Below are 144,179 nucleotides of genomic sequence, written 5' to 3'. Positions count from 1 at the left end.
AGTTTGTCTCAGGGCTCAGGATTCTGAGTGCCTTTGGGGCTCAAACAAAAACTTCAGTGCTTTTCAGAGTTGGATGTATCCTAATTACTAATGCTACACAACAGAAATTAGAAAACTGAGAAAACCAGATCTAAAGCATAATTTATAAGAGCATCAACATTTCATATTTTAAATATGCAATTTGATCTACAAACAAAGTATAAACCAAAAGTATCTTCAAATAAAACCCTAAACAGTACCTGTAAAATCCTAATCTGTGTTAGCGCTGTTAATGATCTACTAGACTGGAGATATATATATATATATATATATGTGTGTATATATATATATATATATATATATATACACACACACACATATATACACACATATATATACACACATATATATAATTAATAACTTATGAGGTTATAAAGTCAGTTGATATAATTTTCTTCTTAATCTGTGTAATTTAGGTAAGCTACAATGTTTAACAAGCTAATGTTCTAAAGATTTAGTTGTAAAACTAGCATTATAGGAAAATCTCCTAGAAGTTACATTACTGACCACTGTGAGAATGTCAACTGGAAATTGCCTTTATTTTGTATTCACTTGTTAATTTTAAATTTTATATTTAGTCAGTTTTTTAAGAGATGAAAAGTTGCTCTCAATATCTCAAAAAATTAAATGGAGAATAAACATAATTACCTTTCTTAAAAGTACTTTATATGGTTTCCAACATAACATCTAAAACTCTATAAACTTTATATAGTCAAAATTATAGCTTAATGCTAGGTTTACTAAACCAAAGATTGGAGGACTTTTCTCATGCTCCTCAACCTCACAAAATGAAAATATTGCATTTTTATGTACTGCCAAATTTACTCACAGGTTTATTGGGAATGACATTTTTATATAAAATCAAACAAACATAGGAAACAATGGGCTTTGTGATAAATTTCTGGGGAGCTTTAAGAGAGGAAAGGCTAAGATGGGAAATTTCTTGCTCCTTTATTTGAGTGCACTACCAAAGGTAGTACAAGACCAAGACAGTCCTCTTAGTGCACTACCAAAGATAAGGTACTATTGGATGCCTTATGTATCTATGTATTTTCTCTGTACACATCACAACTTATGTTCATGGAAAGAAAAAGCATAAAATTTTACAGATGTCAGTATTAGCCAATGTATTTTCAATTTTACGGTTTATATTGCAGCATCAAAAACTTGGGGTCAAGCTTTAATAAAGGAGATATTTAGACTCTAATTCATAAGAAAATATTTTAGTTTTAGAAGGTCAAGTTAATCACACCAATTTCTAAAGTTCAATGAGCTAAGATGGCCTAATGAACATGCACCTATATTTAATAGGAATAAAATATAACTTTTTCATTAGTTTTTGATTTGTAGAAAATGCCAGATTCTAAAAATTCTGATAAAAGGGGTCATTTCTAACTTGCTATGTATGATGGGTAATTTGATAAGATTGATAAAAATTTAAAATATAGATATTATTTGATTTGTGTAACAGATACAGAGAAAATTTTATTAAAAAGTGTATGTTTAGATTAGTTTGAAAAAATGCAAGCTGATAGGTGAGTTCTACATTACTAACTTGGCTCTAACTGGCTATGCAATCTCTACTTTTATTTTTTCACAGAATATATTTAAAATATACTTTGCAATAATAAGGGGTTTTAAATTCAACTTGTTTTATCTCCTACATTTTTGGTATTTCAGTACTTTCATCAAAACTTTGAGAAGTAGCTCAAAGTTTTTCTTGAATTCTTGTTTTCTTTGGCATTTTGTAGACAGAAAAATGCTTTTTAAGCACTATTATTTCCTTGAAAGTTTCCTCTGCTTTGGGTCAGAAATAATGTATCTATGCATTTTCTTTGTACATATAACAACTTCTTACAAATTCTAGTAACTATAAGATAGTTTTTTGTTATCTGCAAAGACAGAGAAAAAACAATGATACAAAACATTTTTTGGAACATATTTCCTGAGCAAAAATTTATCTTCCTAATTATGTTTACTTAAGCAAATGTTCAATTTTGTTTGCATTCCTTGAGAATGCATTTGTTCAAAGATAAAAATAACCCAGATGTATTTCTCAATATTAGGTATAAGCTAATCTAAGATCTTAAAATGTCCTTGGATAATTTATAAAATTAATAACTCAAATACATATAAATAAGAATTACCAGTATATTATAGTGATATAAAGCACACTCCTATTACATTTTTCTTATTCTTATAATGACAAGCTTTTGGTATTTCATTGTTATTGAGATCAAATTTAGAATACAATTTGTTCTACATATAAGAGAAAAAGAAATAGAAAATAAGAGCTAAACAATGTAAACTTTCAGAAATAAAGAAGGGGACAATTCCAAACTTGTTTCCTGAAGTTGAAGTTATCCTGATACCAAAAGCATACTTTTAGTTCAAAAAGTTATTACCATTCTACTCTCTGCTTCTGTAAGTTTGAATATTTTGGATACCCACCATAAGTGGAATGAGATAGTAATTATCCTCCTATTTTATTCTTTATCTATTCATTCACCAGAGAACTGTTAGCTTGTTTGCACATTTTGGCTATTATCAATAATGCTGCAATGAACTTGGGAGTGGAATTATTTCTCTTTTTTTGTTTTCCTCCAGAGACTGGGTTAATTTTCTCAAGATTGGATTAGGACACCTAGGAGTGAATTCCTTCCTATGAGATTTTGATAGAAGATCCACCTGGCCCCGCCCTATTCTCTTGCTTCCTCTCTTACTAAGTAATGTCTCTTGATGCCTCTTCCTCTCTTCCTCTCTCCCTTTCCCTTTCCCTTTCCCTCTCACACCCACTCCTCCCATGTGCCATCTGGCATGTTGTGATATAGCCAGATGGCAATGTCATACTGTTTGGTTGTCCCAGCTACCAGAATCATGAGCCAGACAAACCTCTTTTCTTTACATGTTACCCAGTGTCAGGCATTTTGTTACAACAACATAAAACAAGGACAGCATAGGAAAAGAACTTGACAAAATTCAACATCCATTCCTGATTAAAAATTGTCCTCAAACTAGGAAAAAAGTTAACTTCCTCAAAATGATATACAACATCCATGACATTGAAGTACTTTATTATATGTGGATTTAAATACTACATTTTAATATAAGAAAAGGATGTCAGCCTTAATTAAGTCCATTCATCATTAATATTATATGATTATTTATGGCATACATATTCTTATGGAGGCCCAAATCCTGGTTATCCTCAGGAAAAATTTTGATTCAATTGTATGCATTCTAAATATTGGATTTTATTTATTCAATAAACTAGAATATTTATTGTCACATGATTTTCCCTTTTTATAATTTTTTCTGGTGATTTCCAAACAACAGATCCCCTTGCACATTTATAACTGTGTTTAAATGCAAATATATGAACTGATCCAGCATCTTCAGAAGTGAGCCTCAAGCTGCTAATTTTTGTTATAAATTTTCAATACTGTACAGTCATCCTTTAATTGGTACCTTGTTTAATCACATTACCATATTTGACTTCCCCAAATTTAATCTTCTTTGGATATGTAAACAGACTTTACTATAAAATGGGCCACTTCATTATTATGTCAGTACAAACTATCCATTTGTTCAACCAACACTTACTGGGCAATTTTATAATTTCAGTAATAGGCTAGATCCCAGAATACAACAGCAAACAAGAAAGTAATTTCACACTAAAAACAGAAAGTGAGGTGTACTTAGTTAGAAACAAAAAAAAATTTACAGTCCCAATAATAGGATTACATTATTCCAGAAAACTCCCAACTGCTTCTGTCAGATAGGGCTAAACCTTGTTACTACATAGGAAAGGAAGACTATACCATGCCAGGTAGAAATTTGTTTAACTTTCAGGGTAACAATGTTTAGATATTAAATCTATATGTCTTTCAAAAAATATTTAGTCCACAGATATTTATTTTGGAGTCTGATTTTATTAAAGTTCTTCAGTAAGAAGCTGATGAACTTATCTAATTAGATTCATTAAAATGTTAATTAGTAGGGCACAATGTTTTATGTTATCATACATAATATGTATTTTAAAATGCTGCTACATGATGTTCTTTGTTTCAATTAGTTTTATTCTAGCTTGAGCACAAAGTAGCAAACCATGATTTGATGTTTTACTACTTAGAGAATTTTTTAATATCATTTTATATCATCATGCTGTTACCCTAACATACTTTAACCTTCTGCTTTAGTTATTTTAATGAAAAATTTAATGAGCTTCTCCTTTGGTATAAAGTTAGTTTAATAAAACTAAAAATGCATTAAAATATTTACATTTTAGAATGATGATTGATGAATCACTATGATTTTTATCACCATAAGGTAAAATGTAGATTTTAAAATATTACTAATTTAACTAAATTGTGTGCTCTCTTTGGCAGCGAATATACTAAATTCCAATCTATTCTATGTGAAATTATCTAAATGGATTGTATATATCAGTTTTGAGAAATAAAAAACACAGTGAACCAAATATGTACATGTAGTTCAACAGGCTATGGTGTTTCCCATCATTTTTTCAGCTTATAAAGGCAAGGGTTACTTTGCTGAGAAAGTTATACCTCCTGGTTGGTTACAAGGTTGAGAATGGTAGGTGGCCACCATTTGGATGACAGTGAATGGTATATTTATGTATCGTGTACATTGCATGGTAAAATATAATTGCCTTTCCAGTTTTTCCTCATCCTCTTCCCAGGCTTGAGTCTAGAGTCTAGCAGCTTGTTCTATATTGTTGAGATTTTGTAATGTATAAAGGATGTAACAAATGCTAACAACCAAAATAGACTTACTCATATTAGGTATACAGTTATTACCTTATACAAAATTCACTTCTGGATCAACAAGCACAATGACAAGGCCTCTTCACATCTTCTAGGTCTACAGAAAACATCTTAATAGCCTCACGTCTGCAAGATCATGATGAGTTCATTTGTCTGTCTGGGATCATGAGAAAATTACCACTGGCCAAGGTACATCCATCAGCTCACCACCATTTTCCTTTCTCCTACACAAGCGTGTATAGAGGAACTTTACAACCTAGCCATCACTATTGGATTCTCCAACCTCTCAGCCAACAAAACACCACCCTCAAGAGATAATAAGCTTAGTCTGAAGTGAGAACAGTCTCCACCCACCAATAGACCAAAATAGCTTTTTTTCTTCTTTATGTCTTTTTTTCTTACTCACAGCCTAACATAGCAATTCAAGGAGCAGAACAATTTCTATTCATATATAACACACGATATTTTAGTTTTAGACCTGGGAGGTAAAATTCAGATGCCTGGTAAGAAAATTGATTTTTTCCCCTCTATTTAAGCATTGTCATACATGCTCAAATAATAATTTTTAAAAACATATGAAGTTTTAATTGTGCTACATCAATTGACAATGGTCTTTAAATTCATTTTTATTCTTATTTTATTCTTAGTTTTATTTTAAATAAAGGTTCAGAATAAAAATTCCTACTATCTTAGCGTCTTTTTCTTACCTTGAAAAATAATTACGCTATTTTCAAGGTACAATAAATATTGGAATGCATGGCTAAATTAAAACAGGATATAAATAGCTATGTAATTAGTTTTCTTTCAAGGAATAAATGTGTTCCCTGGAGTCCAAGAGCAGATTCCAAAATTGTGAGAACACATGGTGTTATAGAAATCTAAAGACGTCTAAAATTTTCACTAACAATGACAAAATACGGGAACAAATAATACTTCCCTAATTTAAAAAAGACAAGTTGTATTTTAATATCATATATAATATAACAAAAATGAAAGTGAAATGCCTTCACATTTTACCAACTATAAATTGAGTCCTTCTTTCGTTACCTTGAAATTCCATTCGTAAGGCAGGACTTCTCACACCGGGCATCAATCCTCAAATTGATCGGGCTGCTTCTGGGAGGGGAATATTGGAAATTGGAGCAGAGATTTGTACTCTGGTCGAGGAAAATTATCAAACGGAAACTGAGTTCGAGTATTTGGGGAAAATTGGACCTTGAGAAATTCAAAATTCAGGAGAGAAAGTCAAAACAGAAAGACACCTCTGGGGACAATCACAGAAGTAAGAGTAACAGGACCACTAAGGTAATTGCCAAATGAACACTCAGAAACATGGATTTAGCGGGAGAGAAGCCTATGTACCAGGCGGCTGCGGTGCTCAGAGGTAGAAAGTGGTTGAGAAAGTGCGGGGACAGAAAAAAGGTGGAGTCACCCTATAATTACACTCAGAATAAATCCGTCAGAGAGGACGTGGAAGTAAGTCTTCAGCGAGAGCCCTTCGATACCTGGGGCCTTACTCAGGTCAGGACTAACTGTGGACAGGAGGAGGAGAGAATAGTCTACAGGTGGATTCAGCTGCAAATTGGAGAAAGCAATAAAGCTGCAAACCAGGCACGGGCTTTTAAAACTACACAGGGGAGTTCGGTTTGGTTGCTCTCCCAGCAGCTGCTAGTAGTTCTCACGATTTAGCTTGCATCAAAATCACCAAGGGGGCTTGTGAAACCACAGACAGCAGGGCGCCAACTGTGCACTTTGCAATTCTGTAAGTACAGAAGTCTGAGTTGAGGCTGGTGGGCATCAGGCGTTCACGGCACTGTGGACTCCGTTGCCAGAACTTGAGCGAGACCTTTGCCTCTGTTCAGCAGAGGGCAGTTACTGGTCAGGGAGAGAGAGGGAGGCTGCTCATCTGAGAATGGCCTCTGGGTGACTTAGAGACTAAGACTAGCTACACACCAAGCCATCTCTCAGTGCTTCTCACAAACATCTCCAAGTGACACCATGTATTTATGAACTTTGAAAGGTTAAAAATTAGAAACATGCAAGCTAGTGGCATTCATTTACCCTCGGGCTGTACATGATTCTGGTTCTTCCATATTGTCTTTGCTTGGTTAGAATTTTGGTTAGATCAGATGGATTCAGATGATTATTTGACAAGGTTGATACATTCAACCCAGACACTGACTTTCTTGCTTGATATTTAAAAGCTATGACATGAGGAACACCATCTTTCTGCACAAGACAAGCCATTCCTTGATGTTCTTATACGTTAGAACATTCAATTTTCAGTAATAAAAAGAAACAGCATGCATAAAATATTTGCTTCGATGTCCTGCATTGTTGTATTATCATATAGTTGTGTAGATTAAAATAAATGAAAAATGGAAACAAAGTCTTTTTTTTTTTTTTCAAAGTCTTTTTAAATAGGGAGGGGTGGAGGGGGTTGAAGGGAGGGCAGGAGAATGGGGAAAAAATAAGAACCAAGATGGATTACATAAAGGTGCAAATTTCCAATAGTGAATGTCATTATATTGTATACCTAAAATGTACCAATAAAATTTTTTAAAAAAGGACTCAAAATTCAAGAAACGCTACAAATTGAGAAACAATTTATGTTAAAAGGCTGCCCTCTTGTGACCATGTGTTGTATGTTTCACTGGTAAAAAACACCTATACCCTCTAAAATCCAATTCATAATACAATAAAAAATAAAATTTATAACAACTTTAATATTGTTTTGAATTTAAAAATACCTTCCTTATATGTCACCTCTGGACAATAAAAAGTACATGTAGTTGTTTTCGGGATAGATTAAAATGTTTTAATCCATCTCATTATTTGATTATTATAATGGATATATTTCTGAACACATACAACTCACTTCTCTGCTTTAAAAAATTTAAATTAGCTGCAAATGTTTGTGAAACATTTCATAAAATTAGTCACATAAATTATTATCCATATTACTGTAACAACAAATATCATCTCCCGGTTTAAAGTATCAGTTCATCAGCAAACATCTCCAGTGGAATGGGAAATAGTATATACCCCTGTGGGTCTAATGCAGACATAAATTATGTAAACAAACAATTAAAAAGCAAAATTTCAAATGTATAATTTCAAATGTATAATTATGTTGTATTTGGAAGCATGGAAGAGAAAGTTTTTAGCTTTGCTTTGGACAAGGAGTAGAAAGATAATATTGGAGCCACTAGTACAAGTTAAAATGAGATCCACAAGGTTTTGTTATTTGTTAAGTACTTCTTAGATGCTGTGGATATATCAATGCAAATACTTAGTTCCATTCTTTAAAGAACTACAGGTAAAGCAAAAACTATAACTAGATTTTTCCTTCTTTCATATCTCTCAAAACTCTTTTTATATTTTTATTGATATTCCATACTACAGATACAGTATATACAATGATTGTGTGATCTTAACTTTTAAAATTTTCCCAATATTTTCCCGTCTGTTTTTCCAGTTACAGAAGCTGGGCTCATTAATTTCAAGAATCCAAAGGGAGAGTTTGATGAAAAAATATAGTAACCTGCAATTGTTCTGGCTTTGTTTTCTAAAATCTTAAGTCTTTGGGGGAATTAGAAGGATTGTGGAACAGATCGAAACGATAAAACTATATAAATGCAAAGGGAGAAAAGTTTTTCCCAGACTAGAAAAAAAAAATCCATCCCCTTCACTCCTACATTCCTTTCCCATGGTTAAGAGAAAATGGAAAGACCACTTGGTGAGCAACAAACCTAGGCACAGTTTCCTAGAAATATGCCGAAAGGAATGAAGATCCCAAAAAAAGTAGCTAGAAGGGTGTGTATAGGCAAAAGGAGCTATGGGTAGTCTCATGAGAAGACTTTTGCATTCCAAATACAGGAAAAAAAATCAGTGAGCTGACAGTTATTTACTTGCAGAAATGGACAAAGGTGAGGCTGGGAGTAGCGTGTGCGGATAAGTGGTCATGTGCCAAATACCATACCCTCCATTCACTCTTCATGCTCTGGCTCTGTTTAACAGGCTGATCTGCCAAGAGATGAATCCTTAGTGGGGTAATCACCTTTTTCCAAGAACATCCTATGTCCAAGGAGTGGTCAGTATGGAGATATAATGACTTGACCTCCTTGCTCCAGTATGAAAGAGTTTTATGGGCAACACAACCCCCACAGGGTGAGCTGAGGTTGTTCTTGTTGACTGACTGCAGTCAACTCCTCGCTCTGCTCAATCCTATGCTCTTCACTCCTATGAATATGTTGGAAATATTCCACTAAGCTTCCTTAAGTCTCCACCTAAGAGTGTGATTCTGGGACACCTGAGGAATGAAATTCCTAGAACTATAGCACAGGAGGGAGCATCTAAAAGCACTCTGAGACTACTAACTCTCTCCTAGCAGCACAGGTGGATGGTGACTTAAAATAAAAATTAAATGGATTTCAAAGGCATGAAGAAAATTGACATTGGATATTTATCTGATTTTATGAATTGAGTGATGGATATGCTTCCTAAGAACAGTCTTGCAGTACGTATTTGCACTCTGTACACTACATACTCTTGAATTGAAGCCAGTGTGGTTTAAAACAAAGTAATGAATCTAAGGGGAAAGTTGTGTACATAGGTAGACTTATGAGGAGATTTAGAAAATAATAATGGACTGGCTGGACTGAGAGGAAAGAAAACAGAGTGATCAGAATATTAGTGAATAGTGAAATTATGAATATATATGTATTTAGTCTAATATATGTCTAATATATAATATATGTATATTTAAAGATAACATACGATTATCATGTGGATGACATACAGCCACTCATTTTTCTTATATTTCCCCTCACTAAAATTGAGCCCACTTATAAGATTTTAATTAATTTTTTCCTTCAATGAAGCAGGATGAGAGAGTTTCACCATGTTTTGAAGAAGAGGTTGAAAGAAATTCTGCCACATCTATAAAGTACATAAACTTTTGTTTGGCTTTTCTGGGCTTTTGGAGTAAAATTTCATTGCAGTATTATGGCGCAGCCTTTTTGCAGGCACCTTTCTGAAACAGCATCCTCAGTCCCCTGATTCAGTGGACAGGTTCTCAGAAGTGCTACAGAAACCAGTGTCCTGAGGGAGGATACATTTCGTTCTGTAGCTTAGTCTGTGAGATGTAATTTCAGTGACAAAATACTGACCCGAACATAGGCACAGCATGTTTCATATATAGATTTATTCATCACATTATATTGCTAAACACATAGCTTGTGGGTTATTTATTCTACAGTTATAAATAGATACTTTCCATCTGGTCAAACCTAAAGTGGATAGAGTACTTATAATCTTGATGAAATATTTTAAAACAGCCCCATTCCCCAGGAATTTGGCTCTTTGGGGTCAGATGCAAAGACAACCATGGACTATGTGGTAGCATTAAAATGATGTTCTGTGTTGGGTGTAATGTTAAGTGTTCCTGATACAAGAGCAGTTGGTACATGCAGGACTTCCACAGATTCCTCTGGCTGATTTCAGCTATCTGGTGTTGTGGCAGTAGCAGTCATTAAGGAAAAGTAATTCTATTTATCCCACATAGATTTCAAAATTTATCATTTAAATTAATGTGTTCAATTCTCATTCATAATCACTACTGTTTAAACTAGTACTAAATTAATTTTTTTCTTTTTTTGGTACCAGGGATCGAAGTTGGGTCCTTGTGCTTGTGCAGCAAGCGGTGAAACCACTGAGCTAAATCCTCGGCCTACTAAATTAATTTTTATTCAGCACATCCTTTTAGATCTCAAATTTTGAGTTATTCTTAATACTGTTTCAGAATATAATAGCATATTAAAACATATTATATGGGAAAATATTTTTAAAGAAACAAGGTTTTATAGAAAGACAATTATTGGGTCATTTGAGATTCTCCATATTTTGTAAACATTGACACTGGCCTTGTTTTGAATATTTGTTTTCAAGAATACTTGCATAGGAAAAAGCTTTAGAATTAAAAAAAATTATAGTTGTTCCCTCTGGTGCAAAGGAGAGTCATGTTGACTCTCCAATGCAACATACATGGTTTCTTCCTCTGGAGAAAAGTTCAGCCAGCAGAACTGCCGTAAGGAAAGAGTTGGGTTCCCTAAGCTCTGAGTTGTTCTGACGTTATGCATCATGCTGATGCCACATGGCCGGTCCTCTTTATGTTACCCTATGAGAGTTGGAACTGCAGAGTTGGACATGCTGGCTATGCAACTGCTATGAATAATAGAGTTCCTTTTAATCTGAGCCAAAATCTCATCTGCCAACATCTACGCACTGTGGCAGATGAACTTGCTATCTTGTAAGGAAAATAAAGACTCAGACCCTCCACAGTTATCAACAAGTATGATCCAGAGATTTCAGTGTACATTTTCATATATAGACACATGTTTGGAATGAATCAGTGAAGTGCGAGAAAAATTTAAGAGAAATGTTGATAGTGATAGGACTTCATGATTTTTGAAGTTTACTTTTGTTTATTTTCCATTTGATACAATTGTTAGGCTTCATACCCCCCAAAATCAATATTAAATAAAAATAATAGCTAACGAAATCTATACCTTATTTCCAACATAAATTATATACTTTACCAACATAGTTTTATTATTGTCTAATCATATAGGGAATTTGTTACTTTCTGTACATTCTTTTATGTTCTATCATAGTACTCAGTTGTGTTTGTTATGAGGGTAGCTCTTTGTGTTGTGTATTGTAAATAGTAGTGCTGTCATCTGAAAACAATTTGAAGAAAGAGGACATGATGTTAGCATTGCTTTTGAATGATAGTTGTGTATATATAATATATTGTTAAAATATGATATTCAAGTATATTAAATAATATATAAGCATATATGCATATATATATATATATAGGCAAGTTATCCTACCCCAAGTTACTGGTACACAATACTCAAAAACCACAATTTAAAAGAGGAGAGGTTTATCATGGTTTCAGGGGATTTAGTCCATGGTGAGTTGGTTCCAAGGAAGAAACATCATGGCAGAAATATGTGATACAGCAAAGGTCTTTAATCTATGGTGGCTGCTAAGTGGAGCAGGGGAATGGTGTCAAAGAGGAAGCAGTAAGACACTGAACCTAGATCCTAAGGCATGCCTTTGTGACCCACTCAAACATACAGAGAAGTGTGTTCCACCAATCCCCTAGGTAGATCCCAAAGCCAATCAAGTTGACACTCCACCTTAGCCGTCACATCTTCTCTTCATATTTTTTGTTTAGCACAAAATTTCCAAGATAAAAATAACTACAGTAATAACAGGGTTCCTTGCCTTGACTCTGATTTCCATAGCAATAACATGATTACTTTACTGTTAAGTAAGATAGAAACTATTGGTTTAAAGTATATATTTCACTATCTTAAAAATATTTTTAAATATCTAGTTTGATGAATTTTTACCTTGTACTTCCATATATATATATATATTTACTAAAATGAATACCACCTCCCCAGAATCATTGTTCATACAAAATCTGTGAATGTGATCTTATTTGGAAATAGTTTTTGTATATGGAATTTGTTCAGATGGGGTCATATACAATAGTGTGGCCCCTAAATCCAAGACTGGATCTGGAGAAGTGCATGTGTAGAGTTAGAGAGAAACAGAGAAAATACCATCTGATATCAGAATCATAGATTGAGGGATGAGGCATATATAAGCCAAGGAACACCACAGATTGATGGTTACCACCAGAAGCTGGCTGAGTGCCATGAAATAGTCTTTCCTTCCAATCCTCTGGAAGGCACCAACTCTTACAGTGCCTGATTTGGGATGTCCAATCTCCACAACTGTGAGAAAATAAATTTTCTTTGCTTTAAGTCACCAAGTTTATGGTACTTTGTTATAGCAGCCCTAGTATACTAATACAGGTTTCATCCAATACATTTTGAGACATAATGAAATATCATATCAGTTATATAATATTCTTATTTTCATTATTTTCAACAGTATACACCATTTTTCAATGACCTCTTTGACTCTGAATTATTTGGTGGAATATTTTTAAATTTCTAAGAGCTAGAAATTCCAAAATAAAAATTATGCTATTAATTTTTAGTTTATGATACTGTAGCTTAAAAATGCATTGTAGATATTTTGACTTCAGAATATATTTTAAGATTATCTCTATAACTTAATAATTGGCAATTGACCAAGAGGCTAAATATATAGTTATGTAAAACTTTCTAGATAGAAGAAAGTATTTATTATTTACTTTAAGTACCAAATATATATGTGTGTGTATATTTGTGTTCATTACATCATTCAAAGTCTTTATATATATATTGGGGCTCTTTTCTCTGAAAAGGGGTATGCTGTCTGCCTCTGTAAGTTATGTGCCTTTCATTTATCTGTTACAAATAATTGTTTTACATTTCAGTGTTTTACAATTGGATGATATCTAAGCATTGATTCTTCATTGTTAAAAGATAAATGTACCCCATTCATATTTCTTTCCACAACACTTTTATTATTAGTTATTAATATTTTTAACTTTCTTGTATTTCTACATCTTGTAACAGTTTTCCTGGCTTTGTGTTTTACTTAATGGACTATGTTTGTCACAAAAGAATGAATTAACACCTTATATTTTGCTTTGATTTTCCTGCATTTTCTGCTGAGAATTATCAGCAGGTAGCTGGTGTTTTGTGCTCCTTTGGGTCATCATAATTTTGAGTCAAGTCTGAAAGACAAAATTTGCTTCCTTGTGAACGACTTGCCTTGCAGAAGACTTACTTCTTTGCGGAATTGTATGAAAGCAGAAATGAGAAGAGAGATAGGAGAAAAAGAGGAAATCAGACAAAGACAGAGGTCATTAAATCAACAAAAGAAGAATTTGATATCCTGCAAGCACCAAATACGAAGTGAGCTCTGTAGAACATACAAAGAGAGAAAAATAAAACCTTCAAATTAGTAAATTTGTGGAGCATCTAGTGAAGCAATCAGGTCTCTTTTATTCATGCTTTTAATATTTAAGAAAATAATTTGGGGTTGAATTTTCTAAATTTCACGATTTTCCTCTGGGTCTTATGAGTAAGTTAATATTCTATGATTTTCCTTCCTTATTTTTCAGTTGTTAACTTTCTTGCTTGATACCATTTGCACTTAAAAACCAATTTTTAATTAATTTCTATTTACATGTACTCAATCCATTGTTATTAATATTCCCTGGTAACACTTTTATTTTTTACTCAGTAATTTCTACCTTTTGAAATTCTTTGATTCCTATCTTAGATGCTGAGATTGCCTTCCTATTATATCTCACATAAAGAAATTGGGTAGATATTTCATTCCTATGTAACAATCTTTGCATCTGCTTTCCTCCTTCAACTTGCTGTGTTCCTAATTCTCTATGGACTTGATATAAAGTAAAGAATTTGCAGGCTACAATTGTTTTTGGTCCTTATAAAGTTTTTTGTTTATTTTCTTTACACTTAATATTCAAACTTTAGCAAAGATAGATCTAATAGTCCCAGTTTAATTAATTTCACCAAGATACTTAAAGTTTCCGCTGCATGTTTCAATATTTTATTATATTTTACATTTATTGCTTCTACTCTATGTTCTAGACTATCTGTAGAAATATAAATTTTCTTTAAACTAGACCTCATCTTTGTCATTCTTATTTATAATAAATGTCATAACATTGCATTATGTAATATTTTCCTATCTGCTTCAGAAACACTTCTCAAAAACTATAACCCCTCATTCATGATCCATTTATACTAATTATTGCTCCTAATTTATGTTGATGTATAATTTCCTTAATATATTTCCTTAATTCTCCATATACTTTAGGATCTTAGCCAGTTTCTATTTTTCTATTTTTCCACCTTTCTTTACCTTCAATGTGTTATTTTTGAGAATTGACTGCAGATGTTTCCTCAAATATCGCTGGCTTCTCATAATAATATAATTTATATAAAATATTCAAATCTACTTTTCTCAGATAACCTTTACTCCCTGTAACTATATCTTAATACGGATTTGCCCTTTTTTCTTTCAGTACAACTGCACAGACATACAAATTTGTTTGCATTTTCACAACTCCAATATAGTTGTCAACTACCAGTGAAGTGGTTTCTTTTGGTTGGTTTTAGGATTCAACTTTATTCCTGTAATATCAAATTGTAAGGGACATAGCCAAGTGCCCATTGTCTCCCAGATACTTTGCACTTTTTAATGTAGATATGAAGAATTAAAGAAGATTCTGATTATATAAATTTACTCTTTTTATTCTACATCTGATATCTCCTAAGATACATTTTGCATCTCGATCAGATACTAATTAGTCATCTCAAATCTCAAGTTTGAAGTTGAATTAATAATTCCTGCTGCCACCATCTTCTATCAGAACATTCCTATTTCTCACTTTGCTTGGTATCATTTTATATATATATATATATATATATATATATACATATACATATACATTGCAATTTACAATTTGGTTTAGAGCAAAACATTAGAAAACTTCCTAACTAACCTCTTTCTCACATCTTCTATATTTAATAAATTGGCATTGTTGTGGTTTTACCTGAAAATACCTCAATCTAACACTACTTCCACTAACATTACTACAGCTCAATCCAGCATGAGTATCGTCATGTTAGTGCTTTACCTGCTTTCAACTTTACCTGGCTCTTTGAATCATGTAACACACATTGCTACTCTCATACTTTACTCACATCAATGACATTACATTATGCTTAGAACAAAATCCAAACTATTAACATGATCAAGATATTGAAAGTCTGGCTCTTGTCAATGTTGCCAACCTTGATTATTAAAACTGTCTCTGGATTGCTAAGCTTTCAGCTCTATGGACTGGTTCCTTCCTCCCACACACTTTCTTACCTCAGGTTCCTACACTTGCTGTACCCTTTCCTTGAAATGCTATCTCCTTGTTCATAGGTGGCCAACCTGGGTCACAATGACTAAGGAGGAATTTTCTTAAGCTGCATATGAAATATAGAGCAAAGTTAGCGTATGTAAATTATAAGTCCTTTTTTTAAATATTTTAACTTGTTCAATTGTTTTATGAGATAACACAAGCCCAATTTTAATAATTAAGTAAAGGAACTTATGTGTCTGCCAGTAACAATAACTGCCTGTCTTCACATGCACACAAAGGTGTAGATGAAGTACTAGTATAAGTAATCATTGTGTCTCAGTAATCACTGTGTTTTACTTGACAAGCCATAGCAGCACATGTGACATCTTATACACCTGGTGCTGAATTTAGCACTACACTCTAGCCTCCCCTACTCAGCTTGCCATTGCTGCCTGCTCAGCACTGTGCAATCGAGTCCTGAAAAATCAGTAAAAATCACATCGCAATGTCAAACATTTATAAGTGTATGGAGCTGCATGACCAGCCATCCAAGACAACGTATAGCCCATGGCCCCCCCATAGGACACACCTGCCCTCATGTTACCTGCTCACAGAGGGTTTCCTTGACCATCTTAACCAACTCAGTCCCTCAAATATCCATATTTCTACTCACCACTATATTTAATCACTGCCCTATCAATGTCTGAAATTATATTTCTATTAATTTTCTTATTCTCTGCTTTATGCACTAAAAACTAAGCTCAAAACTTTCAAGAATATTATGTCTTCTTTATATCTACAACATCAACAAAATCAGAAATATTATAAATATTCAGTGCATACTTGATGAATGAGTGAAGAACGCTTACTTAGCCATGCCTCTCTTATACACTGTGTGCCACTGCTTTCTAGAAACATCAGTTTTTCTTGCCACATCCATACTCAATTTCATATTTCAGACTGTATATTACTTAACTTTTGCTGCATAATCATCTTAAGTGCCTTGAAATGACAATCACTTTACATATTGCTCATAATTTTGTGGGTCAATTGTGTGGTTTTTTAGGCCTGAGTTTATGCTGCCACTGTCTGTCTCCAGGCAGTCTGTGCAAGGGCAGGGTTGCCTGAGGTATCTTAGTTCTCTTCCACTTTGTGTGTCATGCAGCCAGCAGCCTGACTTGGGCTTTTTAAATGATGTATCTGGATCCAAGACATCAAGTGCTTTTCAGGTCTATGTTATATTACATTTCCTCTTGCCCTGGTGGCCAAAGTTTGACACTTGTACAAGCTCAGAGTCAGTTTGAATGAGCTACTTATAAGAATGGTTACAGAGTTTTGACTAAACTGGAGCTCATGACTGAAACAATCCACCCAAAGAAGCAAGTTCTTATAACATCCTTACATTTGTTACTAAGGTGTAATTTTTCTGGGTTTAAAGGAGTCTGATTATTACTTTATACTAAAAATGTCTATATTCAAATTCATAAATATCAATTATTTTTTGGTGAAGGTTGTTGGAAAATAAGGTTGAAATGAAATAGTGCTTGTACTCATTAATTCATTATTTTGTGAAATTGTATCTTTGGTAGTATAGTTTCTTGGGAGTTGGGTGCATTGTTCTGAGTCACATGGTTCTGAAAATACATTGCTTTGATCATTGCAATATAACATATTATTAATAAATTCTAATATTCTCTCCTCCTTGTCCCTCGCTCTTCCTCTCCTCACTTAAAAAATACTCTGCTGCTCACCCTACCGAGGTCCTGAGTGGCACGGAACATGCCTAATCAGCCCACTGCAGACAGGCAGGTCTGTGCACGCCCTACTGAGGTCCCCAGTCATGCGGAAGACACCGAATAACCCTGCTACAGGCAGGCAGCCACCTGGTTCCACACTACAAAGACACAGAAGACACCAGACCACCAGACCAAGGTACTGAGTCCTGCTGCTCCCGGCCCAGAGGTAGGGGCTTCTGAGCCATGGTCCCACTGCTCCTGGCCCAGAGGAAGGGGCTTCCTGGTCACCATTCCTCCTGCTGCTCCCAGCCCAGAGGAAAGGGCTTTTGGGCCACCTTCTGTCCCGCTGCTCCTGGCCCAGAGGAAGGGGCTTCCAGGCCACCAACCCTCCCACCACTCCCAGCCCAGAGGTAGGGGCTTCTGAGCCACCATCCCACTGCTCCTGGTCCAGAAGAAGGGGCTTCCTGGCCATCATCCCGCCCACTGCTCCCAGCCCACAGGAAAGGGCTTTTGGGTCACCATCCCTACTGCTGCTCCCGGCCCCTGTCCCACTTCTCCCAGCTCAGACGAGGTAATCTGTGCAGGCACTAACAGCCCCCCACCCCAGTAGAAATGAGAAAACACATAAATAAGTCTCAAAAACAGACTTCCAGATCACCTACAGCAACCCCAAAGGGAAATGAGATGGAACACTCTGATACTCAACCACCTGGACACACTGAACTGGCAACAAAAGGGGATCTGGAAAAAATGAAATCAGAAATAATTTCTCAGATAACAGGAGAAATTGTGCCCTTAGTGCAAGACATGATTAATAAATCTAGAGAGGAGCTCAGAAACATGATGGAATCCCAACATAAGAAACAAATGGAATCCATACAACACATGCAAATAGATTTCCAGGACATGAAAAACTCCATTGAAAGTCTACACAGCAGAATGAGCCAATGTGAGGACAGAATTTCAGGTATAGAAGATAAGATTGCAATTAGTGACCAGGAAAAGAAAAATTGCTTCAAAATTATAAGGGAACACGAGAAATCAAACCAGCAGATGCTAGATGATGCAAAGAAGAATAACATAAGACTGACTGGAGTCAATGAAGAAACAGGAGAGAGTGGAGATGACATAAAAAATCTCTTCACAGAAATAATGGCAGAAAACTTCCCAAGCAGGGGAAAAGAGCTTGACATACAGATAAGTGAGGCATATAGGACTCCAAATAGCCTTGACAAAAAAAAAATCTACACATAGGCATATAATTGTTAAGATTCCAGAAACCTAACAGAAGAGCAAAATCCTACAAGCAGTTAGAGAAAAGAAACAAATCACATACAAAGGAAAGCCCATCAGAATCACAGCAGACTTCTCAATGCAAGCCCTCAAGGCAAGAAGAGCTTGGAGTGACGTATTCCAAGGCCTAACAGAAAACAGCTTCCAACCCAGATTGATGTACCCTGCAAAACTATCTTTCAAAATTGATGGAGAAATAAAATACTTTCATGACAAAGAGCACCTTAGGAACTTCATGAATACCAAACCAGCACTCCAAAAAATTTTAGACAATATCCTAGGAAAAGACAACAAGGATCACAACCCCAGGAAGCCCAGCAGAATGAATCCATCAGGCATGACAAGAAATTAAACACAAAGGGGGAGAATCCAACAAACAGAAAAAGTCATAACAACGATAAGTCAATATGTACCATTTATAACCATCAATATTAATGGTCTCAATTCACCAATCAAAAGAAACAGACTGGCAGAATGGGTCAAGAAGCACAATCCAACAATATGCTGAATACAAGAAACACACTTCATTCAAAAGGAAACTCATAGACTGAAAGTTAAAGGGTGAAAAGCAATACTCCATGTGACGGGAACCCGAAAAAAAGCAGGAGTAACTATCCTCTTTGCAGATCAAGTAAATTTCAAATCAACACTGATTAAGAGAGACAAAGAAGGACACTACATCCTTGTAAAGGGAAGAATCCAACAGGAAGAGATGACAATCATAAATATCTATGCACCAAACACTAGTGCACTCAACTATATAAAACAAATACTAACAGACATGAAAAGTCATATATGCACTAATACAATTGTAGTGGGGGACCTCAACACCCCACTGTCACAAATAGCTAGAACAACTAGACTAAAAATGAGTAATGAAATACTAGAACTCAATCGAACTCTTGAACAAATGAGCTTAACAGATGTTTACAGAGTCTTCCACCCCACAAAACCAGAATACACATTCTTCTCAGCTGCACATGGGTCATTCTCCAAAATAGACCACATACTCACACATAGAACATGTTTAAGTAAGTGCAAAGGAATTGAAGTTATCCCCTGTATATTATCAGACCATAGTGAGATGAAATTGGAGATTCATAGCAAAAGAAACTCAAAAAATTTCATAAACATGTGGAAATTGAACAACACACTTTTGAATAACCAATGGGTCACAGAGGAAATTAAAGAAGAAATCAGACAGTTCCTTCAATTAAATGACAATGACAATACAACATATTGGAATCTATGCGACACAATGAAAGCAGTCTTACGAGGGAAGTTCATAACAGTGAATATGCATATTAGGAAAACAGAATGAGCCCACTTAAACAACCTGATGGTGCACCTCAAGCTTCTAGCAAAAGAAGAGCAGGACAACCCCAGAGCTCATACAAGGGAGGAAATTGTAAAGATCAGAGCAGAAATCAATGCAATGGAGACTAAGAGAATGATACAAAAAATCAATGAAGTCAAAAGTTGGTTCTTCGAAAGAATCAACAAAATTGACAAACCTTTAGCCAACCTTGTCAGAAAAAGGAAAGAAAAGGCCCAAATCCATGCAATTAGGAATGAAAAGGTTGAAATTACAACAGGCCCAGCAGAAATCCAGAGGACCATCAATACCTACTTCCAGAACCTATACAACAATAAGATGGACAACACAGAAGAAATGGACAGATTCCTAGATACATATGAATATCAAAGTTGAATGAAGAAGACCTAAAAATTCTGAACAACCCAATATCAACCAATGAAATTGCAAATGTAATTAAAAACTTATCAACTAAGAAAAGCCGGGGCCCTGATGGCTTCACTGCTGAATTTTACAAGACATTTAGAGAGCAACTGCTGCCACTACTGTTGAAACTCTTCAATGAATTTGAAAGGGAAGCAATACTCCCAAATTCATTCCTGGAAGCAAGCATCACCTTGATCCCCAAAGCAGAGAAAGAACCAACCAAAAAGGAGAATGATAGGCCAATTTCACTAATGAACATAGATGCACAAATCCTTAATAAGATAATGGCAAACAGAATGCAGAAGATCATCAAGAAGATCATACACCCTGATCAAGTGGGAGTCATCCCAGGGATACAGGGATGGTTCCATATACGCAAATCAATCAATGTAATACACTACATCAATAGAGCCAAGGGCAAAAACTATATGATTATCTCCATAGATGCAGAAAAAGCATTTGACAACATCCAACATGCGTTTATGATAAAAACCCTACAAAAAATTGGAATAGATGGTCTCTACCTCAAACTGATAGAAGCCATCTATGAAAAACCAACAGCCAATATCATACTAAATGGTCAAAAACTGAAATCCTTCATTCTAAAATCAGGAACAAGACAAAGATATCCACTATCACCACTCTTGTTCAATATAGTTCTGGAAACATTAGCCACGGCAATTAGACAAGAGAAAGAAATAAAAGTAATAAAGATAGGTAAAGAAGAAGCCAAATTGTCAGTATTTGCAGATGACATGATACTCTATATAGAAGACCCCAAGAACTCCACCAAAAGTCTTCTAGACTTAATAACCAAATTCAGTTAAGTAGCTGGTTACAAGGTCAACACACAAAAATCAATAGCTTTCCTCTACATGAATGACAGACTCACTGAGAGAGAAACAGGGCAAATAATTCCTTTCACAATAGCATCCAAAAAACTGAAATATCTAAGAATCATCCTAAAGAAAGAAATCAAAGACCTCTTCTCTGAAAACTATGGCACTCTGAAAAGAGAGATTGGAGATGATATCAGAAAATGGACAGACATCTCCTGCTCCTGGATAGGAAGGATTAATATAGTGAAAATGTGAAAATGGCCATACTTCTAAAACTGCTATATAGATTTAATGCAATTCCAATTGAAATCCCAGCAGCATACTTCATAGACCTTGAGAAAACAATCCAAAAATTCATTTGGAACAAGAAGAGACCCAGAATAGCAAAAGCAATTCTAGGTAACAGAGACATGGCAGGGGGTATCACAATCCCCACCCTGCAACTATACTACAAAGCTACTGTGATAAAAACAGCATGGTGCTGGCAGAGAAACAGACCTGAGGACTAGTGGAGCAGATTAGAAGATGCACAAACAACTCGAGACACACTCAGCCATCTCATCTTCAACTAAGGAGCCAAACACCCTCACTGGAGGAAAGATAGCCTCTTTAATAACTGATGCTGGAAAAATTGGGTATCACCTTGCCAAAGATTAAAACTAGACCTAGATCTCTCACCATGCACTAAACTAAAATTGAAATGGATTAAAGATCTAAATATTAAAACAGAAACTCTGAACCAGTTGGAACAGAGGTTAGATAGAAATCTTGAAGACACTGGTGTAGAAAAAGATTTTATAAACAAAATCTTAGTTGCCAGTGAATTGGCACAATCAACAAGTGGGATCTCTTCTTATTAAAAGGCTTCTGCACAGCAAGAGAAACCACCAGCAGTGTGAAGAGACAACCCACAATGTGGGAAAAAATCTTCACCTGCTCTTCCTCAGACAAAGGTCTACTATCTAGAATCTATAAAGAACTTAAAAAGATCAGACCTCCCAAATTTAAAGACCCAATCCAACAATGGGCATCTGAAATGAACAGACTTTTCTCAGACAAAGAAGTAGAAATAGCAAATAAATACTTGAAAAAATGTTCAACATCACTGGTCATTTGAGAGATGCAAATAAAAACAATGCTGAGATTCCACTTCACTCCAGAAAAAATGGCTGCTATCATGAAATCAACCAATTATAAATTCTGGTGGGGCTGTGGGGAAAGAGGAACACTGCTCTACTGCTGGTGGGAGTATAGACTGGTGCCAGAACTGTGGAAATCAGTATGGAGATAACTCAAAGAACTAGGACTGGAAGTCCCATTTGACCCCACTATTCCACTGCTGGGGATCTTCCCCAAAGAATTAAAACAATCATACCACAGTGATATATGTGCACCCATGTTCATAGCAGCACAGTTTGTGACAGCTAAAACTTGGAAACAGCCCAAATGCCCATCAACTGGAGACTGGATAAAGAAAATGTGGGTTTTTTTATAAAATGGAGTACTACTCAGCCATAAAAAATGAGAAATTAGAGACATTTATAGATAAGTGGATGCACATTGAGGTGATACTCTTAAGTGAAATAAGTAGGACACACACGTATAAATACTGAATAGTTTCTCTGGTGTGAGCAACTGAAAGTGTAAATAAGGACTAAATGTATAATAGGTAATGTGAACTAGGAAGAAAAGGGGCAAAGGGGAAGGAAGTGGGAGGGCTAGGGGAAAGGATAGAAGGGAATGGGATTAATGTGAGAAAATGGAAAAATAGGAACAAAATCTTTGTAAATAGGGAGGAATGGAGGGGTTGAAGGGAGGGCTGGGCAAGGGTGAAAAATAAGAACCAAGAGAGATTATGTAAAGTTGCAAATTTCCAATGATGAATGTCATTATATTGTATACCTAAAATGTACCAATGATTAGAATGAATAATTGTTAACGTAACATAGGAAGAAAAGGTGCAAAGGGGTAGGGATAGTGGGAGGGGCAGGGGAAAGGAAAGAAGGGAAAGGAAAAATGCTGAGAAATGGAAAAAATGGAAATAAAGTCTTTGTAAATAGGGAAGGGTGGAAGGGGTGAAGGGAGGGCTAGGAATGGGGAAATAATAAGAACCAACATGCATTATGTAAAGGTATAATTCCCAATGAGAAATGTAATTGTGTTGTACACCTACAATGCACCAATAAAAGAATTTAATAAAAAAAACTACTCTGCCAAGACTAAGCCCACTTTCCGGTCTTTATTCTTCATTCTCCTTTACTTATTAACTAATTAATTTTTTCAGTTCTAGGGCAAACATTTTACATCTATGTCCCTAGTTCTCATTCTTCATTCACTTTGAAAAATCTCATTTTAAAACCTGCCTCTCCCTTCTTTCTTTTCCCCTACCTCTGCCCCCACTTACCCTGATCCTTCCCCTTTGGACATTTTCTTCCTATTTCACATTATCTATTATGCATTTTGATCCTCATTTACACTTCCAGTTTCTCACACCAGAGAAACTATTCAGTATTTACACAGGAAAAAATATGAGAAAAGGAGAAAAATGGGGGGAAAAAAGTCTTTGTAAATATGGAGGGATGGAGGGGTTAAAGGGAGAGCAGGAGAATTGGGCGGGGGGAGAACCAAGATATATCATGTAAAGGTACAAATTTCCAATGATGAATGTCATCATATTGTATACCTAAAATGTACCACTAAACTCAATGAAAAAAAATGTCTCCATAGACATTTCTCTTACAAAGTCTTAAAGAGCAACACAATACTATCAAGTATTGTGAAGTAAAAATTCTTCTGAAACTAGAAGAGGTCCAGCTTACAAAGTTCTAGTGATTTCAGAATCTATGCCTACTGTATGAAGACTATGTTTGCTTATCTTCAGATGGTCTCTTTTCCTAAACGTGTATTAAAGAAAAACCTGAAAATTATCATTTCCCTATATGTTTAATTGTTAATAAATGCTTTAGTGCTTTACCTATGTATGGAGAAGAACATTCAACACTACATAAAGTTCATTAAATGCTACTTCTGTCTTGACTATAATCACTGAATACTGAGATCTGGTTTTACTACATTTGGAGATAAGAGTTTATCTGTTGTACTCTAGTGCTCTCTAATCTCCAACCAGACCACATGTAACATTTTGTTCTTCTAAATATCCTGAACCATTTGTTCTCCCTTCTGTTTCCAACCAAATTAAAAACAAAATAAAACTTACTGCTTTATTTATTTACTTTTGCATTTGTCATTGAACAAATATTTATGAAGCCTCTGAAATAAGCCAGGGATTCATCAAATTCAAAAGATCACATTCTAGTGATGAACACAGATAGGTAAGTGGAGATTCATAATATCCGTGCTGCAATAGACATTTCTGGTAAACAGAGAAGGAGCCAAAGGCTAAGGAAGAAATGTGCTTGAAACAGACTACAAATCAACAATAGAAAAGGCCAAAGAATGGCCCAACTGGGAAGAACAGTATGAGGAAAAATCTGAGCTAAGTACTGGAAGATGTTGAAGACATGGAATGGTATTCAATTCAGTCCTAGTGAATCTGGATGAATGAATGGTTGTTTTGAATCTGCAAATAATGTGTGAAATATTGTGTTCCATTTAAAGCACTTAAATCATGACTGGTGGTTTACATGCAAATACATTATTCCACATCCCTGTGAAATAAAATTCTGCCTTAAGCCAAGAGCCAAGCATACCAGAAACTTAAACCATTATATAGAAATCCACATTCAATTCATCAACACCATCTGCATGACCAGCTGTTCACCCTCCAGATTTTCTTTTTTTCAAATACCACATGTTCTTAGGAGAAAATGATGAATGAAAATGTTACCAGTGCTTTGAAGGCCTAAACTTCCATAACTCCAAAACCATCCCTTTTAATACTCTCCAACAATGTTCTTTATGCAGTCTGGAGAAGCAAGTTGAATTTGTCTTGGGGCAAGACTCAGGTGTTTTGTAATTTTTAGCAGTGTCTTCATTCTAAGAATCTAAAAGTACAGGGCAGAGAATAGCATATGTGTGTGTGTGTGTGCGTGTGTGCGCGCGTGCACACGTGTTTGTGTGTGTGTGTGAATGTGCCAAGATGGACATATTTAGCAGATTCTGTGTCACTTGGCAGACATTCACCATTCACCAGCCACATCACTCTTTCTCAGAGGCAGCTCCACCCTATCATCCCATGTTTCTTTTGCAGAGGATTTAACTTGCTGTTCATCCATTCATTGATTTAGTCATTCAAAAATCTTCATAATGCCCCGTATTTACACAGTAGAAAAAAAATACAACTTATTCCCAATATTGACAATTTTCCAGAGAATTTTTTTTGTCTTTTCTTGTTCTCACTGTCACTAAGGATGATAAAAATATATAACTTGTAGGGAATTTTAAGGATACATGAAACACTCTAAGTAATGGATTTAAACCATAGATTGACAAATAAGTGTGCCACAAAAGCTCAGGAGTTAAAAGCTTAGTTCCCAGTTGTTGCCACTACTGAGAGATGGTGGAAAATTCAGGAGGTAGAGCCAGTGAAAGGAAGTTGCATCACTGGGCAAGTTCCCCTAAGGAGAATATTGGGATCTCAGCTACTTCTCCCTCAGCATCTCAGCTGCCCTGAGATAAATAGACCTCCTCCACCATGTATGTCTGTCCTGAGGTTCTGCCTAGCCACAGCCCCAAAAGCAAGAAGGACAATTTGCCACTGCCCAGAGCATCTGAAACTTTGAGGCACAGTACATTTTTCCTCCTTTTAAGTTGGTTTTCTTAGGTGTTTTGTCACAGGAATGGAAAACTGACTAACAGCAAGTATTCATCATGTATTTGTTATCATTTTAATAATGTGACAAAACAGGATATTGCATAAACCATGACTATTATTACCTGCCACCATGTTATGGATATTATTAATTATCAGTACATTCACATAATTGTGCCTTGTCTTTTTTGGCAACACACACTATGACATAATTTTCCAGTACATTAGAATGGAATCACAGCCCTCTAAATAATGCTACTTGTGATTTTTTGAGATGTTGTCTTTTTCAATAATACCTAAAAGTCATTTGACCTTTGATTGTGTCCACTCAACATTTCAGTTGACATTGTGGGAAACAAGGAATATGTTATTTCATTGGTGATTGGGGAAGAATTTTATGCTAGATTCTGTGACTTACATAAGCAAACATCCTAAAGGATAAAAAGTTTAGCTGTGCGTAGTGGCACACACCAAGGATCTCAGCACTCTTGGAGGCTGAGGCAGAAGGATCACAATTTTGAGGCCAGGATGAACAACAAGGCTACTTTATGGAGGGGGGGGGAGGGAGAGGGAGGAAGAAAAAGAGGGAGGATGAAAAAGACAGAAGGATGAAATTAGTCACTTAGTTCTGTTGCATCTTCAGGTCATTCTCATGTAAAATATTTTGTACATTATGGCCACTTGTTCTATTTGTTGTCCCAAATATTTGCTATGAAATATATGTCCTTCATTTAAAAAGTGCATTTTCCTCTCCTATTTTTGATCTATGTTTTCTACAAATTTGGAAAAATATGATTCAAAATATTTGTTGTGGTGATATACTTGACGATGACAGTAGTTTATTGACCTCCTTACTGTGAAAGTAAATTCAGAGGCTTCCTATGCATATAAAACTTTACCTTTAAAAAATGGGAAAAGGAAGCTCAGTGGCACTGCACCTGCCTCACGAGTGCAAGGTCCTGAGTTCAATTTTTAGTAATAGAAAAAAAAGGAAAAGGAAATACAGGAGTCTCAAGAAGATACAGAAATATGAAATCCAATAAACATTTTTAAAATTTGCATTGTTGAGTTATTCTTGGAAATCTGTATCATCTGTAGCAAAGAAGGATCATTATGAGAGTAAAGGGTCCCAATATACTATAAGACAAAAGTTGACTACTGTCATTTAGTTCCCTAGAGAGCCTAAGCAATCAGGAATACTAAATAATATTTATTTTTCTAGTAAGCAATCACCTATGCATTTTATTTTATTTTAAATTTCATTAATGTCAAGTGGAAATGCAGTAGTTTTTAGGAACATCTGGCAAATGAGGGGGTATATGAAAAATAAATTACAAAAGTTTGCATGTTTGTTCAAGAATGTGAGGAGCTTGTGGGGAGGTGGTTAAATGGCAGAGAGGACACAAAAGTTTCTGTGAAATATAGCCAGAGGCCTGTGGATACAGTGCTGCAGCAAAAACTGAGGGAGCCATTTCTTGAAGGACTTCCAAGGTGAAAAGTACAGTCTTTGTGTTTCTATCACATCTCTAATTCCTCAAAAGCCTTCATATATCAATGTTTTCAACTGGGAATCAATAATGGCCCCGATTCACATGCTGGTTGATTATTCACCAAAGGGCATCATGATGAGGCTGAAGGGTCAGAGCAGGTGTGAGGGGCTCTGCTGGGTCCCCCTCACAGTTCACACGTTGAAAACCTAGGCTGTACTTCCTCAAAGTGTGACTGTATTTAGAAATAAGGCCTTTGAAGAGACAATTAAGTTAAAGTGAGACTGTTAGTGTTGGCCCTAATCCAAGGTAACTAGTGACCTTACAATAAGTAGAAATTTAGATGCACAAGTCACCAGGAACATACATGGAAAGAAGAAAGACCACATGAAAACACAGCAAGATGGCAGCCATCTCCAAACCATGCAGGGAGGCCTCATAAGAAACCAAACCTACAACCCGCTTGATCTCAGAGATGGGCTTCCAAAACTTTGATGAAATTTCTGTACCTAAACCATTCACAATGGTATTTTGTTATGACAGTCCTAGCAAACTAATATAAGGGAGCACAGCAGTTTGCAAAGTGCTTCAGAAACAAACTTTGGGGGCACTGAGATATGAGTAAGAAAGAGTTCTGGCCTAAGAATTCCTGAACTGAGCAGGCAAGTTGGAGAAGGCCAATGTTATTTTGATTAATATTTAAAATTTTATGATTAGTAAATATAGTCACTAATGCAACCAACACACTTTCAACTTTGAAGGAACCCATAAACTAGCAATTAACAACAGGGACCCCAACTTCTTAGATGCAAATTCAGGGTGTGTGTATGATGCCTCTAAATAAGTTAAAATCTCTATGCTTCAGTTTCTTCATCTGTAGAGATAGCACAACTAACTTCATAGGTTTTGGTAGGATTAAATGTATTAGTTCCAAGAACAAAGTAAACTAGATGGTATTATTTTATCATCATCATCATCACCATCATCATCATCATCAACAGATACTACTCAAAGTACTTTACTGAGTCAATCTTCATAACAATTTTTTAGGAGACCAAGACATGGTGAGATAAATTAACTTAAGATCACATTATTAGTAAGTAATGGATTGAGGATATAACCTTAGGCATTACGAGCCTAAGTTATTTATTATGCTCCATTGAAACAAAGCCTTTATTAGAAAGCATTATCAAAAATACTAAGTATTTATATTTACAAGGTTCACATTAATCCAAATGATTTCTCCAGATGACAAACTTAAAATCTAAAAATAAATGTTCATACCTTTTACTACTGCAATTGGAGATAAATTGATATTGATTAAACAGTATAGTGAAGCACTAAGCTCCCCTATTTTTCCTTTAACTATATCTTGCAAGTGGGAAGGGAACCAATAGATGGGGAGAGAGGGAAGGAAGAGAGGGAAAGGGGAGGAAAGAAGAATTAAGATGCCTTATTACATGTACCAACACTCATGAGGGATATAATCATGATATACTGCAAAAGTGTACTAATAAAAATTATAAAAACTGAAAAAGATAAAAAGTATTTTAATATATTCATATAATATTCATATATTAATATATTGAATATATATTCATATATTAATATATTAAAATAATTGAGGTGAATAGTCAGTGATAAATATTTTAGGACACATGTAAGATAACAGAAATAAGCAGCTTTTACAATATAATCAGAACATAACCTGACCAGATGGCATCCATTGATAATCTCAGCACTCAGATGCTGAGGCATGACAATCACAAGTTTGAGTCTCACTGGGGCAATTTAGCTACTTAGTGGAATCCTATCTCAAAATAAAAGATAAAAAGAAGGCTGGGGTTGTAGCTTAGTGTGAAAGTCCAGAGTTCAATCCCCAATACTGAAAAAAAGAAATAAACATATTCTGAATGTTTTATATATGCATTTTTAATTTTCTATATTTTTAATTGAAGAAATAAAATACGTTTGAATCTCAGATTGAACGATACATTCCAAGAGATTGATTAAATCATTCTTATTTACAAATTTGTTGATTCAGAAACAATTTTATATTTTTTAGAAGTAATTTAAGTATTCTTCTTTGTACATGCGACAGGTTTCAGAAACAATTCCTCTGATTCTTTAAGTACAAAATTATAGCTGCAAACTGGTGGTCTGTGAAAAAGCAGCAAAATAAAAGTTAGTAAGAGAGTAAACTTTGTTTGTTTTGCATATAAGTTTTAAAATGTTCTGGGTCTGTAACTAGCTAGTTCTCCAAATGCAGGCAGCTGGAACAAACCTTGGGATCTATACTACTCCATCTCATTTAATTGTATAAGGATGAAGTAGACATAATGCTTAGGAGAAAATAAAATGCTCCATTTCAATGTGTGTCATTGCTGATTCACAAAAAGACATACATTGCATGGGAAGTATAATTCAATACTGAAATCTGAATTCAACTTTTAAGGGCCAGGGGATGCCTTGCAACATGACCAGCTCCAGGGAAGAGTGAGTGAAGTGTATAGGCAAATTTTAACCAGATGTTTTGTAAATCTTTTTGTATCCTATTACAGTGGAAATAGTAACAGCAAAAGTATTTTATACCTTGAAGAGTTTATATATATATATATAAAATATTTAAAGACAGATAAAAAATCAAGATACTGTGATGAATTAAGCATCTTATCCAGATAATGACTTGTCTGATAATTTTGAAGAACTGTCAAAAACAGAAATCAACTAAAATAAGAAAATACTGATAAAATCTCAGGAAGGGGGTAAAATAAAACATGCCAGAAATAAATGGCAATTTCCAGGACTCCAATAGTGAGTCAAGAAAAAGGAGCCAGGTCCCATTTAATTCTCCTGCACTGCTCCACCTGGGGAGATCCTTGACTTCTGGTCTCCTTCTAGCTTGCTCAAAACTTCCTTGAATACATTTTTTAAACACTTAAGAGAATATTTAATTGTAGTCACATTAGTTGTTAAATACAACTTCTCAAAGTAATAAAAATAATAAAATATAGAATTACATTCATATTTATGAAAGTTGACTTAGGATACCACAATATTTTCCACTGGAGTTAATAAAAATAGTTTGAAATTTTCATTTTAATAATATAATGATAGAAATAAAACAATATTTCAAATATAATATTTCTGGATGTTGGCAAAAGTAAGTTAACAGAGAACAGAATCTGTACATCTGTTTTTAGAATTACTGCATATAATTGAAGGATCATACATCTTTTCCATTATTAAGAAATAAGTGAATGAATGATTTATCTATTTGCACAAATAAACATCTACACACTTATGCAAATTCTTCCCCTCTTCTGCAACATTTCTTATCACTGAATGTACTTTTAAGGCCCTGAATTTTCCAGATGCACCTCATTTTAAATTTTTCATAGTAGGATAAGTATGTCATTAGATATAAGTAAATAAATTATCCCAGCCATATTGTATTTATCATGTTTACATTTATTTATAATGTAAAATCCTACCTAGAATATTAAAGCAAATATGTTTTTGTTTCTTTTCTACAATATAATGGAACTTAATTTTATTGGCACTGGTGTATATCACTAATATAGTGAATATATAATTTATTGAATATTTTACATTTCATAAACCCTCCAAAACACTGTAAATCAGTTTAACAAAGTTCATAATGCCTGCTAAAGTTAAATTTCACCAAAATAGAGCACAGAGGAGGTGAGCTGCTCCCAGCACACAAGAGGAGGCCTCCGGGCCACCTTACCACCCCCACCAGCACACAGGAGGTGAGCCACGTGGGCACCAGCAGCACCAACCCCCCACCCCAATGAAATGAGAAGTCATGTAAACAAGTTTCAAAACCAGACTTCCAAATCACCTAAAACAGCCCCAAAGGGAAACGAGAAGGAACACTGTGGTACTCAACAACTTGGACTCCCTGAACTGGCAACAAAAGAGGATCTGGAAAAAATGAAATCAGAAATAATTTCTCAGATAACAGCAAAGATTGTGTCCATAATGCAAGACATGATTAATAAATCTAGAGAGGCACAGATAAAAAACTAGAGGACCTGAGGAACATGATGGAATCCCAACTTAGGAAGCAAATGGAATCCATAAAACAAATACAGATTTCCAGATTAAAAACTCCATTGAAAGTCTAGGCAGCAGAATGAACCAATGGGAGGACAGAATTTCAGATATAGAAGATAAGATTATAATTAGTGACCAGAAAAGAAATCTTTCTTTAAAATACTAAGGGACTATGAGAAATAAATCCAGCAGCTGCTAGTTGATGCAAAGAAGAATAACATAAGACTGATTGGAGTCAATGAAGAAACAGGAGAAAGTGCAGATGACATAAAAAAACCATTTCACAGAAGTGATGGCAGAAAACTTCCCAAGCAGGGGAAAAGAAGTTGACATACAGATAAGTGAGGCATATAGGATTCCAAGTAGCCGTGATCAAAAAAAATCTACATGTAGGCATATAATAGTTAAGATTCCAGAAACCCAACAGAAGAAAAAATTCTACAAGCAATTAGAGAAAAGAAACAAATCATATACAAAGGAAAGCCCATCAGAATCACAGCAGACTTCTCAATGGAAACCCTCAAGGCACCTTGGAGTGATACAGTTCAAGCCCTAAAAGAAAACAGCCTCCAACCCAAACTGATGTATCCTGCAAAACTATCTTTCAAAATTGATGGAGAAATAAGATACTTTCATGACAAAGAGCACTTTAGGAACTTCATGAATACCAAACCAGCAGTCTAAAAATTTTAGACAATATCTTAGGAAAAGACAACAAGGATCACAACCCCAGGAACCCCAGCAGAATGAATCCATTGGGTGTGACAAGAAATTAAACACAAAGGGGGAGAATCCAACAAACATAAAATTCATGACGATGATAAGAAGATATGTATGAGTTATAACCATCAATGTTAATGGTCTCAATTCACCAATCAAAAGAAATAGACTGGCAGAACAGGTCAAGAAGCAAGAGCCAACAATATGCTGCATACAAGAAACACATTTAAAAGAAACTCATAGTCGGAAAGTTAAAGGGTGAAAAACAATACTCCATATGACAGGAACCTGAAAAAAAAAAAAAGCAACAGTAGCTATCCTCTTTGCAGATAAAGTGGATTTCAAATGAAAATCTGAAACACTCTGGTCCCAAGAATTTCAGATAAGGGATAGTCAACCTGTATGTACAAATCTGTTGTGAACATGTGTTTTCATTCCTCTCAAGTGAAAACTTAAGAACAGGTCTGTTGGTTCTTAACAGTAATATAAGAAATTTCTATATTGTTTTCCAAAATGTTTTTATCATTTTACATTCACATTAGCAGTATTAGAAAGTTCTAATTGGTTCACACCTAAGCTGACATTTGTTCTTTTAAAACTTTTAACTTCATCTCCCTAATGAGTGTATAATTCAGTCTTGTTATTGTATTGATCAGTGTTTTTCTGATTCTAGTGTTGCACACCTTTCCTTGTGCTGTACTGGCTATTTGTCAACTTCTTGTGTCTACTTCTTAATTGGGTTGTCTATTAATGAGCTGCAAGAGTTCCTTATATATTCTGCTCATAGGTTATATGCATTATAAATATGGTCTGTTTAAGAACTACTTTTCATTTTCTTAATGATGTCATTGAAAGTTCTAAATTTTGATGGAATCCCATTTATCATTTTTTTTCTTTTATACATCATGTTTTTTATATCCTTGGGAATTCTTGCCTACCCTAAATTCATAAACATTTTTCTTATAATTTCTTCTTAAAGTTTTATAGTTTTAGTCTTTAATAGTTAGGTTCATAGATACTTTCAAGTTATTTTTATGTATGGAAATAAAGGGTTGAGGTTAATTTTTTATATACGGATACCAGGTGTTCTAGTGAAATTTGCTGAAAACACTATCTTTTCCTTTGCTCTTGAATTGAATTTATGTTCTATAAAATGTTAATGTTAAATAATCTTTCAAGACTCAGTGGATCATATATGTGTGGTTCTATTTCTAGATTCTCTGTTTTATTCCATGATCTATATGTCCTTCCTTACACCAATACTGCCTTGATTACTGTAGCTTTAGAGGAAGTCTTAAAATTAGGTACTAAATGTCTTCCCACATTGTTTTATTTTCCTTTTTACTTTTCTAGCTCCTTTGTACTGCTACACAACATTTAAATTTCAATATCCAATACAAGTATACATAGACCTGAATTTTTATATATACTTTGTGTTTTCTAATCCTGCTAAATTCAAATACAAGTTCTAGGGGCTCCTAGAGATTTCTTAGTATTTTCTCTGCAGGTGATCATTTCATCTACATATAAAGATTTTACTTCTACCTTGGCAATCCTATCCTAATTGTGTCATTTGATTGCCAGACTATTTTGGTTTGGGCCTATGTTTCAATGTTTAACGGACAGATGAAGAGTAGGCATATCTGCCCTTGTTCCCCACTTTAGGGAGAAAGCATTGTATCTTCTCCATTCATATAAGGCACTTTTGATGGAAATATGGAGCACACGTCTTTGATCTGTTGAGAAGGTTCTGTTCTACTTCTAGTCTCCTGATAGCTTTTACTATGAAGAGCTGTAGAATTTAGTCCAATACTTTTTCTCCAACTACTGTCATTTAATTTTATCATCACTTTAATTTTGACATGTTAATTCTATGTAATCTATAATTTCTTCTCCCCAGACAATTGAAAAACTTTATAAATCAGAAGAAAATGTTTGATGCATTTTGATCTACCATGAGAACACTATATTTGCTTTTTTAATCTCAAAAAGCACACTGAATATTACATTTCTAAGGTTTTGTTTATCATATTCATAGAAATGAACATATAAATTATAAACTTTAATGAAAATAATGTAAGAAATCCAGTGAATTCCCTAAATTTTAAATGCAATCTAATTATTAATTTTAATTCACATATCACATTAAATTGTAAGAATTATATGTGCTTCCTTATTTCAAAAATCTAAGACCTTTTCCCAAAATATTACCACATCTAACATTCCTTTTGAAAGTTACTCAGAATAAAATTCTAGGCAATAATAGAGACAAAAATAGAAACTGTTCCTGGGTCACATAGAAAAATCAATTATTCATAGGTCACTAGGTAAAGTGCAGAGAAGAGTCTTACCTAAGTGTTGAGAGTAATTGAAATTATACTGAGCATTGCTCCACACCTGTCTACTACATTTTGAAAGCATGACCTGAAAAACGACCATAAGTAACTTAACAACATGTTTAAAACAAACTTGGAAAATATTATAATACAAAATACATAAATCACACATTATGATAAAATCCACAATGTCTGCCAGGGATTGTAGGTCAGTGATAGAGCGCTATCCTAGCATGTGGAAATATGTGGGTTCAATCCCCAGCACTGAAAAAAAAAAATTATGAGAATCAGCACACAAATACATTAAAATAGTAAGTAAACCTGTATTTCATATGTTGAGGAAGTTAAGCAGAGGCGTTAGCACTACAGAGAATCCAAATCAAACTTCCAGAAATGTAGACAACAATGTTTGATAGAAAAATACACTCTATGGGATTAATAGCAGATTAGAATTTGCAGAAGAAAAGATTAGTGAACTTTAATGTACAATAACAGAAACTATCCAAAATGAAAAAAAAGGAGTTAAAGTTTAACAGTGTATCAGTGAACTGTAGGACAACTTTAAGTGGCCTAATAAAGTAGAATTCACAGTCCCCATATAAGAAGTGACACAAGATAAAGAAATTCAGGACATACTTGGTAATGAAATTAAATTTTTAAAAAACTATTAATCTATAGGCCCAAGGTATCATAAATACACAAAGTCCATTCAGCAAATCTGTTTTATGTGAAAATATATGACAGTATGTTTTATTATCAGTACTTGAAAATGTTGCTGTATTGCCTTCATCATAAATCAATTGTAATGAGAATATGGGAAATCTGAAGAAAATAAAAAGACATATCATAATCAAATGGCACTAAATAAGGATACACAGAAATATTTTTCAGGATGAAGGCAATATGAAGACTTTTTCAGACACTCAATAGTTTGAAACATGATTAGTATATCTACAATAAAACAAAAGATGTTAAAGGGGCCACTTCAACTGAGAAGGTAAATTATACTAGCTATGGCAACCTTACACCATTTTTCCTAATTAGTTGTATTTCTTTGATATAATGACTGTTTAAACAAAAAGAACAGAATGTGCTATGGAGTTTTAGCATATGTACTAGGAAAATATTTGTAATAACAAAACCTAGGTTGGGAGAATGGAAGTATATTACTGTATGGTTGGCATGTTACATGTGAATTGATAAAACTCACTTGAAGGCAGACTGTGATAAATAAAATATTACAACATAAAAACCCAAAGAAATCAAAGATAAACATACATAGCTTAAAAACTTACAAAAGAGGTAAAGTGGAATCATAAAAATATTCAATGTATCTAAACAGAAGCAGATGATGAGGAAAAATGGAAGAACAGAAAACAAAATGGCAAGATAATAGAATTAAACTCAGCTATATCAGTAAGCATATTAAATTAAATATGTAACTATCCTCAATTAAAGGGCTGAAAACATCATTATTTTTCATTTGAAAATAGAAATGAAAAATAATGAGATGTCTCTGCGTACCTACTAGAAAAACTAAACTGAGAACAAGGCAGGCAAGAAAACTCCAACAAGGACCTCAATCGAATGAAGGAAGCAAAAAACCTCTACATTGAGAACTACAGCACTCTGAAAAAAGAGATCTAAGAGGATATACGAAAATGGAAAGATATCTCGTTCCTGGTTAGGAAGAACCAATATAGTGAAAATGGCCATACTTCCAAAACTGCTATACCGATTCAATGCAATCCTGATTGAAATCCCAAGAGCATATTTCACAGAACTAGAGAAAACAATCCAAAAGTTCGTCTGGAACCAGAAGAGGCCTAGAATAGCAAAAGCCATTCTAGGCAAGAGAGTCATGGCAGGGGGTATCACAATTCCCAACTTGAAACTGTACTACAAAGCTACTGTGATAAAAACAGCATGGTATTGGCAAAGAAACAGACCTGAGGATCAGTGGAATAGATTAAAAGATGAAGAAACAACTCCAGACATACTCAACTACTTCATCTTTGACATAGGAGCCAATCATCCTCACTGAAGGAAAGATAGCCTCTTTAATAAATGGTGTTGGAAAAACTGGATTTCAACTTGTCAAAGATTAAAGCTAGACCCCTATCTTCACCATCCACTAAATGAAAATCGAAGTAGATTAAAGCTCTAAATATTAAAACAGAAACACTACACTTGCTGGAAGACAAGGTAAGTAGAACTCTCAAAGACATTGGCATAGGGAAAGACTTTTTTAACAAGTCCTCAGTAGCATGGGAACTAGCACAAAGAATCAACAACTGGAATCTCATCTTATTAAAAAGCTTCTGTACTGAAAGACAAACCATCAAAAGAGCTAAGAGACAACCTACAATGTGAGAAAACATTTTTACCAGCTGTTCCTCAGACAAAGATCTACTATCTAGAATATATAAAGAACTAAAAAAAAATCTGACCCCCCAAATATAAAGACCCAATTCAAAAATGGACATCTGAAATGAACAGACATTTCTCAAAGAAGTAAAAGCAGCAAATAAACATATGAAAAAGTGTTCCATATCACTGGTCATTCGACAGATGCAGATGAACAAGGTGAGATTCCACCTCACCCCAGAAAGAATGGCTGCTATCATGAAATCAACCAATAATAAATGCTGGTGGGGTTGTGGGGGAGAAAGGAACCCTTCTTCATTGTTGGTAGGAGTGCAGACTGGTGCAACCACTGTGGAAATCAATATGGAGATACCTCAAATAATGAGGATTGGAAGTCCCATTTGACCCAGCATTTCCTCTACTGGGTATCATCCCAAAAGAATTAAAAGAATCGTAGCACAGTGATATATGCACACCCATGTTTATAGCAGCACAATTTGTTAGCTAAAACTTGGAAATAGCCCAATTGCCCATTAACTGGAAACTGGATAAAGAAGATGTGATTTTTTTATATATAAAATGGAGTACTACTCAGCCATAAAGAATGAGAAACTAGAGACATTTATAGCTAAGTGGATGCACATTGAGGCCATACTCTTAAGTGAAATAAATAGTACATACTTGTGTAAATATCAAATAGTTTCTCTGGTGTGAAAAACTAAAAGTGTAAATAAGAATCAAAATGTATAGGAAGAAAATGTCTAAAGGAATAGGGGAAATAGAAGGGGAAAGGGAAAGGAAAGAAGGGAAAAGAAAAAATATGAGAAAAGGACAAATATGGAAACAAAGTCTTTGTAAATAGGGAAGGGTGGAGGGGGTTAAGGGAGGATAAGGGAATATGGAAAAAATAAGAACCAAGATACAACATGTAAAGGTACAAGACCCCAATTAGGAATGTAACTGTATTGTATACCTAAAATGTACAAATAAACTAAATGGAAAAAAAAGAGAAAACTCCAACAAATTGGTGAAGCCATTTGGTTGCAGAACAATGAATCCTCATATATTGCTTGTAGGAATACAAAGTATATGGTCACTTCAAAAACAGTGTTGCACTTTCTTATAAAGTTAAACACACTTTTACCACATGATTCAGAAATCCCACTTCTACGTATCTTCCCAAGGGAAATGAAAGTTTATGTTCACTTTAAAACCTATATATAAACATTTATGATAGCTTTATTCATAGAAAACAAAAGCTATTAACAAACCACATGCCCGGTAGCTGATGGAAGGATAAAAATTTTTGGTTCATCTATGCAATGGAACAGTGTGACTAAGTGAAAGAAACCACACTTAAAAGGCCATATATCACATAATTCCATTTGGCTAATATCTGAAAAAGGCAAAATCGGGGAAAGTGGTTGCCAAAGGGTGGGTTGGGAGGTAGACTGAAATCCAAAAGCCAGCATTAGAGAGTATTTGTGCCTGATGGAAATGTTCTGAATTCTGATTGTGGTGATAGCTATATGACTCTGCATTTATAAAATCCATAGAACTACACATCAAAAACAAGAAAATGTTTCTTAATAGTAACATTTATTTTCAAGTAGCTTTAGTCAAAGTTTTTTTTTTCCCAGAAGTCATTCCAAATCACTACGGATGTGCATATTTCTGCCACAAATCCAAAGTTCTAAGGCCTTACTTTACTGGAAGTGCCTGGAAGGACTGCTCTACCCTAGTCTTTATCACACTTGCTGCAGGAAGATAATTACTTGTTGAGTATAGGCAGCTTAATCTGGACTATAGGGCATCACATTTTTATAATTCATGTTTCCAATAATTTGGCAATATTAATTCTCATTAATTGCATATTATCTGTGTAGACAGTTCTAAAGAGGAAAACTCACTAGATGGTTATAGCAATTATCTAGGTAATTATATTTACAGCCTACTTGCATCCAAGCATGTGTTAGTGTTTCCAGCCAGAAGAATGTTAAGAGTTTTGCTAAACACTCACAGAACATATTTTAGTTCCTCTACCTAAGTAGAAACAATTGCATCCCAATTTTTAATATTTAGTAAATTTGCATAGTCTGTCCATAGTTTTGATTTCACACAAAAATTAAACTTACATACCTGTTTATATTTTGCTCTGGAATATATCTCGATGACTTTTCCCTATTTCTGGCTTAATGTATAAATGAGTATTTTTTATAGCATTTGTCCATGTAAAACATGAATAGTAGTTAAGTGAGATGAATATAACAGTAGATACATATTTCCTCTATTTCATTTCTTGTTGTAATAAATGACTAAAAAAGAGGAAATACACTTAGAGAACAGTGACTGTAAGGTCACCAACACTCAGATATAAAGGTGCAAATATGAGATGAGGTGGAAGATGTGAAAATATTCCTCTTCCTGATGCAAGGAAATTGTTTACAATGCAAAGAGTTGTCTATGTATAGATATTCACTGTTTATTAAAACCAAACATTGAGACAAGAATCCAAAAATAAAGAAATAATAAAATTTAATATTCCACAAAAGATGTAACACAAGGTAGCCATTAGCTTACAATTAGAAAAAAACTGCTTATAACTGAGTCCAGTGTAACACAGGTTAAGTTCATTGTGTTCATCTTTCTTTGTAAATCATGAAGCTATTGTATTGAATAAATTGTGTGATTATAGTCTAAGTTAATTCATGATTCAACTATATCATATCTTTACAACAAAGTATTTAGTGGTCTCTTAGCTGAAGGATTACATATGAACTAAATTTACCAGAGATTCTGCTGTGAATAATTGCATACATTAATCTGTGAAAAACTTAGAGTAAAAATAACAGAAACTAAAAACAAAAAAGAAAACAAAATCTAAAACTCCAAGAAAGGTTTGGTTTCAGATCATTGTAAAGTTACTTCTTAGCTGAGAAAATTTACACGTTATTTGCCCCCACTGAGTTTCTAATATAAATAAATAAAATACACAAATAAATAAAATACTTTACAGAGTTGTGACAAGGGTTGTAAAAATAATATGGAATATAGTGGATGATGAACAAATTTATCCACTATTATTTATCTAGAAAGCCATTCACTCATATAAAAAATTATCAAAGATGTCTCTTTCATGCTTAAATATTGTTATTAAACACTGGTACACAATATTTCCCTGTATATCATGTGTGTTTTATGAAATACATGGTATATCTTGGTCAATATCACAGACCTTTCCTTATGTACTAGATCCTTAATGTAAAGGGGTTAAATTTAATTTGGGACAAAAAGAATCCAACAATAAATTCCACCTATGAGATGAAACTGCTAATGAACACAAATTTCCTTTCTCCAAATTTCTCAGTTCATTGTGCTCAGAGACTACCTATATGCAAAAAAACTCTTGTGGGTGAGAGTATTTATCATTGAAGTTATCAGAGTTGTAGAAGTGAGTAAAAATTGGGTAATGTGTTGAGAAAGTAATAATAAATATGGTCTTTACAAGAAGCTAGAAGAATTAAAATGGGAAAGAAACTCATAATTTCACAGAGGCATTAAAAATAAGGGGGAAACAATTTTTTAATTATTTAAGAAATTGATAAATGTTTCCTATAATTGTCATCATGGTTAGTGTGTCACTTGAAATGTATATTTATAGATACGGACAAAGATATAAAGAAAGTTAAATTGAGCATCAATCAGGGAAGCAAAGAAAAATGGGGAAATACAGAAAGAAAATGTCCTTTAGGAATGAGAAATATTGATTGTTAAATAGATTTATACACATTTTTAATGTACTTTTTTTCTCTCTGCACTGGAGATTGAATCTAAGGTCTTTGCACTGAACCAATTCTCAGCCTTTTTTATTTTTTGTGACAGGGTCTCTCAAAGTTGCTAAATTGTGCAGAATGGGCTCAAATCTTCAATCTTCCCACCTTTTCCTTCCAGAATGCTGGGATTATTAGGTACGGGCCACCATATCTGGCTTGTAATGTACTTTTAAACAAATTTCATTGACATTCTTATAAATGATTGGGTGTTTTGGTAATGTGTTCGTCAGCTTTCTTGATCTGAGACACAGTATTTGACAACCACAACTTAAAGGTGGAAAGGTTTGATTTAGCTCAGGGTTGCAGGAGATTCAATACATGGTCTACAAGTTTCACAGCAGAACCCTTATGTTGGAGGGGCTTGGCAGAGTGCAGCTACTTATTTCGTGGAGGCTGGGAAACATGGCAAAGGAAAGGTGCCGTGCCGGGGGAAGGGGCCAGGCCACGCCTCCAGGACTCACTCAGACACAGCCAGGACCCTGCTTTCCTAATGGGCTAGGCCTTCCTTGATCCAATTAAACTGACATATCAGGATTAATGGTTACATGTAATAACTATAATTGTGTTTTACAACTGTTAATTGAAATATATGTGCTGTAGTTTTTATAATTACAACCTGAAAATTCTTGATTACTTTGCAGAATTGTATAATTATTACCTAAAATTACATCATAACAACCTTTCATAAAATTAAAGAGAGACTTGCTTTTCTAATTTAAATGAAGAAATTTAACTGGTACATAAAAACTGTTCATTTTTGTAGGATACAATGTAATGCTTCCATATACTGTGTGCATGCTTGCATGTACTGTATGTATATATACACTGCATAATGTTTAAGTCAGGAGAAATGTGTCTATCTCCTCAAAAATCTATTATTTCTTTATGGTGAAAACATTCAAACATTTTCTTCTAGCTTTCTAAAAACTACAGTGTATTTTCATTATCTATATTATAGAAATAGATTATAGATAGCATTATAGATAGCACTCAATTGCATAGCACACCAGAACTTCTTACTTCTGTCACTTACTGTAATTTTTAATAGTTTAAAATTATTTTGTTTTGCTTTGTTATTGTTTTGTTTTATTTGAGATGGGACCTCATCATATTGCCCAGGCTAGCCTCAAAACTGTTATCTTCCTGCCTCAGCCTCCCAAGTACTATAGCTAGGATTATAGGCATGTGCCTCCACTCCCAGCGTAAAATAATTCACATGTAATATAAGTAAAAAATTTAATTTTAACCAAATAGTTTTAGAAATAGAACAGAAGTAAAAATGTCTTGTCTCTAGTATATGTGAAAGTCAAACTGGACCATCAACTTGATTGGCTTGGGTAATGCATAGGGGATTTGTAAATCACAATTCTGGGTATGTCTGAGTGGGTTACGGAGATGCCACCCTGGGGTTTATATCTGGTTCTTGACCCTTCCTCTTCAGCTCTTGCTGTGCTTCTCCACCACTGTGAAGTGAGAGGCTTTGTTCCGTCACCCCCCTCTGCCACAATGTTCCTGCTTTAGATTCAGCTAATCCTGGGATGAATCCCCTGAAACCACAAGCAAAAATAATCCCTTCTTCCTTTAAGTTGTGGTGGTCAGGTGTTTTGCCCAGTGAAGGGAAAGGTGACTAATATAATGTGATAAGTAAATGTTGTGTTTCAAAAGCTTCCTATGGTTAATAATCTTTTTGTTCCATGACTCTAGTAGCATAAACTTACATGGAAAGCTCGTTTAAAGCTATTAGAATCTTCTTGGGTGAGGCATAGCTTATGCTCCCTAGAGAAACACATGTGCAACTCATCCTGCTGACATAGTTTGGGATTCTTTATCTGTACCACTGCTCAACATTTTTCTGGACTGGGAGAGCATCATTTGGGGCCCAAAGGGGAGGGGTAGGAAATGGAGAGTGGATATCGAGAATGGAAAGTTTCAGAATACATGAACAAGCTTTCTAAAAATGTACTCAAACCTGTTCAGAACTGCTACCTTTAACACCTTTCAGAGTTCAGATCTAATTGCTAGATTCAAAATACTCTGGTATTTTAGGCATCTAGTCTAAAAGACAAAAATAAAATCTTAAAGATTTCAGCATAAATAACATCTGTACCATTGTTTTCTCTAAATTAAAAATAGCTTATCAGCTCTTCTTCATTTAAATAGCTGCCTTCATTGTATCTAGGAATTATATAGATTTCCAAAACAATCCTGAAACTACTGGGGACTAAACTGAGGGCCTCATGCATACCAGGCAAGACTTTTCCACTGAACCTCAGCCCAGGCCTTTATTCATTTTATTTTGAGACAGGGTCTTTTTTTAAAAAAAATTTATTGGTACATTTTACTGGTACACTTTAGGTGTACAATTCATTTACATTTATCATTGGGTGTTTGTACCTGTATATGATATATCTTGGTTCTTATTTTTTTCCCCATTACCTGTGTGCCCTTCACCCCCTCCACCCTTCCCTAATTACATAGATATCATTTCCTTTTTTTTCTTTTCTCATAGTTTTTCCTTTCCCTCTTTTCCTTTCCCCTTCCCCTCCCTTCACTCCTTCATCTTTGGACCTTTTTTCCTATTTCAAACTATCAATTATTCATTTTAATCATTTTAACTCTTGTTTACACTATCAGTTTCTCACACTAGTGAAACTATTCGGTATTTACACGTGTGTCCTATTTATTTCACTTAAAAGCAATAGATACAGAAAAAGCATTCGACAAAATCCAGCACCCATTCATGATAAAAACCCCACAGAAAATTGGAATAGAAAGGTCTTTATTTCAACCTGATTAAGGCTATCTATGAAAAAACAACAGCCAACATCATACTAAATGGTCAAAAACTGAAAACTTTCACGCTAAAATCAGGAACAAGACAAGGATGCCCACTATCACCACTCCTCTTCAATATAGTTCTGGAAACATTAGCCACAACAATTAGAAAAGAGAAAGAAATAAAAGGAATAAAGATAGGAAAAGAAGAAGTTAAACGGTCATTATTTGCTGACGATATGATACTTTACATAGAAGACCCAAAAAACTCCACCAAAAGACTTCTAGACTTAATTGAAAGATTCAGTAGAGTAGCTGGATACAAGTTCAACACTCAAAAAACAATAGCCTTCTTATACACAAATAACAGACTCACTGAGAGAGAAATTAGGGAAACAATTCCTTTTATAATAGCATCCAAAAAAATGAACTATCTCGGAATCAATCTAACAAAGGAAGCAAAAGACCTCTACACTGAAAACCACAGCACTCTGCAAAAACAGATTGAAGATGATACAAGAAAATGGAAAGACATCCCTTGTTCCTGGGTAGAAAGAACCAATATAGTGAAAATACTTCCAAAACTACTATATAGATTCAATGCAATGCCAATTGAAATTCCAACAATATACTTCACAGAACTAGAGAAAACAATCCAAAAATTCATTTGGAACCATAACAGACCTAGGCTAGCTAAAGCAATTCTAAGCAACAGAGACATGGCTGCAGGTATCACAATCCCCAACTTGAAACTATACTACAAAGCTACTGTGATAAAATCAGCATGATACTGGCAAAGGAACAGACCTGAGGATCAGTGGAATAGATTAGAAGATGCAGAAACAACTCCAGACATGCTCAGCCATCTCATCTTTGACAAAGGAGCCAACCATCATCATTGAGGAAAGATGGCCTATTCAATAAATGATGTTGGAAAAACTGGATTTCAACCTGCCAAAGATTGAAACTAGACCCATACCTATCATCACTCACTAAACTAAGATCAAAGTGGATTAAAGATCTAAATATTAAGACAGAAACACTAAACTTGCTGGAAGATAAGTTAGGTAGAACTCTTGAAGACATTGGCATAGGAAAAGACTTCATGAGACAAGGTCTTACTGCATTGCTCAAGCTAGTCTTGAACTTTCAATGTTCTTGTTTCACATTCCTTTGACATTTTTAACAAACATTTTCATAGCACTTACTATATACTGGGTAATATTTAGCCTTTATAAATATTCTATCTTTTATAAATTTCCTTCATACTACTTAACCCTCATAATTCTACGAAGTAGACTATGACTAGGATTATTACTCAGATAAGGAAACTGAAAGAAGCACAGAAAGATTAATCATTTTGTCCAAGGTCACCCAGACAGCAGTTAGTTTAACTGAAATTTAAACACAGGCATTCTGGCTCCAGAGATGACACTTTTAACATTACCTGTTTTACATACCTGAAGGATAAATTCTAGAAGCAGAAATAATGGGCCAGAGTATTAATATTTGAAAGTTCTTTATATAGTGTGCTAAATTTGTTACAGAATATGTATACAACTTCACACACCTACCGGCAGCAAAACAGGATGATAATTTCAGTATGACTTCAATGACAGACTGTTTTTCCAACTTGGAAATTAATTTGTCTAAATTTTAATTGCCTTAATTTTAATTTATTTGAATACTATTAGGATTAAACATTTTGAAATATGACCATTAACTACTTGTTTCTTTAATTTTTAAAACTGATTTATGCTAATGTAGTTATATCTCCACTGTGTCATTCAATAGCCATTCATTTAGGGATTAACATGTTTATGTAACCAAATTGATTAACATCTTTGTTTTCTGTTTCAGCTTTCATTTAGTGCAAATATAAACATATATTTCTATTGCCTTCAATTTTCTGTTTACTAGTTCAAATTTAATACTTTACTATATCTAGGGCTAATTTTGATATGTGATAGAAAAGTGTCAAACTCTTTTTAACATGTTAATCATTTTGAATACTGTTATTACTTACATGTTTTTTATCATCTACATAATTTTATTTGGTAGGTTTCCATCTATTCCATTAAACTGTGTTTATATTCCCCTTCCATTATCAAACATTTAAAAATTATTACTGTATGCCTTACATTTTCAAATTTAATGTTACAAGTATTATACTCATTTTTCAAGCTTTCTTGGCTAATCTTAGTATTTTGTTTACAGATTAGTTAGGAAGGATCAAGTATTATTTCCTTTAGATTTTTATTAGTGCATTTAGGAAGAATCATTATTACAACATTCAATCTTTTGTGCCTTGAAGATTTCTTTGAATATTTGCAGAAATCTATCATCAAATTTTTTAAATAAAATTTATAAAGATAGGTTTAAATGTTGGTCTCTTGGTTTTCTGGTTTTTAATTTATTCTTTGGATTTGAGATCTGGATCTTCTTCATTTGAGTACTTTTATCACATCTGCAGTTAGTTCTTTTATTCTTCTCTTTAGCAACATCTGGTATCCACATTTGCATTTCAATTATCTTCCTCCATAACTATTAACTAATCTTTTCTATGACTTACATCTTATTTATTAGGTAATTAAAAATGTATTTTCTATATTATTTATTTAATCTATTGCTTCTAATGTTAATATCAAATGTGATGTTGATTTCAGTTACTTAATTAATCTAAGTCTCTTTGCAATTTGTTGTCTTATCATCTTACTCTTTACTTGTTCTTTCCTTGGTTTTTCTTTTCCTAAATATTGTTTAGAACACTGAGCAATGTTTCAGTAACTGCCTATTATCTTCTATAATAAATTATTTTAAAGGTGACCCTTATTTTTAAAACTAGATTTTTAAGTTTTTCTTATTTGTTTATTTCACGGTGAGTTATGCACAATTTTGTTGTTGTTGTGCTCTATTTTTCTTGTTCATTTGAGCTTGAATGATAAGAAGACTATATACCCCAGTATTTGTCCATGTATATAAAGAATAGATTATTCTTGGTTCTTATTTATTTCCCTATGTTTGGGACTAAACTTCTCTTGCATGTCTTGAGCTTGTATGTTGTTATGTGTGCAAATATTCTAAATAAATTTCTGCCAAGATTTAAACTACATGCAGCTTCTGGATTGAGGAGGATATACTGGTTCTTTTTCCATTTATGATATCATTTGGAAAATACTTTTTTGGTGGGCAACAGGAATCCTTTAAGTTCTAGAAACAAAAGGTGCAAAGCCACAAACTTTAGACTTCTTTGTTCACACCCAGCGTCTTTACATTCAGAAAGGGATGAGGAAAGACTAGGCAGTGAAGGCAAGCCTTGTGGAGCTTTCAATGATCAAAGCAGCCTGCTGCAGCATGCATGCCATAGGTTCTCCTCCACTGGACCAGGGTAATATAATGGTGCTCTAACCCTCACTTTCCCTACCTTTGGGGAATTGTTAGCATGATTTCTACTCTTATAAGTAGTTGAGTCTTTGTATCTTAAAAATAATAAATACAGAAGTCTGTTGAAAGCTGAAAATGCTTACAGCTTATATCCTTAAAGCATAACTTTTCTACATACCATTATGTACTTTGATAGGCAATGATAATGCTAAATGTTCCTGCCAAAAATGTCCATTTATTTTGGCATTTTGGCATGCATTGTTATCAAAGGCAAAGGACAATGAAATTATCCCTGGATGTTTGTCATCATAATGACATTTTGTTTACTTTCAAATGCCTAAGCATTATCATTTTAAAAGTTGTAAAATGACTTATACTTCAAAAATTTTTCTCAACTTCTTTGTTGATATAAACTTCATCTAAATGTATGTTCTTATCATTTATTATTTTTATTACCACAAATTCTTATTTAATATGTTTGATACTTATATGGAGGTAATTGAAAAAGCAAATATATAAATACAAGGAAATAAAGAGAAACAAAAAGGAAGCATCACAGTCAACTAAAGAAGAGATTTCAAGTCATCCACAACACAATTTCAACTGGCATTTAGCTGATACTACCAGAACAACTCACATATTCCAACTGACAAATGAGCAACATATAAAATAGACCCTTCACACTTTGATAGGATTATTCTTAATGGAAATGTGAATTCCTCTGTAGCAAATATGTATTTCAGTACCACAAGGACAATGAAAACTGGTCATGAGGACATGAAACAAAGAACAGTTTATGAAATGGATTGAAATGCTTTCAGAGTTACCTATGTTCAAGACAATGGTCTCAGGCTGTCATGATGATGTCATATTTTAATATGAATGGAGAATTTATGTTATAACTGACAGAGCAAGACAGAAAACCATAAAAGTGATGTGTACAGGGCCAGTTTTTCTTCATGCTGCCATGGTATATACCCTAGAGTCTTCCTCATGTCTGTATATGTAGTCTTGGGACTAAATGCTCAATGCTCTGTAGAATCATAGGTATAGAAGATTAAAACAGACTTTCTTGTTATCACAACTAAAAGGTAATGAAGTTGAGAGAAAGAAATGATCAGCAGATCATCAGAAGTCACCAGTCTTCTGTGAGCATGCTTTCATTATAGAGTTTTTAGCTATTGGATTTCAGCTAAAGGATTATATATAAGAAATTTCAAACACTATATGAATATATAGTATATGTAAGAAATTATTTAGAAATATCCAAGGTACACATTTATCTCACTTTTTCACCTCTGTTGTGTCTTATGAAGTAATCATATTTTTTGTTCTTGTTTGGGTAACATTATTCCAAAATAAATTTCAGGCAAGCCAAAAAATGCATTTTATACTTTTATGACATTCTAATATCTCTGCATAAGTTATTCTGGAATGAACAATAAATATATTTGAATACATGCATTTTAAACCAATTTAATAAAGCAATATTTTCAAGTTTAAAATCACATGTTGAAAATTTTTTCACTTTATTACCTTTCTGGATATGTAAGTGATTTTAACATGAGACGCTGAATCCTGTGTTTGCTTGTGGGACATTGGAAATTTGAACTCTGGAAATACCTCAAAACAATGCTTGAAATATTTACAACATCATTTAAAAATTGAGCAAGAATCTTGACTTCTTGAAGTTTATAAAATCGGTTGCTCTTCCTAAGGAGAAAATTTGTCACATGCAATACATTAATAACTTTAACTTACTTTAATTCTAAAATCAATATGATACTAATGAGGCAGGATAGATAGAACAATCCCAAAGAGAAAGCCCAAACAAAATGTAAGTTAAAGTACTTAGTAATGTAATTTAAGTATTATTTTACAACAGGAAAAATAATATTAACATCTCATGCCTTCTCATATAGAAATACTTGGGGATGATCACGTGGTGTCCCCAGAACCCTCCTGTCCGTGGTGTTCGAAGTCTCCATCTCAGCCTGCTCCAGGCTTGGGCTCCAGTTCTGTTCTGGAATTGGTATCTGCAGCCATTGTCACTTGCCCCAGGGTGTGTATTTTGGAAAGAAGCCACTAATTTAAAAGTACAATTTTTTTTTTACTCAATCTATTAGAAAATTTTTTCTATTTTTTAATTAATTTTTCTTTCCTTCACTGAGTTTTTTTCTCCATTTTCTTGCCTCTTTTAACTTATTTTTTCTCCTTTTCTCTTTTCCCCTTTCACCTTTTTGCTCTTCCTTCTTATCTTTATTTGCTGTATTTTTCTATTTGTTTATCTTTTTTCTTCTCTTTCTTCTTCATTCTTTTCTGCAATTGTTCTCTATCATAATGAATTTCCTTTTAGTCCTCAGTAGTACCTCATCTTACATTTTCTCTTACTGTTTTTCTTTCTTATATCCCATTATTTAATTTCTCAAATTTTGCTTTTTTCATTCTCTGGTTCCCAACCCCACTCTACCTTTACTGATATAACTACTAATCATTATGAATTTCTAAATAGCTAGTTAAATTTACACTATTGCTGTTGAATACTGTTCTCTTGTGAGTAAAGGTAAAGTTGTTCTATTTAATAGATATTTACTGTAGGCCTATAGTAAGCCAATAGTTGGTTTGTCTTACTGTTTATACAGTAATTATAGATGTTTTGTATGGCTAAGGGTACTGCTTATTATTGCCCTTTAGGGTCTGTAAATACTCAGTCTTTATTTAATGCTATAACTGATGCTAACATTTTTTTACTATAACAAATTGACATTAGCTATAGAAATTAATTGGTTTTCTTGGGATGTCAATATCTGGATTGGCTTGGAATACCAATAATAATATTAGTAGTAGTAATAATACTGCTATTAATACTATTATTATTATTATTCATGGCTATTCTTGGAGAACTGTGTACTGGGTGAAATATGCTTCAACCTCCCATCCCAATTAAATATAAGTGGTTGGAACCAAAACAGAGGCAAATGCCAACGGTTAGCAAAAATGTCTGAAAAGCAGACATTAAACAAAGAAGTCTCCATACTAGAAACAAGGGGGTTTTCCACTACAAACAACACAAAAACAAACAAACAAAAAAAGAAATATAAAAAGGCAAACAGTGGCTGGGGATTTAGCTCAGTGGCACCGCACCTGCCTCACAAGCACAAGGTCCTGAGTTTGATCCCTGGTACCAAAAAAAAAAAAAAAAAAAAGCCAAACAAAAGAATTGCCTTTGAAAACTCCCAAATCCCCCAAAGTTGATCCGTGCAACATCAAAGGGGAGAAAACCAAAAGCCACACACCCAAATTATTTCAAATTATATAAGGGGAGATAGCAAAATATATCAATATGGCATTTGGCAAGCTGACAGGAAATATAAGAAATAAAATATTGAGCCAAATAAACAATTGATCAGCAAGTCTACAGAAGACAGTAAGAAAAAAAACTAGCAAAGCTAAGCAAAACAAGGCAAAACATGAATGATCAGCATAGACACAAATTAAAGTCCATAAAAAGGTTTTGATTAGAAATTCAAGAGATTAAAACTTCTATCAAAAGCATGGGCAGCAGAAGTAACCAATGTAAGGACAAAGCATCAGAAATAGAAGAAAGGGCTGATGTCAGTGACTAAATTAATAAGATACCTTAAAAACGATAAGAATATGAAAAATGGATCCAACAGCTCCTAGATGATGCAAAAATGACTAATATAAGATTAACTGGAATTAGTATAAAATCAGAAGACAAGACAAATAGCATAAAAAGCTGTTTTGAAATAATAGCAGAAAACTTTCCAAATAAGAAAGAATTTAACAAACAGATAGTGAGGCATATAGAGCCCTAATAGACATGATCATAAAAGAACCTCTCCATGAACCATCAGAGTAAAAATTCCAGAAGTCCAAGAGAAGTCCACAAGAAAAAAATCTTCAAAGCAGTTAAAGAAAAGCAACAAATCACTTATAAAGCTAAACCTTTTAGAATTACAGCAGACTTCTCAACACAAACATTGAAGGCCAGGAGAGCTTAGGTGAGGTGTTTCAAGTCCTATAAGAATACAATTTCCAACCCAGGCTGACATATCCTACAAAACCATCTTTTAAAATTGATGGAGAAATAAGATATTTCCATCATAAAGAGCACCTAAAAAATTCATCGGCACCAAACTAGCACTCCAAAAAATTCTGAAGAATATCCTAGAAAGAGACAATGAAGCTAATAATGACAAAAGGTCTAATAAAATGTAGAATGAGCAGTTAAGTAGAAGGGAAAGGTAGGGAATCAGTAAGAGAAAAATAAGGCAATGACAGAAATAAGTTAATTCTTACCAATAAAAACTCTCAATGTGAATGGGCTCAATTCACCAGTCAAAAAACACAGACTGGCAGAATGGATCAAGAAACAAAATCCAATGCTATAGAGTATATAATAAACATATTTAATACAAAAAGAAATGCACAGACTTGAAATCAAAGGAAGAAAGTAATATTCTATACAACGTAGCAGGAACCTGAAAAGAAGTAAGCGTAACAATCCTACATTCTGGCAAATTGGATGGGAAGCCAAAATTGACCAAAAGGGGCTAAGATGGCCACTACATACTGGTTAAGGGAGCAACTGAACAAGAAGAAGTAACAATTACTAACATGCATGCACTAACAATGGCACACCTAGGCCAGAAGCAGGGCAAATATTAAATCCTGTAGTTCCTTGTCCAGCACCTTGAGCAAATTGTGCCAAGATAAGAACTCCAAGTGGCTTGGGTGGGCCTTCCTCTATGGCACTGCCAATGGTTGTAACTCTCATGACCTCTCTCTCTTGGGCTGGCGTTGCTTATTCCTTGCAGGTTTCCTCCTGTGCTCTCTGTCCCTGACTTTTGCAACTTTCAGGGGTCTCCAGCACACCTTGGACTTCACACTCACGGCTTAATGAACTGCCCTCTCAGAAGCACATTTCTTGGCCTCCTGGGCCTTCTTCTGATATCTGAGTAGAAGTCTTCCTGACCCCCATAACGCTTTCATACTGCATGTGCCTAAAACCACCACCACGTGTATAGCATCAAGGCCTACCATCAACTTGAGCAGTAGCCAAGACCTTTTGCATCTTGTTGGTGGTTGCAGAGGTCTCCAAGCACTTGGATAGCTGAGCACATTTAAAAGCATAAAAACCTCTGGAATCTATCTCACTCTTCTTTTTTACTTTCACTGACTTGGTTTAGGCCCTCATTTTCTTCATATGAATACAAAAGTAGCAACCTTTGAGGATTTTGTCTCCAACATAGTTCCTTTTAAACTCTACATTACTCATCCATTTGGGTACTATTTTAACCTAAATATGCAATATTAATGTGTCTTCTTTAATATCCTACATTACAAATTAATATATTTCTCCTCATATTATAATGTCTACATGATTTGTAGTGATATAGGAAAAATGACAACAAAATAGAAGTATAGAACTAAGAACACAGAACAAATTTTCAGAAAGATTCTAGTTTTGGTAAATAAAACATATTATGTGTGCACAAGGTCATGTAAAAGAAGACAGAGCAGGAAAAGGTGGAAGAAGAGGAGAAAGAAAAGGAGAAAGACAAGAAAGAAGAGGAGGAATGATTATAAATCAAATGGTAAATATGATTATTCATGGTTGGTATAATTACAAGTAATTCTTATTTTCTACTCTATATTATATATTTCCTACAGTAAGAAAATGTTTCAAAGTTGAAGAGGAAAATAAAAGGACATTTAAAATTATGTGATTCCCTGGTATCCAAAACAAAGTCCAAATCTCAAATAATTATTAATAGAAAAACAATAACATCAATAGACAGGCTTAGGCTGATTATTATATGTGTACATGTTTCCATGCTTTATATTCCTTCATGAAAAATGCACTAATTTGAGTGTAATAAAATGTATCAATAGTTCATGCTGCACTACATGGTTGTAAAGTAAGTCAAAGCTCAATTTCTTTGCCTCCTGGAAGAATCTGAAGCAACTTTAATACTGTACTCTATGTGCTATTCTTAGGGGCATCTCTGTCTCCATGTGCATGAGCCACTTTTATGTTGTTGCAACAAAATATCTGAAATACACAACTGAAAGGAGGGGTTTATTTTGGCTCTAGTTTTCAGAGATTTTAGCTGGTCCTAAGACAGAAACATCATAACAGAAAGGCATGGCAGAGGAAAGCTGCTTAATTCAAGCAGCCAGGAAGCAGAGTAGAAAGGAAAGAGCCATACAGAAGGTTTCAGAGGCTGGATACAGTCCTCAATTTCATCTCCCCAGGATGTACTCCCTTTAACTAGACCCGACTCCCTATGTTTCCATCACCTCTCAAAATGTCATCAAATTATTATCTCATCAATGGATTAATTAACTTAGAGCTCTCATGATCCAATCACCTTATATAAGCTCCACCTCTGAACATGTGAGAATTTTGAGGGAAAATTTTACGTCTAAACTATAATACTATGAATTTGAAAGTAACATCTTCACTTCATTTCTTTACTTTCAAATGCTTCCTAGCTATTCCTTTGTGCTCTGCCAGTCCATTAAATAATATTCTATCACAAAATTTATTACACAGAGATACAATTATACATTAGTGTCTTCCAATACGTTGGATCTCCTTCAGAAAATAATACTGTCTTTTAGTTTGAGTCTCAGTATTTTGTAAAATGTTTGAATAAGTTTAATTATCAACAATGTATTCAAAGTTAATTAATTCAAAAGATAAAGCATATTTCTAGGAAGACTCTAGTAAGATCATATTTTATGTATAAATATACATGCATAATATCTAATTATATATAACTACACATAATTTTAAAGATCATTCAATTAGTAGTCAAAATTAGGTGAATGGGATTAAAAGTTTCTCTTAATAAAAGAGTGGCCTTGATGAAGGTGAAAATTTGGATTGGAAGTTTGGTTTAATTTCCTTTATTTTCTTCTTTGGGACAGAAGGGAAATTTTTAAAAGGGAAAGGTGATGAACAACTGGTACTTTTGTACTTCCATTTTTTATCATTAAATTAACCATTATGTTTTTACTAACTTTAGGAAAATTAAATTTATGGAATCTACCATTAAAATACGTTTATCTCAAAATTTATAAAAAATATATTTGCCTGAGTTTTAACCCAGGATATTATTTCTAGGAATGATCGGGGCATCCCGTTATAGAAGATCTTTCTTTCACTTCAATACAGAGGTTCTCATTACTTATACCAACGTGAACATTGTGTTTTATTATTTTTTACTGTGAAGTCCAAATTTTGTAAGATTTATTTTCTATACAAACTGCATGTCACATGAGGTACAGGTGCTTTTTTATAGTTGATTGTCTTAGATTAAACTCAATGTTAATACTATAACTTTAAAAACATATCTGCCATTGATTGTACAAATAAATAAGTGGTAAGGATTTTTTCCTGGTACATAGTTAATGGGTGAATAAATGTGTGTGTCACTATGTATTCAGGTGCAAGTTTCTTTATATATTATATGCAGTCAATTCCCCAGTCCAGGTACTGTAAAAACCTAAAGTGCAGTAGCAGTTAATGTTGTAAATACCAACTATGCCTCCTGATACTCCAAGGTTACTGATAATCAGTCAAAATTTAAACCAAATTTGTGTAAGTCAAAGCACAGCAAAATAAAGTTTATCTTTTATTTAAGCACCCTAGTACATAGGAGCCTTTCGTAAACAACTCCATTTCTTAGTGGCTGTCTAGAAGTCTAGCACAGTATATTAGAAATCATAATTTTAATAGTATCATACACCTTTATATCATTCTTTTATTTAAGAGAAAATTAATTTCCTCATCTAACAATGTATTAAAAACACAAATAGACATTCAAGTAAATCAAACTGAAAACATGCTTTGAAATGATTAGGCAATCTTAAAAATTATATACAACTACACATACATAAAATAGCAAATAGAAGACTGATAAAAATCCCTCCTCTATTATTTGGGAGCTTTGTGCTTGGGAGTGGTTCTTTGAAATACTAAAAGTGTGTTACTCTACTATTAATTAATGTCATCAGATTTTTATTTACATCACTTTGAACATGAGGTTGCCTGAAAACTGAGGAAATTAAGAAGACAAAATGATTAGGAAGAACACTGGAATCAAGAATCAAATGATGAGGAATAAAAGGCTTTTTCTTCTATACTTGTAATTTTTATACTGACTAGATATATGATATGAATTAGTTAGACCCATATTCAGTATTTGCCTCTCTAGAATGAAAGAACTAGAATATGACACACAATGTAATATTGTAATATTACATTTGTAATATTTAACATCTTTATAATTTCTGAATAGGAATTTTACTCTATTTGGAACTCTTTTTAAAGTGGACACTTAAAAAAGCAAATATTTACTTTATGAAAAAAAGAAAATACCAAATAGTACTTACTCATAGAGCCTTGAATTTTCAGCCATTCCAAGCTTGTTTAATAATTTAAATGAAATATATCCATCATTCATACTTTCATCCAGAGCAATTATACTGAGAACAAAATAATAGGCTACAACATAAAAAAATACATGATGCCACTCATACTGTTTTTAAACTTTGTTTGGGTAGATACCTAAACTTTGTTTAGGTAAACACACACATATGTATGTAATCTAGATCCATTTGTATATGTAAATAACATTATTCAGAGACACTCATTTAGTCAATGAGTAATGTGGCTTTATTTGTATTTGTCAATGTTTGATTAGTTTTAAAATAAGGAATAAAAATCCTGCCAGTCAGTCATAAGTATGGTCATGACTTGAGCCAATAACTACTGAATTCTAATTAGTCTGAAAACCAAAAAAAACTCAGGATATAGATGAATGAAACAACATTTATTTGTTAGTACAATAGCTAAGGTAAATATGAAAAGGTTTCTTAGTAATTTGATTAATAATCCCAGCTAAATTTGCTTGAAATCATAATTCCCAGTTACAGTGGCTGCTGAGAAATTACTGTGCAATTAAATAACATTAAATAAATTAAGTTCATAGTAGCTCTTATTCAAAATGTTTTGATGAGAATTTAGTATTGTATATCTGTCTGAGGCAATGCTACTGAAATCACCATTATACTCAGTATTGTCAGGGCTACGAAAGAAGCTCTGACACTTGGCCAGACATATAAAAAGTGCAGATACCAGCTGTTAAATGTTACTGCTAAATAGTCTGGAGTGACCTCATGCCTTATGCTTGACTCTCAGTGTTACCTCAAATAAACTAATAAGAAATGGAATTAAGATTGGTCTTCATAAATTTCTAACACATAAAAATATAAAGGAACACCTTTTATTCCAAAGTGACTGCCTAGTTTTAGACAGTATACTTGGTCCACTTTATGAATAAAATGGGCACTCAGACTTTCTCTGTTGATTCCTGGCAGTATGACAACTGGAGATATTACAGACTGAGCCACTGTTATGTCTTTTGGAGAAAAAAAGGAAACAAAGAAAATTTCAGCAAAGAAATAGACATTTGAAAGGAAACAAAATACATTTGCAGAATGAAAACAACACAAGCAAAACTCACTGGATTTGCTCAGTAGTAGAGGTGAAGAAGGAAGAAATTAGTGAATTTGAAGAAAAATGAATATGATATTCAATATGAACAACAGAGAGAAAATAGATGGAGAAAAATACCTGAATAAAGCATGAAGAACCCATGTCACTATAATAAAAGATGAATTATTTGTGCCATTATAGGGTAAAAAGACAAAAAATTAGTCAAAGAAATGATAGCTGAAAACTTTCAAATTTGATGAAATAAACACAGAGCTCTTAAAAAACTAAATGAAGCTGAAATAGTATAAACTTGAGAAAATTCTTGCCTATATATCTAAATTACACTGCAAGTCAAAAAAAAAAAAGGAAATATATTGAAAGCAACTAAACAGAAGTGATGCATTACATACAAGAGAATGCCAGATTGAGTCACAGGGTATTGCTCATCTAAAGCTCTAGGATCAAAAGATACACATTTTTCAAGTACTAAAGGAAAGAAACTGTAAACATCAAATTTTATAGTCAGAAACATTATCATAAGAGATTAAGAGAGAAATAAAGTCATTCTCTGACAAAGAGAAGATTCTCACTAGCAGATCTATTCTTAATGATTACTGAAAAGACTTTCTTCAAACAAAAGAGTAGTAAACAAGGAAGAGCATCGGGAAGAAAGAGGGAACAATGGGAAGAGAGGAAAGGTAAGTACATAAAGCAGACCATATATTATCATTTTTCTCATCCATTTTATAAATCTTATCTGATTCTGAAACAAAAATTATCACACAATCTGATGTCTAAGATAATAACATTTAAAAATCATAAGTATAAAAGGGCCTAACCGAAGTAATGTTTGTATATTTCACTTAAAGGGGTAAAATGTTAACACTACTGGACTGTTACAAATCACAAATGACCATTGTAAATGTGGCAGATATCCCCAAATATCCCTGAACTTGATCATATATTGTCTTATACAGAAAAAACTATTATTTGAAGAAAGTCTTTTCAATAATCATTAAGAATAGATCTGCTTAGGGCCAGGGATTTAGCTCAGTGGTTTCGCTGCCTGCTGCGCAAGCGCAAGGACAGGAGTTCGATCCCTGGTACCAAAAAAAAAAAAAGAATAGATCTGCTAGTGGGAATTTTCTCTTTATCAGAGAAAACCTTTATTTCTCTCTTAATCTCTTAAGATAGTATTTCTGAATATAAAATTTAATGTTTACAGTGTTTTTTCCTTTAGTACTTGAAAAATGTGTATCTTTTAACCCCAAAGCTTTAGATGAGAAATACACTATTTGGTGTTCTCTTGAATGTAATATTGCAAGTAGAATTAGAGTAGAGAACCATCTGCCCATAAAATAAGAGATTATCTATGTATTCTAGGTCACCTAGACATAATCTCATGGGGTCTTTAAAGAGGAGGAGGAAAACAGAAAAAAAAAATCAAAATAAGAGACATGATACAAAAGAAAAGGCCAGAGTGATACAATGAAAATTTAAAACACTACTGAGGAATAAGAGGCCATAAATCAAGAAACACAGACAATGTCTAGAAGTGGGGAGAGGCAAGAGAAATAGATATTCCTTTGGAGATGCCAGAAAGAAATGAAGTGCTATTTACATCTTGATGTCTGTGTCTTCTACTTACAGAACTGTAAGATCATAAATTTGTGTAGATTTTAGCTACTAAATTGGTGGTAATTTGTTAAGGTAGTGACAGAATATGAATACAGATTTATTTTGGTATAAATAATCGGATGTTCCTTTACCAAGAGTGAAAATACGATAACTGCTTTGAAATTAGCAATGAGCAGAAGCTGAAAGAATTTTAAAAAACATAATAGAAAAACCCAGATTGCCTTGAATATATTGTTATTAGAAATGTTGAGATAAAAAACTCTGTTGGTGAAGACTCAGGAGGTTGGCAGAGAAAATACATATCCCATCAGATTGCTGATAGAAATATGATGTCTAATGCAGTGAATATGGATATGAAGACTGCTGCTTTTGAAGAATTAGTAGGAAACAAGACATGTGTTGTTGGAAGCTGAAAGAGAAGGAATTTTTGCTATATCATTGCTGATAGCTCTGTGGAATTATCTCCTGAAATTTGTAGAAAATATAAATTATAAATGAAAAAACTGAACACTGAACTGAAGACTTAGCAAAAGGATGTGACCTAGTTTTTTCTTGTGCTCGTAGTGAAATGTAATAAGAAAGAAGAAAACTGAGATAAAACTATTAAAGGAAAAGGAATCCAGACTTGATTATTTCAGAAATCTTCAGTCTAGCAAGTTTGCAAAAGGTGTTAAAATTAAGAGATTTACTGGCACCAAATCATACATTACAGAAAATACTGTGGGTGTAGTTGGATATTTTCTCTCAGAAAGATCAAAAAGTCTGAGTATTCAGTCACATGAGAGCCTTGAAAAATACCATGTGTGACTCAAAGACTCCCTGTGTTATCTCCAAAAAAATTGGTAACAGAGGTAGGATTGTTTAGGAAAGATGTAAGGAGATCAATATAGTGAATCTCTCTGACCTATGTGGAGAGCCACAAGAATGTTACAGCAACATAAATACTGCCAGCTTGCACTGAAAGTAGTGGAGAGCTGTGACCTGAAAGAAGTTAACAAAGAAATGTAAAATGAGACAAGATTGTGGGATCCAGAAAATTCTCCAAGCAAGATTTAGGCTGGTACATAGCTGCTATTCATGCACAAGAAACAGGAGGAGGAAGATGGAAATAGCGAAAACATGGACCTGTATGTCAAAGGAGCAGATTTATGAAACATGGAGGATTTGAAATGAACTGGAATCAGCTTGATTTTTGAAATTCCTTGGGACTGTTGACTCCATGTTTCTTCAATTTTATTATTTCTTACACCTGCATGTGAATCTAAAATTAACTCTATAAAATTATAATTTAACAAGTAGAAGGCTCAATTCTTATAGTAGGACACATCATTTATATTTAATGAATTACAAAATCTTGACATTGTAGTGACTATGGCTCTGAAACATTAACAACTGACCTAAAATATATTACCAGAAAAGAATCTATTTTAATTATTTGTTCCCAGTTATGGCTGTCAAATGCCTATAATTAGAAAATTTCCCATTAGATTTTTTGCATAATAGAATTCACTTTTCCTCATAAATCACTTCTAACTTTTCATTTATGAACAGAATATTTTGCTGTCTTTAATACATCCTCAAAAAGTTTTTTAAAATTTGTAGGAGATTCATTCTGTTCTACAAGTTTTCTCCTCTTGTCTAACTCTAAATATATCAGAATTACTGATTGGATATACAATGGCAGCATGGTTTATGAACTTAATTTGTATTATGATTTTGGAGAAGATGAATGCATTTGTGTTTGTGTGGAGAAGATGACTGTGGTTGTGCTCGTCACCAGATGTGGAACTTGCCAACAGAAGCAAAATTTTGCCGAACACTTCTGTTTGCAAACAGAATTATTTTCAAACAGAAGTGTTTCAAAAGCTAGGTATTACTAGATACATTACAGATAGATAGACAGATAGAAGTTTAAGTTCTGTAATAAGAGTTAATAGAGTATATACATGTCTTCAGTTTCTCTTCTGGCTTGTATCTGGAAGTCCACCCAAAGCTTCATGTGCCCATGGGAAGCCGGGGTTCAAAGGTGGCTGCAAAGGGTTTGTGAATATGGATTATGTGTAATAGTTGGATTAGTCCACTGATTGAATTAATGTCATTGTAGGTGGGGCTAAATGAATTTATTGAAGACAGAAACCCACTGTGGGCGTAAGTGGCACCAACCAATAGTCTTGTGGCCTGAATGGAATAAAGAGGGAAAGGGAGGCTCACTGCTTTTGCTGCTTCCTGCTTCCTGGCTGTCCTGTCATGGATTCTTTTTCCTCAGCCTGCCCCCTCTTCCATGCTGCCCTCCCTTAGAATGAAACCTCTACAAATTGTGAGCTAAAATAAATCTTTCTTCCTTTACCTTATGGATGTCAAGTATTTTGTCCCAGAAATGAGAAAAGTAATTAAGACAGCATCTTTTATTTTTCCTAAGACAGCATCTTTTATGTTATATGCCGAAATAACTCTAGGAATGAACTGATAATCATTTGGGGATGCCTTGTTCCATTATATTTCTTTTTTCCTTAAGTTTCTTGTTTATGTTTATTGCATAAACATGTATTGATTTTATCTAAAAAGACTTAAATCCTTAGTTGAATTTAGCCAACTGGCTCTATGAAAAGTATTATGTATGGAATTTGAAAGAGTACTTAAAGGACATTTTGGAGGAAACATAAGTGAGTATAAAATTAACAATTTGTCAATTTGTTAAAAATGTTAACTTACCACAGAATGGATATTTTCCATTAGTATCAAAAAATGCAGTGATCCTAAGAGGCCATGTTTTCATTCTTGTTTCTAAACTATGTTTCCACTGCTCAGCATAATAACCTGAGATTTAAGAAACAAAATATTAGAAATTAAATATCTATTAAATCGCATACAAAAATTTCAAGTAACTAAAGGATCAATGTATATCATTAACCACTAATATTATGGATTTGATAAAATAAAAATATTTTTCAAATAATGCAGCATTTATTTATTTTAATTAAAATAATGACTGTTTTTACTTTATTTTTCCTGGAGTACTGAGGATTGAACCCAGGGCATTTGCAGTGAACCCTAGTCTTCATGGTTGGGACTGAATCCAGCATCCTTGTGATGAGGTACATACATCCCCAGACCTTTCTTTGTTTCATTAATTCATTTTTTATTTTGATCTCACTAAGTCACTAGGTTTCTCAGGCTGGACTTGAATTTTTGATCTTCCTGCTTCAGCTTTTCAGACTCTCAAGGTGCTGGGATGACAGGCATGTCCTACAATGTCTACTATAAAAATAGCTCTTCAGTTTAAGATGTGCAAATAAATCCACTCCCTGAAAGCCTCATCAGAGCTTCACATTGACCATACAACTACAGTCCATTTATAACAACATTTACTACTGTATTCTAAATTCAGGGTTTTACTTCTAACTCCTTTCTGTAAACATTACATAAAACTTGAATATAAATTTAACTCTAGCAATACAGCTCCCAATTTTCTTGTACATGCATATGTATAGATCTGCTAGGCATGTATAAATTATATACTATATAGAGATATATAGTAATAGCACAAAGAACATTAATATCCATTATGTATTGTATATAATTTATACTTTATATAGAGGCCCACCCAGATCCCATCCATAACTACATGGAGATTACAGCAAGAAGCAGAAGTAGACCCGAGAGGCATGGTCGCAGGCAGGTCCCAGCCAGGGCCCCACACTGACTCCAGCAGCTTGGACCCACAGGCTCCAGCCAAAGGCCACCTAGAAAAGTGTTCCACAGGCACACAAGCAACAACTAGAGGCCTGCCCAGATACCATTGGTAAGTGCAAGCAGACTCAGCCAGAAGCCCACTCAGACATCAGTGGCTGGGGGCTGTGCACCCTCTCAGACAATAGCAACATAGGAGGAGGGCAGGCTCCAGCCAGAGGCAAGCCCAGATACAATCCCCAATGTGCAGGGGCCCCAGTCAGAAGACCACTCAGACAACAGGTCAGCTCAGGGATCCAGAAGGCCACCATTTTGAATACAGGAATTGGTGCACTGGTGAGCAGAACAGAAAAGGCCTCTCAGTGGCTTGCTGAGAATTGAAAACTACTGGGTGAGCAAAAAGTCACCTTAACAATGGCTCACCAGGCTGCATTTGTTGAAAGGAGAAGACACTTGAACAAGTCTGAAAACCAGACTCCCACATCACCTAAGGCAACACCAAAGGGAAATGAGATGGAACAATCTGATACTCAATGACCTGGACTCCCTAAACTGGCAACAAAAGAAGATCTGGGAAAAATGAAATCAGAAATAATTTCTCAGATAACAACAGAGATTATGTCCATAGTGAAAGAAATGATTAATAAATCTAGAGCGGACACAGATTAAAAAAATAGAGGAGCTGAGGAACACAATGGAAATCCATAAAACAGATGCAAACAGATTTCCAGGAGATTAAAAACTCCACTGAAAATTTACACAGCAAAATGAGCCAATATGAGGACAGAATTTCAGATATAGAAGACAGGGTTGCAATTAGTGAACAAGAAAAGAAAAATTTCTTAAAAATAGTAAGGGACCATGACAAATCAATCCAGCAGCTGCTAGATGATGCAAAGAAAAATAACATAAGACTGATTGGGGGTGGGGATTTAGCTCAGCGGTTCCACTGCCTGCTTCACATGCACAAGGTCCCAAGTTTGATCTCTAGTACCAAAACAAAGACTGATCAGAATCAATGAAGTAACAGGAGAGAATGCAAATGACATAAAAGAAAAAAAGTCCACAGAAGTAATGGCAGAAAATTTGCCAAGCAGGGGAAAAGAACTTGACATACAGTAAACTGAGGTATATAGGACTCCAAATAACTGTGATAAAAAAAAATATCTACACCTAGGCATATAATAGTTAAGATTTCAGAAACCCAAGAGAATACCAAAATTTTACAAGCTGTTAGAGAAAAGAAACAAATCATATACAAAGCAAAGCACATCCAAATCACAGCAGACTTCTTAACACAAACCCTCAAGGAAAGAAGAGCCTATAATGATGTATTTCAAGACCTAAAGGAAAACAAACTCCAACCCAGACTGATGTACGCTGCAAAACTATCTTTCAAAATTGATGGAGAAATAAGATACTTTCATGACAAAGAGCACCTGAGGAATTTCATGAATAAAAAGCCAGCACTCCAAAAAATTTTAAACAATATCTTTGGAAAAGACAATGAGGATCTCAACCCCCAAAAGCACAGCAGAAAGAATCCATCAGGCAAAACAAGAAATTAAAGGCAAATGTGGAGAATTCAACAACAAAAAAAGTAATGACAAGAATAAGTCAATACATATTAGTTATAACCATCAATTTTAATGGTCTCAATTCACCAATGAAAAGAAACAACTGCCAGAATGGGTCGAGAAGCAAGATCCAACAATATGCTGCATGCAAGAAGCACATTTAATTCAAAAAGAAACTCATAGAATGAAAGTGAAAAGGATGGAAAACAATACTCCATGAGACAGAATCCTGAAAAAAGCAGTAGTAGCTATCCTCTCTGCAAATCAAAAGGATTTCAAACCAACACTGATTAAGAGAGACAAAGAAGGACACTACATCCTTGTAAAATGAAAAATCCAAGAGGAAGAGATGACAGTCATAAATCTATATGCACCAAATAATAATGCACCCACCTACATAAAACAAATACTAATGGACCTGAAAAATCAAATAAGCACTAATACAATAGTAGTGGGAACCTTGATACCCCACTGTCACAAATAGATAGATCAACTAAGGAGAACATAACCAACCAAATACTAGAACAATCAAACTCTTGAACAAATGAACTTAACAGATGTTTAGAGAGTATTCCACCCTGACAAAATGAGAATACACATTGTTTTCAGCTGCACACAGGTTGTTCTCCAAAATAGACCACATACTCGCTCATAGAACATGTGTAAGTAAGTCCAAAAGAACTGAAGTTATCCCCTGTATATTATCAGAACATAGTGTGATGAAATTGGACATCAATAGCAAAAGAAGCTGCAATAATTTCTTAAACACATGGAAATTAAACAACATGATTCTGAATAACCAATGGGCCACAGAGGAAATTTAATAAGAAATCAGACAGTTCCTTCAATTAAATGACAATGACAATACAACATATCAGAATCTATGGGACAAAATGAAAGCAGTCTTATAAGGGAAATTCATAGCACGAATACTCATATTAGGAAATCACAGCAAGCTCAATTAAACAACCTGATACTGAACCTCAAGCTTCTAAAAAAGAAGAGCAGGACAAACTCACAGCTTAAACAAGGGAGGAAATTATAAAGATCAGAGCAGAAATCAATGCAGTGGAGACTAAGTGAATGATATAAAAAAATCAATGAAGCAAAGAGATGGTTCTTTTAAAGAATAAACAAAATTGAAAAACCCTCAGCTGACCTTATCAAAAAAAGGAAAGAAAAGGCCCAAATCCCTGCAATTAGGAATGAAAAGGGTGAAATTACAATGGACTAGCAGAAATCCAGAAGATTATCAATATCTACTTTGAGAACCTATAAGTTAATAAGATGGAAAACACAGAAGAAATGGACAGATTCCGAGATACATATGAATTACCAAAGTTGATGAAGAAGGTCTAAAAATTCTAAACAACCCAATAACAGTCAACAAAATTGAAAAAATAATTAAAAACATTCCAATGAAGAAAAGCCCAGGCCCTGATGTCTTCACTGCTAAATTCTACAAGACATTTGGAGATGAACTATTGCTACTACTGTTTAAACTCTTCAATGAAAGTGAAAAGCAAGCAATACTCCCAAATTCATTCCGGAAGAATCACCTTGATATCAAAAACAAAGAAAGACCCAACCAAAAAAGAGAACTAGAGGGCAATCTCACTAATGAACATAGATGCAAAAATCTTTAATAAGATACTGGCAAATAAAATGCAGAAGATCATCAAGATCATACACCCTGACCAAGTGGGATTCATCCCAGGAATGCAGGATGGTTCAATCAATAAATGTAAAACACTGCATTAATAGCACAAAGGACAAAAAACATATGATCATCTCAATAAATGTGGAAAAAGTGTTTGACAAAATCCAACACGCATTCATGTAAAAACCATACAAAACATTGGAATAGATGGTCTCTACCTCAATCTGATAAAAGCTATCTATGAAAAAACAACAGCCAATATCATAGTAAATGAGCAAAAACTGAAATCCTTCACATTAAAATCCAGAACAAGGCAAGGATGTCCACTATCACCACTCCTGTTCAAAATGGTTTTGGAAACATTAGCCACAGCAATTAGACAAGAGAAAGAAATAAAAGGAATAAAGATAGGAAATGAAGAAGTCAAATTGTCATTATTTGCAGATGACATGATACTCTATATAGAAGACCCGAAGAACTCCACAAAAGTCTTCTAGATTTAATAACCAAATTCAGTAAAGTATCTGGATACAAGGTCAACACACAAAAATCAATAGCTTTCCTGTACATGAACAACAGACTCACTGAGAGAAAAATGGGACAATCAATTCCTTTCACAATAGCATCCAAAAACCTGAAATACCTAGGAATCAATCTAATGGAAGAAATAAAGAACTCTTCTCTGAAAACTATAGCACTCTGAAAAGCGAGATCAAAGAGGGTATCAGAAAAAGGAAAGACATCCCTTGCTCCTGGGTAGGAAGAACCAACATAGTAAAAACAGCCATACTTCCAAAACTTCTATATAGATTCAGTGCAATCCCAACTGAAATTCCAGCTTCATACTTCACAAACGTTGAGAAAATAATTGAAAAGTTTATTTGGAACAAGAAGAGACCTAGAATAGCAAAAGCAATTCTAGGCAATAAAGACAAGGTAGGGGGTATCACAATCCCCAACTTGAAACTATACTACAAAGTTACTCTGATAAAAACAGCATGGTACTGGTAAAGAAATGGACCTGAGGACCAGTGGAACAGATTAGAAGATGCAAAAACAACTCGAGACACATTCAGCCTCCTCATCTTCAACAAAGGAGCCAAACACCCTCACTGGAGGAAAGATAGCCTCTTTAATAAGTGGTGCTGAAAAAACTGGGTATCTCCTTGCCAAAGATTAAAACTAGACCTATATCTCTCACTATGCACTAAACTAAAATCAAAATGGATTAAAGATCTAAATATTAAAACAGAAACACTGAACCGGCTGGAACAGAGGTTAGATAGAAATCTTGAAGACACTGGTGTAGGAAAAGATTTTATAAACAAAATCTTAGTTGCCAGTGAATTGGCACAATCAACAAGTGGGATCTCTTCTTATTCAAAAGCTTCTGCACAGCAAGAGAAACCACCAACAGTGTGAAGAGACAACCCACAATGTAGGAAAAAACCTTCACCAGCTATTCCTCAGACAAAGGTCTACTCTCTAGAATATATTATGAACTTAAAAAGATGAGACCTCCCACATATAAAGACACAATCCAAAAATGGTCATCTGAAATGAACAGACATTTCTCGGACAAAGAAGTAGAAATGGAAAATAAACATAGGAAAAAATGTTCCACATCACAGGTCATTTGAGAGATGCAAATTAAAACAACACTGAGATTTCACCTCACCCTAGAAAGAATGGCTGCTATCATGAAATCACCCAATAACAAGTGCTTCTGGGGCTGTGGTGAAAAAGGAACCCTTCTCCACTGTTGGTGGCATGTGGACTGGTATAACCACTGTGGAAATCAGTATGAAGATACCTCAAAGAATTATAATCAGAGGTTCCATTTGACCCAGCTATTCCCCTCCTGGGTATCTTCCCAAAAGAATTAAAAGCATATAATGGGTATAATGGGTATAACCACAGTGATATATGTGGACCCATGTTCACAGCGACACAGTTTGTAATAGCTAAAAAGTGGAAACAGCTCAGTTGCCCATCAACTGGAGACTGGATCAAGAAAACGTTTTTTTTTTAAAATAAAATGGAGTACTACTCAGCCATAAAGAATTAGAAAATACAGACATTTATAGCTAAATGTATGTAAACTGAGGCGATATTCTTAAGTGAAATGAATAGAACACACATATGTAAATACCAAATAGTTTCTATGGTGTGTGAAACTGAAAGTGTAAATAAGGATCAAAATGTATAATAGAGAATATGAAAAAGCAAGAAAAGGTAAAAAGGGGATGTGGGAGGGGGAGAGGAAGAAAAGAAGGGAATGGAATTAATATGAGAATACAGAAAAATGGAAAGAAAGTTTGTAAATAGAGAGGGATGGATGGGTTGAAGGGAGGGTGGGGCAATGGGGAAAAACAAGAATCAAGATATGCTATGTAGGGCTGGGGATTTAGTTCAGTGGCATTGTGCCTGCCTTGCAAGTACAAGGTCCTGAGTTCAATCCCTGGTACCATAAAAAAAAAAGATATATTGTGTAAAGGTGCAAATCTCCAATGACAAATGTTATTATACTGTATAACTAAAGTGTACCAATAAAATTAATTTTTAAAATAATAATTTATACTTTATATATAAGTACATAAAGAATATTTATTAAAGTTAGGTAATATATAAATATAACTATATATACAGTAATACTTCATTTTATGAACATTTCTGTTTGCAAACAAATGTATATGGCAAAATTTTGTTTCCGGACTCTGCATTGGGTCACAAACACAACCACAGCCATCTTCCCCACACAAACACAAATCCAGCCATTTTCCCCCAAATCGTAATACAAATTAAGTTCCTAAACCAAGGTACCATTGTACATATATATATACACAGATATTTCTTTGTACCCACATTTGTATTTTGAAAATTTGAGGTTTGAACATAATAGAAAGGATACATAATTGAGAAGTCACAGGTTTAGCTCTACTTCTTACTTATGTTCTTAAGCAGTTCATACAGTCATTGTGTCATGTATGGGAAAGTGATAGACAAGAAAAACAATCCCCAAATGAGGTCTCAAGAAAATGAATCCCACATGATGTCTTATGGACAGATAAGCTGTGAAAATATATATTTGGCAAAGCCTGCAGAGTGCATGCTGCATCTAGAGATTTTCCATGTGCTAATATTTAGTTTTGCTTAAAAAAAACTGATTGCATATAATTTAATTCAGGCTTTATAATTATTACTCATTCCCAGAACTAGTTTGGCTTTGGAAATATTTCTGAAAGATTTTTCTATGATGCTGACAAGATGTTTATGTCCTTATGGCATGCTAGGGTCTGACATTTTCTTTGAAAACCACTGAACAGTCTCAGATTGTTTCCAGCTCTCCCATCCTATTTTTGTGTGTTCTTTTTTCTCTATAATTTCCCACTGGAAGGCTTTCGTGTTCAGAAGTTGAAAGCTTAACTGCTCTTACCAAGCTTTATTGATTCAGATGTTGCGAACCATGTATGATTTATGACTATTTGCTGATAGCAAATGAAAGTCTGGCTATGGTACACACCTCTTCTTTTTCCAAAGACTTCCTGTTTTTTTTTTTTAAAGAAAAACTCCCAGTGATGGAAAAAAGGTGCAATTTTCTTTCTTTAAGTACAAATATAATTGAATAGTTGAATCCTTTTGAATATCAAGAACAGGAATCATGAGGAGCTCACTGGAATTTGCCCATTATGTTCAGCATAAAAAAGTTATTGATCAAGTCCCTTTCAATAAAAATCTTACATTTACCCAGAAGTAAAATGTATACTCTATACCGTATTTCCACAGATAATTTTGTTTTTGAGACAGAGTCTTGCTAAGTAATTCAGGATGGCCTTGAAATCACAGCAATCCTCCTGGTTCAGCTCCTGAGGGCTGGGATGATAGGTACATGCAACCAAACCCATTTCTGCAGATAATTTTTCCATAAAATATTCATATATTTATTAATGAATAAATGCAAAGCATAATTTGGCTTCTAACAGAAAATGCTAATACAATTATGTTATCCATTTTGTTTTCTAAAAACATTTTTATTAATACATGTTTGCAATACATTGTGAGAAACTGGTATATACACATGTGGAATTTGATTCATTTAATTTACCCTTTCCCTCTTTTCCCTCTTGTCTCCTCCTCATGCTCAGATCCCCTTCCCATTTTCAGAAGTCCATTCATTTTCAAAAGAAATTATAGCAGTTAAATCTCTCTTACCTAGCCTAGGGCATGAGTTTTTCTGATAGCTGCCACAGTCGACACATAAACTAGTCTTGTAATCTTTGTATGAATGACAAGGAAATGAAACAAAACTGCAGTTCGTTTTCAAAGCTGCCATGAACAAATGAACTGCTCTCTGGTGGTCACATTTAATATATTCTATTCCTTAAGGGTGAAAAAGCAAGCAAAAGATCTGTAGATGTATTAAACCAAATTCAAGTAAATTGCAGAAATATTTAAAATGAATTGCTACTGAATTCTGTGTACCTTGTGAATATGAAAGTGTTAACTATAACACTGTTATATTTTAAGACGTTGAAATATAGTACCATCACAAACTTAAACTTAGCACGTTTTTCACATGAGATTAATAACACATTTTCATGAGGTAATCAATAACACAGAAAAATGTTTAATTTCAATAATATAACATGAGATACAAAGATGTACTATTATACCTAGTAACTAACTTCTAATCCCACACTTCTAAGATTTTGAGTCAATATCAGAGATGTCTACAGAAGCTGAATATTTATGCCATTAAAATATCATTACCTGCCTTCCTTTTCCCTACCTCCCTCATTCTCATTCTCATTCCTTTGACCAAACTTCTCTGGCTGCAATGACTTCTGGCTATGTGTTAGTTGGCCATTAGTTACTGTGGAACTAAAAACACTTCTTGCTCAATCTCTGAAGTGAGCCAAGTTCTGCTTGTTGGAGCAGTTGTTGGACCTGGAGCAGTTGGTCAGCTGTCTCTATGTACAGGAAAATCAAGTGTCAAGAGTTTATAAATTTGTATTGTATAGTAATATGGTGAGGATAAATGTTAAGTGTTGAGATAAAATTTGTGTTACTTTAGCTACATTGTGGTCCTTCAATGATTTAAAACGTCTAATATTTAAAATGAACTAAAATCATTAAAATCATGACAGAATAGATCTCATCCATGAACAAATGTTATGTCTACTGTTACATCTACCTTTATGAATTTGGTAGACATATTAAATCATTTCTAATCAATAACTCTTCTAAACAAAATTAATTAAACAAAAATATTTTCCATGGATTACAAAGAAAAAAAGTAAACTGTTTTCTTTCATCATTTCTGATCCATGTATAATTTATTTGAAAATACTAATTGAATACCTGAAAAAATTGATGATGGACAGCCAAGTTGTTTTTTTCCTCCATTTGGATAAAAATCTACATGTCCCAATGGCTCTTGAATGCCTAATCCTAAGAAGAAACGCATGCGAGAATCACAAACTATGTATTGTTAGCTTAGCAACACTTGTATAAAATCAAATCTCCTATATAATCCATGAAAATCTTTAAAATTTTAAATTGAAGATAAAGTATCACTCATATCAAATATGATTTTTCCTATATTGGTTTTCCAAATTAATTCTTCATGAAAATTACATTTCATTCATTTAATATATTTAGCAATGAGTAGTTTACAATAGGCCATTTGTGGTTCTTTGTGCTATGAATGAATAAGTAAAAACAAACCCAGGAAAAAGATTTTCATAGTGTAAAATACTTTCTAGTGAAAATAGAATATAATAAACAAGTACAAATACTATATGTCAGATAATAATAAGTACTATGGTTAAAAATTAAGTGGAAGAAGAGAAGAGAAAAAAACACAGAGGGACAGTGATAGTTGGTTAGGATATTTACCACTGACGAGGTTGCAGTTAAGCAAAGATGAGAAGGAAGAAAAGCAGTGAACCAGGTGGATATATGTGTAAATGACTTGAGGTATTCAAAGAATCAGGGTACCTGGAGCCTAACATGTAAGCAAGATCATGGAAGGAAAAGAAATCAAGTCGTATGTAACATTTTAGATCATAGTGATGATTCTCTCTCACTTTGGATCCCTCAAACTTGTCAATGTTAGATTCACTAATTGGAAAAATCTTTAGAATGTGTTGCTTCAGCTGGAACAACCTCGGCCAGGGTGGCATACAACATTCAGCTGTGATTTATGGGCTTCTCTAGATCTATACATCTTTGGGGCACTGCTTGTGGTTCAAATTCTCAATCCAATACCAATATGCAGTCCACAAACCAGTAAAGCAACAGAGTAAAAAAGGATAGCAAGTTCAGCACATTCAGGACCATAATAAAATATAAAATCTTGCTGCCAAGTAAGACTGAAGTGCTTTGACTTAGAGAACAAATTTCCAACACAGTGAACCCTCAAGAGGAATCAGCAATAGTTTTAGCATAACAAAGATAAATACTTGTGTCTCACAATAAAGATTAAAATGCAGTGATGTGATTTATTTTCAGTAATAAACAGAACACAGTAATGTCTAATGAGACATTAGAGAGATATGAGAACACTAGGCATATGCATTATGTGAGTAGGAGACAAGAGGGTGTTTAACATACAAATAAAGCTAAAGGAAAACTGAGGTGATTTCATTAGAAGTCACCAGAATTCTAGGTATTATATGTGATTTGACTGTAGCAGTAGCCAATCGCTGTTTTTATTTCATAATCCACTCAGCGGGAAATGGCATGTTCTGAATATGTCTCAAAAAGAAATCCAACAATTTTGGAGCTCTGTGAAATTGTTCCATGGCTGAACTCAACTTGGACTGTTTGTCATATCTTTGTTTCCATAAAACATTTGTTTTATGAAATTAATTAAGCTGATTAAATATGTATTCTGTATTATTTTAATGAGATGAATTAAATTTAGTTTTAAATGTTAAACTAAATAGCTTTTAAATAATAAATTTAAATTGAATATGATGAACTATAATTTTTATATGTTGCTGAATTGGTTTGCTAATGTAATATTTTATGCATAATTTTGACATCTAATTATAATGATAACACAATTTTTCATTTCTCTAATGTCTTTCCTACTTTTTGATATTTAGTTTATGATGGCCTTAAAAGGTTTATTAAAAACTATCCTCTTTATTTGTTCATTTGAAAATATTTATGTGGAAGTGTTTTTTTGTTGTTGTTTTTTTTTTGGTGGAGGAGTGAACAAAATTTGCCTGGTGTTTTGTCAGAAGACTTTAAATTGGGGCTTTTACTTCATTAATATTTATAGAATTACTTAAATTTTCTGTCTTCATTTGTCAGTTTTGGAGAGTGGTTTTTACTCTTTAATAAGAACTATTCTGGTTAGTTTATATTTTCTTATGTATCTGCATAATATGGCTTGTTATCTCTCATTACAGTGTCTTAGTTATTTTCTCTTGTTGCTGAGACAAAATACCTGACACCCAAAGTCAAAAGGGTAAAAGTTTATTTAGCTCATAGTTTGCAGAGATTTCAGTTCATAATCAGTTGGGACTAGGGCAGGGTGGCATGGCAGACAGGACTTGCAGAGGAGAAACAGTTCATGAGAGGCAGAAGGTAGTAAAGCAAGCAAGAGCAGAGACAAGCCTCTTTCTGTCTCTTATATTGTATCCAGGTTGCCGGGATTAGGTTGGTGCCAAACCAATCAATGGACCGATTTAATAATCACACACCCTTAATCCTACCTCCCTAAATCCTAGCATTGCACCAGGAATCAATCACACACTCTAGTTCAGTCATCCCTGAAAAAGCCCCACCTATGGCCCACATGAGGCTTTGAGGGGACATCTAGATAAAAATCATAACATATAGTGATTGTACTATCTGTAGCTATATAGACATTTTATTACTAAACTACTGTGTTTCCTCTCTTTCTCTTGTTTTCTCTCTCCCAGGACTTATTAATTTTAGGAGGTGAAGCATTCTGTTTCTTTCATTACATGACAGAAGGCAAAGGTGACACAAATAAATTTTAAAACTTAATTCATATATTCTATTCTATTTAATTCTTTGTATGTATTATTTGCTTCTCATTTAATAAGCATTTATTTCATGTTTAATTCTTAATTTCTCAAGAAAGATAGATGCTTACGTTACTGATTTTCAATCTTTTAAAATAACGGTATTAAAATTTACATTTGCATCTGGTCATGGATTTTGCTGAATCCAGTAAATTCTAATATGCACCAACTTTAATACTCTTCAGCTCAAATTATTTTCATTTCTGTTATTTGTTTTTTCTATATATGTTTCTCAAAATGTGCTTCTTAAATTTTAAAAATATATTACTTTTCTTGTTGTATTTTTATTTACTGATGGCTGAAATGCATTAATGATATAGAATAAGGCTCTTTATGGTTTTTACACTTTGGAATTTTTTATAACATCTTTAAGGTCTAGCATATGCTGATTTGCTACAAAATATCCACATGTGACTGGAGTGCTTTATGCCATCATCATCTTGCTATTTTTTTTCTTCCTTCCAGAATAGCCTAGATTTAGAGATAATTTTCTTTCTGTCTCCAGAATAATCTTTCTGTTGATGACAATTCTGTTTATTTTGTCTGAAACAAAATATATTCATGACATTTTAATTCCTGAAATACATTTCCATACTAACTTAACAGTTATTTTCTTTTGCTATATTGAACTTGACATTATGATATTTCCTGGATTCTATTGTTACTTTTGAAAACTCAGTTTTAAGTCTGATAAAATGTATTAATTTTATTTTAAAATGTAAGCTTTGATAGTAATCTTTTCTGCCACTTTATTATCATGTGCCTAAATATGGATTTCTATTTATTCTGATTCAAATGAACTGGGGATTTTCAATTTGTAGATTGATTATATTTCTTCTACTTGGGGAAATTTTGAGTTAATATCTCGTGAAATACTGCTTCTCTTCAATTTCTCTCTATTTTTATCCTGTGATTATAATTAAACATGATTTACATTCTCACTGTGTATTTTAGATATTTCTTAGTTCTCTGTATTATCCACACTCTTGTATTAATTTGCCTTATTCTAGAAATTTATTCCTCATCTACTTTCTAGCTCACTTACTCTGTTTCAAATTTACCGTTTAACTTTTCTAATGTAAACTTTTAATATTATAAACTTTCACTATTTTCATGTAATATAACTGCCTATTTGTGTATTTATTATCGAAATTTTCATACATTTTATTTCTTTGAAAAAAAAAGCACATTTTTATAGCTAGTGAACAGTAGTTTTAATATCTGGAGGCCTTAAGGTCAATATGTATTAACTGTTATTTCTATTGTCTCTTCATTCTTGCTGTCTTGCTCCATGTGTGCCTAGCTATCTTTACTTGGATGTTAAACATTTGTGTCAAAATAGCTTTGTAAAAGTAATTAGAAAGGAAAGGTGATGTGATCTTCCTAAAAAGAAGACTATTGTTTACTTCTGCTAGGTATCCAGGACCTCCTTCAATCCAGGATCTCCTTCAACAAAACTCAGTAGATGGATATTTTTTTCTAGTCACCTCAAATGACTTAGAAGCTTGGCTACAGAATATACAAAGTAGGTTTGCTTAAAGTTTATACTTAGTCCAATAGTACTTTGCTTTGGAATCCTAAACAAGGATCAGAAATGTACAATCCCCATGAAATGATTTAAAAAACACTTCTCAGACTCTACATCAGAAAGCCTTTCATGAGAAAAGTGACACCAAATTGCCAGCACATCTACCAAATATTTTTTCCTGTGTTGTGGATATTGGACCGGTAATTTTCTCCTGGTGTTTCAGGAAATATGCCTGTCCAAATGACCTAGTCCACAACTTTCAAATGCCACCTAGTTTCTTTAATATACACAACTGAATATGGTCAAAGATTACTGGTAAGAAGAAATGGAGTCATTGGTTAAAATTCAAGAATTCTTTCTGCCAGATCTGTGCAGAGTCCACGTACATTGATCAGAAATTCCTTGAGATAGCTGAATATAAAGAAAAATCTGTGTTCCTGATTTGTGGTGGCCATAAAAAGATCAATAAGAGGTGCCAATTATGTGACATCTAGAGGTAGGTTAGATCTGATACACAGGGTCACCAAAAGATTATAAGAAAATATAAGACATTCATTCCTACACCGTTTATTAAGAAATGAAAAAAACAAACACTGTAAGTGCAAACAAATGTTAAATGCAAACAGAGAGTGAAAAATACAAAGAGTTAACTGGAAAGTCCATATCCAGAATTAAATTAGTTTCATGGAAAAAAATGAGTTCAGACAAGAGAGTGTCCAGTTCTAGTCAATTGTTATGCTATGTGAGGCTGTCCTAAGGTGATATTAAGGGCTAAAGTCATTTTTAAAAAGAATGTTAGGTTGGGTTATTATAATAAAATTATATATCTTTAAACAATGACTTTCTGGAAGAGGGAAGGTGAACTTAGATTCTCAATCAAGAGCAGTTGTTTCGAATGTAGTCTTAGTCCATTCGCAGGTAGTCATGGGGGTCGAATAACTGTCTTATCTCACATTCATATTGATATATATTTGATATATTTTTATATATACATATAAGACAAAAATTGGTGTGGCTTACCAAAAGATTAATTCAGGGTAAAAAGGCAGTTATTTGGATCAAAAAGAAAGGAAACTTCAGGAATAATGGAAGCAGTCTTAGTTTCACCTCCTCCCTTCTCTATCTTAGCAGTATAACCTTCCCATTCCCTAAACTGCAATGCACCCAAATTATCAGTTCATCAGAAAAATGTATCAGTGAAGTGCCAACTCTGTAATCAAAAGATATGGTTTCAAATTCTGATTTGACCTCTCACTGCCCTTGTGACCTTGACCCTAGTTTACCAATGTGTAAACGGGATATAGTAATGATCTCATTAGGATATAAGAAAATTTAATATTTAATTCACATAAAGCATTTGAATCACTGCATGATACATATGAACTACTCCACAAATAGTGTTACCAGATCAAAGTACAAAGACATCAGGGCAGTGTGAAGTGCTCTGAAAAATATTACTAATGCCTTGTTAGAGATTTTCATGAAGATAATAAAAAAATACTGAAACTTTTTCTACCTTTAGGAGCTGCAGCTGAAATGCTATGGTCAGCTGAAATGCTGCAGCTGAAATGCTATGGTCAGTTCCAGTTGATATGCCTCATATCAAGCACACGATTAAAGAACAATAACCCAAATATATCAGGAACATTAAGCATGAGAAGGAAATACGACCAAATCAATGACTGGCAGCAGCCTGAACAGAATAAACTATTTTCATGAAATCTCAATTCCTAAGATGACATGATTCTTTGTGAAACCTGAAGGAGGCAAACTGAAGGCAAACAGTGCTATCTGACAATGCAGCAAATCATTAACACCAAAACATTTTCATCCATAGTTCTTCCTCCTCTTTTAATCTCCTCTTCCCTGTGGTCTACATTTTGTTTTTCATTTAAAAATAATTAAGCCATAAATCTCCTTTGTTACCTTTGGTATCAGAGTGGATGACATCTACAAACTTTGCATCTGTGTAATCTAATCTGCTGTTTGATGGTTTTCCAGAAAATTTTGGCCCAGCAGGATCAAGACCTGAAATAAAAGAAACTATCAATCTAAGCAAGTCTTATTTGAGTGTTCAGTATATTGCATTCTTGTCTTCTAAGCATAACAAGTATTTATAGTTTTAGTTGAGACCTGTCCAAAAATATATCTAAGTATTAATTTTGGGGTTGTTTTTTTTTTTTTTTGGTACCAGGGATCAAACTCAGGACCTTGCACTTGCAAGGCAGGCGGCAGAACCACTGAGCTAAATCCCTAAACCTAAGTATTCATTTTTGAACACTTATTACAAACCTTCAAAGGTTGTCGATTGAAACAACACAAGAGATAGGTGAACAAAATATTTTAAGACATTTTAATATTTTATTTAAATAGTAATTGGGAGTAAATGCAGGAACTTTATATTTAATTTAGTACAGTTACTCCTGAGGGTTGGAAATAAGACAGACATCTGTTCTCTCTTGAACACTGTGCCTTAATAGTTCATTTGTATATATCTATAGTTCAAAAATGCTGTTTAGGTGACAAACATTATTTAGGTATTAGGATAAAACATATTTACTATTATGTTATCATTCATTTCTTACTAGAGATTTCCATGTACTTTAAGAAAAGAAAAACATATTAAAATTCCAATGAGTATAGATATTATTTCTGGAGTATTTTAATTTCAAAATAAAAATTCTAGGCTCATTATTTTCTGAAGAATATCACAAAGATAAGGGAAGAGATAAAATTAAATTTCTTCAGAGCATGTATGCAGTAAAAAAAAATCATCTCTAAAACATAATTAAAAATTAAGATACAGTGTTATTCATCTCAGGCTCTCCTGTTAAGGCAGTTTACTTAGCCCAGTTGGCTAAATGATCTGTTTCTCTCTTTCCATAGATTGCTCTGATGTACAACCTTCACGTTTGTGGGTCTTAAAGCTTGATAACTGTCCAGTATATGGTGCCATTAAAAAAGACTAGTAAGTGCATAGACACACCTGCTGATACAAGTTATTTCACTTCTACTTATGTCTTTGTTTGAAATTTAACTGAAGACTATGTTATCTTTTATTAAAACTTAAAATTATTATCAATTTTCTGTGGGCATGTTTATCAATAATTCCTAGATGAAAGAAACATAAATTATTTCGAGAAGGGTATTCCTCTTCTTCTACTTCTAAATTCACTGCCACTTCTCAAGAGAGAGTGAAAATGTATGTTAACATTATCGCTGTGTTTTCTGGATACAGTTCACTTTGTCATAGATTAAATATGAGGGATGTTGGGAAGCAGATTCTTCTAGCACTCAAGTGAAATATTTACAAGATTTGAATACATCAAAATTTGTGAAAATTAAATACATTGTTACATTTTAGCTAACACAGAAATAAAGCATCTTTTTAAGTTGATGGGTCAAATTTTCCTGTGTAGTCTTATAATACTGTGCCATTAAAATTTAGATAGAACTATAACAATTGATCATTTCCTCTCATTTCTATCATGGTAATTTAAGTTCTGTTCAGAACTAAACAAGAGATTATAGTCTAACTAAAATAAAGGGCTAATATTTGAATTTAATATATGAAAAATAAATGTTGACATATGATTTATAATGTTTAATTGTTATACGGGTTAAATTTTTAGTGAAATAAACTTTGATACCCCACAGTATTCTAAAACGATAATTTTATAAAAATTGTTTTTACCTGTTATTCTTCCAAGTTCACCATGAAATATCTTTCCAACAAAACCACAGATATGAGCCCCTAAGCTCATACCTATGAAATGAAAATTGCCAAGAGATGCTCCCTGCATCTGTAATTAAAAAGGCAAAAAATTTTTATTTCAGGTAACCATAAAATATGTCTTTTACATCAATATTCTAAAATTCATTATTTTTCTGTTTTAATCCATTCTGATAGACAGGGAAAGAGACTTTATAATTCTAAAATAGATAAGTCTTTGTTCATAAAATATTTTATGGCATAAATATTTGACTTTTCTCTTCATTTTTAATAATGTCATTAAATTTTTATTTAAAAATTTTAAATCTCTTAGCTAAGATATAGCATAGTTCATAAAAAATAACATTTAGTTATCAAAATATTTTGTGATCATAATAATAATAAACATTATTAGATGCTTACTTTGTGCTAGGTAACTTGACATGTGCTTTACAAATCTCATGTTTAATATTCCCGATAACCTCACGACTTATTCATTTTTATCATATTGCCAAAACTTTGCCCAGGTTCTATTAATTACTAATTAAATAGCAGTCAAATTTTACTAAGGAAGCAACCTTAGAGGCATATATACTTATAAGGAAGAAGATGCATTTCAAGGTGTCATGGTCTGAGAGTTTATGACCCCTCAAAATTAATGTGCTGAAATCCACATGTCCAAACTGATGATGGAAGTGGAGCCTTTCAGGTGAATATATGATGAGGTTGGAGCATTCAAGAATGGGATTAGTGCACGGATAAACTAGGCTTGATGGAGCTCATTTGACCCTTCTACCACAGGATCCCACTGTGAAAACAAATCTATGAACCAGCAAATGAGCTTTCCTCAGATGCAGACTGAGCCAGGTCCTTGCTCTTGGACTTCCCAGACTACCCAACCATGAGAAATATATTTCAATGGTTGATCAGTCCACTCTGTAGTATTTTGCTATAGCAGATCACATGAACATAGACAAGGGCCTAAATCAGTTTGCCCTCCAGATTTATGCTAATCTACTTTTTGGTTTTATCGAAGCACACTATATCAAAAATCCCAAGATAACCGGTAAAAAGTGCAATAATCATTCTCACATAAGAGACAATAAAAGGAGGTTTGTGGATTTTAAGTGATTTCACCCTATCACAAGTTGGAGAGTGATGGAGTTAATTTTCTAAGCCCAAGGTTTGAACACCTGTTAGCCTCAGAGAGAGGGGGACATTAGGAGCTCTCATGAGGACATTTTCCTTTTACCATATTCTTAGGGAGCTAAGATGATACTTATGCACAGATTCAGCCTACATAGCGAAATGTCAGACAGCTTATAGAAAGATGTGGAGCATTTGTCACTAATTAAAAACTAGACCCAGTCTTGCCAAGCACAAAATAATAATACTCATCAAATTTCTCACAGCAATGCCACAAAAACTGAGGGAGCATTTTTCCAAATGTTAACGGTACTGATCTTTTCATTCCTTCTCTTTAATACAAAGCTTTAAAAAGCAAACGCACTATTAGAAATGCATATATCACCACAAATTTTCCTACATTTCTCCATTAAAACCTATACTTACCACACTTTGAGGTAAACACATTTATTAAAGACATCTATGATCAAAAAAAGAAATTATGCAATTTTACAGAGTATCAGTAAGAATGCTGAAGCAATTATCTCCTCTGCCTCTCCACAGGAATAATATAGCTTTATCCAAATTAGGAGATGTAACAATAATAATGAAAGTTGATTTTATTCAGTAACTACTAACTGTCACCTATGGGTTAAACACAAACACACATGATTATTCATGTGTATGTGTGCATCTAAATATTCATGTAATATACAAATTATAAAATGTTGTTATCACAAATATACAAATAAGGAAGGGCAACACAGTGAAGTTAAGTGATTCTTCAAAGTCACACAGAGGATAAGTGAAGAATTTGGGCTTTGTATCCCTCCAGTCTGACTCTTAACCACTATTGTAGTAATTCTGGATTTTTTTATGCTTATTCAATTTCAGAAGAGGCTTCACCATAGCAAAACACAAGTGCAAATTTTAAGCCCATGAATGCCTTGCAAATCAAATATAACCCTTCCTTCTCTTAAGTACTCATTATCACTGTTTCTCAGAGCAGATACCGATCTGTCTTAAAGTTAAAGCCTGATTTAGTAAACAATATACATTCAAATCACAGACAATGTAGAACTGGCTTGAATTTATTTAATGAATCCAATCCTGAGAAGACTTGAATAGAACAAAGGTCTGCTTTCAAAGTTGGCAAAGTATGCTACTTTCCTCACTTTGACCAATTCACACTACTAACTACGTACACATTATCTGATGCCTATGTAATGACTGAACTTAAACAGTTTGTAAACCTCTACCCACATAGGATCAATAGTTTATTCTGAAGTCAGTATAGGTATTGCTAAAGAAATTCTGGCAATGATTTTAAATAAAACATAAGTGAATCTTTAAGATTATTTTTTAAATGACAGGTCAAATCTAGGTATAGAATTAATAATTGGAGCAAAAAGTAAAAATATGGCTGCATAAGTCAATATATTGATGCAGTAATTCTAAATGCTTTTGAGAAAAAGTATGAATTTTATTATCACTTTGTGGTACTGCACAACACAATGTATTTGTATAGCATTTAAATGCATAAAATTTCCAGACTTACCAAAAGGTTCTGAATGTACCTGCTTAAAATCTCAGCAACTTTTCTGGTGTTTTTAACTGCTCTATTGTAAATAAAAGTTGCAGCACCCTGGTTCCAGTCTACTACAATTAGATTCAAATCTTCTTTATTCAGCAAAATCCATACAAATTTGTGAAGCCATGATGGTGTGGAGCCCATTGGTCGGTATCCATGAATAAGCCAGACTGTTTTTTTGTGTTTATTGAAATTAATATTAAGCGAGTTGTTGTGCTCAAACAGTGGCTCTGCACAGTTTAGGTTGTTCCTTGTATACAACATCAGAATTATCTTTAACCTAGGAATAAACAGTTCTTTGAAGGAATCCTTTACATTTAGCTTAGAGAATTCAAGGCATACTCTTTTATTCTCTGAAATTCAAAAATAAAAATAATTAGTCAGGCTGAGTACTAGGATAGTATTGGATTTTTGTTTCTGTTACACACAAAAGAAATGAACTTTCAGATTGGAAGGATTTTAATTGATTAGCACTTCTACATAATTTACTGAGTAACTACGACATTTAAAGTAATACATGTATTAGGCATTAAGACTTTCTGAACTATAGTAATAAAAAATTATAAAGTATAATAAGCATTGTTTTATCTATAAATAAGAAAATAAAAGCAATGATTATGACTGAAAACATTAATATTGTTAATAAAATGACAAACATACTGATACATTTAGGTAAATTGATTATAAATGCTAATATTTTAATGAAGAGTATTTACATAGAGATAAATGTTAGAAAAAAATACATTTTATGTGACTAGTTCTCAAATAAATACAAATTAAACCAATGAGGTATGAATTTCCTTATCAAAATAAAATATGGAAAAATCCTTCTAATAAAATTGATTGGGTGAGTATAACAAATACCCATATACATGACTGCTAAGAACAAAAAAAGGTACAACCTTCTTTTTAAATTGTTTACATATGTGTCTATTGTATACCACACACATAGTAAAATATTTATTTTTTTCCTAGAATTTACATTAATGAAATAAACACCTTATATTAAGTATAAGACATTAATTACAGGACTTTGTATAATGCTACAAAAAGCACAAATGCATAGCACCTTAAATCTCTGTCAATATGTGTATTGTATCATCTATGATATCTATCTATCTATATCTGTACATACTTTAAGGAACTAGGGCAGAAAATGAAATAACTAAGAAAAATTAATAACAGTCATTTCTAGTCAGTGAAACAATGGTTGTTTTTTATTTTCATTTTCATAATTTATAGGAATTGTAATTTATTTCATAATAAGTACATATTCCCAAAAGATTTTATTCCAAATGATGTTTTTTTGATGAAAGCATATACATGTACTGTTTCTGGAACTTTAATTTTGTATAAACTTTTGGGAAAGAGATTTATCAATATATATCAAAAACTCACAGAACTGTTTTATATTTTACCTCAATGATTCTACTTCCAAGAATATATTTTTAGAAAAACACAAGAAATGACTAATATAGTATTTTAATATTGAATATGATATATATTACTTATTTAATTCCAATTTTGAAAGCCTATATGCTGTGTTTTCACATATTATTTAAATGAAAAAGAAGGGAGGCAATGAAAGAGATACAAGACCTTCCTTCAATTCCCAGGTTAACAACTAAGACATACTTGAAAGAGCTGAAACCTTTATATGTGTTCTAAGTATGAAAAAACAAAGAAGTAGAAAAGAGGAATAGACTGAACCATGGTGGGTTATGAATGCCTGCCCTATTACAAATTATATATGAAATAGTTGTTCATGGTGGCACATGCCCCCAGCACTCTGGGAGGATGAAACAGGAAAAATGTAAGATTAAGTCCAGCCTGGGCAATTGGCTCATAATAAAAGATAAAGAAAGAGCTGGAGATATTGTCCAGTGCATAGGTCCTGGGTTCATTTCATATATACATATATATGAAATATATATTTATATATAATAAATAATAATATATATAATATATTATTATATATTATATATTAATATATATATTCCTTATATATATATATGGAATCATACATATCCACCTTATATTATTAGCTAGAACTTTGCCAAAGGCCAAATGCAATCAATAAATCTAACCTGCTGGTTTATTTCAAGCCAACTAGATTTCTTACCTGGCCCTGAATGAATAATGGGGAATTAACTGGTAAGATCTTTGTGATAAAATTAAAGGGAAAAAATCATCACTGAAAACCTTCAACAGAGAAATATATATTACCAAATGTACAAGTAATTTCACAAAATACCATATATCCTCCAAATGCAAAATCTCATTTCAGAAACAGGTGCAAGATTCCATTAAGGGAAAATTTATTGAGGTTAAATAAATAATAGGATGAGATGAAGAAGAGAATAATGAAATACTCCAACTTAGAAATAGTAAAAATGTAATTACATAATAAAAATTCATATTATAAATGCTATAAAAACATGAAACGTTCTTCCAATAGTAAAATGTAAATGAAAACCTACATTAAAATTTTGAAGGAAACATATGTATATATGTGTATATATATATATGACAGAAAATGTTCATTCAAATTTAAAATTCTTGCTTTTACTTGAGGGGAGTAGATTTTTGGAGAAGAAGGGGTAGCATTTACAATATTATGGAAATAATTCCATACCGGATTTTGCAAACTGAAAAGGCTCATCACAATGTACAGAAAATCAGTTAATCACACTCACCAACAGACTTCCCAGAAACTGGTGTGGATTTTGTTGAAAGGGAAAAGTATCCTATAAATAACAAAGTAGAAAATCTAGGTTACAAATAGAGAAATGATGACTTCATTTATTTTTTAAAATAATATAACAAATAGAAAAGTGTAATGAATCAAAGCATGAGTCAAAATGTTTGGGGCCTAATAATTTTATACCACTTTAAAAAGATATCACTAATGATATAATATACTTCCTGAGATTGTCATTCTTAAATAAAAATGTTAGATTTTTTTGGAGACAAGATCCACAGACATCCACAAAATAAAAAATTGAAAATGAGTATGGAAATAAACTCTGATTTAAGTTTCTTAAGGAAAACTAGATTGATTCAATTCTGGTACATTTAACAGCACAAAGAAAAAATGATAGGCATCCTAAATGTATAAGGATGATTACAACATCATTCTACAAAGAAAGAAATAAAAACATTTCCAGACAAAATGATATATGAAATACTATGTGAAATACTAATGACCTGAGTGTGGACCAGAGCAGTGTGGCTGCAGGCAGATCCAGCCAGGGGCCCTCACAGACACCAGCTGCTTAATTTCACAAGCCCAAGCCAAAGGGCTGCCCAGAAAAGAACTGCACAAGCACATAAGAATCAGCCAGAGGCCCACCCCATACCATCAGTAAGTGTGGGCAGATCCCAGCAAGCAGCAGTGTGGATGACAGTGGTATGGCTGCAGGCAGATCCAGCCAGGGCCCCACTGTGATTCCCACCTCTTGGGCACACAGACCCAAGCCATGGGCCTACCTGATGAAGAGCTGCATAGGAGCACAAGCGACAGCCAGAGGCTCACACCGATGCCAACGTTAAGTGCATGGAGACCCTAGCCAGAAGTCTGCCCAGACACCAGGGTCTGAGGTGCACAGGCCCCAACCTAAGGCACTTCCAGACAACAACAACATAAGGGGGAAGGCCCTAGCCAGAGGCACACCTGCATACCATCCCAAGTGTGCACAGGCCCCAGTAAGAAGACCACCCAGACAACAGGTCATCTCAGGGATCCAGAAGGCAACCATTCTGAACCCAAGATTTGGTACACCAGTAAGCAGCAGAAAAAGGCTGCTCAGTGGCTTGTTCAGAACTGAAGACCAAAGAGTGAGCAAAAATTTGCCTCAACAGATATGCAGCAGGCTGCATCTGTTGAAACGAGAAGACATGTAAATAAGTCTCAACACCATACTTCCAGATCACCTAAGACAACCACAAAGGGAAAGGAGATGGAGAAATCTGATACTCGACCACCTGGACTCCCTAAACTGGCAAGAAAAGAGGATCTGGGAAAAATGAAATCAGAAATAATTTCTCAGATAACAACAGAGATTGTATCCATAGTGAAAGACATGATTAATAAATGTAGAGCAGACACAGATTAAAAAAAGAGAGGAGCTGAGGAACATGATGGAATCCCACAATAGAAAGCAAATGGAATCCACAAAACAGATGCAAACAGATTTCCAACAGATTAAAAACTCGACTGAAAGTTTATGCACCAGAATGAGCCCATATGAGGACATAATTACACATGTAGAAGGTAGGATTCCAATTAGAGACCAGGAAAAAAAAAATTGTTAAAAATAGTAAGGGACCAAGAAAAATCAATCCAGCAGCTGCTACATTATGCAAAGAAGAATAACATAAGATTGATCAGAGTCAACGAAGAAACAGGAGAGAGTGGAGATGACATTAAAAAAAAAAGAAAACTGTTCACAGAAGTAATGGTAGGAAACTTCCCAAGCAGGGGAAAAGAATTTGACATACAGAAAAGTGAGGTATATAGGACTCCAACTAGCCTTGATCAAAAAAAAAAAAAAATCTACATGTAGGCACAAAATAATTAAGATTCCAGAAACCCAACAGAAGAACAAAATTCTACAAGCAGTTAGAGAAATTAAACAAATCACATACAGAGCAGAGCCAATCAGAATCCCAGAAGACTGCTCAGCAGAAACCCTCAAGGCAAGAAGAGCTTGGAGTGATGTATTTCAAGCACTAAAGGAAAACAAACTCCAAACCAGATTGATGTACCCTGCAAAATTATCTCTCAAAATTGATGGAAAAATAAGATACGTTTATGACAAAGAGCACCCCTAGGAACTTCAAGAACACCAAATCACAACTCCAAAAAATTTTTAACAATGTTCTAGGAAAAGACAATGAGGATCACAACCCCAGGAAGCCCAGCAGAATGAATCCATCGGGCACGACAAGAAATTAAATGCAAAGGGGGAGAATCTAACACAAGAAAAAATCATGACAAGGACAAGCCAATACATATAAATTATAACCATCAATGTTAATGGTCTCAATTCACCAATCAAAAGAAACAGACTGCCAGAATCGGTCAAGAAGCAAGATCCAACAATATGCTGCATACAAGCAACACACTTAATTCCAAAAGAAACTCATAGACTGAAAAGTTAAAGAGTAGAAAACAGTAATCCATGTGACAGGAACCCAAAGAAAAGTAGGAGTAGCTATCCTCTTTGCAGATCAAGTGGATTTCAAACCCACACTGATTAAGAAAGACAAAGAAGGACACTACATCCTTGTAAAGAGAAAAACAAAAGAGGAAGAGATGACAATCTTAAATATATATGCACTAAACACCAGTGTGCCCAAATATATAAAAGAAATACAGATGTGGAAAATCAAATAAGCACTAATAAAATAGTAATGGGGGACCTCAGCACCACAATGTCACAGATAGATAGATCAATTAGACAAAAAAATCAACAAAAAACCCGAGATCTCAATGAAACTCTTGAACAAATGAACTTAACAGAGTGTTCCACCCCATAAAATCAGAATGCACATTCTTTTCAGCTACACAAGGGTCGTTCTCCAAAATAGACCACATACTTGCTCATAGAACATGTTTAAGTAAGTGCAAAGGAATTGAAGTTATCCCCTGTATATTATCAGACCATAGTGTGATGAAATTGGAGATCAATAGCAAAAGAAACTTCAAGAATTTCATAAACACATGGAAATTGAATAACACACTTCTGAATAACCAATGGGACCAAGAGGAAATTAAAGAAGAAATCAGGCAGTTTCTACAATTAAATGACAATGTCTATACAACATAATGGAATCTATGGAACACAATGAAAGCAGTCTTATGAGGGAAATTCAAAGCACTGAATACTCATATTAGGAAAACAGAGTGAGCTCAATTACACAACCAGATGCTGAATCTCAAGCTTCTAGAAAAAGAAGAGCAGGACAAATCCAAAGCTCATACAAGGGAGGAAATTATAAAGATCAGAGCAGAAATCAATGCAATGGAGACTAAGAGAATGATGCGAAAAATCAATGAAGAAAAGAATTGGTTCTTTGAAGTAATAAACAAAATTGAAAAACCCTCAGCCAACCTTATCAGAAAAAGTAAAGAAAAGGCCCAAATCCATGAAATAAGGAATGAAAATGGTGAAATTATAGTGGGCCCAGCAGAAACCCAGAGTATTATCAATTCCTACTTTCAGATCTTATACAGTAATAAAACGAAAAACACAGAAGAAATGGACAGATTCGTAGATATCTATGAATGACCAATGTTGAGTGAAGAAGACATAAATATTCTAAACAACTCAATATCAGTCAACAAAATTGAAAGTGGAGTTAAAAACTTAACAACAATGAAAAGCACAGGTCCTGATGGCTTCACTGTTAAATTGTACAAGACATTTAGAGAAGAACTATTGCCACTACTGTTTAAACTCTTTACTGAAATTGAAAACCAAGCAATACTCCCAAATTCATTCCAGGAAGCAAGCATCACCTTGAACCCCAAAGCACAGAAAGACCCAACTGAAAAAGAGAATATTAGGCCAGTCTCAATAATGAATATAGATACAAAAGTCCTTAATAAGATACTGGCAAATAGAATGCAGAAGATCATTCAGAAGCTCACATGCTGAGCAAGTAGGATTCATCCCAGGGATGCAAGGATGGTTCAACTTATGCAAATCAATAAATGTAATACACTATCCTAATAGAGGCAAAGACTAAAACTGTATGATCATTTCAATAAAGGCAGAGAAAGCATTCAACAAAATCTAACATTCATTTATGATAAAAATCCTACAAAAAATGGAATAGATGGTCTCTACCTCAATCGGATAAAAGTCACCTATGAAAAACCAACAGCTAATATCACAATAAATGGTCAAAAACTGAAATCCTTCACGCTAAAATGAAGAACAAGACAAGGATGTCCACTATCACCATTCCTTTTCAATATAGTTTTGGAAACATTAGCCACAGAAATTAGACAAGAGAAAGAAATAAAGGAATAAAGATAGAAAATAAAGAAGTCAAATTGTCATTATTTGCAGATGACATGATACTGTATATAGAAGACCCCAAGAACTCTACCAAAAGCCTTAGAAACTTAATAGCCAAATTCAGTAGAGTAGCTGGATACAAGGTCAACACACAAAAATCAATAGCTTTCCTCTACACAAACAACAGACTCACTGAGAGAGAAATGGGGCAAACAATACAAATAGCATACAAAAAAATGAAATATCTATGAATCAACCTAGCAAACAAAATCAAAGACCTGTACTCTGAAAACTATAGCACTCTGAAAACAGGGATTGAAGAGGATATCAAAAAATGGAAAGACATCCCTTGCACCTGGGTAGGAAAAACCAACATAGTGAAAATGGCCATACTTCCAAAACTGCTATATAGATTTAATGCAATCCAAATTGAAATTCCAGCTGCATACTTCATGGACCTTGAGAAAACAATTCAAAAATTCATTTGGAACAAGAAGAGACCCAAAATAGCAAAAGCAATTCTAGGCAATAAAGACATGGTGGGGGTATCATAATCCCCAACTTGAAACTATACTACAAAACTACTGAGATAAAACCAGCATGGAACTGGCAAAGAAACAGACCTGAGGACCAATGAAACAGATTAGAAGATGCAGAAACAACTCCAGACGCACTCAGCCACCTAATTTTCAACAAGGAGCCAAACACTCACTGGAGGAAAGATAGCCTCTTTAAAATATGGTGCTGGAAAAACTGGGTTTCAACTTACCAAAGATTAAAACTAGACCTACATCTCTCACCATACACTAACCTTAAAGAGAAATGGATTGAAGATCTAACTGTTAAAACAGAAACACTAAACTGGCTGGAAGAGAGGTTAGGTAGAAATCTTGAAGACACTGGCATAGGAAAAGATTTCATGAACAAAACCTCAGTTGAATATGAACTAGAACAAACAATTAACAAGTGGGATCTCTCCTTACTAAACAGCTTTTACACAGCAAGAGAAACCACCAGAAGTGTGAAGAGAAAACCCATAATGTGGGAAAAAAATTTTCACCTGCTGTTCCTCAGACAAAGGTCTACTATCTATAATATATAAAGATCTTAAAAAAATCAGACCTCCCAAATTTAAAGATCCCATCCAAAAATGGTCATCTGAAATGATCATACATTTCTCAGACAAAGAAGTATATATAGCAAATAAATATAGGAAAAAGTGTTCAATAACACTGGTCATTTGAGATTTGCAAATGAAAACAGTGCTGAGATCCCACCTCACCCCACAAAGAATGGCTGCTATCTTGAAATCAACCAATAACAAATGCTGGCAGGATTGTTGGGAAAGAGTAACCCTGCTCCACTGCTGGTGGGAGTGTAGACTGGTGCAAGCACTGTGGAAATCAGTATGGAGATACCTCAAAGTGCTAGGATTGGAAGTCCCATTTGACCCAGCTGGGTGTCTTCCCAAAAGAATTAAAAGAATAATACCACAGCAATATATGCATACCCACATTCATAGCAGCACAGTTTCTAATGGCTAAAACTTGGAAGCAGCCCAATTGCCCATCAACTGGAGACTAGATAAAGAAAATGTGTTGCTTTTTTTTATAAAATGGAGTACTACTCAGCTATAAAGATTGAGAAATTAGAGACATTTATAGCTAAATGGATGCACATTGAGGCAATTATCTTAAGTGAAATAAATAGGACACACGTGTAAATACTGAATAGTTTTTCTAGGGTGAGAAACTGAAAGTGTAAATAAGGACTAAAAGGTATAACAGATAATGTGAAATAGGAAGAAAAGGGGCAAAGGGGAAGGGGAAGTGAGAGGGGTAGGGGAAAGGAAAGAAGGGAATGGAATTGATATGAGAAAATGCAAAAATGGAAACAAAGTCTTTGTATATAGGGAAGGACGGAGGGGTTGAACGAGGGCAGGGGAATGGGGAAAAAAATAATAACCAAGATAGATTACATAAAGGTGCAAAATCCCAATGATGAATGTCATTATATTATATACCTAAAATGTACCAATAAAATTAATTTTTTAAAAAGATATGCTAATGTCCTATGTGAGTCTTAAGCTGAAATGAAAGCATATTAGTAACTTGAAGTCATATGAAAATATAAAGCTCTGTTGCAAACAAAACAATGCCTGAAAATATAGAAAACAGTATTATTGTAATTTTTGTTTGTAATTTCACTAGTTTTCAGAGTATTTAAATAAAACAAATATATAAATACTTTTATAATTCCACAGTAAAGAGAATACACTGTATAAAGAGGTAATATTTTTGTCATCAGAAACAGAAAAGGGGAGAATAAACCTGTGAGATTTTTATGCCATTAAAATTTAATATAAATATAATCTAGATTGTTGTAATTTATTATTTGTAATTCCCATGGTAACTAAATATAAACTATCTATAGAATATATAAGAAAGGAAATGAAACAGGAATCAAATCATGTCATTATCAAAAAATCTAGACATAAAGAAAAGAGGAGGGAATAGGGGATGAAATTTCTTAATATACATAGAAAACTAATAATAAAATGGCAAAACTGAGTACTTGACTACCAGTAACTAAGTATAGGATGTTTTAAAGTACCCCATCAAAAGACATAGATTGAAAGAATGAATATAAAAAAAATGATCCAACTATATGGTATCTGTAGAGGCTCATTTTTTATCTAAATATATGGATAAACCAAAATTTAAAGGTAAAAATGATACCTAATTCGAAAGAGAGCAGATATGTTGCATTAGTCTCAGAGAAAATAGTTTTAGGTTAAAAACTTACAAGAAACTAAAAAATCCATTGTAGAACTAAAATAGCAAAACTTCAGAAGAAAACAGAAGTGTAAATCTGTATTAGATTGGATTTGCCATGATTTCTTGAATACCACAAAATTTAAAAAGCACAAGCAGCAAAAGAAAAGATAAATGGAGCTGCATCAAAATTTAAAACTACTGTGCATATCAAAGGGCATTATCAACAGAATGAAAAGACAATCCCAGAATGGGGGAATGTTTATATCTTTTTTAAGTGATGATATCACCCTAATATCAAACTGAAAGGATACACATACATCCACAGGTAAATGAGTTACAAATCCTTCTAACTCATTAATGATATCTTAAAAGCAAAATTCATAAATTATATACTCACAAAAAATATAGCATAAGGCAAGATCAGTAAAAATAATTTAATTAAGATTATTTTACGTAAGTTAAAATTTATTATAAAACACCCTACCCATTTCATGTTATCAGTGATTACCATATTAATGAGGAAACACTAGTGATGTATTTTCATTAAAATTAAAAAAACACAAAACATCTATTATCAACTTATCAATTATTCTTGAACATTCTACTTTAATAATATAAAAAGGAAATGCAATATAATCATAAGATTCTACACCTTATTCTTTTCATTGCATGTAATATGATGCTCTACTTAAAAATTATGATGACAGCTGAAAAAATCCTAATAGAATTTTTAGTATAAATATATAAAAATCAATAGTTTTGCTTATATCAGCAGTAACCAGCAAATATATAGTTTTAAAAATATTCAAATTACAAAAATATGAGTATGAATATGTTGCTATAAATATATTTATATATTTTCAGCTCTAAAAGTTTCCTTTGAGAAACTTTTCCCCAGCTTGTTTGATTTTTTTTTAAGGTGCACTGTCTCCTTTTACTAGAACATCTGAATACCCAGTCAGTGCAGACCCCAGGTTGGATTTCCATACTGTGTAACCCAACTAGATCTCTTTGGGATCCCTCTGAGTGAAACAGAGATACGTTGTGTCTTTGCTCTCTCCAGAATTCAAGCTACAAGGCAAAGTGTACTGAAGCTACTATTTTTGAATACTCACATTCAGTGATATTTAATGCAAAACTGTTCAATTATGGGAGATAATACTTTTTTAAAGCTAGTTTGAACAAGGTTCCCATGATTTTCATGCTAACCAGATCTTTTTTTAAAAAAGGAGATTCAAAAAACAATAGGAAGAAGATTAGGAGAAATTATATGAGGATAAGGAAGAAAACACTAGAAAAAAAGAAATGAAAATATGCAATACAGATTTTAAAACAAAATTACATAATCAAACCCATTACATAGGAATACAGATAATTCAAATAAGCTCTGAAATATACCATGATCCATAAAGGAAGAGATAATGTCATGAAACCAATTCTACTCAAATTGATTTATATGTACAATGCAAATCTTAAAAGATTTCAATAAGATTTTGTGAGAGAGGGGGAAGTGTATAAGAAAAGTGAATAACACTTTTTAATATAATGAGGAGTATGGTTAAAATTATTTTATATGATAATCAAATAAAAAGATGGTTGTGAAACTGATCAAGAAACGATAAATTTATAGAACACAATGAGAACAGCCAGAAATATATTAGCCATAATAACTATGGCAATTAAAATCAGACAAATGTAATAGATTTTGAAATAAAAAATTCTAAAATAATTATTTGATTCTAGCTATATTAAAACATTCTACATAAAAGTAAAATTGGGTAAACTGAAATAACACAGTTAATATATACCTAATCTGAAGTTGAAGAATGACTTCTTATACAAAAGAAGAAAGCATAAAGTATGAAAGCGTTAGATTTCACAGCACATATATTTAAAAGTAACTATAACAAAAAAGAAAAATTAAACTATAGAAGTATTTTCCATAAAATGTAGGAAAGGAACTGATATATTCATATATGAAGAAATACAAATGAAGGGAAAAAGAATACCTGAATTGAGCAACAAATGAAGTGTATAAACAGATGCTTTCCAAAATAAACAGCTTATAAACTAACTAAAATACGGCTTATCTTTTTAAAAATAAAAGTTTGTTAAAATAATATTATCATGTTATTTTACCATTACATTCATTGACCATTAATACCAGTACATAACATAATGTTATTAAGTGAATATTTAGGATTCAGCTAAATATATGGCAACAAGGATCAAGAATAATAAATTTTACTGAATCCATAACATTAAGATTATGTAGCAATAAATAAATCAATTTTTTGAAACTAGCAACAGCATCAGAAAATATGTATTATGTAAAAGAAAAGAAAATACAAAGCATATAAATAAAACATAAATATGCATATAGTTCATAGATATAGCATTAATTTTATCTACAATTGGTAATATGTGCTCATATAATAGTAGACTACAAATGGATACATTCATACACATACATACATTTTGAATGAAGTAAAAACTACTTGTAGTAAGATATAGACCCATAATTAAGTATAGTATGTAGTGATGCTCATGTTTAAATTTTTTCTGTTTCTCTCTTTGTATGTGTTCTCTATTTTCTAAATTTTAATATTTCCTTTGTTTTCCAGATCAAAACTACTCATTTGTTAGCTTTATAATGAGGGAAAATGGTTTAAATAGACTGGCTTTAATTAAAAAATGAAAATAGCAAAACAAGTAATGTTACAAACCAAAAGCTGAATATATCAGAGTAAAAAGAAAAGTAATAATTCTCTTTGAGAAATTAATGAATTGAGGCTCTGGGAACTAGATGAAGTAACTATGATTAGAAATTCAGTAGCTGGGAGACAATACGAGTTTCATTGCCAACTATGTAGGAAGATAAAGACACAGGCAGTGATCTCAAAAGTGAAGTGTACTGAGAAAGAATGCTGAAAATCATGTTCGGTTTCAAATTACAGAAGCAGTAAGAGTGCTAAAAAATATCAAAGACACATAGGAAAGTTATGAATAATTGTTCTGTGTAATCCAGATGTACACCTGTAATATATTTCCATTCCAGTTAAAATGCTTATGACAATGAGAACAGGAAGGTCACAAAACACTCCCGAGCCAGGGACAGTTCCCTGGGTGTGGACAGCTGAGTCCGGAGTGCCTCCAGCCCCTCTCAAACTTCTCTTTGAATCAGAAAACGCTTTCACATCTCACTTTGACCCTTGGCTTCCTAGTTTTGGGTTTACTTTCATGATTTTTAAAATAATTATATTTAAACAATTGACAAATAATAATTGCATGTTTGTGGGGTACGTTGTAATGTTTCAGTACAGGTTTATATTTCCTAATGATCAAATCAGAGGAGCGTATAATTTCATTAAATGTTTATCATTTCTTAATCAAGAACCTCTTTTCTAGCTATCTTGAAAGGTACAATGCACTATTATTAGTCACCCTAATATGTAATAGAATATCAGAGGCTATTTTTCCTAACTACCTTTTTACCTGTTGACCAACCTCCCCCAAACTCCTTTTCCTCCACCTTAACTGGAGCCTCTGATAACCACTAATCTACTCTGATCTAGAAGATCCGCTGTTTCAGATTTCATGCATAAGTGAGATCATGCAATATGTGTCTTTCTATCCCTGGCTTATTACATTTCATATAATGGTTTCATCTTTAAGTAGAAGGAGTTGAAATAAATGGTCGCTGCCACTGTAATATTCTTTGAATTTAAATTGATTTTCACACAAGCTAAACTACTTAGATAAACTGATTTTTTCTTTTGACTTTCTAGGTTGACCAAATCAAGAACAGAGAGGACTCAAAACCTTGCTATAAGGAGACACCAATTTTCACATACATCCTAGAAATATTTAATATATCTTCCCACTGTCATCTCCAAAATTCTCAGTCAAAAGTTCTTTCCTTCTCTTTTTCCATTTTTTAAAACAAAATGAATTTTAACAACAATAATATCAACAATAATAACAAGAACTTTTAATTATTCAGCAACCACTCCATGCGAATCCCTATGGTGTTTTATATTTCCGATCCTTTCCTTCATTTTTCATATGAAGAAAGTGAAGTTTAAGGTGAATAAATGACCTAATGTCACAGTAACATGCAATAGGACTTTTCTGTGTGAAATCCAAAAGGCATGAGCATCATATTTATGACACGTTATTACATGAACATTTGAGTAACATTAAATTAGATGCTATTAGAAGTTTACTAGCTCATTTTTGTATTCATGTTCAATAAAAAGAAAGATTCTTTGGAGCCAGAAGAATTTCAGATACAAAACAACTGACTAAGTAGATACTAGCAAGACATAGGTTTGTTTTGTCACAGAACCAGTTAAAACACAAAACTATAGTCAGAATTTTAAAGGGTAGTAGCAGAAATCAAAATTAAAGACTAACATATCTTTAATTCTCTAGTTCACAAGCAATAATTTATTAAATATATATTAACCTAACATGTCCCAGAAAAATCAAGATATTCAGAAGTAACTATCTCATTCATGAAAATATTTATTTGTTTTGATAATGAATCTGATTACAAAAGTAAAATAAATCGGGTGTCTAACAGGCCCTTAAACCAAGAATTCTGTAGCATGAATATAAAAACAGGCGTAAAAAACTGACCAAGAAACTTTGTTCATAATATAATCTCCTGGAACAATTCCCAGAGACTCTGATTTAGTGGATAGTCTGTATTTTTAAATAGGTAACTCAGGATATTCTGATACAAGTAATCCATCAACAACACATAGGGAAGACCTGTATCTGGAAGTCATCTAAAAGAATTAATGAGAAAATGCACATGGAAGAAGGCATGGATTATTCTAACCTCATTTACATGCCTTATAATAGACCAGACAGCACATTTATGCTCTCCTTTGAGCTTCACAGTGCAGTGAAATAGTGTAACTATTTCCGCATAGAAATGAGGAAACTGAGATTCATAAAGGTTAAGTAACTTGGACCAGGTAACAATCCACCAGGAAATGAATCTAGGAGTTATGACTGCAAATTCTATGTTCTTTCATGTCACCCTTTTACTAAGTCCTTAGTTCAATAAATTCAAGTTGATTGTTGCCAACTGATTTTAGTAGGTCAATCAAAATAAATTACTGGTCATGTCAGAAAGATACTGATACAACTTAGAGAAATACAATGATTGTGTTGAGGCAACAGGCTCAGACTCCTATGAGTTTCAGAAAGCCCACTCCCCCCATAAGTGGGCTATTAACATTGTAGAATTTCCTAGACTGTACCTTTACTACTTGAAGTTTGACCCATGTACCCATGGCCATCACTTAAGAATTTATTAAAAATGTAGTATGTTGGGCTTTGTCTCCAGCCTACGATTTTTAAACAAGATTCCTAGGTTCATTCTAGCATACAATGAAAGGTCTATGATTGTAGAAAAACGACCCCAGTTTTCTCTATTTCACTTTCATCAACTGTGAAATGAGAAATATAAATTAATCAATATTTAACATCTCTGCCAGAGAACATAGGAGTTGATAAACTATATACTGTGAGGTAAAACTGATCAGGAACATAGAATAGCTTTTACATTTTTTAATGATTGAAAAAATTCAAAATGGCAATATTTTGAGGCATGTAAAAATTACAACTAATTCAAATTTTAGTGCCCATAAATAAAGTTATGTTAGAACACAGTCATACTCACTTTATTATATATTATTTATGCATGCTTTAACATTATCAGGGCAGAGATGAATAGATCTAACAGTGACTAATGACCTCACAAGAACTGAAATATTTACTGGCCATTTACAGAAATATTTTCTAACTTGGGGTCTTTTTTATTTTAAAGGAATAACAAAAACTGTTACTAGCTGTGGTCACAAATTCAGTGAATGCTACTGAATGCTATCCAATGGAAAGGCTTTAAAAAACATTACTGTGTGCCATTATCCACATTATTCACCAGGTCTGTGACTGCTGGCTCTTACTCAAAATAAAAATTACCATGAAAGGTAAATGTCTTGAACTGACTCAGGATATTCAGGCACCCTTGACAACACAACAAGAGTCTCACACAAGAGACAACTTCCAGAACCACTTTAGAAAGTAGCAAAAATAATGGGATAATTATATTGGTAGAGAGGAGGAATATTTTGAGAGGAAATAATGGCAATGTGTGTTTTACTATTATATAAGTGATTAAACATTCACCATATTTTTATCAAACCTCATATTTAAGGCAGGTATGATGAGACATACAAACTTAAAGAGTAACATATAAATGATGAGCTACACATTACATGTCTATAAAAATGAAATTCAAACATTTCCAGAAGGCATAATTAGATCAAATATTCAAGCAAAAAAAGAATATAATGTTAATTTCAAGGTGATATTTTAAGATTTTTGAGAATACATTCCATTACTTTTAGGAAGATGTTTAAAACATAAAGAAAATAATCTGTTTTCACAGAATCCCAAGGTATTCATCTTGTATTTTAAATTTGCTACTGTTTTTATTACCATAATTTAAAACAAGTAGTTCTTGTTCTACTTTATAAAATAGAACAAGAACAAGTAGTTCTACTTTATTGCCATAAAATAGTAAATGATACTACTAAAATAAGTAAACTTTATTACCATAAATCCATAAACCTAGAAAATAAAGTTCTGCCTAATAACATATCCAATTCTGGTTTTTATTATGCTAAACAAGAAAATTGTTGCAGTACATAGTTTGTTTGTTTTGCAGTTGATAATTTATCTAGGTAAGAATTTTCCTCAAATGTGCTTTTTTATGAATGAAACTGAAACAAAAGTTTTATTAAGTCATGATTTTCAAATGCCGAATGAATTTCTGAACTATGAAGTAACCCTTTTTCATGGTTGTTTCTAAATTTTCCTTATCCACATCTTTTAAACGTTTTTCTAGTTACTTATTATCTGAAAATTAATTAAAATACAGAACTTCAACTTACCAAACACATACACACAGAAATACACAGACCTTTATAGTAATTCAGTTTGATATAATTAATACCCATGAACATAACATATTTCATTCTATGATTCCATAACATTCTTTAACCCAGAATATAGGTCATATTAATTATTGTGTTGCAATTTTTAAAGAAAATTATTAATAAATATCTTACCAGGTTGTACCCAGCACATCAAACACAGAAAAATATATACTCTCATTTGGAATCTGAAAAAGTAAAGAAGTACTCAAATTCACCAAAAAAGAAATTCCGTAATTTGGTAAGGTTTCTCTTTGATAGAACTGTCACAGTCTAGCAGGTTACATCATATTGTAAAAGTGACTTTTGCTCCTCCTTTTTTTTAAAAAAAGATGAAGGAGTTTGTTTTCTTCCATTTGATTTACGGTTGTGAGAAAGATCTTTAAGTCAAAAACTCTATAATAAGTCACAAAGTTTCAGCTACACAAGCTGAATTCAAGGGAATGAAGAAGCTAATTATGTATTTCTTTATTCCTTTTAACCTCAAGATTTCAGAAGTGGTCTGGAAAAATGTCTGTGGGAAGCCCACAAAAAATGTGCCGTTAGAAAATTGCAGGAATGGAAAGAGGCAAAAATAAGTTGTGGTTTATGCCCACTTTGATTACAAAATAACTCATCTTTATATACCACAATCAATAATAAAATTCATACCCATGAAGCTGTCAAGCGTAACTACAGGCTTTTCATGTTTATGTAATCTACATCTAAAACACAGAGGCTATTTTAAAATTTGAAATTCTAGTGTATCTCTTGAGGCCAAATTTTGAAAATAAAAAGTTCTTTTTTTGATTTTATATGACAACCATTTAAAAATATTATAGATTTTATTTTTATAGACTTATTTTTTCTCTTATTTTTCTCCCAGCAATGGACTTTAGCAAGCAATGGAAATGGAGATTTGTTCCATGTACATGTACAAGTTCAAAAATAAAAAAGTTCCTGTAAAGTTTCAAAAAAAATAATAGGAACAGGGTTTAGTTTGCAACACAGGTCAGCAAAAACTAATTTTGCAGTCTGAAAATGTTTCAGATATTCATCAAAAACATGACATTCATTTAAAAGTCATGAAAATTTAGTTGCTGATGAGATTTTATCATTAGTTTAACCTGTTTGATCTCTTTTGATTTTATGTGAAGCTTCCTGTCTAAAGGATGCTGCAATTTTAGTTTTTTGGTGACCTCTCACAAAGATATAATAGACCACATCATTTCAGAAGGTGGGAAGAAAGATCACTTAAGTGTCTTACATGGAAAAAATATCATCTTAGTAAGTTAAATGGAAAATAATTCTTAACATATAATTTCCCTTGGTGCTTTCTAGGTAAAAGTATAGTATGATTCTTATACATTATTTTCATCTTTATTATTCTAAGGAACTCATACAAATTTGACATTTCAAATAGCATAACACTTATCAGAGTTGAAAAATACTAAATTACATTTCCTCATTATCATATATTTTACTTCCTTTCAATATGAAAAAGTCATTTATTAATGCGTGTTGCATTAAATAGCAATTTGCCAAGAGATGACAAAATATATAAAACACCAACAGTTTAGTAAGACACTATTGGTGTATTTATGTAGTCCTCCTTGGGTATAAAAAATGCTTTTAATAAGCTTACAGACATGCATACAATGTCAACAGTAACACAAAGGTGTTGATTGTGCTGCTAATAATGGTGATGCTAATGATGATGGTGATAACTAGACAGATACAAGACTGATCTTTGTGCATCAGGCATGCTTCTGAGCACTTTATGACAGTTGAATACTGTTAGTTAAGGAGAGATATTTTTTATCAGAACATACTTGGTATAACCTTTTATTTAATTTACCAATGGGTCAAAAATCTTTAATAATCTTGCCCTTTCACTCAGCGGTTAAACATCCAACAGACTTTTCTACTGAAATAAAAAGTCTTTGCATGTGATAATGGTCCACATGTACACAAACATATTAGAGCAAGAATGTTCATTATCATAGTCAAAAAAAAGGAAGATACATATACGTGTAACAATGAGAGATTGGTTTAATTATGTACATACTGTGGGTAAAAATTAATGCAGATAGATAAGTATTTATAGTTACAGAAAACATACAAGTTTAGAAGAGAAAAGGCAAGCTGAAAATGGTATATATAGTATGGTTTTTAAATTGGATTATATATATGTATATATACATATGTCAAAATACAGAAGGTTTTCCTCCTAAATGATTCTCTCTACATGCTTGAATATTCATAAATTTTACTTTCTTATTTATTACTTTAAGATTTTAAAATATTGTTTTACAATAACCTCATCTGCAACAAATGTTAAAAAAAATACAATTACTTTAGGAAAATATAATTAGAGAAATCAGAATAAAGATAAAATAAAGGCTTAAAAAGTGAAGAATCCCAGGTGTGGTGTTGCACACCTCTAATCCTGGCATTCTGGGAGGATGAGGCAGGAGGATTGAAACGTTCATCACAGTTTGGGTAACTTAGTGACTTAGCAAGACCCTGTCTCAAAAGAAAAAGAAAAAAAGGGTTGGGTATATAGCTTAGAGTGAAAGACTTGTGTTCAATCCTAAGTACTGGGGAAAAACAGCTAAAGTAAAATGAAGACTTATTTAAAAAAAAATACAAGAGTCCTTTAACATTGATTTGCCAAGTTCCTCTATGCATTCACTCATTTGTTAATTTATGTGCTCAACTCTTATTAGCTATCTGCTGATTACCAGGCATAATCTTAGCTGTTAGGGATATAAAGGAAAAATATTCATTTATTCAAACAGTATTGTTTCAACAACTATTTATTATACATGCACAGATCTGTCAGGGATTGTCCTAGTACTGAAATATATTTATCCTTAGTTTACAGTAAGAAGGGTTTGACAGAAGTATGTCTAAGTAATTATGGTACAACACAGGAAGGGCATCCAGCTAATTTAGATTGCAAAGTTGAAGACATCCTTGCAAGCATACTGCCCAAGCGGAACTACAAAAGACAGCAAGAGTTATCTAGGTAAAGAAGAAAGAGGAGGGTGCTCCACTTATACACATGAGCATATGTGTATATGTCCATATATTTTTATTTTATAAATTTATACAGGAGATACAAAACATCTTAATGTGTGTGAAGTAAGGTTATATTTTGAAGACTATCCCATGCAGTTGACCCACTGCCACTTATATATTCTCCAGTAAATGCTCATGGTTATTTTTTAGCTATTGCTAGCTTTATTACCATGCATGCATTCAATACAAGTTAGGAAATGTAGTAGTTTTACATTAGAAAATGGTCCATTGGATGAAATGTGAACAAATAGGTAAATGCATCAGCTGAATTTGAGAGTTTATAGCAATGAACAAGCACTCTAGAATTGTAAGCAACATAAACTTGTGTAGAGACAAAACAGAAGAGGATGTAATAACACAAAAATCATGCACATTTTTAGACAAAGAATAGCACAAGTTTCTATGTAACAATATAATATGATAATTAACTATTTGAAAATACACATTTACAACATGCAGACTCCTATATAGACAATGAATTTTTTATAATGAAACCTGAAGATACAGCTCCCAGACAAGCAACACTTGAGGGAAGGTTAAAAAGGAACTATGTTGGTCTGGATAGGACTTGTGAAATAAATAAATACAAACATATCAAAACTTCTGCACACAAGAAAGGTTTTCACATATTCACTTGGTCAACATATAGTGTTATTTGTTTATACTGCACCAGTTTCCTTAGCTTCCTCTTATTTTACAAATATGATAGACGCAAGAGGGAAAAAAGGAAACAGGATTTAAAGGCTAATGAACATCAAGTGAGGATAACTGCTAATGCTACTGATACTGATATTGTATTTCTGGAAGTCTGTTTCTCCCACAATGCAGATTTTTATATTTACTTTTGTTCCTCAAGTACTAACACAGTGCCTGACTAACAGGAAATAGTCAGAAAATACCTTTTGCCTTATATGAATTATATTAATCCAATCTATTCCCTAAGAAAAGTAACCTGAATTCAACAAAGTTCTTTGTTCAAAGTCATAAAATAAGTGCCAATGTTAAATGAAAATTAAAATTTCCTAAAATATGCTTTTCTTTAGAAAATCAGGTTTTTCTGATATATCCCCGAAGTAAAAACATGTCTCTTCGATACAAAATTACTTGCTATCACTACACCAAACCAAAGAGCAAGTGCTGTCCTCATTACTAGTGTCGTATCTACAGGATGCTTTCAGGATGCTTTTAATAGATGCTTTTCTATTTCGACATTTTCCAAAGCTTCCATGTTACAGGCTGTTTTCTCAAGGTCACGGCCACCCACCTAAAATTTCTAGTGTCATTTTCAAGGACTCCTCCTGGGACCACTTTCTGACTAAATAAGCCATAATTTCAGTGCTCTACCGCAAAGCATCCACTCTCCCATCGCCTTCAGTTCAGTCGGGGGCGGAGCCCCAGCGCGGTGGGCGGTTCCCGCGGTCCCGTGGTCCCGAGGCCCCGCCCCGCGTGCGCACCCGGCATTGGCCCCGCCCTTCCCGAGCGGCTCTGTAAAGCGGGGCGAGTGGGCGGGATTTGGGGGCCTCGTCCATCCTGGGGCCCAGACGGAGGGATGTTCCCTACTCAGGAAGAGGCCGACACGACGGTGTTTGTGGGGAATTTAGAGGCCCGAGTGCGGGAAGAGATTCTTTACGAGCTGTTCCTTCAGGTACCGTCGCGGGGAAGGGGCGGCGGGGGGTCGAAGCGCCCCCGAGGACGGGGCGCACCTGGACCCCCGGAGCCTGGCCCCCTCTCCGCCCCTCCTGTTCCTGGGTTGAATTTAGCTCCTCCGTGGCGGTCTCGGCTCCGGCGCAGCTGGGGATGAAGTGGCGGCCGAGCGTCCCATCCCCCGCGCAGAGTCCGGGGAGTGGGCAAAGACGGTGGTCTCCCAACCCCCGGCCCCAGTAAGGCTCTCCAAAGGCTGCCTGGGCCCGAGGTCCTGCAGCAGGGCAGAAAACAGGTCTGTCACTGTCTTCAGGCGGTGAGCACCTTAGGTCCTGATCCTGCGAAATGAGGGGTGTCGCTTGTTAAATGTCTCCACCGGTATATAGGAGACTCATTCCCCTAAGCCCTTTTATTCGGAGAGCAGTGCATAATAGAGATTTCGTGACAAGGCAGACCATTTACCTGACCTGATCAATTGATTGCCTGGGCAAGGCCTTTTATTTCATTCCAAAAGGACCTTCGAAAACTTTCAGAGGTCTGCTACCTCCAGGATTGAGACTGTGTCCTGTAACAGTCACCTGTTGTATACACCTAGGTCTCACTTGCCATAGCAGTTCTTTATTCAACCACTCAGTCACCATTTAGAGATCCAGAGTTACAGAGCAAACACGAAGTAAGGTGCTGAGCACACAGATTTAAGACACCCCTTGGAACATTTTTAAAGGGATATTTAAAATGAATTAATCATGATTTAGCATAACCTACAAAACAGAGGAGTACATAGTATAGAAGAGTGGCTGAAAGTCTGTAGTCTGAAGTCAGCAATGTGACTTTGGGTCAGTAATGAATATCTCAGTGCCTCAGTTTCCTCAAATGTCAACTGGAAATAATACTGTTTACAGTATGAGTGATTGTGATGAATAAATGAGCCAATACATGTAGGCAAAACGGAGCTACACATGGCAATTACTAACTGCTGCTACTACTGATAGCACTATTAGTATTAGTAATAATGCTAAGGTCAAGAGAGTGACCTCTACCTATCAGAATAAGGGAAAGTTCCATTATTATGTGTGAGCACTAGAAGGATTATTTTAAATTTGGTTTTTAAATAACTTACCTTTATCCTTAAAGTATTCCTCAATTATAGGTAACACACACTTTGGTGGAGATGGTTCGCTCCTGGAACAATTTCCTTTCCTAGACCCCCCAAAAAGTGAATTTTAATATTTTTATGTTTATCCTTATTATTTGCTCTTAAGTTTAGCCTTTTAAAAATTAAACTCTTATTCTTGGCTTTTGCTAATCCAATATGATTTCAACCTTACAGACAGAGACAGAGAAAAACACAGAGAGGACAAGAATGTAAACTTACAGTTATTTTCTTCCAGGTTTCTTTTGTGCTGAGCCTCTATAAAGGAGAGAGGGTGGAAATGGTGGTAGGGTAGTAATAACTTATACACACATGGGATCATACACACATGTGATTTCTAGTCAGGAAGGACAGAGTTTATATCAATGTGTGGATCTGTTATCATTTTTTATGATTTCCTTTTTCCACCTAAATAAAATTTAATAGATTAGAAACTAAGTATGTTTTTATTTTTGCCTAGGAAGAATTCGCAAAAAGTAGGTATCTTTTCTGTCAGTTTTTGTATTTTTTGTACATATTTGCAGTACATAATTACCTTAAAATTAGCAAAGCTTGATAGCTTCCACAAATATGTTTCATTCTAGCTTAAAAGATTATGATTGTTGCTATAGCAAATTTGCTAAAGCAAATTTTCTTTTTGAATTTTATGTTTAAAAATGCCTTGGCATATCTAAATTTGTTTTTTTAAATCATATTAACCGCATTTTGTTTCTGTGCTTCCATATACTTAGTATCACTAGTAGAAAAGTGAAAATTGTAAAACATATACAATTTTTAATATTACTGTACACATATATCATATACTATTATGTTTCAAATTTCTAACTGTCCTTTGATGTGAGAAAATCAGTTTCATCATTGTTGTACTTCTAATCAAGAAACACTAGAATAAAGATATATGAGAAAAATGTAACTTAAATTTCAAATATGTTGGGTTTTAAATACAGTCACACAAAGGTTTCTAGGACCCTGTCACCTTACAAGTAGCTTGAATGGAAAAAGCTGATTTGTTAATGGGGTCACCCTTGAAGTTAAAGTGAGGATGAACTAGTTCTTTCAATGCTGTAGAGAATGTAAAGAGAGTGAATTTTAAGATATCAGCATTATTTATACATTTATGTGACTTCATAGAAAAATAATCAAAGTAAAAACCATTTGCCACTAAATCAGCTTTGTGTAAGTCTTTAAGTTCCTCCTGCAATGATTATCATACAAGTGATGTAATTTTTTAGTTGTAATTTACATTTCTCTACATTGTCTTTTTTACTTTCAATTATTTATATAGGTTTTTTTATCAGTACAGTCTTGATATTTGTAATTTATGGTATTTTATTCCATTTTTATAATACACTACGAAATTGTATCTCCAGTCATTAGATTTAGACCCTTTCTGATTTTTTACTTTTAAGAATAGTGCACCTACTTAAAGGTCTTAATCATATTAAAACACTCCTCCTTCTCGACTATTTATCAGCCAGGATTTCCAGATCAAAATACATGATGTTTAGTTTCTACTGTGAATATTTTTTCATCTTCTTGACAGAAAAATAATTCAGTTTTGATGTAATTTTGCCATCTTTTTGAGGCAAACTCAACCAACATTGAACTTGTCACTGCATTTTATTTTTTAATTAAATGGAGATGGTAAAATTGAGGGTGAATAACATAAAAGCACATTATATACATGTGTGGAAATACCAAGTGAAATTTGTTATTTTGTACAATTGATATGGGCTAATAATTATAATTTTAAAAAACACTGCTAGAATGTATGGAGATGGAGTAATTTAGGTTTAAATGCTTTGAAAATTGATTTAAGAAACCCAGGAAAGATGTAATAGTTCTTTCTTTTTTAATACATGGAATTATTACCAAGAATTATCTTTTCCATCCATGTTTCTTTGATAAGTCAAAAAGTATAAAGTATGACAAATTATGATGTTTATTATTAGGAAGATGTGAACAGATTGGTTTTTAGTCACCAAAGTTGAATTTACTTGATTTTTCTGAGTGTACAAAATCTTTAGATTTATGACAAAATAATTTTTAAGTTTCTTATAGGCTGGACCACTAACCAAAGTGACTATATGCAAAGACAGAGAAGGAAAACCAAAGTCCTTTGGATTTGTCTGCTTTAAGCACCCTGAATCGGTGTCATATGCTATAGCTTTGCTGAATGGAATTCGTTTATATGGAAGACCAATTAATGTGCAGTATCGATTTGGTAGGTTTTTTCACTGATAAATCTTTAAAGTGTATTTAATTAATGCATGGTTACATCATGGTCTTTGGTACTGCCCAGTTAACTCACACAAACAGCAGAGCACATTATGATCAGACACATCCTGTGTTAAGTTAAACAGGCTTCTGTGGAGTACAAAAATCTCACATCTTCTACATTAGAGGCAGATAACACTGATTGTTTGCCATGTTTAGCTTACAGATGTGTAGAACAAAAAGATAAAATATAACTTATACATTATAGTGTCAGTGCAATTCATGTATATGGCCATTCTCCTGGACAAAGCTTTATTAGAATTCATTTCACTTATAATAATACAAACAATCTGTAAATATGACTTGAGATAAAATAGGTGTGCATATATCCATATTAGCAAGAAATGTTAAGTCTGTAGCTTGTCCTAAAAGATTTTTGGTTATTTTATGGTTTAGTGTTAGAAGTCCAAGTAAGTATATTGTGAAGTAATCAATATTTTATCCTTTTAAGGGAGTTCTCGCTCTTCTGAACCAGCTAACCAAAGTTTTGAGAGCTGTGTAAAGATAAATTCACATAGCTACAGGTAATTAAACATATATTTATCATAAAGGTAACACAAATAAATGGTTGTATAATATATGTTAAAGACAGTAAATATAGTAAATATTTGCCAAGAGCAGTTTTATTATATTCAGGGATATTGCAAAACCTTATTATTTAGACATAAAACAGAATTTAAAAGTTCATTTTCCCCAAACCTATGCAAAGTGACAGAAAATGTTTTCATTTAAAGTTCAGTCTTAACAATTCCAGTAATAAGTGGTAGAGATATACACAGATAGTGCTCTTTATAGTTTTTGCTTTCCATAAATACTAAATCATTTTAAGCATACGAGGTCTTCCTGTAATGAACTATAGACATACTATTATCTATATTTTATATTTTGGTAAATGCAGACACAAAATGTAACCATTTCTCAAGGTCACCAAGATGATACGATGCTAGCCTTGAAACTAACACTGCCAACATTAAGGCATTCCATTATTCATTTTACTATTTTAGAACTTCTTTCTGTCAATTTTTCAAAATATTCTAGAATTTTGTATAGACTGAGAGCTTGATGCAATACTAGGTTTCAAGGATACTACCTGACAAGCTGCCACAGAGGCCATGGAACAAAAAGGTTCTCAATCTAAATTAAGATGCCCAAATTATACTGTGTCTTAAATAAATTTAAGACACAGTAAGAAGCAAGAACAAAGACATTGGATAGGTTAGCACACTTAGGATAGGATACACGTGAGAAAAATGATCAAGTAACTGAGTTCTGGTTACCCTACTGTGCACAGGCCCTATTTCACCCTGTGTTGTGTCAGCTTCCCCTGCTTATAGTGTGGCCATTACAACTACAGTGGAGGTTTAAGCAAGGCTATCCATCCAGGTAGAAAGTTCCTGGGCCCAACATTACTTACTTGGGCCCTGAAAGAAACATGGGGGGAAATACACATGGCTACACAGAGAGCTTGCTGGTTTCTCCAATAGATACGCTTAGGTTTAATCTGCGTTTCTTAGGTAGAGCAAAAGCCAGAGTAGAAGGATAACTTTTAGGCCACAGGAGGCATGATCAAGGGTGGTGTATATCTCCCTTTGCTATATCTTACAGAATCCTAATTTATTCACTGTTCATGCTTAATATATATTATGAATGCTTCCTTGGTCTCACAAGTGCTTTGCTTATTCTAGCCCTATAACTTTCATGACTATCTCATAAACTACCAGCTTACATACCATCTACATTAAGGATTTATGTGAGTTTCATCCATCATGTTTGTTTTCTCGTGTTCCATTGCAGAACAAAGTGTTCTGAAGAAAACTAATAATAGGTGAACCTCCTATCTTTTTCATTTTATCAGCCCTATGAGGAATAAGAGAGTGGCTTCTTGGGACTGGCAAATACCCAGGCTTATCTTTAGAAGTATTACATCTCAAATGAAGCACAGTGTGTTCTGCTTCTTTTTTCTCCCCCACATTTCTACACTGTGAAATCAAGAGAAGTTAAAAATTTAGGTAGTGAAGTCCGATGGCCTGAATTTGAATCCTGCCTCTGCCATTGTGTTAACGGTGTGAACCCACTAATAAGTTATTTCACTGTAGGAACTAGTGTACAAGTTTATCCTGACTGGGGGGACAGGGGGACAAGGTTTACAGAACAAAAACAAAGATAATTTGGAAAAAGGGCCTGAGGGCTCTTCCCTGTAGTGGACAAAAAGCCCCACCCTGACAATGCTTCTCACTTTTATTAGAGTTACACAAAGAAGAAAGAAGCAAGCATGTGATCCAAGGTTCATGAAAAGTTTATCAGATTCTCATAATTGGTAGACTGTACCTGAATGTGTATTTTACTTAGACTTCAGCTGTAGTTATTTCTCTCATTGAAACTGGTTGATGCCAGCATGCTAACAAAAATAGCACGAGGTAGGGAGCAGCTTGCTATCCCCTCCACTACATCACAAGGAGAGTTCAATCCAGGCCCTGGTCTCATACCTGGTTTCCGACATTTCACCACTCTGATGTCTATCTCTAAAATGAAAATAATACCTGGAAAAGTTATTGTTGAGAGTAGAATTTTGTAATAAATCCAAGGTCTTAAAGAATTAGCATATAGTGAGGTTTCAGTAGGCGTTAGCCAAAAAGGATAGAATTTATTACTTTGATAGGGAAAATAGACTTATGGAGCAGGCCATATACTATATGTGGTATAAGATCATCTCCTCTTTTTTTTTGTTCCAAATAGGAAAAGATACCTCAATTTTCTCAGGTGTAGGAAGGAACAAGAATTAGTAGGAATTTGGCAGAAGAAGAAAGACTTGATAAGCACCGGAAGACTTCAGGAAAACCCTTGTATCCTCTACTTACATTTGATACAGAGTTTCTAAATACAGAGTTTCAAATTCTAGATAGAAGATCAAAATTGGGTGTATATCCCACGACACTGCATTTCATGAGTAATACTTTATTCCCGTAGTCTTTGTGATATTATAAAGGAAACGCGAGAATAAGTTATAATGTCCCAGAAGTTGTGTACAAAGAAAAATGGTGTCCATTTAATCTCCTGGTCCTTCTCTAATCATTCCTGTAAATTAATTTTTCTGTTTCTTATTGTCTCTCATGCCTTTTTTAAAGAATAGTTCTTGTATTTATTTACTAAGACTGTCATAACATGATACAATTAGCAGAGTGCTTAAACAGCAGAAGTTCACTGTCTCATGGTTTTGGAGGCTAGATGACCAAGAACAAGCCATCAGCAGGATAGGAATCTTCTGGAAGCTGTGAGGAAAAATCTGTTCCATGCCTCTTCCCTAGCTTTTAGTGGTTTGATGACAGTGTTTGACAGTCCTTGGAAATGTTTGATACTCATTGGGTTACAGAAGCATTACCTAGATAGAAGCCTTTATTTTCATATGGTGGTGTTCTCCTTGTATGTACCTGTCTCTAGATCACCTCTTTTATATGGAAGAGAGCCATATTGATGTATGGCCCCATCTCACTGCCCTATGACCTCCTCTTAACTAATGATATCTGCAACAATAACCCTGTTTCCAGATAAATACACATTCTGATGTACTTGGAGGTGAAGACTTCAACGGGTGAATTTGGAGGGCATTTGTCAATGTGTAGCAGTTCCTAATTTACATGTGATTCCTCTATGTAGACAAGAGTGTCCTGAGACTCACATAGGAAAGATTGTGGTTTTAGAGAATCCACAGCTATTTTCGTAATGGTGCTAATCTCACCTATGCAATGGAGTCAGTCTTACCTCCCTATAACCTCCCTCCACCTTACATTTCATTTCTTTTCTGACACTTCTCCACACTTGTTGCAGTCTCCCTGCACCCTGTTTCCTAACCAGCCTATTATATTTTCCTTCTTCCATCCACTGATCAGTCTTTTGTCCTTTATATCCTTTCTTCTCATTCACTTCTCAATCCCATTGTTATAGGGAAATTGCTTTACAAGGAAACAGTTTGATAGCCTACATGTTTATCCAATTTATTCCTCTATGACAACTGATATATGTCTAGTTCTTTTCTTAATAAAGTTCACTCTTCCTTTGCCTTCTATGATGCTAGTCTTAATATTTATGAACAGAGTATCTTCCTATCCATCTGACTGCATCCTGTCATTCTCCTTACCCCATCATTTTCTCTACCTGCTTGTATTGATTTTACCCTTCCCCACAGTATAGTTCCTATCCTAAGGTTGAGTAGTGTTATTAAAGTAGATTATTAACAAATATCTACAAAACCCAGCCAGTATTTCTAACATCTCAATAAAAGCCAATATTACACATATAAATGAAGTTTAAGACCCCATAGTTTTTAAATGAGAAATTTTTAATGATCTTAATTAATATGTAGAAGTCATCAGTAAGAATATTCATGTTCACCTCACCACCAGTCTGTTTAGGAAAGAGCATGATTTCTACAATTTAATAACAAAGATATCTTTAAAGAAATCAATGAAACTCTGATTTTTAAAAACTTTTATAACTTTAGAAAATTTAAATGTACTATTTGTGATTATTAATAATTTGCTTTTGTTCTGTCAGTATCTAAGTGTGTCTGTCTTTATACAAATAAAACATTGTCTTAACATTTTCCTAACAGAAGGCTGAATGTGTTGAGAATGTATAGGAAATTAATTAATATATTGCTGTATCACTACATTATGTATTGGTATAACAACTGATTATATGTATGGATGTTTAAAGTAAAAACTAATCTAAACTAATGCTATCAAAGAAGTTCGCCCTTTTTCTCTAATTATGGAAAACTGTCATTTTTTTAAGACAAAAGGACATTTGTTCCTAGAAATTTTAAGATTCTTTCTTGTTTTATTTCTCCAAAGGAATGAAGAAGTGGTGGGCAGATCTTCTTTTCCCATGCATGTTTTTCCAATTAATAATACTGATTTACCTCAAGAATATTTTTTCTTTCAGAAGATGGTAAGTTTGGTATTCCTTCAGTTCAGTGTATAATATGATAGAAAGTATGGAGGACATGAAAAGTAGGTCATTGTAAATCCTCTAATACTGCTACAGACAGTCATTGTATAAACAGAAAAAGGGTGAATGGTAGTGATAATACAGGTATCCCAGTGAAATTTGAGTACCATGTCCTCATTTAAATGACTATTTTAAAAGATATTTTCAGAATTGAACAGTTCATTTCACTTAGAATAAAAAGCTTTATTTAATGTTATCAATCACAAATAGTGGGCTTTAGACCTGGATAATTTCAATATAAATTTCTCTTTTTTTCTAAATGTAAAACTATGTGAATGTTGCTAAGTAGTAAACTGTATTATTTCCAAAGGCTTTCAAAAATTGACTGTAGCTTAGAAATCTTTATTGTTAGAAGAGAACCAACTTTTTCCTTTGAAGTTTTCATTTCATAGATAAGAAAATTCATGTTCAGAGATAAATAAGCCAGAGTTTATAAAGCTTTTCAATGATAGATGTGGAACTAACAGGTCTGATTCAAAGGGTGTTATTTTTACAATATACACACAAATATATATATGTACATTTGTGTGTGTGTGTGTATATATATATATATATGATTTTTCAAATATTTGTCTCTAATTGATAATGCAGAAAGGAATTTTTCCATAAAATAGTGTTTTAACTTTTAGAATAACTATTTAAAAGTGTAGTAAAGTATAAATAAGAAACCAACTAAAATGATCATTGTGTTCTTCCCAACATTTTTATCTTTTGGTAGGTTGGGTTAAGTTGGGAGACAAGCTTTGTGTACCAACTTTAATATTTAATCTGCTTTGAGTAGTGAAAATTTTAAGAACTTTATTTAAAAAGGAAGTGCACCCCTATGGTTGATAACTATGCTATAGAACATAAGAGGCATTATGTAAGTGTACACCTAGGAAGCTTTTGATTTTATTTGATTTTTAATTTAAATTTAAAATATATACTTAAATCAGTCATTGAAAATTTTATATATATTTGAAACAACTTGGGTCAAATATTTTTTCAATTGCAAATTTTATGTAATCTAAATTATGATCAAATATTTTCAAAAAAAATTTGGCATCTAAATTGAGAAACGCTGTAACCATAAAAATTACATCATATATTTTGAAGACCTCATATGATGATAAAAGTAAAGTATCACAATAGTTCCTACATTAGTAATATTAAAATCATAATATTTTGACTATGTTGTGAAAAGTAAAGTCATTATTATTTAATCTTTACCTGTTTATTTTATTCTTATATTGTGGCTACTAGAAGATTTAGAACTATAAATTTGGTATGCATTTTATTTCTGTTGGAAAGTGCATATCTAGACTGTATTAAGCTACATATTACCTACTGGAATATTTATGTTAACCATTTAAGGAAACCCCTGAAGACTACAATTACAAGTCAGTGTTTTTCTTACCTGAAAATACAGTTTGGTTTACTCATGGCTATCTGCATAATGCATGTGAACTGTTAACTTTCTAGGTAGATGAGTGTCTTTTTTTCACTGCAGTGGCACACACATAATCCATTGCTGCAGCTTCCTTACTATGAGATGACAGCTCCACTTCCAAATAACACATCTGGATCTTCTGCACTCAGTCACGTTCCAGAGCCAGAGGCTGGACCCAGCTCTTATGAATGGACCCCTCAACAACCAAGTGACTGTAACCATTACCAGATGAATAAAAGAAAGAGACAAAAGCAAGCCAGTGATAGTGACAGTAGCACAGAAAATAATAGAGGAAATGAATATAACCAAAAATTCCGAAAATACAAGAAAAAGAAAAGATATTAATACCATCAAATTTGTCTATACTGGTCTTAGTTCTCTTTAAAAAAAATCTGTATTTTACCAAATGAGCAATTTCTTGGTTGTCTTCTTTGAAAAATGTAACACTGATTTATCCAATGTGCTATTTAATTTTAACTTTAAATAACATGGTTTTTAAAAATAATGGCCTACTTTTTGTACTTGTCGTGCAACTGTTGATGAATTGTTGATGTAAAATGCACTTTGTCATTTTATTTTATGCTGCTGATGAAATTTTACTGTTATTAAGTCTGAACACTTATGGATTAGGGGGCCAGGGATTTAGCTCAGTGGTGCCACCGCCTGCCTAGCAAGTGGAAGGTCCTGAGTTTGATCCCTGGTACCAAAAATAAAACAAAGCTTATGGCTTAGGCACCATGCTCTCCCTAAATTGTCACTGTAGCCTTCTACTATAAATAAGCTGGGATTAGAAGTGGAGCAGTGGATTTCCTGAAAAAACTAATGCAAATATTTAAAAGTTGCGTGTTGTGCCTGATGAATATGTAATAAGCAAGCTTTAGTTCCTTTTGTTAATAACATTTTATTTTTTATGCCTAATATATTATTTCTGAGTCTTATTCTCCTTTAGGTTTATTTTATAGCATAAGGACATATGACAGTGACAGTGATACCAAAGGAAAAATATTATCATGGGGCTAGATTTTGAGTCATTCCCTTTTTGTATGATTTAAATAAGGATACATGCCTTTTTACTTCTCATTTATTAAGTGGTTATCATGAAAATTAGCTACATTAATATTTATTATCTACCACTTTTGCCAGGATGGTTTGAGAGGATATATTTAATGTATTTAAGTCTTGATAATGTTTGAGTAAATAGAATGACGTTTGATTAATATACAATACATATCAAGATTCCCATTTGAGTCTCATTTATTTTAAAAGGTATACAGGTTACATGTAAAATAAATGGTTTATTTGGACATTCTTGTTATTTTATAGCTCATCATAAATTGGAATGGTGAAAAGCACATATTTATTAAAACTAATTGAAAGAATTATGCAGTTCCACTGGGAGTTACCAATGAATTCAGTAGGTAAAGCCATGTTTGAAATTTGGGGGGCATGTTACTGCACTTCATAAGCATTTAGTACTTAAAAGAATAAAGATATATTTTAACCCAAGTAGTAACTACACTTTTGTTTATACATATATAATATAGTGGAGCTTAAAATAGGAATATTAGTCTGTTTCAATCCAATCGATATAAAAACTAGAGTCTATATAACTTTGTCTTCATATAATTGAATATTCAAACTGTAAGATTTTTTTCTTTATAAATTCACATTTTTGCAGTTTAGAATCATGCTGAAAGGAAAGATGTGACCCTCTGTAATAAGAAAATAGCATTTCTTTAAAAGCATAAATTTCACCTTCAGTCTTTTCTTTAATTCTATAAATATACCTTAGACTTAAATTTTTCATTATAATTATTATAGGAAGTATGTACATGTTTCTTAGCAACTAAGAATGGTACGTGGTTAAGAAAATTATCTTGAAAAACCATGAAATAAATTAAAATATTGAAAAAAACTCTCGTAACTGCTTATATCACAAACAGGAAATGACTTCCAGATCCACTTTAACAAGTCTGCCAACTTGAACTAAACAGAAGTCTAGGAAATTCACCTTTATTTTACGTCTTTTATTCTTTAAAAATATAAAATGTTCCTTAAATTATTAATATTTAGCACCATGCTATACAATTTTACATTACCAATTTTCCCAATACTATATATTTAAGAATCATTAAAATGTTTTTCCTGGGAGGGTATTTTCTAATTTTAATCTCCCACTCTTTAAATCTATTTATTTTTAAGCACCTGGGTATACATTTTCTTCAAATGCTAGAGAAATCTTAGAATCTGAGAACAAAATTTAGACATTTTGCATATTCTCAGACTTACTAGTTTATTTTTTATAAATGAGTTTCTGTAATGCACCAGGCAGTGGCCAAACAAGCAAAAACTCACCTAGAATTAAAGTTAGATCAATTTGAATGCCAAGCGCACCCTTGAAATCTGTTGAAATGGCCCATACACTAAGCTATGATTTCATATGTATAGCTGTTTAAACAAAGCTGTCGCCTATGAAATCTCTACATTATGATTTCATTGTGATCATTATTGAAAATGATTATAAACAATAACACTGTAACATGATTATTATAAAATTCTGATGAATTATTTTCGCTTACATGCTTGGAGCTTAATGAAGGAAAAAGTTAAGAATTATTATACTTTCTTAGCATTGTTCAGGTGCAAAAATATTGTGCACAGCCATATAGTCCACCTCTCCTTATATGGTTAAATACTAATACATTGATGGGAGAGATTGGGAAATAAGAGGTCTCTTTTACCAGCACTCGCAACATAGTATCACAATAATTTTTCTCACCTACTGAACATACCCACTTGAGGGTCCCATTACCACTGAAAATTCAACACTTTCCATTTTATTCTAATTATGTCCCATATATTTCCTTCTTTGCCAGTTTTGCCCAGTGCTCCACTTAACTAAGCAGTTGTTTAAAGGTTCCAGCAGCAACCTTCCTTCAGTGATTTACCATGGCTTGGAAATAAAATGTCCTGCAAAACTAATATGGTTAAGGCTTGCCCCATCCCCTAACCCCCACTGGTGGCGCTATTGGGAGGTGATAGAAACTTTAGGAGGTAAGATGTAGTTGAAGAAAGATCACTGAGGGTGTACCCTCGAAGGGAATATTGGGATTCGACCCCATCCGCTCTCTCCTGTGTTTCATGGCTGCCATGAAATTTGCACCTTTACATAATCTCTCTTGGTTCTTTTTCCCCCTTCCCCTGCCCTCCCGTCAACCCCTCCAATCCTCCCTATCTACAAAGTCTTTGTTTCCATTTTTTCTTATATTACTTCCATTCCCTTCTTTCCCTCCCCCTACCCCTCACACTTCCCCTTCACCTTTGCCCCTTTTCTTCCTATTTCACATTATTATACCTTTTAGTCCTTATTTACTCTTTCAGTCTCTCACACTAGAGAAACTATATGGTATTTACACATCTGTGTACCATTTATTTCACTTAAAAGTATCACCTCAATGTGCATCCATTTAGCTATAAATGTCTTTAATTTCTCATTTTTTATAGCTGAGTAGTACTTGATTTTATTTAAAAAAAAAAACCTCACATTTTCTTTATCCAGTCTCCACTTGATGGGCAATTGGGCTGCTTCCAAGTTTTACCTATTACAAACTGTGCTGCTCTGAACATAGGTGCACATATATCACTGTGGTATGATTGTTTTAATTCTTTGGGGAAGATACCCAGCAGGGGAATAGCTGGGTCAAATGGGACTTCCAATCCTAGTCCTTGAGGTATCTTCATAATGATTTCCACAGTGGTTGCACCAGTCTACACTCCCACCAGCAGTGGAGCAGTGTTCCTCTTTCCCCACAGCCCCGTCAGCATTTGTTATTGGTTGATTTCATGATAGCAGCCATTCTTTCTGGGGTGAGGTGGAATCTCAGTGTTGTTTTCATTTGCATCTCAAATGACCAGCAATGTTGAACATTTTTTCATGTTTATTTGCTATTTCTACTTCTTTGTCTGAGAATTGTCTGTTCTTTTCAGATGTCCATTTTTGGGTTGGGTCTTTAAATTTTTGGAGCTCTGATTTTTTAAAGTTCTTTATAGATTCTAGATAGTACACCTTTGTCTAAGGAATAGCTGGTGAAAATTTTTTCCACATTGTGAATTGTCTCTTCTCACTGTTGGTTATTTCTCTTGCTGTGCAAAAGCTTTTGAATCAGAAGAGATTCCACTTGTTGATTGTGGTAGTTCAAGGGCAACTCAGGTTTTGCTCATAAAATCTTTTCCTACACCAATGTCTTCAAGAGTTCTACCTAACCTCTGTTCCAGCCGGTTCAGCGTTTCTGTTTTCATGTTTAGATCTTTAATCCATTTCTCTTTTAGGTTAGTGCATGGTGAGAGATATAGGTCGAGTTTTAATCTTCGGCAAGTTGAAACCCAATTTTTCCAGCAACATTTTTTTAAAGAGGCTATCTTTCCTCCAGTGAGGGTGTTTGGCTCCTTTGTTGAAGATGAGGTGGCTGAGTGTGTCTGGAGTTGTTTCTGCAACTTCTAATCTGTTCCACTGGTCTTCAAATCTGTTTCTTTGCTAGTACCATGCTGTTTTTATCACAGATTTGTAGTATAGTTTCAAGTTGAATGTTGTGATACCCCCTGCCATGTCTCTTTTGCCTAGAATTGCTTTTGCTATTCTGGGTCTCTTTTTGTTCCACATGAATTTTATGATTTTTTTCTCATGGTCCATGAAGTATGCTGTTGGGATTTCAATTGGGATTGCATTGAATCTATATAACAGTTTTGCAAGTATGGCCTTTTTCATTATGTTGATTCTTTCTACCCAGGAGCAAGAGATGTCTTTCCATTTTCTGATATCATCTTCAATCTCTCTTTTCAGAATGTTATAGTTTTCAGAGAAGAGGTCTTTGATTTCTTTTATTAGGTTGATTCTTAGGTATTTCAGTTTTTTGGATGCTATTGTGAAAGGAATTATTTGCCCTATTTTTCTCTCAGTCTGTTTTTCATGTTTTTAATTACATTTTCAATTTCATTGATTGTTATTGGGTTGTTTAGAATTTTTAGGTCTTCATTCAACTTTGGTAATTCATTCATATTTAGGAATCTGTCCATTTCTTCTGTGTTTTCCATCGTATTGGCATATAGGTTCTTGAAGTAGGTATTGATGATCTTTTGGATTTCTGCTGGGTCCATTGTAATTTCAACCTTTTCATTCCTAATTGCATGGATTTGGGCCTTTTCTTTCCTTTTCCTAATGAGGTCGGCTAAGGGTTCGTCAAATTTGTTTATTCTTTCAAAGAACCAACTCTGGACTTCATTAATTTTTGTATTGTTCTCCTAGTCTCCATTGCATTGATTTCTGCCCTGATCTTTATAATTTCATCCCTTGTATGAGCTTTGGGTTTGTCCTACTCTTCTTTTTCTAGAAGCTTGAGGTTCAGCATCAGGTTGTTTAATTGGGCTTGCTCTGTTTTCCTAATATGAGTATTCACTGCTATGAATTTCCCTTGTAAGAGAGCTTTCATTGTGTCCCATAGATTCTGATATGTTGTATTGTCATTGTCATTTAATTGTTGGAACTGTCTGATACCTTCTTTAATTTCCTCTGTGGCCTATTGGTTATTCAAAAGTGTGTTGTTCAATTTCCATGTGTTTATGAAATTCTTACAGTTTCTTTTGCTATTGATCTCCAATTTCATCACACCATGGTCTGATAATATATAGAAGATAACTTCAGGTCCTTTTCACTTGCTTAATCAGGTTGTATGAGTGAGTATGTGGTCTATTTTGGAGAAGAACCTGTGTGCAGCTGAAAAGAATGTGTATTCTAATTTTGTGGGGTCAAACACTCTGTAAACATCTGTTAAGCTCATTTGTACAAGAGTTTAATTGAGTTCTAGTATTTCGTTGCGTATGTTTTGTCTAGTTGATCTATCTGTTTGTGACAGTGGGGTATTGAAATCCCCCACTACTACAGTATTAGTGCTTATTTGCTTTTTCATGTCCGTTAGTATTTGTTTTATACACTTGGGTGCACTAGTGTTTGGTGCATATATATTTATGACTGTAATCATTTCCTCTTGGATTGTTCCCTTTACAAGGATGTAGTGTCCTTCTTTGTCTCTCTTAATCAGAGTTAGTTTGAAATCCACTTGATCTGGATTGACGATAGCTACTCTTGCTTTTTGGGGGATTTCTGTCTCATGGAGTATTGTTTTCTACCCTTTAACTTTCAGTCTATGAGTTTCTTTTTGAATTAGGAATGTTTCTTGTATGTAGCATATTGTTGGATCTTGCTTCTTGACCCATTCTGCCAGTCTATTTCTTTTGATTGGTGAATTGATACCATTAACATTGATGGTTATAACTCATACATATTGACTTATCATTGTCATGACTTTTTCTATTTGTTGAATTCTCCTCCTTTGTGTTTAATTTCTTCTAGTGCCCAATGGGATCATTCTGCTGGGCTTCCTGGTGTTGTGATCCTTATTGTCTTTTCCTAGGATATTGTTTAAAAGTTTTTGGAGTGCTGGTTTAGTATTCATGAAGTTCCTAAGGTGCTCTTTGTCATGAAAGTGTCTTATTTCTCCATCAATTTTGAAAGATAGTTTTGCAGGGTACATCAATCTAGGTTGGAGGCTGTTTTCCTTTAGGGCTGGAAGTTTGTCACTCCAAGCTCTTCTTGCCATGAGGGTTTGTGTTCAACAGTCTGCTGTGATTTTGATGGGCTTTCCTTTGTATGTGATGTATTTCTTTTCTCTAACTGCTTGTAGAATTTTGTTCTTCTGTTGGGTTTCTGGAATCTTAACTATTATATGCCTATGTGTAGATTTTTTTGATCAAGGCTAGTTGGAGTCCTATATGCCTCACTTATCTCTATGTCAAGTTCTTGTCCGCTGCTTGGGCAGTTTTCTGCCATCACTTCTGTGAACTGTTTTTTTTTTTATGTCATCTGGACTCTCCTGTTTCTTCATTGACTCTGATCAGTCTTCTGTTTTTCTTCTTTCCATCCTCTAGAAGCTGCTGGATTGATTTCTCATCAGCCCTTACTATTTTTAAGAAATTTTTCTTTTCCTGATCACTAATTGCAATCCTGCCTTCTATATGTGTAATTCTGTCCTCACATTGGCTCATTCTGGTGCATAAACTTTCAATGGAGTTTTTAATCTGTCAGAAATCTGTTTGTATCTGTTTTATGGATTCCATTTGTTTCCTATGTTGGGATTCCATCATGTTCCTCAGCTCCTCTATTTTTTTTTATGTGTCCACTCTAAATTTATTAATCATGTGTTGCACTGTGGGCACAATATCTTCTGATATCTGAGATAGTATTTCTAATTTCATTTTTTCTGTGTCTTCTCATTTCAAAAGGGAGAAGGTGCTGCTGGCACCCATGCGACTCACCACGCTGGTGCTGGGGGTGGTGATATGGCAGCCCAAAAGGTTCACCTCTGTGCTGGGGCAGTTCTGCTCCTCTGCGCTTGGGGCAGTCGTACAGTGGCCCCGAACTAGAGGATGAAGTCTTGATTAAAGGACTATTCCAACTGTCTACAAATGAGAGTAAGAAACAAATTAAATTGAAGAATAAAGATGGTTATGTTGTCTTATCTGAGTTTGGAGAATGAAATATCAGCCTTCTAAATAGAATAGTATGCAAAGCAAAGGGCTTGGGATGAATTAAATTCCATTTCCACCTGAGGTGGCAAAGTAAGTTTTATGATAGTGGTCATATTAATCTTGAATTTAGAAGAGTAAGAAGTTTTGAACATCTAGAATGAGGAAATTATTTCATAACAAGATGAACATCTGAGGTAATAAAGTAGAAGATATAATTAGAGCATACCAAATAATATTGGATGAATTTAAGCAACCTAAATAAGATATGGTTGAAGATATTTTGAATTTTTAAAAATCATTAAAATTTATGCCATAGGAATCTCAAGAAAATGATGAACTTTAAAATAACTCCAAGACATTTGGCTGCTGTAATTTAAAAAAAAGAAAAACAGGTAAGCCTCTAAAGAAAGCAAATTGTCAGCTTTCAAGAAGCTAGACTCCAAAAGGGGCTCAAGTATCCACTCTTGACAAAGAGCTAGGTTAAATGATGATGTGTACACACTCACACACACACACACACCCACACTTTTTCCACCTAGAAAGTTAAAACCCAAAGCTCAGTGTTCTATGGGACAAGTGATTTCCTCAATCCTATCCCAATAGATGGAGGACTGAAGCTTGCCACATGCTCAAGGTCCTCAGATTCAACTTAGCACGGGCCTAGATAATGGCACCAAACCAACAAGTACAACAATGGAAGAATGACAGACTGCATTCTCTTATCTGGTCACCAATGAAATCTATTATTTAACCCATCTACATGATGGTAAGAAATTTATCCTGAGTCCTGTTGTAGACAAATGGTCTAAACCACATTCTACAGTGGGATTCCAAGGAGACCCATCTTACAGGACATTGATCTATAGCAAGCTAATCTTTAAAACCATGAGACATAGAATTATTTGATCTCTTTTTCCAACTATGGAGCTCTAATTTATTTTTCTTTGTAAATATACATATTTTAATACATTATCATGGACAGAAGGGGTACATTGTCAGGAAAGATTACTACAATTACTTGGCTGGCTTGTGTTGGGAAGAAAATTTTCCTCTAACAACTCTGTTCTGAATGATGGATTGTGAATCAATTGGCAACAGCCAAACTGACAGAAACGTATACATACATTTGGGACACTCTAAAAGAAGTGGCTCCTTGAACAGGGTAAGAAATTATATACCAGTTTAACAAAAGTAGTGGAAGGGGTAGAGAATAAGGCTTCATTAGGAATGTATGGAAGGTTCTATTTAGAGTACTTAGACAGTTTTCCACTTAAACGCTGCTTGGGAATCTCCTTGCTGGCTAGGAGCTCACCACAGGATTGATGACAGCCAAACTCACATCTCATTGCTAAGGGTTAGTCTTCTCAAACTTCAGACTTTAGAGAGTCAGATTTTTTGACAGTTGTATAATCAGGAAGTTCTGCTTAACTCAACAAAAACACATTTTGATAAGATTTCTTTCTATGATTACTGTTTATTCGGATGTTTTTTGATTTAAAGTAATTTTTATTCCATTCTGGTGAGTCACTGTTCCTTTCATTTCTCCCATTTAAAACTTCACAAAAAGCTTCACAAACAAGAAACTAGCTGATTGCTGTCAAAAGAAAATTTGAGTTAGAATTCATGTAGTTAGAAAGTGAAAAGGGATAAAAAAAATTAGAATGAGGATGAATAAACAAAAAAGAATACATCTAAACACATTGCCCTATATTCCATTGAACCAGACTTGCAGTTTGGGGAATAGGCTTGTTCAGTTAAATGCTTGAGATCAGTTTATCTGATATCAAATGTTAAGCTTCTTTGAAATCATGCAGATTAGAGACACTATTTGTCCTTTCTGATTCACAAAGAAGCAGTACTGTTCACCAAAGACTGCACAGGATCTTCCTTGTTGGGTGCTCTGTATATGCAGAATGTGATGCCTTCATAGTACAACAGAGGCTAAACTGTAAACTTATGAGTAGAATGCTTCCAAGGATTGCATAGAGACATTGAATTTCACTACTTAACATTAAATTGCTATGTAAATTCTTATTCTTTCTAAGTCATTAATTTCTAAACTTGAAAAGAGTTAACATTTCTGAATGAAGCTTCAGTAAACAAGTGGGGTTTCTATGATTTCCTGTCAGGTACATTTTGTGTTACCTGTTATACATAGGATCCCGTATTCGTAAACTAGTTAGCATTTGAGGTGAGATAGCTGATGAAGAAAGGTTTGTCAGCTCTCTGAGTCTACATTGCCTTCACAAGTTTTGTGGGAAATGTATAGAGCTTAGAGTTATCTCAAAGAGACCAACATTGTTTATGGAGAAAGTCAGAGTTAAAAACTGCAGTAGGTTTCATCTAATGACCTTCAAGGCCTTTTTCATAAGCTATATTGACATCTGCTCATCTCTAATTTCCATGTGCCTCCATCGAGCAATAAGAACAAAACAAGTTGTGAAATAATTGAGAGAGGAGATCTTCAGCTTGGCATTCAGAGAGGAGCTATCACCTGGAAAGGGTATTGCAGGTCTTAAATTCATCCGTCTATTAGATCTGGCCACCAGAAATGGTAAACACAGGTGAAACACTCATGCATGTTTCCTTGCTAAAACTTTCAATTCAAGAAAACACCCCTGTTATCAAGCAAAGGATTATCTAAATGTCATTCTCATCCTCTATTAGATCATTAAAGGGGGAAAAAAGATACCTATTTGGAGTGATTAACAAGATTTGGTTACAATATTTCCTTGGTATGTTACCTCAGAAGAGTTAAATGCCACTTATGTTTCAATTCAAAGAAAGAAATTTCCTTCTAGTTATATTATTTGAATAACAGACTTTGAACTTCCCTAAAAGTTTTGCAGTGCCAAATCTACCTACAATAAGAAGAGTGATTTAATCCTCCACCTGTGGATACCATCTGTGTTCATATATCCATTGTCTAGAATAAGTTCACCTAGTATGTACTTGAATCATCAGGGGGAACGTGGGGAGAAACTGGTTCCATTTCCTCTACATTATCTAGTGCTTGACATCTTCATTCTCAAAATCAGAAGAAAAATTCCTTTTAATTTATATCTGATTGGGTAGAGTTTGCAAATTGATTGACAACAGATAAGTAAATCAACCAAATCTATTAACCAGGGTTCTCCAGAAAAATAGAATCACGTGTGTGTGTGTGTGTGTGTGTGTGCGTGTGTGTGTGTGTGTGTGTGACTTTTTACTTCTAAAGAGACTTATTTTAAGCAATTGTCTCATGCAGTCATGAATACTGACAAGATTGTAAGTTGGCAAGCTTGAAACTCAGAACACCCAATGAACAGACAGTGGTATAGTTCCAGTCTGAGCCTGAAGGCCTGAGAGCTGGGAGAGCCAAGGGTGTGGCTCTAAGGCAGGATAAAAGAAATAAAGATAGGTAGAAAGGAGACAAAGGAAATTGTAACCTTAAAACTGTACTTTTAAGAAAACTTCAGGAAACAAAAGCTACTCAAATTTACAATGTTTTATTCTCTTTCCAGGAAATTCACTTCAAAAAAATTACTAAGGGTCTTAAAGATACAATAAGCCTGTAAATTGAGGCTGGTGCTTTTCACTTGTAAATCACAGCTCCCTTCCTCAAAGAAGCACACTATTAGCAGGCACCATATCTCAACTTCATATACATGTAAAGGGTTTACATTCTAACCTAGCCTGATAAACAGTAGGAATGTAGATCCTAGGTGACTCATCCTGCAAACACCTCCAAACCCACATAAATCAATCTCAGACTGCAGTGTCTGTCTCCTTTGAAGACCTACACTTGATTTTCTCTGGGTGTGAACTGAAAATCTTTCCTCATAAACCTTGTCATGCCTCTCACTGATGCGTCCTGAAAATTCTTTTTCTGTGACAGGAGTGAGCAAAACTATACCCTAACCCATTGATGATGCGAATTGAGGTCCCAATCTCTTCTTTTCAGGGACCTCCTCAGACCTATCCAATGACAGCTCCAGTCTGAAGGGCAGAAAAAATGGAAGTCTCTACTTAAAGGCACCCAGGCAGGAAAAGTTTTCTCTTACAGTGGTACATTGGTTCACAAACTTAATTTGTTCCATGAACCTGGGAAAGATGGCTGTGTTCATGTTCATGTGGGGAAAACGGCCACAGGTCATGTTCATCACCTGAAGCAGAGTTCTCCAATAGAAGCAAAATTTTGCCCAGTGCTTCTGTTGGCGAACAATTTGCAAACAGAAGCGTTCATGAACAGAAGTATTACTGGGAAAGGTGAGCTTTTGTTCTATTCAAGCCTTCAACTGACTAGAAGAGCCCCACTAACACTGAAGCAATTTGCTTTACTCAATAAATATTAAAATCTCCCACAAAACACCTTAGTAGAAACACCTAGAATATGTTCATCTTGGGAGTCCAGTCAAGTTGACACATTAAATTAGCCATGACACAGGAAAAAAGATTAATTTACATGTGTATGGGGGTGCTTCATAAGGAGTGGATTCCCCAACAGCCAGGTATAATTATTTCTACCATCTTTAAAAAGAAGGGAGGGGGCCTATGTTAAAGCTACAGTGGGAAAGTATAAAAGGGTCCATTTGGCTTATTTGTACAAGTTTCCACCCTGGTACTGATTGCCAGCCTTCTTACTGGCCAGAGACTCTTCGAAAGGGTGATTTGTGACAGCTGAACTCTCCCATCCCAGGGCTGTGGCTCAGTCACCCACTGAACAGGAAAGCCCTCAAAGAGGGATTGACTGCAGCCATACCTTCAGAGGCTCACATAAACCCACGGAAAGGAAGTTGAGTTAAGGTTTCTTTCCGTTATTGCTGTTCTTTCAGGTGTTCTCAGGTTAACATCATCCTTGTACTGTACTATTATGGTCAGTTGTTGGGCCCTTTAGTAGCAAATATACTTGCTCATTGCTCATTTGTATTTATGTAAAGAATCTGGCGCTATATTTTGAAAAGCAAGTTTTTACAAATGGGTAAAAAATTAGTAACATTTCAACTACATTTATTATGTGCTAAAGCATTTTGGTTCAACTAGCATGAACCAAATACTAAACAAAAAGCAAAAAAAAAAAAAAAAAGACACAACTTTCTGAAGTCATAGATGGCTGAAGAAGCTGAATGTTCATGAGACAAGCCCAGATGAATGCCCATGACATCTCCTACTTCTGTCCAAAAGGGATAGCTTTGGCACCTGATCCAAGTTGGGCCAATTCTTGTGATTTTGCTGGAATACACAAAAGGAGAAGAGAATAAGTGCCTATATTTATAAAATTTAAACGCATGAATCATGAATTTTGTGGATGAGTAAAATAGATGACATCCTTTTCAAAACAGATTAACACAGATATGCAGAGAAAGCCGAAACAATAGAAAGAAATAAAGCACCTGAGACCCTGGTTCAAAAATTCTCCTAAGACTCAACCATTTTACAAAAAATTCTCTCTTTCTGCTTAAGTCTTTGATTTAGACTATAAATGATACATTGCTAAATCCAAAGGTTTTTGTAAAGATCAAAAGTCCAGTCAGTAGAGTCCTCTCTGTGGTAAAATGTGACTTGTCTCTTCTGATTCATCTTATAGGGTGAGGTTGCTTTACATTTCTTGATTTGGTTTTCTCTTCAGAAAGCTAACGGCAATTCACATGTCCACCAGTTTTATAGGAATCAGCTAATCTTTCAACAACCCTAACCTCATTGGATTTTTATTTAACTTATTTAGGGACAGAGAATTGAGCCCAGGAACCCTCTACCATGAGCTACATGCGCATCTCTTTTTTATTTTGATACAATATCTACCAAGTTGCCCAGGCTGACCTCACACCTGGACTCTTCTGCCTCAGGCTCCCAAGGAGTTGGGATAATTGGCATATACCACTATGTCAGGCTTCTTTCTTACGTCTTTCTTCTTGTTTTAATCAAATTTTTGGAGAAATTGGAGATAAAAGTGTCTTCAATATGTCAGGTTTAAAAAGTTTTCTTTATAGTCCTTTAAAATCTTTTTCTTTTAAGAAAATTACCTTTTTTCTATGTAGGTTTTGAATAATTTTCTAGTTTTTGTTGTGTTGTTGCTTTCTTTCCAGAGCAAACATTTTAGTTTTCATATATTTAATAGGGAGTCATTTATCAGTCTTTTTCTTTCTTACTTCTGAGAGTGAGTTTGTTGGTTGGCTGGTTTTTTATCATGCTTAGAAAAGCCTTTTGCTATCAAACAGTAAGAAAAACAATCAGGTTTTCTTTTAGAATTTTACCAGTTTTAAATTTATATATAAACTTTGGCATCACCACACCCAACTGATACTTAATTCTTTAATATTTGCCAATGCCAATCTAGTAATTGTTAATCTAGTAAATGTGTTATTTTGTTAATATTTAAATCTTCAGAGCCAGGGATTTAGCTCAGTGGCACTTTGCCTGCCTTCCAAGTGCAAGGTCCTGAGTTCGATCCCTGGTACCTAAATAAATGAATGAATAAATAAATACATAAATCATATACACTGGTACCTCAGTTAGTGAACTTAATTCCTTCCATAATTTTGGGAAAGATACCCTCAGTTGAGTACATTGCCAGATGCAGGGTTCCCAAATGGAAGCAAAATTTTGCTGAAGGCTTCAGAGAACCCAATTTTTCACAGACCAAAGTGTTCATGAGCCAAGGTATTACTGTATTTTGTTATAAGTGAAATTTATGAGGAAAGAATCCTGAACCATTTTTTTCTTATTTAATTGTCATTTCCTAGTCCGTGTGAATTACATTCTTTGGCCATTTATTCTATAGGAGCCTTACAATTTCCTTAATTATTTTAATAGGACTTTATAAAGAAGTACAGTAGCAGCTATTAACATTTATAATTGCAGCAAGTGTACTTTTTCTGTTTGTTATTTGTTTTCAGTTTTGCACTGGTTATCTTTGAACTAGAGGATTTACAATCTGTCCTCAAGCCATCACGTTCTCCATTTGGTCCCTATCTTATGTGACATTCTTAGGAATTTTTTTCTTTACAAAATTACCTGGCTATTTTCAGCTTTTTCTCTCATATTTTGTTTCATATTTAACATTTAAATGTACAATCTACTTAGAATTCACATTGCATTGTATAAGCTAAGGATATATCTTCATTTATTCTCCACATACTGATTTAAAATGACTCCTCTATCAGAAGAAATTCTTGCTTATATTTCAGTGCTTTTTATTGTATTTCCCTGTATTATGTGGCACTAAAACAATGCTACATGGATTTAATTACTTTAGTTTCACAATATAATCTACTATTGCCACAGGATTTTACATCTTTATAAAACATTTAAATTAAATCAGTGTATTGCCGTTAAACTTTATTTTTCTTCTTTTATTTTATTGATGTATTAAAGAACCACTTATCAGTAATTTAAAGAACAGCCTGTCAAAATCATCACTTTGAAGTGTCAGTTTTGCTTTGGATTCCTTTTCCATCTTTTCTAACATAAGCTAACATGTCTACAGATTTGTTTGAAGTACTGACAATTTACTCTTAAATATGAATGAAAAGCCTGCCCTCTGGTGACAATGTTATTTACACTTTTATCAATCATACTAGTTTAATCCCTCTTTTATTCAAGATGAAAAGGATAAAACAAAATCAATAGTTTTGACATTCATTTGCATATACTACTTAAAGCTCTAATAAGAGAAAATGAAGAACATAAATTGCTCATTTTTGTTTAATCTTCTCTCATTTTTGTTGAACTGCCAGTTCCAGTAGCAGAAATTTATTTTTTCCTGCACATCTTTTCCCAGTTATAAAATATGTATCAATACTGTTTCTAGTGGAATTGAAACATAATATTGAACGTGGAATTAACATCTTATACTTCTTGTGTATCTATATTTATATTTGAGAAATATTTTACCATGGAAACTGCATCTTTGATGTGACCCTGTGCTATCCAGAAACCAGGAATAGGTTACTCTGTGATTCACAAAACACAGCCTGCAGTTCAAGAGTGAACATACTGAGTCTCTAGAGACAGTCATGATGGTATAGTTACTGCAGGTGGATAGACACATTGCATCTGTGTCTTAGGGAAACTTGTACATGAAAGTCATGGACTCCAAAAGTGAAGGGGATTTTATCAAGCAAAACAGAAGAGATTTATCTGTTCTCCCAGGCTGCTAGATGTGTGTGGACACCAGGAGCAGCAAGAACAGCTTCCACTGAGAAATTTCACAGAGTATCTTATCCAAACCAAGTACAAAGAGGAAGGGTTGGTATGTCTTCTATGGGCTGAATGCCTGTGTCTCTCAAATATTTGTATGTTGAAGTCTAAGGCCAAATGTGATGCTATTTGGAGATATTTAGGTCATGAAGGTGGAGCTCCCTTGAATGGGATTAATGTCGCTAGTTTGTTTCCTGTCTCTATATCATCCTATCTCTTTCATCCATCTCGGAAGCATATAAGAACAGCCATACTTAAACTCAAAAGCGGGCCCTGACCTAGTAATTTCAGATATGGCTATACCATCACCTTTGACTTTCTAGCCTCGGAATCATGAGAAATATATGTTCATTGTGAAAAGCACCAAGACTATGATGTATTTGTAACAGCAGCCTTAACGGACTAGGAGAGGAGAAGATCTAAGCATTCAACAACAAAGGTAGAAGCTTCAGGGCTAAAAGATGCCTTCTCACATGTATATCCCACATTGTGTGACACTGTAGTTCTGGAAAATGAAAATTCAGGGGATTTTTCCTGATTGAAAACAAAATCTTCCACCTTTGCAAATGTCCATTCTACAGAAGATATTAGCAATGTTTCAATTGTTGTTATCAGAAAAAAGAAAAAGTAGGTCTTACTGGATTTCCCTCAGAAACATGGTAAATATGTGCACTGAAATAATTCCTTCCAGGAGACATCCCAAAATGAGTATAAATTTAAAATTTATGTATCTATGCAATGAGCATTGATGAGACCTGAAATTAAGATAGTTTCCACATATCCTCCTTTATTTATAATTACCTTCCTTGCAATAGACTTTGCTAAAGGGCAGTTCTCAATATTGTGTGGTAAAATAGCAGCCCTCATGACTAGGAGTTGCTCTTTTAGTAAACTTGCTAGAGGTTAGGTCAGTGATGTGATGTTCATATGCACCCTATTAAATTCAAACTCTTTAAAACTTGTAGGCAAAATATGTAGGCAATCTAAGTACCTATTAATGGATGGATGGATTAAGAAAATTTGGTAAATGTACACAATGGAATAGTCAGCCTTAAAAAAGGAAGTCATGTCATTTATAACAGCATGGATGGACCTGAGGCATTATTCTCAGGGAAATAATCTGAGCACAGGAAGAAAAATACTGCATGACCTCATTCAAATATGCAAACCAAAAAGATTGAAATCAGAATTTGAGAGTGGAATGGTGGTTACGAGGAGCTGGAGTATGGAGCAGAGAGGAGAAACTGGCTGATGTTGATCAAAAGGTACAAAGTTTCAGTTAGAAAGGGAAGTAATTTCTGGAAATCTATAGTATAATATGGTGTCTATAATTAACAATAATGTACTTTAATAATTGAAGCTTTCTTTCACCATAAAAATTAGGTATGTGAGAATATGTTCACTGGCTTCATTTAGTCATTCCATAATGCATACACATATGAAAACATCATTTTGTACCTCATAAACACATTCAATTTTTCATAAGAAAAAAGTGAGGTACACCAGAGTCTTGCTAGTGAATTATGTCACCCCCAAAGCATTGTAAACATGCTCAGTGGTTTTGTCATGTGTCAATTTATCCCAGCTGCATACACCCTGCCCAGAATTGTCTTCTTTCTGATTCCAGGTCAGAGTGAGCCCTATGGGAAAGGACACTTGAAAAGCAACTTGGAAGCAGGTCCCATTAGGCTTTGAAGGTCTGTGCTGGGCATCAGATACTGGTGCAGCTCACACGTTTGTTACTGATCTGCAGGTTCATGCTATTGGCATGGAGCAGCAGCAAAGACCGGAGCTTTTCATTATTCCTGAGACTCCTTATTCAGCTTTTCTCAGTCCTGAACTGGGCCTGTGTATAGTTCTGTACTGAAGGCAGCAGCTTCTTTTGCAAGTCTCCAGCACCATCATGGTTGAATATGTGGGAAAGTAGATGTATGGTCCACGTTTTCTTAGGTCATTACACATCTCACCCACCTTTTTTCTGTTTCTGACCCTATTGATTTATAGAGGCCTCAAGCTGACCACCAGCCAGATATAACAGTGACATCCTGCCACAAAATTCTCCCCAAATTGTGTAAGGTCTACCCAATAATAAGGCATTATTGGTAATAATAATTCCTCTTTTTTGGTTGTATTCCACAAAGTTTAGTGCCTGGAATAAAGGTACTATCACAATAAAAACATATAGCAGGAAACACTGGCTTTAGGTTGCCAGGAAGGGAATGTAGGAGACTTAAGAAGAACATTGATTAAACTGGAAGTGGCTTGAGGAGATGGTGAGGATGTGAAAAACAGTGAAGAAATTGTTATTGGCAGCATTGGATAGGACAGCTCCTGTTGTAATGTGGAAATTAAAAAGATGTCAAATAAACACATATCTAGCTGAAGAAATTTGTAGACAGGACATGGAAAGTGCCACCAAGTTTATTCTAGCTTTTTATAATTAAATATAAGCTAGAGAAGAGGGGATTGGTAACAGGGAATGAAAATAAAGACAGTGGCTTCTGTTTCTTCTCTTCAGAGGAGCTCCAGTCTTCACCTTTGCCTTGGACATTGTCTCCTGGCTTCCAGCTCAGACTCTTCAGCCTTGAGTGAAAATCCTTCACCTGCTACACCAGACCTTTCACTTTCTCGATACAGACACCCCATGAGCTCAATTTTTGACTGGATTCTTTGGATCTCTAGTGTGTAGATATTGTTTCTGTCCTCTTCCACACCTGACTCTGCAGGCAGCTATTCACCAAGGAACAGAGGTGACTGCAGTGTGGAGGAGGAGGAGCCTTCTGGGCAACCATACCACCATACCCAGTGCCTAGGAGGTGAGCTGTGAGACCACCAACAGCACACATTCCCCACATTGACATGAGAAGACACATAAACAAGTCTCAAAACCAGACTCCAAGATAACCTAAAGCAACTCCAAAGGGAAATGAGATGGAACAATCTGATACTCAACCACCTGCACTCCCTAAACTGAGAACAAAAAAGAATCTGGAAAAAATGAAATCAGAAATAATTTCTCAGATAACAGCAGACATTGTGCCCATAGTACAAGACATGATTAATAAATCTAGAGCAGACACAGATTAAAAAAAAAATAGAGGAGCTAAGGAAAATGATAGAATCCCAACAAAGGAAACAACTGGAATCCATAAAATAGATGCAAACAGATTTCCAACAGATTAAAAACTCCACTGAAAGTATATGCAGCAGAATGAGCCAATGTGAGGACAGAATTTCAGATATAGAAGATAAGATTACAATTAGTGACCAGTAAAAGAAAAATTTCTTTAAAATAGTAAGGGACCACGAGAAATCAATCCAGCAGCTGCTAGAGGATGGAAAGAAGAATAGCATAAGACTGATCAGAGTCAATGAAGAAACAGGAGAGAGTGCAGATGACATAAAAAAAAAACTGTTCACAGAATTAATGGCAGAAAACTTCCCAAGCAGGGGACAAGAACTTGACATACAGGTAAGTGAGGCATATAGGACTCCAACTAGCCTTGATCAAAAAAATCTACACACAGGCATATAATTTTTGAGATTCCAGAAACCCAACAGAAGAACAAAATTCTACAAGCAGTTAGAGAAAAGAAAGACATCACATACAAAGGACAGCCCATCGGAATCACAGCAGACTGCTCAACACAAACCCTCATGGCAGGAAGAGCTTGATTAAGAGAGACAAAGAAGGACACTACATCCTTGTGAAGGGGTAAATCCAAGTGGAAGAGATGACAATCATAAATACATATGTACCAAACAATAGTGCACCACCCAACTATATAAAAGAAATAATAACAGACATGAAAAATCAAATAAGCACAAATACAATAGTAGTGGGGGACTTCAATACCCCACTGTCACAAATAAATAGGTCAACTAGACAAAAAATGAGCAGCAATATACTAGAACTCAATCAAACTCTTGAACAAATGAACTTAACAGATGTTTACAGAGTGTTCCAACCCACAAAATCAGAATACCCATTCTTTTCAGCTGCACACAGGTTGTTCTTCAAAATGGACCACATACTTGCTCATAGAAAATGTTTAAGTAAGTGCAAAGGAATTGAAGTTATCCCCTGTATATTATCATAATGTGATAAAATTGGAGATCAATAGCAAAAGAAACTTCAAGAATTTCATAAACACATGGAAATTGAACAACACATTTCTGAATAACCAATGGGCCACATAGGAGATTAAAGAAGAAATCAGACAGTTCCTACAATTAAATGACAATGACAATACAACATCAATGGGACACAATGAAAGTGGTCTTACAAGGGAAATTCATAGCAGTGAATACTCATATTAGGAAATCAGAGCAAGCCCAATTAGACAACCTGATGCTGAACCTCAAGCTTCTAGGAAAAGAAGAGCAGGACAACCCCAAAGCTCATACAAGGGAGGAAATTATAAAGATCAGAGCAGAAATCAATGCAATGGAGACTAAGAAAAGGATAGCACCCAGAAAAAAAGTGATTGAAGAGGATATAAGAAAAAGGAAAAACATCCCCTGCTCCTGGGTAGCAAGAATCAACATAGTGAAAATGGCCATACTTGCAAAACTGCTATATAGATTCAATGCCATCCCAGTTGAAATCCCAGCAGCATACTTCATGGGCCTTGGGAAAAAAAATTCAAAACTTCATTTGGAACAAGATGAGAAACAGAATACCAAAAGCAATTCTAGGCAACAGGGACATGGCAGGGGGTGTCACAATCCCCCAATTTGAAACTATACTACAAAGCTACTGTGAAAAAAACAGCATGGTACTGGCAAAGAAACAGACCTGAGGACCAGTGGAACAGATTAGAAGATGCAGAAACAACTCCAGACACACTCAGCCATCTCATCTTCAACAAAGGAGCCTAACACCCTCACTGGAGGAAAGATAGCCTCTTTAATAAATGGCTGGCTTTCAACTTGCCAAAGATTAAAACTCGACCTATATCTCTCACTATGCACTAAATGAAAATTGAACTGGATTAAAGTTCTAAATATTAAAACAGAAACAATGAAACCAGCTGGAAGAGAGGTTAGGTAGAAATCTTGAAGATACTGATGTTGGAATAGATTTTATAAACCAAAGCTCAGTTACCCACAAACTAGCACAAACAATCAACAAGTGGGATCTCTTCTTATTAAAAAGCTTCTGCCCAGCAAGAGAAACCCCCAACAGTGTGAAGAGACAACCCACAATGTGGGAATAAATTTTCACCAGCTCTTCCTTAGACAAAGGTCTACTGTCTAGAATCTATAAAGAACTTAAAAAAATCAGAGCTCCCAAATATAAAGACACAATCCAAAAATGGTCATCTGAAATGAACAGACATTTCTCAGACAAAGTAGAAATAGCAAATAAACATATGAAAAAATGTTCAACATCACTGGTCATTCAAGGGATGCAAATGAATACAGGGCTGAGATTCTACCTCACCCCCAAAAGAATGGCTGCTGTCATGAAATCAACCAATAACAAATGCTGGCGGGGCTGTGGGGAAAGAGGAACCCTGCTCGACTGCTGGTAGGGGTGTAGATTGGTGCAACCACTGTGGAAATCATTATGGAGATACCTCAAAGAACTAGGATTGGAAGTCCCATTTGACCCAGCTATTCCTCTGCTGGGTATCTTCTCCAAAGAATTAAAAGAATCATACCACAGTGATATATGTGCACCCATGTTCATAGCAGCACAGTTTGTAATAGGTAAAACTTGGAAGCAGCCCAATTGCCCATCAAGTGGAGACTGGATAAAGAAAATGTGATTTTTCTATAAAGTGGAGTACTACTCAGCCATAAAAAATGAGAAATTAGAGACATTTATAGCTAAATGGATGTACATTGAGGTGATACATTTAAGTGAAATAAATAGTACACACATGTGTAAATACTGAAGTTTCTATAGTGTGAGAGACTGAAAGTGTAAATAAGGACTAAAAGGTATAATAGATAATGTGAAATAGGAAGAAAAGGCCAAAGGGGAAGGGGAAGTTAAAGGGGTAGGGAAAGGGAAAGAGGGAATAGAATTAATATGAGAAAATTAAAAAATGGAAAAGTCTTTGTAGATAGTGAAGGGTGGAGGGGTTGAAGGGAGGGCGGGGGAACAGGGTAAAAATAAGAACCAAGAAAGATTATGTAAAGTTGCAAATTTCCAATAATGAATGTCACTGTATTGTATACCTAAAATGTACCAAAAAATTGATTAAAAAAAGAAAATAAAGAGACTACTGTCCCATTTTTTATTCAGATTTTAGGGATTTTATGGAAAATATAAAGGATCCAGAGGTTTTGTTGGTTTTGAAAAGAAAATCATTTTCACCACCAGTTATCACAAAAGAACTTTCCAAGAAGGAAGTATACTCAACAGATATAAAACCCAGAACACCAAAAGAACCTCAGTGTAAAGCTCACATGTCTGTAGTTCCTATAGGTCTCCTTTTTGTGACCTTAAAAAAACTTAAGAATATGCCACCCTGGGGCTTTATAAAATTGTATGGATGCTATCCTATACACTCTCTGACTTTAGGCCTAAGGTAGAAAAGAAACTGTCTTATAAAAGGAAAATGTGTATGACCTTTACTAATGACATGGATTAAAATGTACAAAAGAAGGAGATCTATGGACCACACCATCATACTACAAATTACTGTGGGTGGAGAAATAAGGTGTTAAGAATACTTGGTTCTATAATTGGCTATTTCATATGGACAAAGACACAGCGGAAAGAAGAGAGAGGAATTATCTCAGAAAACAGATCTATCTCATCTGAGAATTTAGAATTACTAATATCCAGAAACTTCTCTGCCTTCTATTCCCTTCCATTTTCAGCTGCAGTTTCTACACTTTCCTTACTGGGTTAGTAAGGTTTTTAAATTTTGGAGTCCAATAACTGAAAATCATTTGAATCTCATAGTAAACTATATCTTCTTAAGCTTTTGGTAATAATTGTTATGGCTTGGTTTCCATCTGGCACTCTTTTGTTTCTCTTATCTTTAGAACCCAAGTATAAGTGAGTGAGGGCAGAGTATTTTTTCATCTCTTTATAAATCTCATCAATGTATCTGCCAAACGCAATTTTCAGAATGTTCATACAATCAAATTAGTTTTATTTGTTTTTATATACTGGGTAATGAAAAGGAAGGACCTGGTTTATTTGTCATGTTCCATTAACCATCTCAAACAACTTTCCATATGCTCATTTAAATAATTTAAATGAAATTCTGCAAATGGATAAGTGTTTAATCTTTCTGAAACATACCTATTCACTGGGATGTTTAGATCTACATGGGCACCTAGTCACTCCTTATGGTTAGCAAGTGAATGAAACAAAAGCTTTAATACTTAGATTAATCTGTAAAGAATTTACTTCTCATATAGTACTGAAACATAAAAATACTCAGTTGATCATATGATAAATCCATAAATATATCTGTTTAAAACCTGGTCTTAAAAAGTCATAGGAAATAATTTACATTAAAGCTGCTCTAAAATTTGCATATTCTGCTTATTGCTGATTCCTGTACTTCTCTTTGTTAGCCATCTGTGTGGAATCTCTTGGATTCTTTCTTTCATTTTGGTGCCGCATATATCATAAGCCACATCTACAAGCGAAAACTACAAATCTGCAAACTTAGTTTAATCTTCTCAGCTCAAGTAAAATTTCAAAAGCACTATTTGTCTCAGTAAATGGCGAAACACAATTTTCACTCCTTTACATACCTCCTAAATCCATCCTGTTTATTCACAGTAACTGTCATAGAGATGCGATCTGTTTTCTCAGACTTTCTAACTGCAAAGATCTAGTTGTATTAGGTTCCCCAATTTTTCCTAAAACCCATTAAAGAAGAAGGTAGTTTGACTGGAATCTATAACTGTTTTGTAATTAGGTGAGAGTTCTCAATCCATCAGCATACCAGATTATTTGGGGGCTTCACTTCACCCAACACGACAGCTGTGTAATGACAAGATGTCTCTTTCTCTGGCCTCTAAGCTTCCTTTGCGGGAGTAAATGAGGGTTCTGTGGCTCTGTGTTTTGAAGAGAGACTCCCTACTCTCTCTTCCCTACCCCCTGCCCTTGCACTAATTACTTCTCCCTCACTATATCCCTGGTAATCATTAAGATCAATCTTGTTAGAGTGTCTTTCTTACTGCAGTTATTACTAAATTCATTCTTCGATTTTAGAGAACACAAAGTCACGTTTCTGATATCTAGCAGGTTGGGAGATATATTTCCCTTATTTGGATTATTTTTGCTTATTTGGATTACTTGGATCCTTCTATCAATACCACAGACCTTGCCCCATGACAGAAATCCCATCTCTCCATATTTCAAGTTCAAGACTACCATTATGCAGACACCAATTCCTGTTTTGCTATTAATAGTTGTGAACAAGAGCAATATAGAGATTTTCAGAGATGATCACATTTTAAACTTTGAGCTAATGCAAGATAAAGAAGACACATTTCACAATATTGCTCCACAACTTTGCTGTCAGAAATTTGACAGTTTTCTGCTCTTATAAATAATTCTGTGCTAGGCATCTTTGTGATAATTGCTGCTTGCTAATGAATAATATAATAACACACACTTTAAGGAGTTTACAGATTCAGAAGGAGCTCTTTCAGCTCTTCTACAAAATTACTTAAGAGTGAATAGCTTTGCTCAAAGGAGGCATGATAAAGACTACAGGATATAAAAACTGTTATTTTCTCCTTTACACTTTTGTATTACTGCAGTTTCAAATTAAGAACCAGTTTATGAGTCACTTTTGTAACTAAAAGCTTTTAGTTTTAAAATAGTGAATAATATTTACCAGTGATTCACTTAGAAAAGAAAAACAAGTTACTAATGAACATGTGTGGGAAAAATTGCAAAGATGATTCCTGAAGCCATTATGAGGGTATTTTTAATAGTTTGCAAGCAAATTAATTGCTTTAGTATTTTAAGGATTTTTTTCCTTTGTCATCCTAATTTTTAAAATTTAAAAGTATATTCGAGGTGTTAAGATCATCTCATTTACAAAATATTTAGTGTTAATTTCTTCTCATTGATTTTACCTAAAATGCTTCATTAATCTTGCAAATGGGCTTTTTTTTTACTATGAAATACCTGAAGTCACTTTTTCTTATTTATTTTCCCTTTTATCACCTTTTATACATTTTTCATGCCATCCTGCTCTTTCCTTGTGTTCTTCAGCCAATACTTAATTAATGTTGATATGTCATGTGTCCTAAAGAGAATAATAAGCTTGCTCATCCTTACATTTCTTAAATAAATAATTTTTGGAGTCTGCATTTCTCCCAAATTTTACAGTGATTTTATGTCTGTTTCTTTATCATACAGTTTAATATTTTCGCCATTAAAAGTGAACTTGCTCCTAAATGAGGAAAACTTTCCGCAGGCTCACTATTTACTGTATTATATGAAAGGAGGCATGAGTTTCCATTCATTGCTTGGCAACTTGCATGTCTTATTCTTTTATTGAATCAGTATGTGTCAACAGCACATGCTGAGTTCATATGCTCTTTCACTACCTAAAAGGATTTCTTCTATTTGGGTCGTGCAGAAAGGAGATATGCTCCATCTACATTTACAACTTGGGGTTGACATTCTTTGCAGATAATTCACATGAATCTGTAGAACTTCTAGTATGTATGACAGGAGTTCTTCCTGACCCATCCTTGCTTGTAATGCTTTACTTATTGGCATTAGCTCTTGCACAAAATAATAAGCTATCACTACAGTTATCTTTCCAGTGGTCTCTGGCTCTATCACTTTTATGATGGGAATTTGGATGGTAAACCAAATTCCTAAAAGTTCCCTGAAAACATATGTGTTGATCCCTAGATTGGCACTACTAAGGGTGGGTATAAACTTTAAGAGGGCATGGCTTAATGAAAGGTCTTTAAGTCATTGAGGACTTATTGATATGATGAAATTTGTCTCTAGAAAGTAAAGTGTGGCTGTCAAATTTTCTATTTGATAAAGACTTAAGTTCTAAAACAGTAAGAAGATAGCAAAGGACTAAGAGGATGGCTTACCACTTTCCACAGCTAAAATGACTGGCTTCTCACTTTCATCACTTGCCATTTAGAGAACATTTTCCAGATCTAGACCAGTTTACTACTGTTATGTATCAGGAAGTACTTACCAGAGAAACAGATTTAATACAAGATATGCAAATACATAATAATTCACAAGCTTGGCTTACAATGGCTGCCCACAGAGTCAGGTGTGAAAGAGTGGCAAAAGGGCTGTCTGTGCCCTAAGGATCTAAAGGACCCAATCAAAGACCTGGAGCTTACTGTAATGTTCCATGTGAGTCCACAGTAAGAGGCTGAGAGGTCTACAATGGAAGGCTAAAGAGTCAGTGCCGGAGAATGAAGAGTCTATGCTGGCAGCTGAAGAGTCTGCACTGGAAGGCTAAAGACAACATCTTGAACACACTTATCCCACTATTCTTGCCACTTTCTGAAGCAGGTCTGGAAGTTCTTTTTTGTAAGTGTCTTTATAAAGTATGATAAAAATAGAGTGAATGTTGCTGCCAACTGTGATGCACTGGAGAGGCAGACTTATAAAAATATGACGTGTCCCCACGCACCTGATTCACTGGGTCTGGCACCATGTGGATTCTGGCTCTGCCCCAAAGTCAAAATGTCCATGAAAGGTAAAAGTTTTGAATTGATTCAGGATATGGAGGCAGCCATGACATTGCAACTAAAGACATTCACAAAAGAGAACTCCAGAACTGCTAGAGAAAGTGGCAAGAATAATAGGATAAGTCTGCTCAAAGTAAAGGAGGGAGACTAAAGGCAATGTGCACAGAAATGCAAACATTTTCTAACTTAAATATTCACCATACTGCTATTGCACCTTTTAATATGTTGAACTTATGACGGGTAGGTTGGAAATGTAACCCTCATTGTAAATTGAGGAGCATATGCTAATGCATCAATGTTGATATGATTTCAGGGTTTGGGACTGGACAGATGAAGTTATCAAATTAGTTCATGCTACAAAATTCCTACTATATGTAAAGAGTTGTTAAAATAGTCACAAGATAGGGAAGTTAGTATATCATAAAGCACTTTGATGAAACTCCCCTTAGAGAAATATCTGTCTCTTTAGAATTCCAGAATAGACCTTGCAGAGTGTCTTGTCATGTTGAAACTCACTTTTCAGTTCCTTTAATTTTAACATTAATGGAAGCAAAACATACACTACTCACTAGTGGTCCTAGGTAAAAATCAAAAAGAGTAATGCTTGGTATTGGAGGAGTTTGGCTATTAAAATAGAAACTGTTTGCACAGGGAGCATGCAGATAGAATTATCCTATCTTTTGTTGACTGACCATTAGCCTGGACATTAAATCAAAAAGGTAAAGAGAACAAAAATCCTGGGGTTGTGAGATGGACATAAATGTTCCCTTTCCTCTTGTTTTCATTCCATGGATATCCTAAAATAATTCTTCATGATCTCTTGTCCTGTCTTTTGCTCAAGATCTGAAGTGCTGAATTAATGAAACCCAATGGTCCATATTTCTTGATATTATGGAAATATTTATTTAAAAAACTGGAAGTTCTGTGAATTCAACATATATTATCCTCTCCACCAATCTTCTTTTAACTTATGTGATGCCACAGTCCTTGAAGATCATGTTTTCTTTGCTTAATGGGGCAAAAATGCTCAAAAATTTTTCCAGTATTGCTCAGTTCTTTAAAGACACACCTTAGAACCCATGTTAGCAGTTTTCTGTTGTGTTTTATAACTACACAATTTTTCTTTTGAGTTTTTTTAACTTCAGAATTCAATCTCTATGTTTTAGCTAGGGTCAAGAAATTGGAATTGGATTTGGAATTTGCAATTTCAGATTCACATTTTGCATTCCTGTTATGTTCACCCATTATGGCTAATGTGAACAACAAGAAGTAATAAAATGAAGTCAGTTCGCATTGAGATAGTGCAACAATAAAATCCATAAAAGCTTCCATAATAAAATGCCAAGATAGAATTCTCCAAATTTATTATAATCCCTTATGATATTTGCAGGGAGAAATTGACTTATAAATCTAATCCTTTTGCAATCTTAAAGAAGTTCAAGGAAATGAAAATCTCACAGAATAAAATAAAATAATCTTGCCCTTGTATATAGTCCCAAAGTTCAAGTACAAAGAACTTGTTTTATTCAATAGCAGCTAAAGCAACTCTTCATACCTGGACAGAGCTGGAGTTTTGTGGTTACATCCTGGTTTCTGAGTTAGAATTGATGAGAAAACACTCCCATTGAAGGATTTATTAGGACAATATGTTTTACACATGGAAGGAAAAGTTCACCTTTGCATCCCATTTCATTTCCCAGAGATATTTAGAGTGCTGCCTATTTATAAAATTTAGAAAATTCCCATGATATTATCACTAGTCCCCAGCTGTTTTTTAGGTAAACCCTCTGAAAAATTCAGAACTTTTATCATTTCAGTGTCCCCTTCCCACTCTACTTTTTTTGTCTTCTGAGCTGGCATGAAGGGGAGACTGCCTCTAAAAATTTTTATGTTTTTGTTCTTTGGACACAATGTTTGTGTCCATTGTCATTTGTAGAAAAATAGTGGGGCTCCTGAAATCTGATCTCATCAAGGAGTTTCCCCAGTCATCTCAGAAGACTTCAGAACTGGTGCCATTGCAAAGACTTCTGAATTCTGTGACCGTGGTGGCCTAGTGAAGACCAATGGCGTCTCTATCTGGTGCCTCTTGAGACAGGATTTTCTCAGCCTACAACATTGTAGACTGAGAGCAGCCAATGGAGTCCTTGTTCCCTGCTGAAACCTACTTAACAATTATTTTTTCATTCCTTCCCCCTCCTCTCACTCTGTCCTCACTCCATTCTTGGTTCTCTTCCCATTTGCCAAAGATCTCTCTCCTCATTTTCTATTATTAATCCTTTATTTTGTTCTTTACTATATTTAGATTTCGGGTTTCTCATATGAGACAAACCATGTGATATTTAAGCTTTTTTGTCTGACATATTTCACTTAACATTACAGTCTCAAAATGCATCCATTTTCCTACAAATTACTCAACTTTATTCTTCTTTGTGACAGAGTAGTACTCCATTATGTACAAATACTGGGTTTTCTTTATCAATTCATCTGTTGATGGACATATAGACCACTTCCAAGATTTAGCTATTCTTTATTTCCAATCAATCTATACATGTCTTGATTCATAGGTTTAATTACTTATACCTTATATTCATGAATGAGCTTTTATTTTTATATGTGTCATTTTTATGACAAAAATGGCAGTTACATAATAACCTCTGCACCACATTTATCATGGCAGGCATAGGCACAGATTACTCACCATACTGTATATTGTCCCAGCATTTTGCTAAAGAGGAAAAACAACTTCCCTGCAGTTAAAATACACAGGAAAATCCTAATACAATGCTCATATCTGGCTGTGATCATGTGACATGTCTAACTCTCAAAAATGATGTGTTCCTGTGAGGAAAGGGAGGATAAGTTGGGAATAGAAACTAGTAGCTTTATGAATGTTTTAGCCAATGATTAGAAAGATCTACAACTGTTTTTATGTTATGAATTTGTTCTTATAAATTAGTTTTCTGACACTTTGGGGACAATTAATCTAGGTCATTCAGCAAATCATTAAAAATTACCAATATGTAAATTACTTATGTAAATATACACAAATATAACTATGTATTCAAACATTTTATAAATATGTATATATCGAGATTTGATAAAACATGAGCCTCAAGCTATCTCTAGACTTTTTTTTAAGTTAAATTTACTGTAATAATACAGCCACACTTGCTCTTTTACCATTGTCTGTGGTTGCTTTCTCACATTACAATGCCAGACTTATGTAATTATGTCAGAAACATGATGGTCCTCAGCATTTGATGTCTACTAGTTTAATGGTTTTGGTTTCCAAGAGAAGACTGCGTCACCAGGGACACAGTAATCGATTCCATTAAACCAGAAGTTGAGCCCACTGCTGGTCATTTGGAGCTTCCCATCCCAATAAATCAGCAGACAAAGGAGTGAGAGAATGTTCTTCTTGGGCAACTAATTCTAATTGTCTAGGGCAATTAGAGAACTACTACACGAGGCACTTCCCCTCTAAGACAGGTCTGGACAGCTTTCCATGGTGTGTCTGAATCATTTCCAAATCCAGTGAGTTGGGTGTTTTTTGAAAAATTCCAGTAGATGGCGCTAAAGTAACATACATAGTTTACACACTGGGAACATTCGCAGAGGCGGATTTGTTCCCTGGGCCTTGGAAAAGCAAGTGTTTCCAGTTTTTAATTGCTAGCGGGGCAGCTCTCTGCCTGTGCAGTATATTAAAGCTGAAGATGTTTGTTTTACTTTGGCTTTAGAAAGACTGAAAGTCAAACTATTGTAGGTTTTATATACCTTTACTGATACAGATTTGATGGAATCATAACAAATATATTTTTGAAATTAAATCAGAAAGTGTTGTGAACATAAGGGCAATACTTTGACATCATATATCATACTTTTGGTGAAAAGTCATTTTTGAAAAGTTTGCTCTATTTTAATGTATCTTTATTATGCATGATGTTTTATTCTAAGTTTAGTTTTTAATACTGTAAAAGAACACTTTTAAGCCTTGTTTGATTGTTTACATACAGGGAATTCTGCATCAGGTGAAATGAATAGTCTTGATGCAGGAAGAGGTTCAATTAAATGTAAAAGCCTAATGATCAAAAGTATTCACTACGCAAAACTGATGAAAGGTTAATATAAAGAGACGTGTTTCTGACAAATGACTGAAAGCTTAGGTTCCCCAAACAACCCACATTCAAAAACATGCTCTGTATGATTTGAAACAAAGTTCTTTAACTTTCTCACCTTCAACTTCCTCAGCTGTAAATTGGGAATAATAATAGTTTCTTCCTTATATTTTTTCTCTGAAAAAGCTGAGTACAAATAGGATACTTAATGATATGCCTAATGTGAAAAGGGCTCAATAAATGCCAATAATATTCATCATCATCATTGTTATCATTTAATAAATATTAACTTTTGTGATCTTGTCTAAAATATTAAAATGTTACTGCATAATTTAGAGCTCTCATTCAGAGTAAATTTATACTTTTTACTGTTTAAAGTTTACATAAATCATCTTTTTTAAAAAAAAAATGTTACGTTCTCTTCCATCTAAGTCACATGCAACTTAGAGTATATTCCATTGAATTTAAATGATTTTCATTAAATCATTAAATCATCATCAAGACTTGATTCATGATCAGATTTAATTTACACATTCTTTTCTATGAATGAAACATTCTAGTTCAATAGATCCATGTTTACATTCTGGATAAATGTAGTTGCAAATTTTGTATTAAATATAGTACATATTTTATCAACACTATATATTTCAAATAAGGTACCCAATTTAACATGGTTCAGTTACAATCAGAATAAGTTTTTTTCTAATTATAAAATTTTAGTCAAATCAAATTTAATGGGACCATTGAAAAATTACCTCTTCTTCCTACCATTATCATTTATGAATATTGCCACAACTAAATTATATAAAGACCACATCAACAAAGCCTTGGAATTTGAATTTTATTATATTGAAATTAATATATACATTTAACATAATCCCATGCTGTAGACTTATTTTGCAATTAAACCAAATAAATCTAAACATTTCTGTTAAAATAAACTTGTAAGAGTATGAAATAATTTTGTGAAGAAAAACACACACATAACTTATGAGTTTAGTAAGGAAAGTATAGTCTTCCCAAAAAATAAAACATATTTTAATAAAATAATCATTATAATATTACTTATTATATTGGCATAAAATAT

The 144,179-nt window shown here is 34.0% G+C and overlaps 2 protein-coding genes across 3 annotated transcripts; one reads left to right on the top strand and one right to left on the bottom strand.

The window, feature by feature from the left end:
• Positions 1 to 29,570: 29,570 nt before the first annotated feature.
• Positions 29,571 to 98,260, bottom strand: Lipi (lipase I). Of its 2 annotated transcripts, XM_004842198.3 has the most exons (11): positions 98,116 to 98,260; positions 83,859 to 83,909; positions 81,130 to 81,515; positions 78,429 to 78,537; positions 76,661 to 76,762; positions 70,505 to 70,594; positions 69,356 to 69,523; positions 60,929 to 61,033; positions 55,474 to 55,585; positions 48,583 to 48,759; positions 29,571 to 29,711 (listed from the first exon to the last, which is right to left on the bottom strand). In XM_004842198.3, the coding sequence occupies exons 1-11, from the start codon at positions 98,159 to 98,161 to the stop codon at positions 29,624 to 29,626; spliced, it is 1,434 nt and encodes a 477-aa protein (XP_004842255.1). In that variant the 5' UTR covers positions 98,162 to 98,260; the 3' UTR covers positions 29,571 to 29,623. The 2 variants fall into 2 exon arrangements, with proteins under 2 accessions (XP_004842255.1, XP_012926874.1); XM_013071420.3 differs by lacking the exon at positions 69,356 to 69,523 and having other exon boundaries at positions 29,572 to 29,711; positions 98,116 to 98,259.
• Positions 98,261 to 102,493: 4,233 nt separating this feature from the next.
• On the top strand, positions 102,494 to 113,854 carry Rbm11 (RNA binding motif protein 11). The gene is made up of 5 exons (XM_004842199.3): positions 102,494 to 102,688; positions 105,899 to 106,061; positions 106,566 to 106,638; positions 110,965 to 111,061; positions 112,611 to 113,854. Exons 1-5 carry the CDS (start codon positions 102,593 to 102,595, stop codon positions 112,893 to 112,895), a joined length of 714 nt encoding a protein of 237 aa, XP_004842256.1. The 5' UTR covers positions 102,494 to 102,592; the 3' UTR covers positions 112,896 to 113,854.
• Positions 113,855 to 144,179: the final 30,325 nt, after the last annotated feature.

Source organism: Heterocephalus glaber, unplaced genomic scaffold, assembly GCF_053883595.1.
Source record: "Heterocephalus glaber isolate CG9 unplaced genomic scaffold, H.glaber_assembly_v1.0 deba00000122, whole genome shotgun sequence".
Classification (NCBI taxonomy): domain Eukaryota; kingdom Metazoa; phylum Chordata; class Mammalia; order Rodentia; family Bathyergidae; genus Heterocephalus; species Heterocephalus glaber.
Note: the sequence above shows the minus strand (reverse complement) of the source record. Positions and strands in the feature narration are given on the sequence as shown.

Excerpts from the sequence above, each read along its gene's own strand:
- Rbm11 (XM_004842199.3), top strand. The coding sequence starts at position 102,593 with ATGTTCCCTACTCAGGAAGAGGCCGACACGACGGTGTTTGTGGGGAAT. Across the intron at positions 102,689-105,898 it reads TTTACGAGCTGTTCCTTCAG|GCTGGACCACTAACCAAAGT; the intron begins GTACCGTCGCGG and ends AGTTTCTTATAG. Across the intron at positions 106,639-110,964 it reads ATAAATTCACATAGCTACAG|GAATGAAGAAGTGGTGGGCA; the intron begins GTAATTAAACAT and ends ATTTCTCCAAAG.
- Lipi (XM_004842198.3), bottom strand. The coding sequence starts at position 98,161 with ATGAGAGTATATATTTTTCTGTGTTTGATGTGCTGGGTACAACCTG. Across the intron at positions 70,595-76,660 it reads CATCCACTCTGATACCAAAG|GATTAGGCATTCAAGAGCCA; the intron begins GTAACAAAGGAG and ends GTTTCTTCTTAG. Across the intron at positions 29,712-48,582 it reads TCACTTACATATCCAGAAAG|ACCACCAGTTTGCAGCTATA; the intron begins GTAATAAAGTGA and ends GCTTTTTCACAG.